The 144,179-nt window shown below is 46.3% G+C and overlaps 2 protein-coding genes across 15 annotated transcripts; one reads left to right on the top strand and one right to left on the bottom strand.

Moving 5' to 3' along the window:
* Nucleotides 1-46,948: 46,948 nt before the first annotated feature.
* On the bottom strand, nt 46,949-125,464 carry MACROH2A1 (macroH2A.1 histone). Of its 14 annotated transcripts, none has more exons than XM_072728564.1 (9): nt 125,238-125,464; nt 115,013-115,220; nt 94,118-94,224; nt 93,512-93,709; nt 73,097-73,204; nt 65,381-65,480; nt 58,745-58,834; nt 56,059-56,233; nt 46,949-47,706 (listed from the first exon to the last, which is right to left on the bottom strand). In XM_072728564.1, the coding sequence occupies exons 2-9, from the start codon at nt 115,182-115,184 to the stop codon at nt 47,541-47,543; spliced, it is 1,116 nt and encodes a 371-aa protein (XP_072584665.1). In that variant the 5' UTR covers nt 115,185-115,220; nt 125,238-125,464; the 3' UTR covers nt 46,949-47,540. The 14 variants fall into 14 exon arrangements, with proteins under 14 accessions (XP_072584665.1, XP_072584660.1, XP_072584668.1 ...); XM_072728559.1 differs by having other exon boundaries at nt 73,097-73,207; nt 125,238-125,322; XM_072728567.1 differs by lacking the exon at nt 65,381-65,480 and adding an exon at nt 63,572-63,662 and having other exon boundaries at nt 73,097-73,207; nt 125,238-125,322.
* LOC140594831 (importin subunit alpha-8-like) lies at nt 123,855-134,165 on the top strand. The gene is made up of 3 exons (XM_072731912.1): nt 123,855-124,593; nt 124,900-125,219; nt 132,601-134,165. Exons 1-3 carry the CDS (start codon nt 123,855-123,857, stop codon nt 134,125-134,127), a joined length of 2,586 nt encoding a protein of 861 aa, XP_072588013.1. The 3' UTR covers nt 134,128-134,165.
* Nucleotides 134,166-144,179: the final 10,014 nt, after the last annotated feature.

Below are 144,179 nucleotides of genomic sequence, written 5' to 3'. Positions count from 1 at the left end.
TATCCATGAGACCAGATTTTTCTTTTTTTCTTTCTTTTTTTTTTTTAGATTCTTCATATAAGTGAGATCATATGATATTTGTCTTTCTTTGCCTGACTTAATTTTTTTTAAGCCACCTTTAATTTCTCTCATATTCCTGTAGTCTTCAGGGTAGGGTTCTTCTGGATCTTTTTTAAAAATGTATTGCTGGTCTTACATATCTTTTATTCAATTTATTCCTAAATATATTGTGTTTTATGATGCAACTGTAAATGATGTTGTGTTTTAAATACTATTTTTCATTGTTTGGAACCAGCATATGCAATGCAAGTAATATTTGTGTTTTGACTTTTATCCTGTGATCTTTCAGAATTCCCATTAGTTCTAGTAGTGTAGTCTTGAGGGTTTATATTCCTTATAATTCACCACATAAACAATTCTGTCATCAGAAGAGAGACTGTCCTATTTCTTTCTGACTGATCTTCATGGACTATTTGTTTAGCTTTATGTGCTAAAAAAAGATCTCCAGTGCAGGGCTGAGTGGTACTAATGACAATATCTATCCTCTGCTTGTTCTCTGTCTTAGGGAAGAAAGCTTTCAATATCTCACTATTAAATATAATATTAATGCTGTTAGCTGTCATTTTTTCTATAGGTACCTGTAGTAGGCAGTCTCTATGATGGTTTCCAAAGATCCTTACTTTTAATAACACCCTTGTGCAACCTCCTTGAGTGGGCTTATTGACTTGCTTCTAATGCACAGACCTGCAGAAGCGATGAGATGTCACTTTAAAGTTTAGGTCCTAAAAAGACAGACCATGCAGAAGCGATGAGATGTCACTTTAAAGTTTAGGTCCTAAAAAGACTGCCTTTCATCTCTGGGTTCACTCTTTCTTGCTGGTTTGCCCTGAGGGAAGCCACATGCCATGCTGGGAGCTGTCCCATGGAGAGGCCCATATGGCATAAGGGTGGCTTCCAGCCAACAGTGAAGACCTGAGGTCCTCTTTCCAAAAGCCCATGATGAACTGAACCCTGTCAATAGCTACATGAGTGACCTTGAAAGTGTCTGCTCTTCCAGTGGCATCTTCAGAGCAGACTGAGGCCCCAGATGACAGTCTTAAGAATACTCTTATGAGAGCTCTTGAGCCATAGGTGCTCAGTAAAGCCACACCCAGATTCCTGACCCCAGGAACTGCGAGATGACAAATGTTTGTTGTCCCCTCTCACTCCTGGTTTACTAAGAATTTTCATTGTAAAAAAAAAAAAAAAAAAAAAAAAAAAAGAATGTTCATCGTGAATTGGCACTGAATATTGTTAAATGCTTTTTTGGAACCAGTTGGGATGATTGGATGGTTTTTATTTTTTATTCTGTTAATATGGTGCATTACATTGCTTTTCAAGTAAGCCCCACATGCTTATAATATATTATCCTAATTACATCTTGTTGGATTCAATTGGTTAATATTTCCTTTAGGATTTTTGTATCTATGTTTGTGGGAGATGTTGGTCTGCACTATTCTTTTTACTATTGAAGTCTAATTCACATACCATTAAATTCTCTATTTCTACATTGATGTACAATTCAGTGGGTTTTTGTATATTCACAAGGTGTACAAACGTCAATACATCTAATTCCACAATATTTTTATAAGCCCCAAAAGAAATCCTGAACTCCCCATTCAGCTCTTATCCAAGCCCCTGGTAACCACTAATCAACTTCTGTCTCTGTGGACTTTCCTCTTCTGGACACTTCGTATAAATGAAATCATATAGTCTGTGGCCTTTTGTGTCTGGCTTCTTTTATTTAGCATGCCATTCTTAAGATTCATTCATGTTGCACCATATGTCAGTACTTCATTCCTTTCTACGGCTGAATAACATTCCATGGTATGTATCCACCACATTTTGTTTATCCTTGGTCATTTGTCGACATTTGGATTGTCGTCACTGTTTGGCTGTTACGAAAATTGCTGTGAACATGTGAACGAGTTTTGATGTGGACATATATTTTCAATGCTCCTGGAGAGATATCTGAGAGGAAAATTTCTGGGTCACCTGGGTAGGTCTATGTTTAAGTTTTTAAAGAACTACCAAACACTTTCCACAGTTTCCCACCATTTTAAATTCCCATCAGCAATGTATAAGGGTTCCAGTTTTTCCATATCCTCACTAAGACTTGCTATTACCATCGTCTTGATTATAGCCATCCTCATGGGTATATAGTGTTGCCTTATTGTGTGTGTTTATTTATTTGAGACAGTGAGGGGGAGGGCCTGATGCAGGGCTCAATCTCACCACCCTAAGATCACGAACCCAAAACAGAGTCAGATGCTTACCTGACTGAGCCAACCAGGTGTCCCCTCATTGTGGTTTTGATTTGCATTTTTCTTTCTTTCTTTAAAGATTTTATTTATTTATTCTTGTCAGAGAGAGGCAGAGACACAGGGAGAGGGAGAAGCAGGCTCCATGCAGGGAGCCCGATGTGGGATTTGATCCTGGGACTCCAGGATCAGGCCCTGGGCCAAAGGCAGGTGCTAAACTGCTGAGCCGCCCAGGCTGCCCTGATTTGCATTTTTCCAATGCATAATGATGTTGAGCATCCTTTCATGTACTTATTGCCATTTGAATATCTTCTTTGGAGAACTGTCTACTCAGCTCCATTGTCCATTTTTTAAAAGTTTGGGTTATCTTTTCATTATTGTGGTATAATAGTTCTTATAGATTCTAGATACGTCTTTTATCAGATACATTATTTGTAAAAATTTCCTCACATTGTGTGCATTTTATTTTCACTTTCTTGTTGATTTTCTTTGAGGGATAGATGTATTTAATTTTGATGATGCCTAGCTTATTTTTAAATTTTTGTTTCTGTTTAGTCATAGCTAAGAAACCAGTACCTTATCCAAAGTTTTTTTCCTAAGGACTTTATAGGTTTTGCTCTTACATTTAGGTCTTTGATGCATTTTTTTTTCCTTTTTATTTATTTGAGAGAGAGAGTGAGTGAGAGAGAGCATGAGTGGGGGGAGGAGCAGAGGTAGAAGGAGAAGCAGATTCCCCATCAAGCAGGGAAGCAGGGAGCCTGATGTGGGGCTTGATCCTAGGACCCTGGCATTATGATCTGAGCCAAAGATGCTTAACCAGGTGAGCCACCCATGTGTCCCCTTTGATGTATTTCAAGTTAATTTTTAAATAGAGTGTAAAGAATCCAAAGTCATCTTATGCCTGTAGATACCCTATTTTCCTAGCATCATTTGTTGAAAGGACTACTCTTTCTTGCATTGACTTAACACCTCTTGTCAAAATTCAGTTGGCTGGGGCCTCTGGGTGGCTCAGTTGGTTGAGGGTCCAACTCTTGATTTCAGCTCCGGTCATGATCTCACAGTTGTGAGATGGAGCCCTGTGTAGGGTTCTGTGCTCAGCAGGGAGTCTGCTTGAGATTCTCTCTCTCTCTCCCCCCTCTCCCTCTTCTCCTCCCCCACAACCCCCTGCTCACACATACTCTCTCTCAAATTCATTAAAAAAATCAATTGGCCATAGAGAGATGAGTTTTGTTTTTATGGATTCTCAGTTCTATTTAATTAGTGTATAGGTCTATCCTTCTGCTAGTACCACAGTTTCTTAATTACTGTAGCTTTGTAGTAAGTTTTAAAATTGGAAAGCGGGAGTCTTCCAACTTTATTATCCCTGTTCAGGATTGTTTTGGCTCTTTTCAGTTTCTTGAATTTTTATATGAATTTTAAGATTAGCTTGTCAATTTCTGCAAAAAGGCAGCTGGAATTTTTATAGGGATGTGTTCAATCTGTAGATTAACTTAGAGTGTTGCTGTTTTAACAATATCAAGTCTGCTGACTCACAAACGTGGGATGACTTTCAATTTATTTAGCTCTTCTTTAATTTCATTCAACAATGTTTTGAGTTTCTGGTTTTCTTGCATAGACTTTGTTTTTTTTGTGTGTGTGTGAGGGTAATACTGGCTTCATAGTATTAGTTGGAAACTGTTCCCTCCTTTTCTAAGTTCTGAAATACTAGTATAGGATTGGTATTCTTTTCCTTATGTGTTTGTTTTAAATCACCTTTAAAGCCATCCAGTCCTGAGGTTTGGAGGATATTTTAAATTTTGAATTCAGTATATTTAAAGGATAAAAAGAACTGTGTATGAAAATAGGTTGGGATCCCTGGGTGGCGCAGCGGTTTGGCGCCTGCCTTTGGCCCAGGGCGCGATCCTGGAGACCCGGGATCGAATCCCACGTCAGGCTCCCGGTGTATGGAGCCTGCTTCTCCCTCTGCCTGTGTCTCTGCCTCTCTTTCTCTCTCTGTATGACTATCATAAATAAATTTAAAAAAAAAAAATTATAAAAAAAAAAAAAAAAAAAAAGAAAATAGGTTTACAGTGGGTTAAGTTAGGAAATAAAATAATACAGAGCTTTTCAGATTTTTTGTTTCTTTTTGAGTCATTTCTGGCAGTTAGCATCTTTCAAGAAACTTCTCCATTTCCTTTTAATTGCCAAATTTATTGGCTGAGAGTTATTTATAGAATTCTCTTATTACCATTTTAATGTTTCTAGGATCTATAGTGATGTCTTTGTTTTTATTCCTGGAGTAATTTGTATCTTTTCTCATTTTCTTTAAAAATCTAACTAAGTTAACTTTGGTATTTTTAGATTGTCTATTTATGGTTTCATTGATTTTCTGCTTTTTGTTTTCTATTTCACTAATCTTTGTTCTTACATTTATTATCTTGTTCTTTTTAATTATTTGGGTTTACTTTGCTCCTTTTTTTTTAAGCTTCCAAAGGAAGAAAACTCAGTCTTTATTTTAGACCATTCTTCTTTTCTAATATTAGCATTTAAAGCTATAAATTTCCCTTTAAAGCATGTAGCATTACACAAATTTAAATATGATGTGATTTTCTTTTGATTAAATTCAAAATATTTTCTAGCTTCATGTATTTTAACTTATGTTATTTGGTGCATCCATATTTAGGATTATGTCTTTCAATAAATTGATCCCTTTAGGAGCACCTGGGTAGCTCAGTCAGTTAAGTGTCTGACTCTTGATTTAGGCTCAGGCCGTTTTCTCAGGTTCTTGGGAATGAGCGCAATGTCCTTCTGCTTTTGCTCCTCCTTCCAGCTCTCTCGTCCACTCACTATCTCTCTCTCTCTCAAATAAATAAAGTCTGAAAAAATAATAAATATACCCCCCTTATCATTATGAAATATCTCTTTTTATGTGACATTATTCCTCAACCTAGATTTTACTTTGTTTCTTATTAATATAGTCACTTCAATTTCCTCAAGATTACAGTCTGTGTGATATATCTTTATATGTATTTTACTTTTAATATTTGTGTCTTATTTCAAAGTGGCTTGTAAAGAATATATAATTGTGCTTTGTTATTTTATCTAGGTTGAGACTCCACCCTTTATTGTACTTTTTAAAATTAAAATTTTATTTTGTAATTAAATGTAATCATGGATATGATTGGATTGAAGTGTACCATCCTGCTGTTTTTCTCTTTGTTTCTGTTTTTATATATTTTTAAAAGGATTTTCTCCTGCCTTTCTAGAGTAAGTGAGTTTTTTAATGATTGCATGTTAATTCCACTCATGGCTTCTTAGTTTCACCTTCATTTTACTGTGTTTTGTTTTTCATTTTTATTTTTAGTGGTTGCTTTAAGTTTTAAAATGTGCATCTTAAAAAAATAAAATGTACATCTTTTATTCAATATTTTTAAAAATATTTTCAATATTTTATTCTGGTGTCACATTCTATCTTTAAATAATTTTATGCCACTTCATTTATAACATGAGAACTTTACTATAGTACAGTTCTATTTACCCCTTCTTATCCCTTGTGTGATTTTAAAGTTTAATTTTACTTCTACGTAGGTCATAATACCATATCTATCTATCTATGTTTGCATTAGATAGTTAAATATCTCTTAAAGGAAATTTTGAAACTTTCTATTTTGTAATAATTTGAAACGTACAGAAAAGTTGCAAAATCCCTAGCATTGCTATATATTCTTCACCTGGCTTCCCCTAATGTGAACTAGCATCTTGTATAACTGTAGTACACTTATTAAAAGTAAGAAACTAATATTGATACAAAGTGTTAACTAGACATTATTCAGATTTCACCAGGTTTCTACAGATGTCATTTTTCTGTCCTAGGAGCCTGTCCAAGTTCCTTCCTTGCAGTTGATTGTCACCCTCTTCTTAATCTCCATCAATCTGTGACAATTCCTCATCTTTATTTATCTTTGATATTCTTGATAATTTTGAAGCAATTTTTATGGAATATCCCTCAGTCTAATGTTTTCTACTGATTAGGTTGAGGTGGTGGCGTTTTTGGCAAAGATACCCAGAAGTGGAGTGCCCTTCTCCATGATCTTAACAGGGGGCGTATGATATATCTTATTACTGGTGGGGTTAGGAGCACCTGAGTGACTCAGTTGGTTAAGTGTCTGCCTTTGGCTCAGGCCATGAACTCAGGGTCCTGGCATCAAGCCCCACATCAGGCTCCCTACTCAGTGGGGAATCTGCTTCTCTCTTTCCTTCTCCCTGCCACTCCCCCTGCTAGTACTCTCTTCTCTCTGTCAAATAAATAAAAACATTAAAATTAAAAAAAATGTTACTGATGGGATTACCATTGATCAGGCAATGTTTTACAGAAGTATCTACTGAAAGTTACTGTTTTTATTTTTTCTTAATTTAAATTCAATTAGCTAGCATAGAGTACAACATTAGCTTTAGATGTAATGTTCAGTAATTTATCAGTTGCATATAGCACCCAGTGCTCATGTGGAAAGACCTGAAGAGTTACTATTTTCTACTAATAAATATCTTGGAAGAAATACTTTGATACTACACAAGTATCCTATTTCTCCTCAAACTTTCTATTACTAATTTTAGCAGCCAGCAGTGGATCTTGTTTGCAACAATTGCTGTGATGGTTTTGTTTTTTTTGTTTTTTGGGTTTTTTTTTTTGCTGTGATGTTCTAATGATGATTTTCTATTTCCCTTATCCATTCTGTCTGTATTAATTGGAATTCTTCTGTAAGGAAGAGCAGCCCCTTCCCACTCCCTCTCCCCACCCTCTTTCTTTTTTCCCTCTAAATATTGACCCAGGCATACTTATTTTATGCTATAGGTTACTCTCTCATGCATCCTGTTGCTCATATTGCTCCAGCTTTGGGTATTGGGAGCTCCTTGAAATTGGTTCCTGAACTTTTCATATGTCCTCATCTTTTTTTGAGCACTTCTGTACCTTCTGGTACCCATGGTGCTCTCAGATCCTCTTGCATTTTTCTGTCCCAGCTTTGGCCTTAAGCAGTGTATCTAAGGAATCCTGGTTGTACTGGTGGTGGCTTTTGTTTTGCGTTTGTTTTCTAATTGAGGGATGCTACTTAGAAGCTGAGATCTAGGTAGTAAATATACCCATTGTTACTGGAATGTCATTGTTTCTAAGTTCTACTGGTGCATCAACTTGGAGATATATATAAGTGTGTATATAATATATATATATATATACACACTAATCCATGCATGCATTCATTTATATTTGCTTTTGTAACTGTCTCAATATATTTTAAAAACTACAGTTCTATTTACCCCCTCTTATCCCTTGTGCAATTTTAAAATTTAAATTTATTTCTACATAGATCATAATACTATATATATATATATATATATATATATATATATATATAGGCATGTGTATATTTTTGCATTAGATAGTTAAATATCTCTTAAAGGAAATTTTGGGTTTTTTAAAAATATTTTATTTATTCATGAAAGAGAGAGGCAGAGAATCAGAGGGAGAAGAAGCAGGCTCCATGCAGGAAGCCCAATGTGGGACTTGATCCCAGGACTAGAGTTCTCGAGTCTACTTTATCTGATATTAATATAGCCGCTCTGGTTTTCTTTTGATTGGTGTTTATATTAAGTCTTTTTTCATCCTTTTACTTTTAACCTGTGCATGTTTTCACATTTGAAGTAGATTTCTTGACTATAGCATACAGTGGACTATTTCTAAAAATCCAATCTCATAATCTCTATTTTAATTGATGTATTTAGGTCATTAGTCAATGTAATTATAAATATTTACACACAGGTCAACCATTTTATTGTTTTTCGATTTGTGTCCCCTCTTTTGGTTCCTTTTTATCTTGTTGCCTGCCTTTTTGGGATTAACTGAATATATTTTAATATCCTATTTTCATTCATCTGTTGGCTTTTTGACTACATATTTTCAGGTGTATTTTTTTAGTGATCACTCTAGCGTTTATACAATACAAACCTAAATTTTTAATCTATTTAGAGTTCTTGTTTTACTGTTTCAAGAAAAATGGAAAAGCCTTAAAACCATAAAGATACCCATTACGTTTATGTTATAGTTATTATAGGTATTTTATGTTTTAGTTATTATAACATAAACACTTTATGTTATAGCTATTATAGGTATTATATAAAGGTACATTGGGTCCTTCTTTCAAGGTTCTGCCAATTAGCATTTTTTTCTTTCAACAATCATGTGTATTTTTAAAACTTAAAAGGAAAAAAAAAAAGTCTCATATATTTACCCTTCCTGCTTCTCTTCCTTCATTCCTGAATATCCAGGTTTCCTTCTGGGATCATTGTCCTTCAGTCCGGGAAACCTCCTTTAGCATTTATTTTGGCACCAGTCTACTGGCGACACATTCTCTTAGATTCCTTCATTTGAGAATGTCATTATTTTGCTTTCATTTCAGAAGGAGATTTTCACTAGATATGGTTGGTCTTCCTTTTCTTTCAGCGCTTGAATGATGTTGTTTCACTGTCCTCTGGCCTCCATTGTTCTGATATAAATCTGTAGTATTTCAAATGATTGTTCCCCTATACACATAATGTGTTGTTTTCTCTAGCTGCTTTCAAGATTTTTGCTTTATCTTTGGGGTCTTTGCAGGTTGATTTTGATGTGTTTTGGGTATGCTGTTCTTTTACAATGGTTAGGCTTACAGGTGTACCTTATTTTATTGTTGCTGCCCTGTATTACATTTTGCAGACACTGCACAATTTTTACGGATTGAAAGTTTGTGGCAACCCTGCCCTGAGCAAGTCTGTTGGTACCATTTTTGCAACAGCGTTTGCTCACTTTGGGTCTCTGAGTCACATTTTGGTAATGTTCACAATGTTTCACAATAGACTTTTTCACTATTATATTTGTAATGGTGATCTGTGATCATTGATCTTTGATGTCACTATTGTAATTGTGTGGGGGTGCCAGTAAGCTTAACTGATAAATGTGTGTGTTCTAACTGCTCCAGGCACTGGTTTTCCTCTATCTCTGTGTCCTTGAGTATGGACTGTGGATAAGAGTGTCCATCATAGCAGCTGGTTTACACCCAGGAACTGTTATGCTGGGCATTTTGACAGGCTAATTCAGTGGTGTCATTCAGAAGCATGACATGCTCACTTGGCTGTTTGGACACAGAAACACTTTGATATGGTCTAAAGAAAAACATTTTAAAAATAAAATTAGAGCTTAGAGTGTTTATAACCTAATGAGGTGAACAATAGATGTCCTTGACTTTACCTCCCATTGCCAGAGTATGAGGGTGTGAAATGGAGGAGACTCTGGGTTGAGGTGGGGTTGAGAAAAGTGTGATTGCATCTTTTAAAACTTTTTATTACTTGGTGATAAGGCAGAAATTAAGACTTGGCCAAATTCTTTTTGGATAACACATGAAAATACCCCATAGCTTTATGAATGGTCACTGTTCACTGGGCATCCAAAGGGCAGGCCTGGGAGTCCAGGCATGAGTGGGAAGCAAGACCAGAGTAGTCCCTGACCTACCAGAATGGAGGGCTTCAGATCCTCACAGAACTTGCTTGACCCCTCTTGCCCCATCCCTCCTTGTGCCACAATCTCTGCTGCCTCTCGCATTGTGGGCTTGCCCATGAGAGCACTCATGGCATGGTGTGGTATGTGGTCACAGACACTGTGCTTTTTCTTAAAATTACTTTTTTTGGTGTCTCAAGGTTTTGATTGCTCATTTTTGGCTTTTCTTGGGGCATTTGCTGCATTGGTAAAATCAGAAGCTCAGATCGGAAGGCTGTCTTAAATCCCAGCTTTATTAACAGGAGATGTTATCTATGGAAAACATGAGCTTTCACGTCAGGCCAACAGGGGTTTAGCCTAGCTCCTACCACTTAATTGAGAGGTGAACTTCTCTGAATCTTGGTGCTATGGACTGAATCATGTCCCCACATTCATACATTTGGGCCCTAACCCCCAGTGTAATTGTACTTGAGGTAGGGCCTTAAAGAAGTAATTAGGTTTCAGTGTGGTCCTGAGGGTGGGGTCCTCATGATGGGATCAGTGCCCTTCTATGAAAAGACACCAGAGAGCTTGATCATGTGCTCACCCACCACCCCTGTCCTCCACCCTGCCATGTGAGGACATGATGAAAAGGCAGTTTGCAAGCCAGGGCATGACAGTGCCAGGACCCAATCTTGGACTTTCTGGACTCTAGACCTGTGAGAAATTCAACTAGTTGTTTAATTCCACAAGGCTACTGCATTTTGTTATGGCATCCTGAGCAGACTAAGATGCTTGCTTTCCTCTCCTATAAAACACAGGTTATGATACTGACTTTATAGGCTTTAAAGAATTTGTACTGATTTTATATCACTGACTAGTAATCTTCATATTACCAGGCATTTACTTCATTAATATCATTACAATCATCATCATGATAATTATAAATAACAATAATTTCATTTTAGGAAATGAGATGTTCCACTGAAATGAATTATCAGAATTAACATGGGTTTATTTCTTAGGTGACAAATTCTAAACCAAATATATTTCTGTAATAAACCATGTATATTGCATACTTTCCTGCCTTCTTAAACAGTATCATAAAAAGAGTACCTCATAGTGTGTAACACTGGTAAGGGTATGGTTTTATGAATTTGTTTCATGGATTTGTATCCGGGATGTTGAGCATTTTTCATGTGCTTATTTGCCATCTGTATATCTTCTTTGGTGAGGTGTCCTGGTCTTTTACACATTTTTATTAGGTTGTTTTCTTATTGTTGAGTTTTAAGAATTATCCCAGTCTGTGGGCTTTCTTTTTATTTTTCTATGTCTTTGGCAGAGCAGAACTTTTAAATTTTATTAAAGTTTAACCTGTCAAATTTTCCTTTCATGGATATACTTTTGGTATTGCATCTAAAGATTCATTGCTCTATACCAGTAAAAGTAATTGAATTTGTTTTTAAAAACCTACAACACAAGGAAAACTCCAGGCCCAGGTGGTTTCACTGGTGATTTCTATCAAAGCCTTAAAGAATAAATAATAGGAATTTGATACTAACTCCTTCAGAAAATCCAAGAAGAAGAAATACTTGACAATTTGTTTCTGAGGACAACATGACCTTGATAACAAAACATGATAAAGAAGTAAACTATCGATCAACATCTTTCTTTTTCTTTTCTAATTTTAAATTCAATTTGCCAACATATAGTATAACACCCAGTGCTCATCTCATCATGTGCCCTCCTCAGTGCCTGTCACCCAGTTACCCTATCACTACACCCATCTCCCCTTCTACTGCCCTTTGTTTCCCAGAGTTAGGAGTCTCTCATGGTTTGCAGATCAATACCTTTCTTGAACAGGAGGACACATGAGATATATTATAGAGACAAAAATCCTTCATGTAACTGTATCAAAACAAATCTAGCAATACAAAAAAGGATAATACATCCTGACTAAACAGTGTTTATTCTAGGAATGCAAAGTTGATTAAATATTTGAAAATCAGTCAATATAACCCACATTAACAGAGTAAAGGAGGAAAACCATGTGATTATCTTAAAGACATAGGAAAAGCATTTGAGAAAATTCAATAGCCATAATAATAATAAAAGTGCAGTGAATTAGGAAGAGAAGGGAACCTTCAATCCAATAAAAGACATTTACCAAAAACCTACAATTTATTTCAGGTAAATTGAAACATTACATACTTTCTTCCTAAGATTAAAAATAAGATAGCCTTTTCCACTCTGGTCACTTCCCATCAGCATTGGAAAGCACTGGAAATCCTAGCCAGGGCCGAAAGTGAAGTAAAAGAAATGAGGCATACAGATAGGGATGCAATAATTAAAATCATTTTCACTTTTGGGCAATATGATCATATATTTAGAAAAATCCTAAGGAACCTATTGAAAAAGCATTTAGAATTGAAACATAAATTTAGCAAATTCAGAGGATACAGTGTCATTTTTTTTTTTGCAAATGGATTGTAATCCATGTTTTTCTGTATACTAGGAGCTAACAATTAGAAAATGAACTTCAAGAGAGAATTCTACTTGTATTAGTTATAAAAACCCATAAAAAATGTAAGGGGAAATTTAATGGAATGTTTGCAAGACCTCTACACTGAAAACCACAAAACATTACTGAGGATATTAAAAGAGACTTAAATAAATTGAGAGAGGTGCCATGTTCATGGATTGGAACACTCAATATAGTTAAGATGTCAGTCCTCCCCCAATTAGTGCAATTCAAATCTGTCATGGTGAATTTTTTTTGTAGAAATTAACAACTTGATTCTAAAATTCCTATGGAAACGCAAAGTCCCTAGAATATCCAAAGTAATCTTGAACAAGAAAAACAGATTTGGAGAATTTAAACTACCTGATTTCAAAACTTACTCTAAAAATACCACAATTTCTGGTATGAAGATTAAAAGACAAGTAGTAAAATCAATTATATCTATAAAAAGTGAAGCAATACACGAAATTTAAAAATGTAAAATATGGTGTTACATACCTAAAATATGGTGGGTGAAGTAAAAATGTAGAGCTTTTAGAATGTGTTAGAACTTAACCATTAGCTTTATAAAGACAGCTATTTATGTAGGGTGTTATATATGAATCTCATGGTAACCACAAACAAAAAAACTTACATACACAAAAAATAAAGAGAAAGGAACCCACACATAACAGTAGAGAAAGTTATCAAATTACAAGGGAAGAGAGCAAGAGAAAAAGAAAGGAACAGAGACAAACTACAAAACAACCAGAAAACAAGGAACAAATGGCAATAAGTAAATACTTATCAATAGCTATGTTAAATGTAAATGGACTAAATGTTCCAACTGGAAGACAGGGTGACTGAATGAATGAAAACCAAAGCAAAATCCATCTTTGTGCTACCTATAAGAGACTCATTTCAGACCTAAAGGCACATATAGGCTGAGAAGGGATGGAAAAAGATATTCCAGACAAATGGAAGCACTAGAAAAGCTGGGAGAGCAGTACTTACATCAGAAAAAAAAATAGAATTTATTTATTATACTTTATTTTATTCTTTAAAAAAAAGATTTTATTTACTTATTCATGAGAGACAGGCAGAAACAAAGGCAGAGGGAGAAGCAGGCTCCCTGTAGGGAGCCTGATGCAGGACTCGATCCTAGTACCCTCAGGGATCAAGCACTGAGCCACCTAGGTGTCCTATTTTATTCATTTACGTGTGCTCCATGCTGGGCAGTGAGGGACTTGAACTCATGTCCCTAAGACATGAGCAGAGATCAAGAGCTGGATACCTAACTGACTGAGCCACCCGGGCACTCCTAGAAAAAATAGACCTTTATTATTATTATTATTATTATTATTAATGAGAGACAGAGAGAGAGAGGCAGAGACACAGGCAGAGGGAGAAACAGGCTCCATGCAGGGAGCCCGATGTGGGACCCAATCCCGGGACTCCAGGATCACGCCCCGGGCCAAAGGCAGGTGCCAAACTACTGAGCCACCCAGGGATCCCCTAGAAAAAATAGACTTTAAAACAAAGACTGGAACAAGAGAAAAGGAAGGACATTACATAATGATAAAGGGATCAATCCAATAAGAGGATACAATAATTGTAAATATCTGTGTGCCCAACATCGGAGCACCTAAATACATAATGCCAGTATTAACAGACGTAAAGGGAAAATGGACAGTAATGCAATAATAGTAGGGGACTTTAACCCCCCACTTACATCAGTGGATGGATAATCTTGGCAGAAAACCAAAAAGGAAACATTGTCTTTGAATGACACATTAGACCAGATGGACTTAACAAACATACAGAACATTCCATCCAAGTACAGCAGAATAAGCATTCTTTCTAAAGACACATGCAACATCTCTAGGATGGATCACATGATAGGAGACAAAAGAAGTCTCAATAAATATAAGAAGATTGAAATCATATCAGGTATCTTTTCCAAGCACAGCAGTGTGAAACTACAATTCACTTACAAGGAAAAAATTGGGGAGAAAAAAGACAAAAATGCATGGAAGCTAAACAGCATGCCACCCAACAACTAATTGGGTTATCAAGGAAAAAAATACCTAGAGACAAATGAAAATGGAAACAGAATGGTTCAAAATCTTGGGGACGCAGCAAAAGTAATTCTAGGAGGGAAGCTTATAGCAATATAGGCCTGCCTCAAGAAACAAGAAAAATCTCAGACATCTAACCTTATCCCTTTTAGATCTAGAAAAAGAACAGAATTCAGAGTTAGTAGATGGGAGGAAATAAGAGACTTAAAAGATTGATGAAACTGAGAGCTGGTCCTACGCTTATCCTGGTGAGCACTGAGTAATATATGGGATTGTTGAATCACTATGTTGTACGCCTGAAACTAATATAACATTGTATGTCAACTACAGTTCAATTAAAAAAAAAAAAAAGAAGATACTGTAGTTTAAGAATTTCTGAAATAGCATTTTCTTGTCCCTGAGGAATCCAGTGGCATGTTCTTATATTCAAGTCAGTGTGTAATATCCATCCAGTAAAGATTATCATAGATTTTGCTGTCATTCCCACTAAAATGTCTGAAGCATTGCATTAATCTTCTGAGGAGACATCAGATGAACCATGAGTGGTCCTAAAACAAAGAGCTGGTTCTTTACAAGTAGAAACAAAATTGATAAACCTTTAGCCAGACTAGACTCATCAAGAAAAAAGTGGACTGGAATAAATAAAATCATAAATGAAGGAAAAAATGTTACAACCAACACTACAGAAATACAAAGGATTGTAAGTGCTACAAAAGAGTATATGCCAACAAATTGGACAACATGGAAGAAATGGATAAATTTCTGGAAGCATACAATCTGCCAAGACTGAATCGGGAAGAAAGAGAAGATCTCAGCAGACCAATCACTAGTGATGAAATTGAATCACAGATAAAAAATAACAACAACAACAAAAAACACTCCGCAAACAAAAGTCCAGGACCAGATGGCTTCACGGGTGAATTCTACTAAACATTTAGAGAAAAGCTAATACCGATCTTTCTCAAACTATTGCAAATAATAGAAGAGGAAGGAATGCAAATCAGTGGTGGCTGAGTATTCATGTTCAGGGGAGAGGCCCCTACAGCACAGGGACTCAGTGGGGGATAGAATTTTGGAGATGGACACGTTCTGTTTCTTGATTGTGGTTGCGATTATAGGACTATACGTAATCAACAGAGTTAATCACACTGTATCCTTAACGTAGATGAGCATTATGGACTGTGATTTATACCTCAGTAAATCTGCAGAAAGCTGACATTTCCAAGTGCTAGCAAGGATGAAGATTAACTCTCACATATTGCTGAAGTGTAGAATTGTACGGCTTCTCTGGGAAACGGGTTGGCAGTTTCTTTTAAACTCACATTCCCATTCAACTGTCTTCCATTCCTAGGTATTTATTCCAGGGAAATGAAAACATATGTCCATCACAAGCCTTTTATATGAATATTAAAGGCAGTTTCATTCATAAAAGCCCCCCACACTAGAAAGAACTCAAATGCTCATCAGCCATGAATAGATAAACAAATTGTGGTACATTCATACAATGATAAAATGAAATACTGCTCCACAATAAGAAATAAGTTGCTGATATACAGGCTGTCCTGGAGGAGTCTCAAACACAGTATGCTGAGCCCACAGAGAAGCACATCTTCCATGATTCCATCCCCATGAAATTTTACAACAAGCAAAACTGTGGTGATAGAAGCCTCATGCATCATTGGCTGGAGGTGAAGAGAATTGAGTGCAGAAAGTATAAGGAGATTTTAGGGGGTCATGGCGATATTTGAGATATTGACTGTTGTGCTGAACATGTGTGCGTGTGTGAAAATTCAGCAAAGTACACAAAATGGATGCATTTACTTCATATGGATTGTGTTTCACCAAAGTTAGAAAAAAAAGATGCCGACAAGACCTATAGCCCATGGGAAGTCTCACTGGGTTCCTCAAATTGTAGCCTAATTTGGATATTCTGATTACGATCCTACAGCCTGATCTAAGATATTCTTAGTTAAAAACAGAAGAAAAAAACTAATTTTTTTTTTTTTTTTTTTTTAAGGAAAGGGTAATTGGGAAGGAAAAAGCCACGCTCTTTAGGACTTTCCTTGCTACCATTTAAGTCCACATCATGCTTTTTGCTAAGACAAGGTTGTCCTTTCGATTTCTGAAAATATGACCAAGGGCTGGCTTTTCCAAGAGGGCTGCTAAGTCCCTTGTTTATCTGTTCATATCTATTGCACACACAAGAAACTTGAGGCTATTTAGATAATTTCCATGGGGAAAAAACCTTGTTATTTCAACTACCTAGTGACAGTCATTTAAAATATTTATTTTATCTAGATAATTGATCCACTGGCCCACTTTAGGGGAGGCATAGATCTGCACAGCTCAATGCTTCTTGAGCATCCTGTTTAATTTCACCCCCGCCAGGGGCGCCTCGGGCAGCCGCCGTCACCTCCACCCTTCACCTTCACCTGTGGCTCAAGGTCCCTGTGGGTGAGCAGTGCTTATAAATTGGGAAACAGGATTCAAGCTTGGGACCTTACTGATGCCCAAGACCTTGATCCTTCTGCAATACCTCGCTATGGAAAAGAACAATGATGATCCAAAGCCAGCCAAAGAAACAGTCCCCTTTTTATTCTATCTAAAATGCCATCTTGCTTCATTTGCCAGCCCCCCCTCCCCACCCCACCCCCTCCAATTACTAGCATGCTCCACGTGTCTGTGGCTGAGAATCATGGCAAGGGACAGGCCCCTGCCACATTGCCATCCTGCAGCAGCCAGCATGATCTGTCTCTGAAGTCCTGGAGAGTCTGGCCCAGTCTGGTCCCTGCCCCCCCCCCCCCCATTTTTGTAGAATGTGTGCCTCCCAACCTCTCAGCCCACCTGGAAGATCCCTCAATTTTCTTGTGAAAAGACCAACCGAAAGTTCTCAGGATTTCGAGAGCTTGTGTTACCCCCTCCTCTACCAAGCCCATTTTACACTGGATTGAATTTCTCCTCTTTATGCAGGAATTCAGCCCTGTGCACAAGAATACCACCAGAGTCATAAATATTAAGAAGAAATTTTTCTTTCATTTTTTTTCTCCTGCTGCCCCAGCCATGGTCCAGGCAGCAGAACCAGGCAGGTGTGTGATTCTGCATGGGTCACATCAGTTCTGTGGCCTTCCGTGGGCAGGGCATGCTGGACTGCGTGGCACTTGCATTGCTGAGGCAGGAGAAATGCTTTTGTGTGTGTTTGGAGACTGGGGGAAGGTTCATGGCCAGGTCAGTGCGCCAGCATTCTTTTCTCGGCCACAGCAGCCACGATGGGCCCCAACGGGAGAAGCCCGGGCAGGGGGGCACGGGTCTTGGGAAGCAGAGCTACAGCTGCTGTGTTTGGTTTCCCTTTGGTCCCAGGGATTTAGATAAAAGGGCTGCTTTTATTGATTGGGGAGACTGGAGGAGGGAGGAGGCCCTAGAAGTCAGCCTTTGCCCTTTTGTTTTTCTAAGCAAACATTTATTGAGCATTTACTGTGTGCCGGGCATCATGCTAAATGCTTTTCATGCGTTATCAGTTTGAACACACATGACGTCCTGCTGCTGGAGTCTTCTTTTGACTGAGGTGGAGACTGCAGCTCAGAAAGGTTAAGTACCTGGCCCAAGGTCACACAGCTTATAAATGGGAGACCAGTGTGGGCCCTGGAGCCCTCTGTCACCTGGACTATTACAGTGGTCTCCTTTCTGCTCTCCCCTCACCAGTCGACCTGCTACTATGTCACCAGAGTGGTCTTTCTGGGACTCAACCCCACTCTGCAATCATCAGTGGTTTGCCTTTATGTAGGTGCAAATTCACACTGTGATGTGAGCTCCACTTACCCTCCCACCAGGAGTCCAGCATGAGCTGGGTCCTTCCCATCCTAGGCTTCTGTCCCTTGTACCTAGCCGCCCAAGAACACCTGAGTCCAGCCCTCCCGCCTGGCTCTCAGAAGCCCCTCCTCTAAGGGCACTTCCTCCCCACGGACCGGACCGCAGCTCCTCTGTCAGCCCCTTTGGGTCCCTGATATGTGTGGCCTGGGGTGAGATGGGGTTCCGGAGGGTAGGAGGTGTATGTCTTTCTGCCCTACTCCCTGCACAGGGACTGGCATGTAGTGAGTGTCCTGCTCATGCTTTTCATGTGATCTTGTGTGGGAGGACTTAATTTTTGTCTCTCTGTCCTCAGCACCCATGGTACTTCATGGTCTCAGGGCTCTTTCAGATCCCTTCCCCAGCGGGCATGGGCCCCGTCCCTGCCTAGTTATAAAGGTACAAGAAGAAATTGACCAGTGATGGGAGATGAAGTTGCTGCCTCCGGATGGGCAAGTTGTCTGAGGCAGGCAGAAAAAGATGATGATCCAAGGGCTGACCATCCAGAAGGTAGAATGGGGCTGGACCCACATGCTGAGGGTCTGGCTGGCTCTGGACAGACATGGGAAGTGCTGGGATAAGATATGGGGATGGCCAGGGGTGGACCTCAGTTTCACACAGGGGCCCAATGAGAGGGCAGATAAGGGGCCTCTGGAAGCGCAGGTGTTACCTGGTGAACAGGAAACCAGAGGGGCAAGGGATTATCCAATTTAAGATCACAGAGACAGAACCTCACAGAGACAGATGCCATTTGCTGAAATGAATTAGGACCCCAGCTGGGTATTTGAGTTGCAAAAAAAAAAAAAAAGAAAGAAAAGAAACAAGCCCTCAAAGAGGTATTAGTGGGGGATCAGCATTACCCACTCTAGTTAATGAGCTAATAATGCTTCCTGGGAACATTTTCACTGAGTCCTAAAGGCAAGTCTCCTGGACTTTGGTTTCCTCTTCTGTGGCATGAGGCCCCCCCACAGCAGCCCTCCTGCCACGCTGGTGGTGGTGTCCGAGAGACGGACTTTTCCAGCCGGTGCTGCCGAAGGTGATGGAGATGCTGCCCCAGTACGCGGCATTCCCGAACCCTCAGCGTCTGCACTCACTCTGCAGGGTGGGATAGAACTTGACCGTCCTGCCTCGTTGCTTTCACATGGTAACAATTCATTACAGGTTGCATCAATTCTGAGTCTTTGCTTTTTTAAAAGATTTTATTTATTCATGAGAAACACACAGAGAGGCCAGAGACACAGGCAGAGGGAGAAGCAGGCTCCATGCAGGGAGCCCGGTGCAGACTGGATCCTGGGACTCTAGGATTACATCCTGGGCTGAAGGCAGATGCTCAATCCCTGAGCCACCCAGGCATCCCCCTTCTGAGTCTTAATAAGAGTTTCTGAGTTGGGGGGCAATTCTCTTGCCATGCCTAACCTAGCATGTAGGAGGCTGGTTGATCCATCTTGTTTCTAACAACCTTTAGAGCTGGGCAGGGATGGGGGTTGACATTCTCATTTGTGAAACGGAGCTGATGTGGCTCAGGCAGAGCAGGTCACATAGGTGAGTGGCAGAGGTCGGGGACAAGTCAGGCCTGGTTTGCTTGAGCCTCATTCTGGGCTGTTCTACCGTCCGTGTCCTGACCAGCTCAGCCGTCTGTCCTGTTTCCCTGGCTCTTCCAAAGCACGCTGATCACAAGATGAACCACCCAGGTGTTTTGGCATCCACCCCTCGGGGAGGGCTGGTAGATTGTGGCTGGGACAGGCCCCTCTCGTCCTGAACTGACGGCCTGTGTGCGACTGGCGGCCCTGCCCTCTGGCACCCGCACTCTGGAAGGCTCCTGGTGGAGGCAGCTTACAGCAGCACGGCTTTGTTTATAGTTAGTTCCCAAGCTTGGTGGGTCAGAGGAAAACAAAAGAGAATGATGGTTTTGGTGACGACACTGGCTTGCAGGTGTCTTTTGCTGCTGACAGGACACTGTCACGCCCATGGTTATGCTAGAGGGGCCCACAGGCTGACTTCTTCACTGAAGGACACCGGAAGGTCAGCCAGTGACCAGAGGCTGTGGTTTGCGGGCCACTGCTGTGGGAGTGCCAAGGGGGCAGGACTGGAGCGTAGCTAAGAGTTCATGCCTCTGTGTCACCAGGCCCAAGTTGACTCTGGATTTTGCTACTCTCTGGTATGTGAGCCTGAGCAGGCTGCTCAGGCTCCATGCCCTGGGCTGCGAAGCAGGGGTGGTGATGCCCTCACGGGGCCGGTGGGTCACACAGAGCAGCCCCTAAGTGCTGCAGGTGGTTGTGGGGTGCTGTGATGGGCCTGCTAGAACGGAGTCCTCCCAGCCCCCTCCAGCTCCCGGGGAGGAGGCCACCTGGCCTGCTGACCCCGCAGGACAGGTTCCTCTGCAAGGTGGGCCCTGCGCCTGCCCAGAGCCCCTTCTGCACAGGAGACACATGGAGATCCTGTTAAGGCCCTGGCGTCCATTGTTCAATCAATCAGGCTAATCTGCGCGGCCCTCGATAAGGGCAGGGATCAGGTTTCAGGGAGATTTTCCTGGGATTACTTCTAGTAGCCGCTCAGTCTAGACGGGCCTCTCAGTTACAGGCGCACAGACAAAGGCGAGGCCCGGGAGTGCCCGGCCTAAGGCTGCCCGGAGCCCTGCCGTGGGCCTGTCCCTCCCTCCCAGCCCCTGCTGCCTTCCTGGGGGGCCAGGGCAGGGGAGAAACCAGCTCACTGACCTGGTTACTGGAAGTAAAGGTCCTGAGCCCCTGCGGTGTGCCCCGCCGGGCCCACGGCACGGAGTGATGCGAGGGGCTGATGTCTGTGGCGTAGTCACGTGCTGGGTGCCGTGAAGGGCGCAGCGCACCTCTACCTTCTTCAGTGATCTTATGACCTGGTCACTCTTGTGCCCATTTTATGGATGAGGCCGCGCAGGCAAGGAATGGAAAGCCCCAGCCAGACAGTGGCGAAGCTGGGCTGTGAACATAGGCCTGCAGTTGGGGTTTCTCTGGGAATTCGGGGTAGGGATTGGTTAGTGAGAGAAGGCTGCCCGGTGCTCACGGGATGGGCAATGAAGTCAGCCCGCCTGCCTCGCTTCTGGGTTCTCAACCTGCTTTTGCTGTTTGTTCTAGGACCTGGGTAGGTCGCTTTTAGATATCAGTTTGCTCACCTATAAAATGGGCATGATACCATGGCAGACAGGGACTGCCCAGAGAAGTTGTGCGAAGTGGTTTTGGAATGGCAAAGTACCCTGCTGCTGCCAGCCACTGGTTCCTGGCTTGCTGTCCAGCCCTGAACGAATGAGTGGATGAATCTAAATAACCTTCCTTGTATGGTAGACTCAATGAATCTTGTTTGCTCCCCTTTTCTACCTCCCTAACTCCCACCTATCCTCAGAAATGTGGGGAGAGCTCTGGAGGCCGGGTGCTGTCAGTGGAAATACGGGGGACAGCTCAAAGGCCACAGGGACAGGGTGCTGCAGGCATGATACTCCTCTCCGCTTTTCCTGGAAGATGAACCGGAGGCATGTCCCACCCTCCTGGGGACATGCACCTGTGCCCTCTCCCACTCAGATATTGCTGTGTCCAGATGGGGGTGGGTGCATGCCCTTTTCAAGCTTTTAGAACAGATCCTAGAGAGGGAACTTAAGGAAATATCCTTTGGGGGCTGGAATATAAACTTTGCTCATGTCTGTATGATCCAGGGCGAGGGCGACAGCCCAGCAGTAGGCAGGTATAGCTCTTCATTTTATGACTCATCTACCTTGCATTTGAAAGGCTCTATGCGGGGCACCTGGGGTCTCCCTTGGTTAAGCACCTGCCTTTGGCTCAGGTCATGATCCTGGAGTCCAGGATTGAGCCCCATGTCCTGCTCCTCACTCAGCAGGGAGCCTACTTCTCCCTCTCCCTCTGCCGCTCCCACTGCTTGTGCTCTGTCTCTTTCTCCCTCTCTCTTCAAATAAATAAAAAAAATTAAAATCTTTTTTTTTTTTTTTTAAAAAGGCTCTACGTTGCTTTCTGGTTCTCTGTATCTTTCCCCTATGCCCTCCCACAAAATTAAAGACCTGACTCAAGAGAATAATGTGTCACTCATTTAATGGATTAGCTTTTCTCAGAGCAGCAAAACCAAAAATCAAAACATCATAAAGAATATTAAGAGCAAAATTTAGAAGTTCAATGAGACCCTCAGGCATTGCTCTTCTATACACATGGCTTCTATGTCCAAGCGTTTTTTTTTTCTTTTTTAAAGGCCTCAAATCAGGGGTGCCTGGGTGGCTCAGTAAGGTAAGCATCTGCCTTCAGCTCAGGTCATGGTCCCAGGGTCCTGGGATTGAGTCCCACATTGGACTTCCTGCTCAATGGGGAGCCTACTTCTTCCTCCCCATCTGCCTCTCCCTCTTCTCCTGCTCATGCTCTCTTGCTCGCTCACTCTCTCAAATAAATAAAATCTTTTAAAAAATAATGAGTGAAAATATCAGAGAGGGAGACAGAACATGAGAGACTCCTAATTCTGGGACACGAACAAGGGATAGTGGAAGGGGAGGCGGGCGGGGGGATGGGGTGACTGGGTGACAGGCACTGAGGGGAGCACTTGATGGGATGAGCACTGGGTGATATACTATATGTTGGCAAATCGAACTCCAATTAAAAAAAATCTTTAAAAAAAATAAAAAACACTTGAAAGGCTTTAAACCATATATTGACCTTGTATGTGAACCTGGGAGGGCAGAGGTAGCCTTGGGTGGGCTGATGTGCACACCCCCTTCCCCTGGACTGTACAGTTATCCAGCATGTACACTGTGTGTATATGATCAAGGGGGCATAGTGAAGAGGGAAGAGAAGGTTTGTGCGCAAGAGACACTGGAGAGAAGCATGATGAGCTCATGGAATTTTGAGTCTCAGTGACCTGAGTTTGAGGCCTGGATCCATCATTTTACCAGCTGTGTGATTTAGGCAGATCGCTTAACTTCTCTAAGCCTCTACTTTCTCATCTGTGAAACAAAAATGATGAGACTTAGGTTGTCAGGCCGTCGTGAAGATGGGTCTGAAATGGATAGACATGAAATGGCTGTGTGAACAGGAGAATGGTCCTTCAGAAGGCCTTGCCCTTGGGAGGATGAGTGTGGAGAGCCTTTGGCACAGCTGTGAATCCAGTGGTTGAGCCTTCGTGGTGGGCTCTGGGGGTGTTTAACTTGCCCTGTGTAATGGACCTTGGGTGCCTCGACTCATTTCCGTTTTCACAGATGCATTACAAATGCCACTGGGCTCAGAACAAATGCCAATTTAACTATGTAATAGAGTCTTAAGCTTGCACTGAGCCATGCATGGCTGCTCCCAGCAAGATGAGCAGAATTACAATGAAATCAGCATGTGTTCATGGATGTTGACTGTGTTATTAGCGTTTCTGGATTTGATGAACCCTCGTCTTCTCTGCAGTCCTTGAGCGATTAATGTCAGTGAAAGAGAGGTGGGAAAGGTGCCCATGGGTGGAAACCAGAGCTATGCCCTACAGAAATGGGAAAATGGTGGCATTTCTGTCACCTTCTCTCTGTAGAGTCTTGAGTTGAATCACTTGACAGCTCTGGGCCTTTTCCTAAAAGTTTCCTTAATCGATCAGATGGGATCATCCCTGTTCTGTCTACCCACTGGCCTTTTGACCACATGAAAGTATGTGCTGAAAAGATGTCTGAAAGCATAGAATCTTGTCCAGGGTAGCATTGTTATGGATGGAAGCACATGGTGTGTGGATAACTGCTGGCAACAGATGAATTGTCAGGTTTTGCAGTTCCATTTTTGGTTTCTAAGATCTATGAGTGACTTGGAAAACAGGCCAACTAAGCAAGTTGTTTATGTTTCTAGATATCCACACTATGTATTTTTTATGATTAATTATACATTTGTCCATTTTCTCAAATAGAGCAGCACAGACAAAACGGTAGCTCTTAGAGGCCAAGCCCTGCATATGCGTCTTATCTGTGTCACCTTATTTTGTTCTCATCACAAACCCAGGACACGTATCTTATTATTTTTCTGTTTATAGTCAGAATACTGAGACTTAGGCGAGTAAGACAGTGTACCTCACATCACATAGTTAAGAAGTGGCATAGTGTATGAGCCCCTGAAATATCTGGGCCTCTAATACCACTAGTAAGTCAACTAAAAATAGTTGATCTTCCCTCCCTCCCTCTTTTCTTCCTTTTTTTCCTCCCTTCTTTAATAACTCAGTGAAAAAGTCATTGGGTGTTGGTCTGGTGGAGTGAGAAATTCCTCTCTCCCCAAGACAGTGATAAAAGTAGACAAAAATGTCAAAAGCAACCATTTAAGAATCCAAGAAATTTACCAAAATCATACTTTTCTGACAAGAATGTAAAATGGTATAGCCAGCTTGAAAACCAACATAGATTTTCAGTTCTTTACACTAAAATATCCCAGTTTTTAAAAAGTTAAACGTACTATCCAATCCAGTATCCACTTTTAGGTATCTGCCTGTATAAATCTTCTTCAACTTACGTTGCATAATCCCATCATAAATTGACAGTAACGTAAGTGGCAAGTGCATTTAATATGCCTAACCTACCAATCATTGTAGTGTAGCCAAGCCGACCATAAATGTGCTCAGAACGCTAATATAAGCTTTTGGTTGAGCAAAATCATATAACACAAAGTGTTGAACATCTCATGTTACATATGGATACTGTACTGAAAGTGAAAAACACAATGGTTCTTGGGGATGGGATGATTATAAGTTATTGGTGGTTTATCCTCAAGATTGCACGGCTGACAGGAAGCTGCAGCTTCTCCCCGGCCAGCACTGAGAGAGAGAGAGAGAGAGTATTGTACTACATGTCGCTAGCCCAGGAAGAGTAGAATACAGAATCTGAAATGCAGTTTCTAGTGACAGCATATTGCTTTTGCACCATCACAAAATTGAAAAATTGTAACGTGAACCATCTTACATCGGGAACCATCTGTATTGGTTTTCTGTTATTGCTGTAACAAATCACTACAAACAGTGGCTGAGAACAACACAAATGCATTCTCTGATGGCTTTGGAGGTTAGAAGTCCAACAGGAGTCTCACTGGGCTAAAACCAGGGTGTCGGCAGGGTTACATTCCTTCTGGCAGCCTCTCAAGGAGAAACTTCCCACCTTCTAGAGGCTACCCACTATCCCTTGGTTCATGGTCTCCTTCTTGCATCTTCAAAGGTAGCAACGGTGGGCTGTGTACTTCTCAGAGTATCACTCTGACTTCTTTTGTCTCTTCTTCTTTGGAAGGACCCTTGTGAGTACACCGGGCCTACCCAGGGTATCCAGGGTCATCTTGCTTTCTTAACACCAGCTGATTATCACCCTTAGGTTCATCTGCAACCTTAATTCCACTTTGCTATGTAACTTAATGTATTCACAGGTTCTGGGGATTGGGACATGGACTTAATATAAAATAATCCTGGATAATCTTGCTTTCTGAAAGTTGGCTGATTAGTAAATCAGACACTTTTGGAAGCCATTAATCTGCCTACCACACTACTAACAGTAATAGAAAATATGTGTCTACACAAAGACTTGCACATGAGCATTCACAGCAGCATTATGCATAATAGCCCCAAACTGGTAGCAGTCTAAATGTCCAACAACTAGTCAAGGGATAACAAAGTATGAAATAAAATGGAATATGATGCACCAGTAAAAAGGAAGTAACGATACATGTTACATCACAGATGTACTTCAAAAACATGATGCTAAGTGAGACAAACCAGATGCAAAAACTACATAATTCTTTGTGCATGGAAATTCTAGAAGAGGCAAATTTACAAAGAGAGAAAACAGGTTGGTGGGTGCCTAGGGCTGGGGAAAGAGGCCCGGCTGAAATGGCCACTGGGAAGTTCACTGGAATGATGGAAGTGTGCTAAAACCAAATTGTAGCGATGGTTACACAGTCGTGTGAATTTACTAAAAACATCATTGATTTGTATACTTAAGATGGGTTAATTTTTATGGTAATTTATAATTCACTAAAGCTCTTTGAAAAAAAGGAGGCATTTATGCAGACCTGATAGGGAATGCAACCTGGGAAAAGTTGAAGGCCTCATGAGTAAGGTGGCTCAGTGTGGTGGTCGCCTATTGGATTCAAGAATTTGATTATACACACTGGGATTGGGTGGATAAGTGAATACATTGAGAGTAAAGGAGGCTGGCTGGTTTCCCTGCTGTTAGAGGAGGGAGTTACAGATCAGGAAAGGGGTGAGAATGAACACAATTATATTGGACTGTAATTGGAGGTATTTGTGTAAACTTGTGGTTTCCAAAATAAGTAAATGTAGAAATTAACACATATGTGAATATTACATATATATCCTTGTATATACAAATATTGATGAGCTCTTTCCACTAAGAGGGCTTACCAACCAGGACTAAGAGGACACCTGGTTGCTCAGGTAATGGTCTCCAATCCCGTTCCACTAACAGGCACTAGGAATCCTTGGAGAAATGACTGATACCAGGGCCCGGGGCAGAAAAAATACACGATGTGCATGCTAAAAATATTTTCTGCCAGAAAGTCAGGACATAGGGCAGCCTGGGTGGCTCAGTGGTTTAGTGCCGCCTTTAGCCCAGGGCCTGATCCTGGAGACCCGGGATTGAGGCCTATGTCGGGCTCCTTGCATGGAGCCTGCTTCTCCCTCTGCCTGTGTCTCTGCCTCTCTCTCTCTGTCTCTGTCTCTGATGGATAAATGAATAAAATCTTAAAAAAAAAAAAAAAAACAAAGTCAGGACATGGTTACAGAATGATGCAGGCATGTTCACAGAACATGAAGCCATCTTGAAGGGACTCCCCCTGGTGCAATCTTGGATATTGGAGCATCAAAATATATCATGATAGTAATAGTTTAAAACCTATGAAATGGTAATCTGTGAGCCCAAACTGGTATAAAGGATGAAGTGTAGAAGGAGAGAAAGCTCCACATCACAGTGGAATGCCAACTGACTAATGTCAAAGGAATAACAGAGTTAGGAAAATGTCCATTCAGCAGTCATCATCATCATAATAATTCAGGCAAATTAAAAATTTAAAAAGCACATCTGCACGTGGTGACATGCCAGGTCTTGTTCTTGGCTATAATTCAGAACTTACCCAAATGTAAGGCACTGTTTGTTTCTGCCCTGAATGGTCACAGGCTACCTTTTTCTTCCAAGCTGTGGCCTATTTCTGGGCTCTGAAAATATTCTGAAGAGAGGAGATTGCCTGAGGGTTGACTATACATTGTGGCCACTTTGGGTTGGGGAGATATCTGGTTTCTTTGCTTCCAGCAGGGTTAGCTGACAGGTCAGCATGAGAATGAGCATGCTCTGGTCATCACTGCAGCCCCCAGAGGTTGCCGGATATTAGTAGACTGGCCAACGCCACCTGAAGAGTGAAGTATCCATTGACAGCTGCTTGTGACGGTGACTTCAGGGGTGCCATCCAGGGAAACACCAGCCAATGACTCTTTGTTTTTATGAGCTTAGTAACGGCCTGTCACACCTCCAGGCCCAGACTGTTTTTGCCATTTCTTCACTTGCCAGTCTGCACATTCCACAAGACTCTTCATTTGCACATTGGCTGGGTCACTTTGAGGCCGAGAAGTATGTCTCTTTCCTTCTTGGATCCTGGGAGGGAAGTAGTTGTGGAAGCAGATCCCCAAGACAGCTGTCATCTCTGGGGACCGCACTGCTGGTGGCACCTTTGGGCTTGGGGTTATGGGCAGCAGGACAGATGGCCCTGGGCTCTGGGAAGCTATCCCAGGAAGTTTGGTTTACCACACACAAATAGATGTTCATCATCCTGGAGCTGAAAATTTGGTTTCTGGACTCATTTTTATGTGCTGTTTATGTTGGCCACTGTCCTTGGAACAACCTTGGCCAGCTGAGGGTTGAGGGAAATCATGCCTTGTCCACTTGGAGAGGGTCATTCAAAAAGGGATGGAGTGGCTGGCCAGGGACTTTTCTGATAGAGTCTGGCATGCCCCTGCTTGACAGGGCTTGGTTTTGATTTGAGCTGAGTACTCTCTTGGGAATGGTAGCAGGAGTATTCCCTGCCAGGAGAGGCCCTAGGAGCCTACTTGCATCCTGTGGAAGGCATTTTTTTTTCCCAAGGCACAACCATAATGAACCAAGGAGGTCTGCCTATGTGGCCTGTGCATCAAAGCCTTTGGGCAGCTCTCTTTGCATCTTCTAGGCCCTGTCATGTGGATTTGAGAAGCACGTGCTCTCTGTGTACACCCCTGTACCAGGCCCAGGCGCATTCAGCCCTCTGTGATAGAAAACACAGGCTGGGAGGTAGCGCTTTGGCCTCAAATCTCGTGTCTGCCAAGAGAATGAGACAGTGTATGCAGCTGTTTTGCTTTTCCCTCTTAGAACCCAGTGTCCTTATCTGTCATCAAGGGGGCCAGACTGGGGGCCCTTGAGGTTCCCTTCCAGATGACATAATACCTGAATAGCCACCTACCTGGCGATTCTCCTCAGTAAATGGTAGAAGTATTTGTTGCTGTATGAAGAGCCCTAGACATGGAGCTCATGCAGGGCAAGGGATAGATTGCATCCGTGCTGGGCAACGTGGAAGATCTTTCCCTTGTTTTTGGTGTTGTGCAGTTTCACTGTAATATGTCTACATGTGAATTTATTTTTATCCTACTTGGGATATCCTGGGCTTTGTAAAGCTGAGGCTTAACACATTTTTACCAATTTTGGAAAAGCGTCTGTTGTTATTTCTTCTCTCCTGTTTAGGAAATCTGATGAGATATATCAGGTATATGTTCTTTTAGCTCATAGATTAGTGTCTTGGTGCTGGTGGCTCTGCTCCATGCTAAGGATCCGTTTCAGATCTGATTCACATGGCATTTGTCTCAGGACCCAAGCCGAAGGGGCAGCAAGTAGCTGGGTGGATTCTCAGGCATGCAAGAGGCCAAGACAGACCACATCAGCCCCTTTAACCTATGTCATGTCTACTCACATTCCACCCAGCCTAAAAGAGTGGGTGGAAAGTCTACTTTACTCGAGGAGGAGGTTGAGAAGAGATGATTATTTGCTGAATGCTAATGCACTCTACTAATTCTCCCCTCTCCTCTCTCTCTCTCTCTCTCTCTCTCTCTCAGATTTATTATTTGAGAGAAAGGGAGGGAGAGAGCACAAGTGAAGGGGCTGGGCAGAGACAGAAGGAGAAGGAGAACCAGACTCCCTGCTGAGCAGGGAACCCGATGCAGGACTCGATCCCAGGACTCTGGGATCATGACCTGAGCCAAAGGCAGACCCTCAGCCAACTGAGCCACCCAGGTGCCCCCGTATTCTGTCCTTAGTCACAAAGATTCACTTTAAGACTCAAGCAAAATACACTGCCTCCTTCCCCAAGATGATGCAAAAGTTTCATCTGGCTCTCACGACAGGCTCAGGATCTTGTAATCCACCACATTTCTCTTGGTCCAGAGGCCTCTGAAGTAAAGAGACAAATATTTGCACTCCCCACCCCTCAAAAAATCCTCTACACAATATGCAGTTGAAATGCAGGGAAAATCATCATTCAATTATCACTGAAAAGACGAGGAATGAGAGGCACATAGCAGTGGTCTGGGGTAGTCTTCGTCCTGGGAAAACACTGTGAGACCCCCCTGTGGTGGGGTTGGGTGCTGGTTCTGCTCTCTGGATGCATCACCCACATCCACAGCAAAAATAGTCGCCAGCTCTGGGGGCTGATAGCTCCAGGGGCTGATGTCATGAACATTTTGTACTCAGGGATCTGCAAGTCTTCTGGGTGCTCAACCTGCGGGTCAGGTTCAGGTGGCTGTCCTTGCGGGGCTCCGGGTTGAAGAGCATCTGCTGTCTCGGGCACGCTTCTCTGGTGGCCTGTCCCAGAGCGTGTGCTCCAGCTTGTAATTCTGGAAGTGTTTCTCTCATGGTCCTGCCCCCTGCCCCATCCTGTCTCTGGGCCACTTGGTGTGGTCTTCCTTTACGTTCTTGCCAGTTAATTAATTCTCAGGCCAGCTGTCTTTATTCACTGGGCTTCTGATTTCACTTTTTGTTTCTAAAAATTCTAGTTGATCCCTTTTCGAGTATGCCTGGTCAGTTTTGAAATTTTCTTTGTCCGTTGTGTTTAAGCTGATAGGCCCTATTTCATATGCATAATCTGGCCCTTGGGGATCAATTATGCTGCCCTTCCTGCTGACTCTCACTCATAGTGGCTTCTTTCCTTGGATATTTGGTAATTTTCCGTGGTGAGCTCATACTTAACTGACTGTAATCTGCAAGATTCCTGGGGGCCTGGGCTGAGCAGGCATTCTTTCAGAGACATTTCATGAATGATTTCTGTTGGTGTCCAGTGATGCCCCCTACCTGAAATCTTTTGAAGTCTACCTATCTACTTGGAGCTCCCCAGACTGAGCAGGTGGTGTAAGTTCACCCGAGTGAAGGCAGGCTTGCTCCCATGGGACACTCCCTGGGTATTTCTCCCTCAGAGCCAAGGCTGGAGATGGCCATGTTTCCTGGTGGTCTCCTTTTCCACTGAGTGCACTGGAGGAGGTATAACTTCCAGAGTCCTAGGCCCAGATAGAGGTACCTCCTTAGATCTCCCCCCTGTTTTGTAAGCCAAAGATTTTCTTTTTTTCTTTTCTTTTCTTTCTTTTCTTTTCTTTTCTTTTCTTTCTTTCTTCTCTTTTCTTTTTTCTTTTTTCTTTTTTCTCTTTTCTTCTCTTTCCTCTTTTCTTTCTCTCAGGGCAGCTGTGGTTTCAGTACTCACAGGGAGCATCTTCAGCTTGAGTTTTTAGCACTGTAGATTTCTCACACCTGTTCCTCCTCCTCTTCCTTCCATCCCTGAATAGCCTTTGCATTTAAATTTATTTTTTTAAGATTTTATTTATTTATTCATGAGAGAGAGAGAGAGAGAGGCAGAGACACAGGCAGAGGGAGAAGCAGGGTCCATGCAGGAAGCCCTATGTGGGACTCGATCCCGGGTCTCCAGGATCAGGCCCTGGGCTTAAGGCGGCGCTAAACCGCTGAGCCCCCTGGGCTGCCTGCATTTAAATTTCTATTTATTGTGTCTTACCCAGCATTCTGGATGTTTATGGTGGGAGGGTGGCCTGGTGCGTTACCAGGAGCTGGAGGCCTCCCTCTGCAGTACGGTTATGTCAGTCCTCCCTGGATGTACAGCAGGCCCCGTTTCTTTAGAGCCTAGGGGCTCAGCCCTGGACTCGGCCCTGTACTCCTTCCTTCCAGGGGAAGGAAAAGACCCAATTTCTCTGTATGAGGTTCTTGTCAGAGGGAGGACAGGGCACACAGACACAAGGAGGTAAAGAGGAAATGACCACCATGCACTTATTGAGCACCTACTGTGTGCAAGATCCTGTGTCAGTGCCATGTCTCTGTACTTATCATCTTATTTGATCCTCACGGCAACATTTCGAAAGGCTCAGAAGGGTCTAGCGATGTACCAAGATCTTACATCAAGGTGGTAGACTGAGCTGAGAAGCCAAGTTTGCCCTCTTCTCCCTGTCCTGTGCTGCTTTAGAAGACAAGGCACAGGTGGGCCTGACTGTCTGGGCAGGTGCATGAGAAACTGTGTGATCCTTCACAAACCACTCTGCACGCCTATTTCTCGGAGCATGTGTGTCGAACCCGATGGTGGGCGCCAGTGAGTAGGGGCTTAGAGTGGATTTCCCCTTCCATTTTCATGATGGCATTAGAAATTCCAAAGGAATAGACAAGTAAACCTCTTAAATGGTGTGTGGGGAGGCTGTACTGTATGTGAGAGGAGGGGGCTGTGGTGTGGTTGGGTCCGGAGAGGCACAGTCTTTTCTGGAGCCACTGGGGATCCAAGCATGGACGCTTTGGGTTGAGAGACAGGAGGGTGTGTGTGGATGGGCATTTGGCCATGGGGCTGTGCTCCAGACTCCTCACAGATCTAGCTGCTATGGTGTTGGGTCTACTCCAAATACTCACCTGCCAGGACCCACTGGACCCAGGACTCCTGGTTGTTTGTGTTTTTAATGAAGATTCGTTCCCAAGGATGGCAACAGCTTCAGCATACAGATCTAAACTTAAGTCTTCTCTCCCAACCCAGTGGTGTTTGTTTATACCTTTCCCATTGAGAAGATCCATCCCCCTCTGGGTCTTCACCCTGGCACTGCCCCCAGCCCACAGCCCCCAGCCCCCAGCTCCCGTGCAGTTACTGAGCGGTAAGGCTCTAGCCAATGCTGGGGGCAGAGCAGAAAAAAGCCACTCCTCGGGGCACACGGCAGCCCTGTGCTGTGTCCCCACCGCTGTCCCTGTCAGTGGGGTCAGGGGGCTGTTGTGCAGGAGGGTGCTCCGGGACAGCTCAGCTGCCTTGTGCAGATCCTGCAGTGATCATGGGCTCCTGAAGGCTTCCTGGCCGAGCTGCCTGCAAGCTGGAACCTCTGTGGTGGGTGGGGGTGGGTGTTCTGGAATGAGAGGGGAACCCCAGAGCAGGGCAGGGAGCAGAGTGATTAGGCAAGTGGACACTGGAGTGAGATAGATCTGGATTCAAGTCCTGGTTCTGTCACTTGCTTGTGACCTCGGGAAAGTTCCTTAACTTCTCAAAGCCTCAGTTTACCCACCTGTGAGAATGTAAGTAACAACAGTGTGTACCTTTGCGTTGCTGCCGAGGGCCTTCCACACGGGGCCTGATGCGTGGTGGGCAGTCAGGAAATGCTACCTGTGGTCTTCACCGCCATCCATGTTGAAGGGACCTTGGAGTCCATGGCACGGGGTTGTGTTGGCTCTGGTCTGAGTGATGAGAGGAGAGACCAGGTGAAAGAGCCCAATAATTGAGAGTTTTGGTGTAGGAGCTGAGTGGCCAGTTTTGGTGTGATTGTGGCCCTCTAGCCCTGGGAGGAGGCCATCTAAGCTGGGGAGCCTGACCTGGGGGTTAAATGAGAATGGTGCCTCCCTACAGCTCCCTCTGAAAACCTAGCAAGTGAAACTCATTGCTCCCCACTCATACGGAGTATACTCTGTCCTGACCCCATCCTCAGAGACTCAGCCAGGGAGGCTGTGGTCAGGTACCCGTGCCTCAACGTCACTTGGGTTTGCAGTCCCTCGCTCTTCAGCAGATTTCTGAAGATTTCTCCCCACAGACAGCCCGATGCAGGACTAGATCCCAGGACCCTGGGATCACAACCTGAGCCAAAGGCATCTAGATGCTTAACCACTGAGCCACCCAGGTGCCCCTGCAGCCGATTTTCTCCATGGGCTTCCTGCCTCTTCCCTTGCTACCATCTGGTGCTTTGGGAAGGATTGTCTTCATGAGCATGCACTTCTTTCGGGGTTACATCTGACAGCACATAAAGAGCAAAGAGAATGGAGGGTAATCATGACTGGCATGGAATGGTCTCCTTCTTTCCTCCGGAGTCATGACTGAGCTTTGTGACGACACTTTTTTCCCCTCTGTTGCTTTCTTCAATCCTCTCTGGTTCCATGTCTGTGTTCCAGAGAGCAGAAGCTCCCAGAAAGGTGAATGCCAGCCAAGAGAGGAGTTTTGAATGCTGTTAGGGAATGTGGAGACCTCATTCCACATTCATGACTGTATAGAAAGCCCCAAATGGTCGTGGGATCTGTGAGCTTTTTTCAGAAATTCCTTTGGCTTTGATGTGCTCAGGATAAGCACTAAACCACCATCTTCACTGCAGCTTACGGAGGTGAACCTACAACTGGCCTTGGGCTTTGTTGAGAGGAACTGTCAGGTTCTGGGGATGGATGAGGGTGGAAGTAGACGGCTTTGGGGTTTTGCTTTCTGTAAGGCCTCAGGAGTCTTCCATGGACAGGCCAGCCTTTGCCCATAGAGGGCCTCCTCCTGGGACCTGATGATCTGCACATCCCTGGACTTTCTAACAACTTAGGAAAACAAATGAGCTCTTTATCCGAAGAGAAATTTGGCACAGTTACCCTGGGATTTAGGCACTTCACGGCTGTTATAAAGGAGGTTGAGGTAAAGATAAGGCGGCAGACAGACCAAGACAATGCTGCTTAATTCTCTGGAGCAGAGCCTCTACACCTAGGCCTTATTTGCTTTCCCTATCTGATACCTCCACATTCCCCGTGGGTCCATCCACTTCTGATTCATACCATTGTTGGATTCCAGGCTTGAACATTGCTCCAGGCCCAAGTTTTGCATGACTTTACACTGAGGAGTCCTCGATCCACTCAGAAACAAAGAGAAAGTATAATGTGAATAATTGAGAGAAATTCTCTTAGAAAGTTAAGGATTCCACAAAGGTGGTGAGCAGAGAGTCCTCAGAATTTGCAGGGAGATACCACCTGTCCAGATAATTCCATACCAGGATGTGGCAGAGGATGAGAACCCTTTGAAGCAGACGCCAGGCAGCCTTGGCTCCCCGCGGTCCCTCCCCGCCCCAGCCCTCCCTGAGCGCACAGCCAGAGGGCTCCCATCCACCTGGCCTCCACGGGCTGGCGTGCTACAGGGACTGGCTCCTCAGAAACCACAATTAATAACCGCCCCTGCACTGAGGGCTTGGTCTCCTGCAGCAGATAATAAATTGGCCCCATGCACTGAACCAATTCCCCGAAGCACTGCAAGCATTGTAATACTACCTACCGCCTCTCTGCCATCACTAACTTGAAGGAAGAAACAACACTCAACCATGGTGCTGGAATTAAAGTAATTCCTTTGTAAATGGGCTAAGTACAAAATTCTAGGTAGACTTCTTGACTCTTAAGGTTTTCTCACTGACCCAGCGGCCTGCTTTCCCCCTGGGCCTGCAGTGCTTTGCATTCCAGTGTTGTTGTTTATGGCCTGGAGTCTAAAAGAGCCTTTCTGCGTATCCCACGGGCCACTGGGAGTGGCCATGGGGAGTGAACCCTAGCTCTGAGTCTCTGTCTCTCTGAGTCTCTGTCTCCCATGTGACCTTGAGTATGTCATTTAACTTTCTCATTTCCCTTGTTCTCAGAAAGGAGAGAACGGGATCTTCCCCGTAGAGCTGATAGGTCACTAAGGTACCTTTATTGAGTACTTGCTGTATGTAGGGCATATGGACTGGGTCATTTAATATTTTTGGTAGCCTCGTGGTGGGAGGAGATGTGTAAGGGGTTGTGTTGTCCCTATTTTATAGATAAGTTGTAGGCTCAGAGAAGCCAAGTGACACACCTGGGACCGCAGCTGATAAGCAGCACAGCTGGGACTCGAATTCAGAAGTTGACTCGAATGTCCTCTCTCCTAACCCCTGAGGTAATGCCTGCCCTTAGTAGGGCTTGCACCCCGTAGGTACTCAGTCAGTCCAAATGAAGGAACAAAGAGAAGAGAGCTGCGTGTGTTGACTGTGTAGCAGGCTCCGAGGAGCGTGTCGGGCCTCAGGCACGAACCCTGGATTCGTGTGAACTGGACTTGACGGTGGGCAGGCAGGCGGCCTCCCTGGGGACTGTCCCGGGGCGAGGCTGGGCAGGAGAAGGTCCTCGGAGTGCCCGAGCGGTCTCTTCCTCCTCCTCCTGGGCGGGCAGGCATCTCTGGAGTTTGAGCCCAGATCCTGGATCCTGGGGCGGCGCAGAGTCGCTATAGATTTTAAGGAGTCCGTTCAAAGCAGAAGGGAAGCTCTCTCCAGAATGAAGGGCAGCGTGAGTGTCGGGGCCAAAGGAGGACGGTGGAGAATTCCCAGTAAAACTTTACAGCTTCCGCGTTTCTGCTCCTCTAAGTCTTCCCATGAAAAGCGCGCATCTGGGGGGCCGTCTCGGGGGAGCGAGGGCAGGAGCCACCGGTAGCCCGGCCGGGCCGCGCTTTCCGGAGTCATTAGTGCCCCTGCGGCCTGCGAGGGGGGCCAGGCTGCTGCGGAGGAGCGGCCTTGCCCGCGGGGGGGGGGGGGGGGGGGGGGGTGCCCCGACACTGCCCGCAGGCCGCCGCCTGCATCTGGGCAGGGGAAGCTCCGCTCTTGTCCTTTTTATGCGTATTGACTTAGTGGAGTGCAAACATGTTAAAAGTTCACTTTCTCCTTTATAGGAGTCTATAAAAAGGCTCTTAAACGGGAGTCCTAGGGCTTGAGCAAGACAAGTGTGGGACCAGGCCTTGGGAGGGCGCAGTCCATCCCCCTGCCTTGAGCCCAGAGGTGTGAGCCTGTTGCGGATGTTGCTTCAGCTTGAAGTCTGGGAGCCCCGGCTTGGCTGGGCCCCCGCGGTGCGTCACGCCAGAGGCAGAGGGCTCCGGACGTGGGAGCTGCCCGCGCCTTCTGCTTCGGTGAGTCCCTAGTGAAGGCCGGCTGGCCTGCGTGGCCCTCTGCGGTGTGAGAGCAAGGGACTCGGCCCTGTGCAGGGCTTGTGGGGGCGCCTGAGATCCTGGGGTCTCTAAGCAAGCACGGGAGAGGAGATGTCCCAGGTCCCCAGGGTCTGGCTAACTGAGCTTTGTGATAGGCGTCCCCGTGGCTTAGACCCAGGGATGGCCTGCGGGGGAGAGGGAGAGGGTGGAGGAGTCAGACCTCTGGTGCCCTTGTGTGGCCTTTGGGGCCGCAGAGCCCACAGCACCCCCTGTCCGTGTAAAATGCTCCTTTTATTTATTTTTAAGATTTATTTTTTTCATGAGAGACAGAGAGTTAGAGACACAGGCAGAGGGAGAAGCAGGTCTATGCAGGGAGCCCAATGTGGGACTCGATCCCGGGCCTTCAGGATCACACCCTGGGTCAAAGGCAGGCGCCAAACTACTGAGCCACTCGGGGATCCCCTAAAATGCTCCCTTTAAAGAGTGACTAGGTAATCAGGTGATGAGCCCAGGGGTCAAGCCTTGGGAGGCAGCTTGCTGGCTTTGGGAAATTGCTTTTGCTGCTCAGCCCTTAGTTTCTCCATCTGTCAAGTTAGAGGCTGGTCCCTACCCCACCTGCCTGCCTCTCGGGGTTGTCACCAAGCTGCAGGGTAAGAGAGGCACTGGGGAATGGTGGAAGAGCTGTTTTGTGGCCCAGGGGGGCCTGACCTGTAGAAGGTGACACTGGCATCGAGTTCAGCACCTGGCATTCCTTTGTTCAGTGAGTGACTAACAGGTTAGTGAATGAACATGCTGGTGCTCATTCCAAGGGCCCGGCCCATCACTCTGTCCCGTTCACTGCGTCTAAGTGTAACCCAAAGCTGTGGCTTCAGGCAGGAACACGTGAGCTGGTCCTGCTTGCTCACAAGCACACTCCCTGGGGCGTCCCACTGATACCTGCTGTCCCTTTTGGCTCCACTGACCTGACACCTGCATAGGACTGTGCTCTCTGAAGGGAGTTTGGCAGCACAGCTGGGATCGCCATCCACTATCTCCCACATGGTTCCTAGGCCCAGTGAGCAGGTCCCTCTGGGCACTGGGGGTAGTAGTTGGGGTGAGGGCCACCCCCGTGTCCAGCAGGAGCCTTCGCAGGCCTGTCCTGCATAAGCAGTTCCACATAGCAACCAAGGACGAGAGTGAGCCTCAGCCCAGCCTTGAACAGATCTGAGCTTTCCTGAGAGCAGGAAGTGTTCAAAGCTAAGGTAAGGGCAGAAGGGGGAACAGATAAATTCTGGAAAGAACAGTCAACCCTCTGGATGCAAATCTAGTTGAAGCGTAGGAGAAGGTTCACATGGGTTCTGCACCTGAGGGGCAGGCTGGCTTTGAAGCTGAGCTGGGCCGGCCTCTACCTTGCTTTAATTCTTTAGTCTCCCTGACTCCATTTTGTCATGAGTAAGGTAGGGACATGCCACCAACTGTAGAGTATTTGGGGGGAATTCAATTAACATGAGGCAGCCAGGGCAGTGCCTGGAACACAGAAATATTCAGTGCATGAATAGTACTGTTTCTACCACCATGATTATCAGTCACTGTATCACAGTCAGTAGCCTGGAACCACTTGCTGGTGGAGATGTCCCCGCCATGGTGTTTGCTCCATATGCTAAATTAAATGATATGAAAAGCTTGGAGTGTCGCTCTGGAGAGCTCCACGGAGATACTAAAGAACAGTGTTGATCAAAACAGTAGCCACTAATCACATGTGCCTACAGAGCACTTAAAATGTGACGAGTGAAAACGAGGAACTGAATTTTCAATGTTACTTAATTTAAATGGCGCTATGTGGTTAATAGCTATCCTATTGGACAGCACAGTTCTAGAAGGTTCCCTGCAAACCAGACATTGCCTGACTCCTCCCTGAGCTATGTTAGCTCCAGATGGAGAAGGGTTTGTCAATAATACCAGCATCTTCAGCTATATACCATAAAGGTTGGGTTAGAATTGCACGTGGTATTGATATGCACCTGGCTGGGTTCCCTTGAAACTTGGCGTGCGTAGGGATGAGCTGGCCGACTCTCCAGCGATGACCACGGTCAGAATCTGGATTTGAGCCGTGGCAGGTACGCGGCTTCTCACCTTTATGGGAATCGGAGCGCTAGAAAGAAAGGGTTCACATTTCTTAAAATATTTGTCCCTGACACTGTACTGGCGACTCTGTTTTACAGACAAGGAGACCACACCCTCAAGAGATGGGGTGACCTGCCTAGCCCCTCATCCCCTCCGCATGCCTCAGACCACAGAGCCAGAGAACCCGCCAGGTTTCGAGCGGACAAGATGCCAAGGTACAGCTCAAGGGCGCGGGCTCCAGAGCAGTGTTTCCCAGCCGGGCCCGGAACGCCTGCCCATTTTATAGCTGTGAGAATGGAGGCTCGGAGGGGCCGGGGAAGCTGCCCAGATCCCACAGCGAGCTGGTCAGTCTTTTGGGGTTGGGGGCAGAGCAGGACGGGGCTCGGTGCACGGGGCCCTGGGCCTGCCTCTCCCGTCGCCAGAGTCCTCCCTGCGGCCGCTGCCCAAGTGGACGGGCCACACCGAGGGCCTCGTCCACGCGACCTGGAGCTCGGGCCGGCCCGAGTGGGGTGGTCCCGCCGCGGCGGCCGGGGGTGCGGCGGCAGGGGGCTGCGGGCCGGTGGCCTTAATGGGCGCATTGTCCCCCCAGGGCCGAGAGCGCCGCCCGGCCACTTCCTCACCCGCGGCGCTGGATGAGCTCATGTCTGCGGCTGCGGGCGGCGCGGGGCGGCCGGGCGGGCGGCGGGAGGCGGCGGAGCGCGGGCTGGGGCCGCGGGGCCTGAAGCAGAACCTTGTAATGAGCGACGCCGGCTGGATTTATGGGGCTGCGCACGTGCGCCTGCCTTCCTGCGAGGGCCTCCGCGTGAGAACAAAAACAAGCCCTGGCCCAGGCCCGGCGCGACTGGGTCTTAGCAAGAGCCCACTAATTACGGGAAGGCCCGGCCAGGTCCCCGGCCTGCGGAGGAGCAGAGGCCCAGCGGGAGGCCGAGGCCGCCTCCTCGCTGCTCCCCATCTGTGAAACGGGGGCAGGGCACCCTCTGGGCCACGACCAACAGGAGCTGATGTCACAGGTACCTGCTCCTGCTTCTGTCTCCTGGTTCTTTCTTTTTTTTCTTTAAATGTTTTGTTTATTTATTCATGAGAGACACAGGCAGAGGGAGTTGCAGGCTCCATGCAGGGAGCTGGATGTGGGACTCGATCCCAGGACCCCGGCATCACACCCTGGGCCGAAGGCAGATGCTCAACCACTGAGCCACCCAGACGCCTCTGCATCCTGGTTCTGACAGGTTCTGCTGAGTGGCCTGGCCAAGTAACTCCACCTCTCTGAGCCTCACTGCCTCCCTCACCTTAGAAAGTGGGGTGATAATGTTCATTTTGCAGGATCTTGAGAAGGATTTGACAGGAGAGTGCACATCAGCCCCCTCGTGTGCCACGTACCCACACCGTTGCCACCCCTCAGTGCACAGTCCTGCCTGGCTGTGTGGCTCCTGTTGTCTTCCTACCCAAGCATGGAAGTGGCAGACGGGTTCTTGAAGGCCCCGTGTCGTTATGATTCTGCACCTGTGCTGTGCGGGCAGCTGAGGGCCAGACACACACCGTGTCAGGGGCACGTTGAAGACACACGGGGGTCCACGTGTCCCTTGTCATCTTTGTGCTGGTAGAAGAGTCTGACAGTACCAGAAGCCAGGCCTGGGACTGAACGAGTGGCAGGACTTGGCCTTCCTGTCCTGGGGCTGGGTCTGCGAGAAGAGGATTCCTGACTCAGGCTTGTGCGCTGGGCCATCAGGAAATGACACCTGCCCTGTGGCCAGTACCCTTGCCTGGAACCTTTGTGCGTCCAGGCTCCCTGGCATGCAGGCAAGGAGCTCTCCACTGCAATACCTCAGAGGTCTCTCCTGGAAGCATTTTCTACCATTTTCCCTGTTTATTGATATCGTGGATTTAGCATCTAGCCAGAAAGTTCCCATGACCACTCCCTTTTCAAATCAAGAGCCAAAGAAAGCAGAAACACCAGATACCATGAGATCCAGGCTGTGGTTAGCAGTGCAGCAAGAGGGTGCTGAGCTGGGGCCTGGTGCCAACGTCAGGCTTCACTCTGAAGCCACCGTGTGCCCACATGAAGCGAGAGATCCAGCGAGGTGGTGCCCCTGGCTGATGTGTGTTGGGCTGGAGGGTCCGCTGCAATCACACCCTCCCCAGTCTTCCCACTGCCTTCTCTGAGTCGGGCACTCTGCCTGGTGAGTAGCCTTTGTGGTCCTGGTGGACTCAGCTGGAGCGGTGATCCACGTAACCACCGAGGAGGTGCCCCTTCCTGCCCTCGGCCCTCAGGGTGAGGCCTGAGGGTGCCGTGAAATGCAAAGGCATTTGGTTGAGCATCTGCCTCCTGGCCTCACTGAGGGCAGGATTTCCTTCACTCAATCACTGCTGCATGCTCAGGGCCATGGATAGTGCTGGGCCCAGAGCACGCAGGGGTTCTGTGCAAATGAGTGATACTCCTTGTGTGATGGGGAGACAGTTCTGTCAGTGCAGGACAGCGTCTAGTCGGCACAGGGCTGTGGCTGGTGGGTGTGCAGAGTGCACCGAGAGAGGGCACCTTGCCCAGACAGTGATGGAGTCCAGGAAAGCTTCCCGGAGGAGGCAGCACGGAGGTCGAAGAGCTGAGACCTGAAGGGTTGAGCAGGATTACAGGTGAAAGGTAGCAGTGGCGTGTTCCAGGCTGTGGAGGTGGCGTGCGTGAAGTCCTGAGAGCGAGATAAGAGTAGCATAAACAGAATCTGTACCAGTGGAAAGGGGCGGAGGTGGGAAGGTGAGGCGGTGGAGGCTGAGCAGCCTCCCTCGGAGCCCAGGCCCATGTCACCTTCACGGGGCAGCTTCTAAACTTCCACGGGTCCCTCTTTTCCTATCCGTTCTGCAGCTGGAGGTGCTGTGCTGTCACCCCGGGGCATGGCGAGGGCTGAGGGGGCCGGGCGTGGGTTGTGTCTTACAGGCTGTGGAGGGGCCGAGGGGGTGATGGTTTGGGGTGCTGCCCTCCTCACAGCCCTGGGCTGCCGGCTGGGGCCGCTTGAGGCCAAGGAGGCTTCAGGCCAGGGCCCCCTGCCAAGCGGGGTCCCTGGGGTGTCCATCACCCCAAGGGCAGTCGTGGCATCGCCCCGCTTGCTGGTGTCCACCCGCATTGGCGGCCGCTGACAGCCGGGAGGGGTTCCTCACTGTCAGCTGCGCCCTGGCCAGATGTGCGGCGGCCGGGTGCTCTCCCTCCTGGGCTCCGGGGGCGCCCCGAGGTGGGCGCTGCGGGCAGGGCCTCCGGGGGGCCCTAATGAGGGCTGCTGGGTCCAATTAGGCACGGCCGGCGCCGGTGACTGACAGCTCGTTACCCTGCTGCCACGTGGGGAGCGGAAAGTTGGGGCCCCACCACAGCTGGCCTGCCCGGTCTCCCCCGATGTATTCCCTGAGGCTGCGGGCGCCTGCCTGGGGCACAGGAGGGGTGGGGCGCAGGGGGTGCCGAGCCGGCAGCCGGCCCAGTCGCGTGTGGGGCTGGACCCGAGTCCCCTGCCAGGGCTGGTGGCTGGGAGGTGCCCTCTCGGGCTGGGCCACCTGGTGCTGTGGCCCTGGGTCTGGCTCCCAGGCGTTGGACAAGATTTGGAGGGTGTCGCTGTGGGCCTCTGATCTCTCCGCGCTCAGTGAAGCCACGGCAGTGACCTTGGCCTTGTGACATTGGCACAGTTTCTGGGGTAATGTGAGGCCTCTTCCCCTGGGGTTACACTCCCTGTGGCACGTGCTCTGGGGCCCGTCACAGCCCCGCATCCTCTTTGGGTGCAGGGCCCCAGCAGACCTCGGGGGTGCCCCCTGTAAGCACGCTCAATGGGGCTGTTAGCAAAGGTCTGCGTTTACACAGCAAAACCGGCTTCTTGGAGGAGAAATTTCAGCAGCTTGTGGGAGACAGAGTCCGGGATGCTTCACGATGGGTGTTTACCTGCACGCCCCGCAATTCTGCACTCCGCTGACGGGGCTCCAGAGTCTCATGGATGTGTGTGGGCGACTGTGTGTGTGAGAGAGTGTGTGGGTGTCAGGAGTGGGGGGCGCAGGCCGTGAGGAGGATAGCGCCGTCCGTGGAGAGAGCATTCGTGAAGCACTCTCTTTCTGGAGTTTGACAAAGCAAAGTTGATTTTTAGGGGTCAGGGAAAGGCCAATCTATTTACACACCTTTGCTAAGGAGCCTGGCAGGGCAGTGATGAGGGCCGGGATTAATGAACAGTTTTATTACCTCCCTGTCAGGAGGGTCATGGGATATTATTTTGATATCAGGGGGCCCCCAGAAGCAAACACAACAGGTTGGGTTCCAAACAGAAGAAATGCCAGAGGAAAGGGGGCCTCACCCCTGGCCATTGAGCGTTTCCCTTTCTTCTCGGCTGGGGCTGGGCCCAGGACCCTCCTCCCACCCCAGCGCTTTCAGGGGGATCCCTCTGAGGGCCGCACCAAAGCCAGCTGCCAAGATAACGTTGGCTGGTGGTGGCGCCAGGCCAGGAAGATCAAACATCGGGTTGCTAGTGAAGGAGGCAGCCCCGCTGTCCCCCTGCCACCCTGCCTCCCACGGAGGGAGAGCTGGCCTACTCGGGGGACTGACGGCGCGGCCTGAGTGACAGCCAGGAAACTGCCTGATGACTGCCTGTCCCGGCGCCGACTGGCCCCCCTGAGTCGTCACCCTCCGGCCTTGGGAGGGGAGTGGGACGAGGAGGGCGCACCTGGACAAGAGGCGCAAATGGCTGCACATCTCTCGTTTTCTTGTCTCCGCTTCTCGCCTCTTCTGTGACCACACCCGGCCTCCGGACCCTGAGCGGGAAGGAGGAGTTCTGACAGATAAACCCAGGCCCTGACCGACGGCTCCGCAGCCAGGGATGGGGCCGAGCAGAGGCCAGGGCTGAGGTGCTGGCCTGCTGGCCGGTGGGGTCCAGGCCTGGGCTTTCAGACCCCAGCAGACGCCGTAGCTCCCCTCGTTGGGGCTGCCGTGCCTGTGTGCCATCTGGCCACTGCCACCTATCGCCTAGAAGATGGCAGCCTGTCCTCTGAAGTCCAGGTCTGTGTCACCTGCACACGCCCCTCCCTGCACACGAGCCGTGAGCACAGCTCTGTCCTGAATCCCTGCCCGGCTAGCAAGCAAGGCTCCGGGTCTCCCGGCCTGCTGGACGGGGGCACTGTCCCATCTGCCTTTGCAAGAGGCCTAGTAAGTTCCCAGGAAATCTCACCGGCCCCTGGGTTGCTGTGAATAGCTGTCCTCCAACACGTTCTGCTGCCAGGGCTGGCCACACGGGGCCTATCAGCGAACAGGCAAGACGGCCTGGCTAACGAGCAAAAATTAGGGGTGCGTACCAAAGGAGAGGCTACCTCTGGGGGCTCGGATAACAGAATAGGGGAGCCAACCAAAGACTTTGGGGGCTACATCTCACCTAGAGAGGAGAGTTGTACTTTTGTCATCTGTAAGATAGGACAAGCATCAGCATCACAAGGTTGTGGCGGGAAGTAGCTGGTGTGGAGGACCAGCGCGTGTGTGCGTGTGGGCACGCGCGGCAGTGACTGCGGCCACTTTGGCGCCACGTGCGATCTCAGATGGAGGAGGCAGAGGGAGCCGGCTACAGGACGCAGGGCGGAGGCCAGCTGCCGAGGGCAAGTTGGAGGCTGACGTCTGCCTGGTGCCACCACCAGCCCACAGGGCTGCACGGCCCCCAGGGTATGGAATCAGTTCACTTTTGGCCAACCTCACGGACTGCCAGCCAGTCTTTGGAATAGAGGCACGTGTACATTCCTAGTTTCCCTCGCAGTTGCACCAACTTTTCTTTAAAGTAATAAGCTGTTTTCTTTTTCCCCTGTAAACATGAGGCTGACATCAGAGAACAATTTTTGATCCTGGTTTTAAAAGCTAACTGGGTGGTTTAGACATGATGGGAATCCCAGGCAGTTGGCTGGCTCGCTTTCCTCCGTTCCACTGAAAAGAATTTCTTCAATGAGCCCACATCTCAGGGGCGAGATGCACTTTGGATTAGTGAAAGTTTAGAAACATTTAGGTGATTATGGTAAATAATTCACACAAATCCTGACAAATGCAACTTACTCTTTTGTGCAGAGGGAAGAGCAGAAACCAGCCCCCCTTCCTCTATCTGCTTCCCAGTCCCTTTAGCACCATCTAGTGGAGGACCCCTGCTAAACGCGGGATTTGCTTCTGTGGTCCCTTCTCATGGTTGAGCAAACGCAATTCACCTAGAAGCCCTTTTTTTATTATTGAAGTTCAATTTGCCAACATAACCCAGTACTCATCCCATCAAGTGCCCGTCACCCAGTCACCCCATCCTCCCGCCCACCTCCCCTCCCACCACCCCTTGTTCGTTTCCCAGAGTTAGGAGTCTTCATGTTCTCTCTCCCTCTCTAATTTTTTCCCATTCATTTTCCCTTCTTCCCCCTATAATCCCTTTCACTATTTCTTCTATTCCCCAAATGAATGAAACCATATGATATTGTCCTTCTCGACTGACTTACTTCACTCAGCATAATAGCCTCCAGTTCCATCCAGCTCAAAGCAAATGGTGGGAATTCATCCTTGCTGATGGCTAGAAGCCTTTTAACCCTGGTTTCGTTCTGTGTTTTGGTCTCCGAGTTAGAAATAACCACCATGGCGACCTGGATTCTCTTTTGCTGCTGATTAGAGTGAGCCCTGAATCTCAGTAGTCAGCATCTCTGCACTTGAATCTGGTTGTCCTTCCTAGCTGTGAGATCACTGGCAAGTCGCATAGTTTCTCCCAGCCTCAGTGTTCTCAGCTGTAAAATGGCTCTGATAACAGGGACTACCCCTAGAACCATCCCTAGGACAGAATGGAAGGATGTCTCTGTAGGGGCTCAAGACAGTGCGTGGCTCATAGTAAAGGCCGCTCTTTCCAGCTACCAGTAGCGCTGCTCATCACCCTGCACGCTGCGGATTCTACCTGTAGAAACAACGTTCTTGGGTGAATGGCTTTGTCCACGCAAACAATGTGAAGGTCTTACTTACAAAGTGATGACTTTTTAAGATGCATCTTCTTGAATACACCATGATAAATTACAGACATTACTATTATTGTTGCTAAATTCTCATCAAGAAGTAGGAAATGTAGACTCTGTAGAAATCTTGGGGAAGAAAGCTAAAAGCTTTAATAACACCCTACTTTTAGGAGAAACTTGGGGAAAATCATCTGTCAGGATTTGGTGAGAAGTAGTTGCCTTTTCATTGAAAAGCGTGTTTGTGTGATGGCTTTGGATGTCTATTTTGATTTCATTAGGCACAGCTTGGAGAGGAAAAATGATCCTTTACAGTCATCTGCGATATGCAGTGCACTGCATATTTTCTCCTGGCTGAAGTCTGTTTTAGAAGCAGGCACGTTTCTTTTTAAAGACAGAGAAAGTCTTCTGTGCGTTGTAGGCACATTTGGATAAAGGCAAAAGTGCCTTTTAAAGCAAGCAGTGTCTGTGTTTTGTGAACTGAATTCAGGTAACGAAAAGTGTAGCCACTCTGGTCCAGCTGAGCCCTAACTACAGCTGACCCTTGAACAAGATGGGTTTGAACTCTGCGGGTCCACTTAGGTGAGGATTTTTTTCAATAAATACAGTGCAGTACTGTAAGTGTAGTTTCTCTTCTCTCTGCTTTTCTTAGTAACATTTTTTCTGGAGCTTTCTTTATTATAGTAATCCAGTATATCGTATAGGTAATGTACAGATTATGTTCATCGGCTGTGTTACCAGCAAGGCTTCCTGTCAACAGTAGGCTACTGGGAGTTAAGTTTTAGGGAACTTGTAAGTATGTAGATTTTCGACTGTGTGGGGGTTGGCACCCCTAACCCCCATGTTGTTCAAGGATCAGCTGTAACGTGCATCACTAAACCCCACCCGCAGCCTCCAGAAAGCGTGCAAGAGCTAGCAGCACACCTTGAGGACCTTATTAGTGGTGCCTTGCCCTTGGAAAGTTCTTAGCAGCAGGAACCCTGTCCTGTAGGAACAAAGGGCCCAACATAGCCCTCGCAGAGGGCTCCAGGCTTCTGCAGCTCCATTTGGCAAGTGGCCCAGGGACACTGGGTCCATCCAGGAGCTGGAGAGAGCATCCATCAGGAGAGGGCAAATGGCAGGAGAGAGCTGGGCTCCACGTCTAAAGACCCGGACTGGAATATCAGTCTGCCACTTGCCACCTGCACGGCTTTCAGCATGTCTGCTTCCTCATCCATGCAATGGGGAGAATGACTTTGCCCAAGTGTCACAAGGATGGAAAGAGGGACTTCACATGAACTCCCCCTACCAGCTGTTAGGGACCGAAGATGCCCCTGTGTCCAGGCAGCAGTGGCCCTGGGGTGCTTCCAGGGAGGTGCGGGGGGAGGGGGGGAGGACCGGGTGCAGCAGCCACACCTAGTCCCCCACCCTGTGAGGAGAGAAGCCCACCCAGGGCTCATGGCACAGTAACCTGAAACACACCAGTCACAACAGCAGTTTAACATTTTACTAAATCAATTCACACAAATTCCAAATTGCAAATATAATTAAGGACAACAGATTCTGTTCTGCCTTTTTAAATCTTTCATTTTCAAATCCATCATTAAGACAAAAAGTAAACAAAAAATTAAGTCTGCAAATTCATGATTTTTCTTCTTGAGGAAAAAAAAGGAACATTATAGTAAAAAGAACGCCACTGGGTGTACAATAAAGCACCACAACACACGGTTACAAAACAGGCTTCCTGGATTCGGCCACACGTAGAAGACACTGCTCTCCCCGCTGTTCTGCGTCAAGCAGGATTTCATTAAAATAAAACTATAAAATCTCCTAGGTTACACTAAAGTCAGACACGGTCTGGAACACAGTGCTTAACAACAGTAATGCCAACTATCAGTGCTAACGTAAAAACATTTTAGAAGGTCAAAAACAATTAAACTGGAAACCAAAACCTTATTTTCCCTAGATGAGCAAAATTGGAAATGAAAGGGTCCCGCCTCCCAACAGGAGTGAAGGGGATTTTTCTTTCTTTCTTGCAAGGTGGAGGCAGGGGCATGGTGCAGGCTGGCTCTGTAGTTCCTCAGCCTAGTTGGCGTCCAGCTTGGCCATTTCCTGTACGTAGATGCCTATACTCTCGCTGTCAAAGAGCACGAAATACACCGTTTTGATGGAAGAGGACATTGTTGACACGAAGTAACTGGAGATGGCCTTCAGAATCAGCTGCGCTGCCGTCTGCTTTGGAAAACCATTCCTGCGGGAGAGAAAGGTGCTCAGCTGCCAGAGAGACCGCTGGGCGGTGGCCCTGCCCGTCTCCCTCCCCCGAGGCTCTGAGGCGAGTGTTGTGCTTTGTCTGTGTTGCCTCAGTGCCCACGGGGGGGGGGGGGGGGGGGCGTGGGGTCCTGTGGCCGCCCATGCACAGGCATGAAAGAGACCAACGCCTGCCACACGGGATGGACAAGTGGGCGGAGAGCTGGGACCTGCAGGACAAGGTCCTCTGTGCCCTCGGAGGAAGGGGACACGGCGGATTTTCGGAAAGCAACCAACAGACACGCAGGATCTGCGTTTTGGGCATTAAGTCTCCCCAGGGTAGCTCCAGCTCCTGTGTTTCCTCTCCCAGCATCACTGTGACTCGCACTGGGCTTGACCCTCAGCTCTGGGGCTCACTCTATGGGACGACTGGAGGCGGGAGCTTCCCCGGGAGGGAGCTGTTCTGCATGCACACAGGTAGGATGGTTACACCCTTCACTTCATAGGTGCTGGAGCTGCGGGCCCGGGATGCATCCCAGAGCACCCTAGCTTGCACCACCCGAAGGCCAGGGCACAGGAGAGCTGGGGGTATGGGGAACAACTCTTGGCCCGGGGACCCCTTCACCTCAAGAGACAACATCCAAGACTCAAGGCCAAATGGCTGTGAATTCATGCGTACTTCCACTTAAATGTCAGGTGGCAATTTCAAGGGTAGGTGCACAGAATTCTTAAGAATCTCAAATGAGGCCTAGAACAATTGACACCACTTGCTCCTCAGTGCCTGAGACCGACCCTGGTCAATCCCGCAGGTACAGGACCCAGGTGACCCAGGACAGTGGCAGGAACATAGCAGCTTGCCTAGTCCAGCAGGAATGACGTGAGCTTTGGAGCCAGTGGCCCTGGGTTCAGATCCTACTGGCCCCGTGTACAGTTAAGGATACTCGGGTGTGAGGCTGGAGCCAATTTTCATGGGGATCTCTTTCTTCATTGGCAGGTCTACAGTCTTTGAACTGCCCTGAGCCTGGGGACTATTGGTAGCCAAAGTGCTGAGCCAACCTGCCAGTTTTGACTCCACCTCTCCTCCAGATGGGGTACCTGCCACAAGGTGAGAGGTTTTCAAATGTCTTCGAACACTCTGAGCCTTGCTCACTAAGTGCCTGTAAGTTGTGAAGTACCTTGGCTGGCTCCCCTGGAGAGCCACACTTACTCTGTTGTCAGGACTCAGAGCACCTTAGAGTTACAGGTGAAAACAGTCTGAGGACTTGCTTTCCATCCCACAGGGCTTTGCCCAGCTTGAAGATGGATCCCTAGTAACTTCTGGATGCTACAGAAGTGAAGCTAATCCTTAGCAGACAAGGGACGTCACCAAGGGCACGCTTCCATGCAGAGTGGCCCATGGTCGATAGTGGGGTGCAAATGATCCTTCGCTCAGGCGGATCCTCATCAGCCACATGGCACACCCCCAAAGCAGCCAGCACACACAGGACTGTCCATGAAGAGCTGCAGAGCTGTGCCAGCTAGCAAGGTGCCATGAGGCCCACATTCCTCTGGAGCAGATCCTGGGCACTACGTCTACCACCAGAGTAGGAAGGGTGACCAGGAGGCAGGCAGGATGGAGGGTGGTGGACACCATGTGGAACAAAGGGTTTTGCTGTGGGGGGGGGGGGGAGAAGTGGGACACACGAGGCAAGTCATTCCCCTCCGCCCCTTTCCCTAGCAGACTTGGGAAGGAGCTTTGGGAAGCAACTGTTCTCCCCACGCCTGGCCGTCATCTCCTGCCCTGACAATTTTCACAGCATAGGTTGTCCAGAACAAGGCACGTGTTGGCAAGTGCTTGAGGACATGAACTCAACCTTCCATTTTAGGGGTGCATCTCTAGTGAGCATGTTCCCAGGGGCATGTGTGTACGTGAGTGTTGTGGGGAGTCCGTGGGTGCAGAGGGGCTGCCCTTCACTCAGTCCTGCTCCTGAGAGTGGGATGAAGGCCAGCTTTTGGGGAGGGCTGTGCAGATACAGGATCATGGGGTCACTGGAATAAGGCCCCCTTTTAAGTATCTCCCAAAGAGCAAATATTTACTTTCCTGCTGTAAATTCAGCTGCTGCCCAAAGGACTTGCCAGATTACAGCCCCTCATTTCATTCCTGGTGAGTAAGCCCCAGGGAGGCAGCAGCCAGTGGCCTGACCTGCAGGAGTGGGGAGCTCCTGGGAGCTGCAGCAGGACGGGTAGCCTGGACCATCACTGGGAGTAGCTGGGGCTCCTGCCAAGGGAACTCAGCTTCCAGTCCAGGCAGAGCATCATGTGTGGACATGGCCTTGCCGCTGGGGCTGAGCAGGGCTGTGAGGAATTGATCTCGGCCCTGGAAGCCCAAGACCATGCCCTCAGCTCCCACAGTAAGGGTGCCTTTCTGACCTCTGCATCATGCCCACAGGGGTAACTGGGCTCAGGTGAGGGCCTGTAGACTGACTCTCCCTGCCGTCTGTCGAGGTGCCTGCCTGTTGGCCGCAGCCCCTCTCCTCTGGTGGTTTGTTTCACCAGCCTGCTGCCCTCACCCATGCTATGGCTGGGGTAGACGTAGTGCCCTGCTGACCAAAGGCATGCCTGGTGCTCCTGCCAGACTCCAGCACTTGCTGACTCAGACTGTCGCCGGTAGCTTTTCATTCCTGCCCCCCTCTTCGGACTCTGGAAAAGTCACTGTCAGTGAGGGAATGTTCTGTCCTGCTCCTGTGTGTTGATGGTTCTCAGTTGTTACCTCTCCCAGGATCAGAGAGGGCTTGTCCAAGTGCAGAGTCCTGGGCTCCACCAGGTGTAGGGAATACCCATGAGAACCACTGTTCTGCACGCAGCCACATGGACTTTGTAATCTGCACTCATAGGGTGGGCCCCATGGGTAGGAACCTGTCAGTGGGGGAGCAAGGTGGGAACCGAAGGTTTTACACCTGCAGTATCCGTACCTTGCAGGCCCTACTGCTCAGAGCATGAAAAACTATCTTTTAGGATCGTGGCCGGGTACACGTGAGTTTCATTTGTTTCTCCAAACATCTCCTGTTGACAAACCCCTCCCTCTGTCCTAGGCCCCCCACAGGCTCAGGAAGTCCAGCTATGGGACTGGCTGCTGCAGACCACACAGGCCGCCAGGAAGGACTAGGGAAGGTAAGAGCTTTCCTTAGATTGTCAGGGCTGCAAAGTGTATCTTGGAGCCACAGTTAGAAGGGTTTGCGGCAAAATGGAACGTACAAGTAGATGGTGTCCCAGGACTTCTTTACACAGCAGGCCCAGTACACTCAAGTCAGGGGCAACTGTGGCACACATAGTGGCCTGGGCAGTCCTCCCACTCTCCAGGGGCTCAGGCCACAGAGCCACACAGTTGAGTCTAGGCCCTGCCTCTGTGGCTCGCTGCCCATCCAGGGGAGCAGGTGGGTAATTCACGCACCTGCTATCTCAGGAGGCCGTGAGTGGTGAACAAGATAAACTGCAGGATTTCCTACAGCAGGCAGTCTTGCAGGGTCTTCGTAAAGGCTCATGTGGTGCAAAACCGCCTTCCTCCCAGCCCCATGATAGCATTTGTCACTGCACCTTCCCTATGCTGTGTTGGCCTCAGGCCCCCAGAAAGCTGTTGGCAGGTCTGTGATGCCTAGCTGTCGGCCACAACTGCTGGCACACACCACGTGGCCAGGTGACACAGGGGCCCTGGTGCAGCATGAGCCAGCTTCAGGAGCTCAGTGGCCTGATATCTTGCTCTGCTCCTGGCTTCCTGGCTGCTTGGGTTTTCCCTTGCTGCAGCCACCCTGAATGGCCATCCCTGCTTGGCCAAGTCTTTGGGCCCACTGCCCCCTGAAAGCATTTTGTCCATCTTCTGGAGAAGACCACATACCCACCGTTCCCAAGACACAGTAAAGCAAATGGGGATACAGGCTTCTGTTCTAGTGGGGATCTGGGGTTGAATCCCAGCTGCCCTAGGGCTGGGGCATTAACCTCTCCAAGTGTTAGTGTCCATGCCTGGACAATGGCACCTTATGGATACAGAGGCTGATACCAGGGATGCTGATGTCCCCAAGAGGTGCGTGTCCCTCCTCTTCCCACTTGGGCCCCCACAGGGACTGTGAGAACAGCATGTGCCTTAAGTTACCCTGCAGCCACTCTCTTCGACCTTGAGCAGACTAAGGGGATGTCTAAGCTTCCCCTGATGTCAGTCCAGTTGTCTTGAACAGCCCTTCTCCAGTGTCCTAGGCCTCAGCTTCCCTAGACCGGTACAAGGGACCACACAGGCTTTCTTTATCTAGTGTTTTTGGGTCAGCCTGGTCAGTGATAGCTGGGAACTACATCTTGGTTGTTTCTTTCCATTCCACCTGGATGACAGGGATTCTTGGTTCACAAAGGCCACATCACAGATGACGCTGAAGTTCCCCCAGTGCTCATGAGCCCCCACATAATGGATGGGGCATCACCAGGCATCCCCATTACCGCTGAGCTCCCCTGTAGGGCTGGCTCTGACAGGGACATAGGACTATGGGCCCAGAGCAGTGTTGAAAAAGGCTGATCGGGGACACTGGAGAATCCTGTGGGGAGAAGCTATGTCCTGGGAGGGAGGCCAGGCAGATTTCAGGAGCTTGCCTGTGAAGTCAGGGTAGGATTAAAGGTGGATTCTAGATGGACGCTGGTGTCTGAGGTGGACTGGTCCACCTATCTAATGGTCCTGGCAGTCTGGGAGAGTGTAGAGCTGAATGGCTTGGAAGGCTGCGTGACACTGGAAAAGTGTCTGTGCTCCTGGGAGTCACGTTTCTGCTAGGATAAGGGTCTCTCTCACACTGTGCTCCTGGGGCATTGCACTTTTTTTTTTTTATGATAGTCACACACAGAGAGAGAGAGGCAGAGACACAGGCAGAGGGAGAAGCAGGCTCCATGCACCGGGAGCCCGACGTGGGATTCGATCCCGGGGTCTCCAGGATCGTGCCCTGGGCCAAAGGCAGGCACCAAACCGCTGTGCCACCCAGGGATCCCTGGGGCATTGCACTTTCCCATGTTCTGTGTAGCTTGGAGAAACTGCCTTGGTCAAGTTGCCCCACCTGAAGGCCACTCCTTTCGGAGGTAAAGACCAGGCTGCCAGCTGAGAGCAGTGGGCTACAGTTCTGGAGGGTATAGGCACAGCCCACTGTGACCTCTTCTCTTGCTCCAGGGTGTTTTTAGGCTAATAACTAATCCTCCCCCTTCAGGTTGGTTCCATCCTATTTCTCTTCAATGGCCCATTCTCAGGGTGGAGGGAGGCTGAGGGCTAGGCCTAGGCAGGTCAGAGCATTCCAGGGTGCAGTTTCCTTTCCAAGGTTCCCTAGAATCCACTTCTATAGAGTACACTCAGGTAGTGAGGTGATCATCCAGTGGAGGGCAAAAGGGGTCTGTTGACCAATTGAGACAGGAGGAAGAGGTTCCATGTGCCCTCATCTCCCCAACACTAATGCCAAGGACTTCCAGTCAAATTCTGGCTCTACCCAGTCCAAGCTGTGTCACGTTGAGTAAGGTAACCCTTTTCATCTTTTGGGCTGTTTTTGCTTTGAGTGGAATTAATGACAGTGCTCACCTGGTGGTGGTGTTGAGAGATAATGCAGATTGAGGGTTTAGCACAGTACATGGGACTGAAGCAAAACCCATAAATGGTAGCTTGAAAAACACAAACTGGCTGGTCTTTTAAGCTCATAAATCTAAAGAGAGTTTAATCAAAACCCCAAACTTCCTATTCCCTTTATACCACCCCTCCAGAGACAGGCCGTCCCTGAATGTCAAACTGAGCTGAGAGAGTGTAGGTATCCATAAATACCGTGACCGCAGTGACCAAGGACAGGATATCCAGAGGCTAGAGGTGGTTTCCCCGAGGCCAGGGTTTCACCTTTAGGGGGCTTGACGGTTGGCCCTGGGGCCAGTGGGCCAGCGGAGGGGGCGTGAGGCTGCAGTCATTCTCCACATGCTGGGCCTTGGCTGAGAGAAAGTGTTCCCACTGCTCTTTACCAACATGTTTGCATTTATATTGTTTTAATTCCAACATGACTTTTATGCCGGAGACACTGGATGCCACAAACAAGCTGTTTTATTTCCCCTCCTAAAACCCACTGTGATTTACAGGCTGGCTCTGGTGTAATCCCAATCTTTACTCATGAAAGACAGGGCAGCTGTTTACATGGCTCTGTGGGGCAAGGTCTGCCTGACAGATGTGGGGATGATGGCTGGTGCACATGTGCTTGCCTTTGGCACTCTGCCCTCTTAAAAGCTTTCAATTGATTGTTTTTAAAAAACTTTTTACTCCATGAAAAACGTAGAGAATTACTTTTATGCTTCAATTAAAAGTTTCCCAATAGCCATATGAAATTATTACCTCCAATAAAGGCTCCTATTGCTTCTTTCTTCGGAAGCACCTTTCATCAGAGCAGATCAAAGTGCATCCGAAGCACTAATTGAGCCTCGGAGCCATCTGTGAGGAAGGGCAGTCCCCAGAGCCTCGCTCACTGATAAGGCAGGACAGAGAGGCTAACCTGGTTAGCTGGGGTCACACAGCAGCACAGTGCCAAAGGGGAGATGGGGGATGCAGGAAGCTGGCTACTTACGCTCTGGTTCACAAGCACTTTGTCCAAAATGGTTTTGAATGGACTCTGGCACCTATTACTTCTGGGGGAAAGTGTAAGCCAGGCGGTGCTTGCTGGGTTGCTTCTTTGCCATGTGTCCTGACAGGATAAGGAGCCAACCAAGGAGCTTCCAATGCTCTATCTCCTTTCACTTTTAAGAGGCATTTAAATAGTGTTTTAAAGTTACATTCCACATCGGCCTTTGGCAAAAGAACAGAATGTGAAACCGTAGTGACTGGAAGCACAGATGACACTCCAAACCAATGGGTGGGCATCCCTCACTTTGGCAGTAAAGTGGCACTCGGCATACAGGGCAGGGAGAGCGTAGGCATGCGTGAGGGAGGGGTGCTGGCATGAGCTTTCCTCGAGGGTTCTTCTCCTCCCACACATATGTGGGAATGTGGCAGCTGCCTTTTGCTAGTAAGGCAGAGGACAGAGCTCACTGTACTGGCACCGAGGACTGCAAAAGTAGGACCCGGTACTGGATGGCTTGGCTGCTCAAAACTACAGGAGCGGGAAGGGGAGACACCCACCGCCTGGGAGCATCTGCCGCTGATAGAGGCTCTAGCCACAGCTCTTCCCCCTTTCAGTCCTCTGGTAAGTCCTGGCAGCACTACACAATGTCTGCAGGCCACAGAAAGCCCTGGGGCCCAGTGGCCATGCCTGTGGGAAAGGCCTCCTGGGTGCAGTGTCAAAGCTCTGCTTGAGCAGACCCCCCACCCTCCCCGGGTCATAGGACAGGAAGCCTGCCCAGGGCCAGCTCTGTGACTGCAGGTGTGGAAACTCAGTGACAGCAGCGTTCAGGAAGGCAGTTACAAAGCTTGGCCAAGACGGTAAGAGCAAGCTCCACTCTCTATTTTCCCCCTGGGTTCAGAAGGGAAGTGCTTTGAAAAGAGGAGCTTGCTATAAATGCAAGGAAGGGGTTTGAGGATTGATCCTCAGGCTCACTGGGTGCAGCTTGTGGTGTCAAGGAAAGTCACTGTGCTGTCACCTAAAGCCCGGCCTAATCCTGAGGGATTGACCCAAGGAGCCGTGTGCTCTGGATGGGATGCCCCAGGTACAGCCACGGCCAGTACAGAGAGCCCCAGGTTGTGGCCGTTCTCAAGCCCAAGATATCCCCACTGCAGCCTCTGCAGGCCAGTTTCCCATCACCTCGGGGCCCAATCCAGACTGCGAGCCTTCTGGAGGTATGCAGCAGGGAGGACCCTGTGATGGGAGGGGCAGTGGGTCACAGCCTCTTCCACATGCCATGGAGCTCCCAAGGCCCTCTCCTCTCTCCGAGCATACACCCAGAGGGGGCTGGGCCCAGCCCTGTTTGGTACTTAAGTGCCTGCTCAGGCCCATCCCTCACAGTGAAACAGCAGGACAGAGAGGCAGAGAGCACAGGTGTGGGGAAAGTGAAGGATGCCTGGGAAAACAAAGGGAAGAGGCAGAGGGCTTTGCTCAGAGAATGCTGGGGTTCGGGGGGGGGGGGGCCTCTTGTGACAAGCATCCCCGCATTCATACCTCCCCTATCCTCCCCACTCACCCCACACCTGTGTCTCACTATCTAAGCCAGTATCTCTGATGGTCCTAGTACACCCCGAGGTCACTTTCGGACATTTGTGTTTGTATTATTCCTTATCTCTGGCTTTGGGTCTTCTGACTAAAGCAAGGGGGTTGGAAGCAACCTCCAGACCTCCACGACAATGGGCTCAATATGCCACTGAGCACATCCACTAATGACACCACAGGCCGTGTGCACTTACCTTCCACTGCCAATGGATGGAAACGCGATGGACTTGAGCTTCTTGTCATCTGCCAGGGCCAAGCAGTTCTTCACCGTCTTTTCCAGAAGTTCCTCACACTTGTCTGCACCCCACACCGGACTGTTACAGTGGATCACAAACTTGGCAGGCAGGCCATGACCTGCACTGACAGCAGCTGGAGGGGACGAGACAGGAATAGTGAGTTCTGTCCCTCTGCAAGGCACAGGGCCCCAGATGCCCAATGCAGACCCCTCCAGCTGTAGCACATCTCCTGGGCTCCCCCTGTATCTTGCACCTGCCTGCTGGTTGTGCTTCTGAGGTCAGCTCCAAGTGCAAATTGTTGCTCCATGGCTAGTCTTCTCAGGGGAAACACCGGGCCAAGACCCAGCACTTGGAGAGCTGGCATGAGGACACGTCACTGACAGGAACTTTAGCCACGATTATAGGGATCCCCCTCTTTATCCTCCTGGAGGCAGACCCTTTGCACCCTCAGATTTACCTTTTGGGATCTCCAAGCCCCATTTCTCCAGTGGAGTGTACTTGAGGGGTGTACTTGAGGAACAGATAGTTCCTAATTATCTCCATTTAATGAACCTTGAAGCAACAAGGCTGGCAGCTCCTCTTCTCCCTCACTGATCCCCCTTAGCATAGACAGAAATAAACCGTTCTTCCACAATACGCTTATTTCTGGTCTTGAAGAGCTGCTTGGTCCAGCTACACATGCCCACGCTGCCTCAGGTGTGCTGCCTTCCTACCACCATCCCTCCATCCCCCGGGGCAAGGGTAACAGGTCAACTCAGGGTCTTCCAGAACATGTTCTACAACTCCCTTCCTCAAAGATGCACCGCAAAGCCGGCGGTTCCGGGTCACTGGGTCTGGGGAGGGCTGTGTGCTCTATTTCTGTAAAAGACCACACTGAGGTCTCCATACCACCACTGTGGTTTGGTGAAGAACCGCCCTCAGGGGGAGGGCTTCAAAGTAGGTTTTGACCATAGCAGATACTGATTGGGCAGAAGGGCTGACCCGCAGGCAATGGGAGATTGCGGGGTTTACACACTGGTCTGTCCTCAGGAGAAGTCACTGCTCAACGATGCGTGGGAAAGGACGGGAAAGAACCACCCCAACAGGGATCATACACCTGCGCACAGTGCAGCAGGGCTATGTTACTACCTTTGCATGTTTAAAAATATTTTAAAACAATCTTGTGAAACAGATCTTAATATCAAGAATGAAATATATTATGAAAACAGGTGCACAGGTCTTGAGCCATGCTAACTGTCATGAGTCTGCCTCAGCCATGGCTCAGTGTCACCAGCTGAGTTTGGAACATGGCAGCACCAGTGTGCCTCTTGTCACATCTCCATCTGGGGGTCACCCCAAAGGAAGGACCTCTGGGCTGGCACAGAGAGGTGCCAGGAAGGAACTGAGGAAAGGCCAGGAGCCCCTGGCTGGGTAGTTAATGACACAAGGGTCCTACCTTGTTCCATATGGGACTTTGGTGGAAATGCCTAGAAGGGCTTGGAAACATAACTTGCCCTGATACCCCTTCGTAGCCAAGCTTGGCTACGGGGTTGGGCAGGGCAGAGATCAAAGGCACAGATCAGCAGAGGGAATGCTACCCTACTCTCCACCCCAGGCTCTGTGCCTAGCAAAGGATGATTGGGGAAAGAGGGTCACTGATGTGCCCTCTGAGAGGAATTGTGTAGCAGTCACATAGTAACTGTTGACACCTGTAGTTAATATTCATTTTAAAAATAGGATCTACAAGAGAGAATGGGCATTGGGGGCGGGGGCACCCAGGTGGCTCAGTGGTTGAGCATTTGCCTTCAGCTCAGGGCATGATCCTGGGATCCTGGAATTGAGTCCCACATCAGGTTCCTTGTGTGGAGCCCACTTCTCCCTCTGCCTATGTCTCTGCCTCTCTCTCTATCTCTCATGAATAAATAAAATATTAAAAAAAGAAAAAAGAATGGGTAGTGGGGACCATCAAGCATGAAGAGAAGCTGGGGCCCCAAGCAAGGACAAGTTTGGCTTGTCCTCACACAGCTGGTGGAATGAACCGGGCCTCACCCCACTAGACATCCAGGCCCTGGAGGAGGCCATCTGTCCTGCACATCCTACTGACCACCTCAGATTTCAAAATCCAGGCCAGCAGCAGAAAGAAGGATCTACCTTCAGCTCTTTGCAATCCTTCTCCCTATACCAGGTTCCAAGTCATTTTCTTACCCCTGGTATCAGGAAAGGTGTGATGGGCAAATGAAAAATGTCTATTTTTATTTTTCCCATGGAAAACACAGATGGCTGAATGAAAATGATTAATTTGCATTTCTCCCCAGCACTTCCACAGATGGCTCAGTATCACTATCGACAATTCTCGGCTCTTAGCTTTGCCAAAGTGGGCTGCTGTAATTCCTTAAAATTAGAGGTCTAGACATCAAACATTTAAAAGCTATTTTGAGCAATAAAGAAAAAAATTGGAAAGGCGGTTTTCACAACCCTTAGGCTTCCCGCCGACAGCTTGCATGTGGCAAGTCCAAGTTGTAAAGCTGACAGGAGTCCCTGGGGCTCCAGCTAGGGAGACAGGTTTGCATGACCTGCACCTCTGAATCCCAAGAGGTCTCAGAACCTGGTTCTCCTGATGCTGCACAAACCACACCCAGATAAGCAGGGTGCTTCCCCAGCTCACCTCCAGCTACTTCCAAGGGCCCGTTCTTTTTTCGGAGTTCCAGAACAGCCTCCACAAACTCCTTGCCACCTTTCTTCTCCAGCGTGTTTCCTAGACAAGGACAGGGTGAGGTCAGATTGCCCTTCTTGTGTCTTGGGGCACACACAGACACTTAGCATGTCAGGTGATTACATACTTCAAATGATCTGACCAACTAAATTTCCATACGGCTGCAAAACAGGAACCAAGCTTTGGTTAAATTGTAAAAAGTGGTATTTACAAAGGACCCACCAGTGGCCAATTACCACTGAGCCGTCTCTTCTGTCTCACTTTTGGGAGTGGCTCGGGGTAATCCTGGGTATGCCAGAGATGTGAGGGACATGGGACATGCCTATTCATTGCAAGCATGCCTTTCTGCATGTTATTTGTTGCCCTGAGAAACCAGATGGTGTTGGCTTCTGAGCTCATGCTTCCCCTAGATGTTCTTCTCTGTCTCTGGGGAGAACCCCCAAATAAGGAGGCTTTGGGGGAAGGATACCATGCTCCCATCAGGGAGCCAGGTTTCCCCCTGACAGCAGGCCCAGAAGAAAGCATTCACATTTGGCCACCTCTGGACCAGCACTATTAGTGTGCTTCGTTCCTATTTTGCAGCTTTGCCATCATATGTGAATACAAAAAAATAAAAAAAATAAAAACAAAAAAATAAAAAAAATAAAAACAAAAAAATGGCTTCAGACAGTATTTCCTTCATCACACTAATGACTGAGAATCACTTTAGGTAAAGGAAGGCAACCTCAGAAGCAGAGCTTAAAGGCGACCTTGTACCATGTGAAAGGAAGGTGATTGAACTGTTCAGGGCCAGATCTTCAAGATTAAATCCAGTGAGGTAGGCAGCACACCTTTTTTGGAATTAGCAATCTCACTCAGTATTCCGTTCCTGCTATGAAAGCCGAGGGCCCACACGACCTTACCAAGCCCTCTGACATCTGCTGACTCAGTGCCTCATGTGGCACAGCAAGCAGCGCTCAAACCGAGTGAAAACATCATCCTCTTAGGTTTGGCCAGAATGGGGTCTCAGTCTTCCTTAAGCTCTGATTCATCAGTTTTGCACATTTTAAAGTACTTTTCCTCACAAGAGGATAAAATACTCCCCTTAAGATTCACCATTTATCTTGGAATATTCTACATTGCACTTAGCACCTGGTAGTATGTGTCAGGGCACATCAGAGTGCGCCAGCCCAAATTCTCTTTGGAGTCACCCTTCCGGGACAAGGTCTGAGGAGGTGTGCACTAACCCCAGGAAGTATTGAGGAGGAGGAAGAGGAGCGCATGGTGGGGGCACAGTCACAAATCAGCACCTCGGTAACGGCAGGCCCTGACCTGTGTGCCAGCCCGCTGCAGGGAGTTTGGGGTGCGTGAACAAACCTCACCAGCAGGCCGTCACCCCTGCAGAGCTCTAAGTGAAGGCCGGGCTTTTGGGGAGAGATTAGCGTGGGATGCTAGGGGTGGGGTCCAGCATCCCTCATTAGCCGAGACCACCTTCATGCCTTTACCTGTCTCAGAAAGCAGCCACAGGTGCTTTACATGGCAGAGGAGTCAGGAGAGAAAAGACCTCCACTCCAGAGACTTCTAACCGCTGGGACAGCTGTAGTACATTTCTGACAAAGACCAGCATCAGGGAGGTGGCTGGAGTGGGCATCAGGGAGCAGGGTCAGGCCTCACGGGCACCTCCATCTTGCAGGGAGTGCACACTTGGAGGATACAACCCGGAGGAGTGAGGCCCAATTACAGGCTCACTCAAAATAGCATGCAACTGAGAAAAATGGATCTTGAGTCTGAACCTGCAGGGTCCCAAACACTACCGCCCACCACGCCTTGCCTCCTGACCTGTTCTCAGGCCTGAGGCAGGGAAGCATAGCTGCTCTACTCAGAGCTATCTTAGGGCTGAGTTCTCTATTGTACATACGCCTGGGGGGCAGGGGAGGGGGCACTAAGAAATTTGGAAGATAAAAGAAAATCAGTATTGTACTGGTACTACCAACTCCTCTCTCAAGTCTACAGTATTAAGAAAATGGGCTGATTTATAATTAAAGGTGTTTTATCTTAGGAAGAGTGTTTACTTTAAAATTCTTACTTATAATTAAATCTTGCTTTAATTAGAAGTGAAAATTTGCACGTTAAAATACACTCAATGCATTTCCCGAACTTAAAAACTGAACCCTAGGTTGCAGGCAATCACCCCCATCAGGACTGGACCCCTACACACACATATGTATGCACATGTTCATGTAGACACACGTGTACTTTGTAACAAGAAACAGGCCCATTTCAACCGTATTGTCAACACTCATAAGGTAAGACTCTGGCATTTTAGGCTTCACTTCAGGGTTAATCATAAAGCAATTGGCTTCTTTGCCCCCAAGCATAAACATGTGTTACTCCCATGAGAACAAGAACATTATTTCATGCTTAGAAAGCAGGCATAAGTATCAGTGTTCAAAACAGCCTGAGCGAGAATTTAGGCTTGGACAAACGTCAGGCTAAGCCTGTGGTCTATTTCACTGTTAGAAAGAACTGTGATGGGTAAGAGTTAATCATGGGGCTAAGCATTCCTGCACTGGCATTCCTTCTTCCAGCAGTCTCGGGGCTCAGGAATTCACACCCAATGGGGGAGATGGAGTGGTCATGTCCTAGCTTCCTCTTTTCCCCTCTCACATACCAGAGTGGGAGCTGGAACCAATTGAGACCACGTCTGAGTCTGGTTTGTCATTGTTTTGGTATCATAAAAGATTAGTGGGTTCAGTACTAGTCTGGACTGGTTCACGGAGAAAAAGCACGGAGGTGGGCTTTGGAAGACCTGGGTTCTGACACAGTCATTTAGGGTCCTCCTAGGCCACTCAAGCCATCTGGACCCTGCTGAGCTTCTTGTCCATCTGTGACAGTGTCTGTGAGCAACGGCGACGTGACCTCAAGCAAACTCTCAGAGCCAGATTACTGACATGTCACCGAGGCTACTGGTGCCTGCCCTGTACATCTAAGTGCGGGGAGGGCAGGCCCATCTCAGGGGTAAGTATTAGCACTGTCACGATTCCAAGGAGACTCCTGGGAAGGGCAGGTTCTTTGCCTGTTACCCCAAAACTGGCTCCTGCTCCCATCTCAAAGCCTCTAGCTCTACCTCCTGGTGTTGCATGAACATATGCCTTCCCCAGCAAAGAAAGGTGGGCTTTCTCTTCTCCTTGGGCATGGGGAAGATAGTTTTGCACTGGAAGTTTGCTAGTTTCCATTTCACCCCAAATCCTGGATGGCAGGATGACCCCAGGCCTTAGTGGCTCCTGGCAGGAAGATAAGCCCTTAGCTGTTCTGTTTATTTTCCTCCAAATAAGTACTTCCCTCCCATCAAGCTTTCATTTGGTTAAGAAAGGGAGTATCTTTCTCTTAAGCTGCCTGACTTAGGAGCTCTTAAACTCCTCCAAAATCTTGTGAAAGTGGAGTTTATTTTAATTGCCTACAGCCCGTTCTCATTTTGGCCTGGGAGACTTAGCGAATCCGGACTTCCCGTCCAGTTTGTCTTTCTCATCCCCGTCTGAGATCCAAAATGCCCAGGAGAGCAATCAGCCCAAACAGCAGTGGCTAGGGCAGACTGCGAACAGCAGACTTTGCTAGTGACACTAAACAGTACTGGACAGCCTCGGAGATTGCTAAACTTTTTGTACTTCCAGTGTCTGGGACGCTCAGGAAAATCCTGGTAGCCTCAGCCTTCAGGATGACTTCACTTTTGCCCCTACTAGAAAGGGCACCACTTGAGAAAGTGACATTCAAATCTACAGCCAGCGTGCTGTTCTTGGGACGAGCTCATCTACCATAGATGCCAGACAAATAATAGATGCCAGACAGGAAGGACTGACCATGGGGCAGGCACAAGACAAGGTGCTTTGTCTACTTGAACATCATGCTCATCGTGATCACTCTTTCATAGGTAGGAAAACTGAGGCCCTGAGGAGTTAAGTAACTTACCCAGCCCCCATAACCAGTAACGGCAAGGCTGGGATTTAAGCTCCTTCCAACTAGCTCCAACCTTGTGCCTTTTCGCCAAAACATCAGGATGCCCCTTCCTCACATAAGCACCACAGCATCTTTGTAAAGCAGGGCACTCTCTGACACTCTGTGGCAAGTCTGCAGCTGCACTGCTCAGCCCCAGCCTGGCCCTCTCTCTCCCTCACTGCACCCTCAGCTGGTGAGTGCCACAAGCCAAATGAGGATGCATGTCAGCTGCAGGGAACAGGAAGGGGCTTTCTGGGTCTAGGAGAGTGTGTCTCGAGAAGTCTGGGGGCCCCACATCAGCATGAGGTGATATTCATGCAGTTAAGGTCTGAGAACCCCAGTGTGTTCCCTGAGGCTTTAAGACCATCTTGAAGAAAGCATGCCTCTGACACCAAAGTGGGGGTGGGGGTGGGGGTGGGGGCAGGGCAGAGACCCATGCAGACAGCACCAAAGTGGTCTGGGAAGCCACTCAGCCCACCTGGCTGCATCCCCCGTGCAGCGGAAATCATGGGTGAACCCAGTCTCCAACAAAGCTGTGCCTCGTGAAGCAAATGCTGAAATGATGTTGCTGAACCAGTTTCCAAACCAGAAGTGTGCCCATCTGGGAGCTGCATGATGCACCCTGGCTGACAGCTAGCTGTAGTTTCTCGTGGTCACAGCCCAGGGATGGGAGACCGTGGGGAGGTCAGGACAGCTGGAAGTGTGAAATGAATGCAGCCCTGCATAGCTGTCAAAGGATCAAGCTGTCTGCGGCGGCCGACTGACCATGCACACACACACTCTCGGCAGCACCCGGCTAGGCATTACCTACTTCACCACCGGTGTAGAAGTCAGTGTTTGTCGGGTGAACGACAGCATCACTGTCGATCGAGGCAATGTCAGCCTGTACAACTTGCAACTATAACAGGTAAACAAATGTATATCAACTGTGTTGGACCGAGACCCACGCACAGGCACATTTACTAATGCCCCAATGGCAGGGCTGGCCTACCTGGTCGATTCCAACATATGAGCCCAAGGGGCAATCAGTCCACGAAGTGTGCGCACATGTGGATGGGGGTGAGGAGGAGGAGGAGGAGGAGGAGGAATATCAAATGTGACATGTTTAAATCAAACATTCGAATGACATGTCCAAAAAAAGAGAAACACACACATGAGATCATTTCCAAAGATTAAAAGAAATAACAAAACAACGAATGCCCCATTTCACTTCGCAAAAACCTATAAAACTGGCACCCCACTGAGAAGACTACTAAAACATGGCATCTGTTTTAAAAAAAATGTGGACCATCAGGCCAACCACAACAACAAGTTTCTCCATTTTGTCGGCAGCAACTTTCAGAGCTGGAGTTTTATTCTCAGGACATTCACCGTTTTGTCTGCCTTCAAGGGACATCTCTTAAAAACCAAGAAAACAGTATGTGTGCATAGAGAATTGCCTTTATATTCCCCCTCAGCGTGTCACAGTTTTTCCAGGTCTACCATTTATTCTCGTCAATCTTATTTTCATGTATTTTATGTACAAAATATACTTTGGATAGGATCCCTGCTTTTTCTAGCTTGTGGCTTTTTCTTTTTTAAAGAAAACATCTGTATAAAGAAAGTATATGGTTGGAAAATGAGTTCACGCAATTGCATTCTTGAGACCTGGTTCCCATGTTTCCAGCCCACTATCATACCCAGTCTGTGTGGGTCGGGCCTGGACTCTAGAAGGAGCATCTCTGCTGGTAAAAGAATCTGCCACCTGACAAAGGTAGCAAAAGGGGATCAAAAGGCTTTAAAAAAACATACATAGGGCAGCATTGGGCAGGAGGCTCCATCCGTGGGCATCTGTTAGTCTGCTGCCCCCAGCGAGGCTCAAAACTAAGAGGACAGGAGCCTTCCCTGAGCTGCCAGTTCATCTGTACCAAGATCAAGCCACAGAACGGGACACCTGATGGGTACACCCCGAGCTTGCCCTGAGCCGTGGAGACAGCATGGCTCTGGGGCAGAGTTTTCCCCCCATAGGAACTCACTCAGAAAGAGAGGCTGTCCTGTTTATCATCATCCTCTAATCAAACAATTCATGAAGTTGGCATGCAGTCATATACTGTTTTCAGTTTGTAGGGAAAACTGAGGAAATGACAGTAGATGGTCAATTTGGGGGAAACCAATTTGCTGGTGGATTAAAGACAACGATATACTGATGCAGTTTAATTGTCTTCCTTTTCAAGTGCGTTCATGCTTTGTCATTTCTGATTAAGGCTTAAATGGAGAAACTATCATTTTGTAGCAACCTGAGATTTTTCAGTTCTAAAAAAAAACCAAACACATTTTTAAAAAAATCCCTCCCAAGTAACCAGCAGTCAGTATGATCATTATGGAAGAGAATTTAGATGGCGATGTATTGACAATCAAGGGGAAAGTAGCCAATTGCACTTAGTAAGACGTCATCAGATCATTTCCATTTGAAATGGCTTGGAGCAAGTAAACATTCAGGATTTATCCTCATGTGATCATCTTGGATTTGGGAATTTGCCTTGTCCACCTGATGTTTGAGAAGATGAAGAGCCTAAATTCTGGGTTCCATAACTTTTCATCTGACAGCTGGCGGTGCCAAACCCCATCCCCAATTACCTAGGTCATCTTTAAGGTCAATGTCAGCATTGGTAGGATTGATTATGGCCTCCACCTCAAAGCCGGCTAAATTACTGATTTCACTGTGAATAAGGTTCAGCTGAAAAGAAAAGCATGAGGTGGGAAATAACAGGACAGCCGGGAAGTCACAGAGAAGTGAGCCTTGGGATACAGATGAAGGGCAGTGGACACTCCAGGTGCACTGGGTGCATAGGGGAAGGGGGCGTCATTGGCTAAAACAAATCCGTTTCAAACAAGACTTGAGTGCTGCTCAGGATGCTGGAAGGAAGCTAGGCTGAGGGTCCAGGACTTGCTGGGGGATACCTGGGGCAGGGCAAAAAGGAGGCATAAGCCATGTGGACTGGTGGATCCACTTCCCTTTGAAGACAACCAAGTATAGCAGCTGTCAGGCCCCAGCATCCAAGGACTCACTGCCGGAGTGGGGACATTATGTGTGACCCTTTCTTTGAGCCCCAGGATGGTACACAAGTCCTCGATGGTTTGGGAAAGTCCCAGTAGCTCTGCCATTCTCCAAGTGGCTGTGGGTCTTTAAAGCTCTCCCTATCACCCTGACTACTGGCTGGCTGGCTCCCTGCCCTGCTCAGAGGTGGTAAGGAGCAAGATGGTCTGTTGCTTAGTAACATCTAATTTTACATGCCTATTAGTCAGGGAATGCTCAAGTTCTGGTGAAAGCCAGGAAGAGAAACAGCAGCTCTCTACGAGACAGGGTGTATCTTCGAGTGTTTCACTCTACTGAGGCCTGCTTGGGTTGAGGATTCCCCCCAGTTTCATGAGCATGAAACCAACTGGTTCTTTTTGAAGAGCCACTGGATGTCCTCCCTCCCCACAGTTATCCTGTTGCTGTAGCAACCTTCTGGCTGAAAGGAGCCCTGAATTCTAGATTCAGCTGTCAAAGGGGCAAGAGGAATTAGCTGACCCAGGACTACTATCCCAGGCCCTACCCTTTCCCTTCCTGTTCTTAGGAAGCAAAGTGTGCTCTAAGATGCCTAGCATTCAGTGACATGGATTCCTAACGGCTGCACCAAAGAGCAATGCCTCAGCAGTCCCCAGAGGAGCTGGCGCCCAGGACCAACTATGAGCTAGGCTGAAAGAGCCGCCTGCAGCCACAGGGCCCAGCAGGGCCAGAGCCTTTGTCTGCACTCACACTCTGGTGAGGGGGCCGTGTGCAGACTCTTGGCAGGGAGGCTCGTGGCAACCTGGCCAAGGCACTGAGTTTCTGGGGCTAAATGTTTTGTTGAAAAACCAAACCAACAGAAAACCTGATACTCTATAAGCACCAAAAACATAAACCCACATTTCTCATTTCCAGAAACACATAGATTCTCAAAAAAAAAAAAAAAAAAAAAAAAAAAAGACCCGCTTCAACCCAAACTCATCCCTTGTGAGAAAGCACTTGTGGAAATCAGCCTGGTCACATGGCTGGGGAAAGACTGGGCTAGGCCCCTGGCACAGGGCAGTGCGCTCCCTTTCCAGGTAGTAAGATGGAAGAGGAACAAGTTTTCTCCATGGGGACTCCCTGGGGAATGGTTCCCAGCACTGCTGGGAGCCACCAACATCCCTAGGAAGCCCCCTGGAGGTGACCTCACACAGTGGAGCTTAGTAGTGCAGGCTCTGTGGCCGGGACAGAGGCAGAGAAGGGACCAGCATCAGGGCTAGGGTGCTCAGGGCTGTGGTCAGGGAGAAGAGGTGTGGGTGTGGGTGGGGCGGGGGGGTACTCAGGAAGGCAAGTGAAGGTCAGGATTCAGGACAAGGTGAAGAGTTTGATTATGGTATCACATAAGTATCCCATCTTTGCATCTATAAGCAAATGCTGTTTATAAAAATTCAGATTAAGCTAATACTCCCTGCCTCTCCCCTCCCCCAACCAAAAAAAAACCCCACACCTCAAAACCCTACCCTATGAAGTAGTGGGAGATTGTTGAGGGAGGACGGGAAAGGAGAAAAAAGAGAAAGCAACACTTCACTTAGTGTGGTATGAGTCAGTATACTTTTAAGGTATCTCTGACTTTCTTATTTAAAAATATCCATGTTCAAATCTCTCAAATTCACACTATTTTTTTCCAATGGTATAGATGCTTCTGAATTCCTATTTGCGAGCACAATGGAAAATCAGCTATTTCCCTGGGCTTTGATTCAGCTAGCAGAGAAGACCCCAGGAGACTGCCTCTGCCTGGGGAATGGGCTCTCTGGAGAAACCGGGTGGGTGGGGGTGGGCAGTGGGGCAGGTGGGGAGCTTCAGGGCTGTACTGAAGCTAGAGAGTGGTTGCCAATAGAACAAATTCCTTGGAGAACTCCAAGTTTGCTCTGGACTCCTCACCTTCCTGACAAGAGATGCCCCACTGTTGGAAGCACAGAATGTTGCACCATAGGGAGCCACTACCACCAGCAAAGAGAATTCCTAGCTAACGTCTCCCTCGCCCCACGTCTGAGCCTTGCTTTTCTGACTATGTGCTCACTAGAGTGAGGGCCTGAGCCGTGGAACAGTTTTGCCACTGTTAAATACCTGGAAGTATTTTTTAAAAACCACCTCTGGACTGGACTATAAAGCATGTGTCTGGGGTGGCGGGAGTCCGTGTGTGCATGTCTGGGAAAGAATGTGTGGGGAGGGCAGAGGACAACTGCTGCAGGCACTTCGGAAAGAGAAAAGGGCACCAGCTCAGCTGGGGCAGGCAGGTGAGTGGACAGAAGCCAACAGTGAAATGATCAAGGACAAAGGGCGTAGCTCCCCTGGACAGGAGAAAAGAACCCGTGAGCGCGAGGTACAAACAGGCCATGTGTGCAGGTGTCTGACCAGGATCCTGTCTGTTGTCCGGTGGACACATGCAAACAGGCCTAGTGGGACGAGGGAGGATGGCCAGTCCTAGAAATCCCAGCCCTTCCTCCCCGCAAGGGCCCCGTGGCCCATTTGCAGCACATGGCAGAGCAGGGGGGTGGGGGCAAGTAAGATTTCTGGGCAACTGTGAATATTCTCGTATTTAGTCTAATTCTCTGGGAGGCGGGAGGATCATTAATGATTTCAGAATCTGGTCAAGGTGACCACTTCTTTGTCTTCTCACTGGGAACGATGGAGAAAGACGTATTAAACCACAGTATGGGGAACTAAAAGTCTCTACCGATGGTTAGCCACTGTAGAGACTGACCAGGGGTGCTGCCAGTTACAGAGCAGAAGGGGTCCTACCTGGCTGCAGGCGGGAGAAGGGGACTTAGCCAAGCAAGGGTCCTGCAAGCGTCTCCCACTTCTGGGCCCTGATTAACCTTACTGGCTCTACTGGAGCCCATCTTTCTACTATACCCGCATCTTCCCTCTAGTGGTTATTATGTCTGCACTAGTCCTTGTTCTCTCCGCGTGAGTGAACTCATTAGCAGAAGCTCCTGGAAGGTATAGTGGGTTGTCTCTTGACACTGAGTGCCACCCAATGCCTGAGACGGTGCTCGGGTTGCTACAGGCACACAGAGTTGGAAGTGAATCTCAAACGTCCTGACGACTCTGTGGTGAGATGAACATCTCCCTTCTCTTAAAGTAGGGCTAATAGAAATGCCAGAGCTCAGGAATAGGGCCCTTGGCCTCGCTTGGACCTGAGGGGGCTCAGAGCCAACCTGGTTGTGCTGGAAGGAAGGCTGGCTCCCACCACTTATTGCAGCTCGGGAGGCGGCCTGCCAATGGCAGGAAAGGAGCCGTGGCTTAGAACTACTAGACAGACATGTGGGCTGTGCCTTGACATGACCTACTTGGCTACAGGAATCTCTTATTATCTTACATACTGTTAAAAATTCAATTTTAGGAAATAAAACTAACTGATGAATGGTATCCAAGTGACATGCTGGATCTAGCCTGTAATTTTGGTATCTTTCATGCCCTAATAATGGACAAGGAAGGGAGAAGATGGACCAGTCCTATTTCCTTGTGCTACCCTAGAAAATGCAACTCTCTTCCTGTCATAAGTCCACTTCAACCAAAGTAGATGGAAAGAGTGAGGTTTTCCATAAAACTGTTTGTAGGGGATCCCTGGGTGGCTCAGTGGTTTAGCACCTGCCTTTGGCCCAGGGCGCAATCCTGGAGTCCCGGGATCAGGTCCCACGTCAGGCTCCCAGCATGGAGCCTGCTTCTCCCTCCTCCTGTGTCTCTGCCTCTCTCTTTCTATGTGTATCATTCATAAATAAATAAATAGATAGATAGATAAATAAATAAATCTTAAAACAAAACAAAACAAAACTGTTTGTAGCCTCTGATGGGAGAACCACATTTGCTCTGTAGCCCCCTCCTGCCCTGCCTCTGGGATGAAGGGGCTCCTTTATCTGAGCTCTGGCACCCACCCTGCACATATCCCCAGCTTCAGTTCTCACCAAAGCCTCAGGTCTGGTGGTGGCATCTGGTGGGTTTCAGCCTAGAGCCTGTCACACAAAGACAAGGACAGATGTGGGCATTGCCAGAGGCCCGGGAGCTGAGGCAGCACTGTTCATGGTGTCTCAGATACCAATCGTCAACTGGAGGGTAGAAAGAGAGCATCGACCCTTCCCTCTTTACTACTGCCTTACTCACTCCCTCTCTCCTTCCAGTTTTCCAGCCCTTGGGAATTGGGTGTGTGTGTATGCAAGGGAGAAAACCCACATACCCTGACCCTGCCTTCAGCGGCCTACAGAACTGTGGTTACAATGCGGACAGCCTGGGACTCACTCATAGTCTCGTCATGCAGCCTCCTCTACCACCTCAAATAAATCCTCTCCCTACAAAGAAAGCCTTAAATCATTTACTGCCACTGACCCAGATTTGTAGAGTCCACATTGGAAGAATCTGGGGGGGAAATAAAACTGTCAGGTTTTTCAATCTCTGAAAGGAAGCTGCGAATCTCTGTTGAACCACCAAGCAAAAACATTTGATGAAGGCACGTTCACAGCGCTGTCTTCTTTTGGAAAATAACTCAACAATGTGTGTGAACGCTGGGTAACAGTGGAGTAACAAGGATGACGACTCCTGAGACTTGAGTATGTGAAACACGCCAGCAGCCACAGTAATGAGATCCCAGACTCCTAAGCCTTGGGCCGGCTTCTCCTGTGAGTAGCTTAGCAACTGGGCCTGGTAGGGCTGTGCAGGGCACAGTGTCACCTTTCTCTACCATCACTAGCTTGCAAGATCCAAGCATAGGTTTCACTGTACAGATGGGAAAAAAAAAAAAAAGATGCAGAGAGTACAGGGTACTACACACTCTTCATTCTCAAGTACTCCCTTTAGGACATTTCCAGAACTCTGAGCCTAAACTGTCATCTGTGATAATGCCATTTTAAAATGTGCTTTGTGTGAAAATTCACATCAGTTTTAGGATTCTTGCTCCTTTTGCATTACATGCTATGACTTTCACGGCCATAACCAATAAAGGGCCAGGAAGTACTGTCTGCAAATGATGCTCCCAATGACAAACACTTGCTCCATGTCACACCTCAGGGGCCCAGGGTTCCAGAAAAGGTTGATAACACACTTTCTGACACTGAGGTCCAGGCTGGCTTGAAATGCTGCCTTATCCCGCCACCACATCTGGGGAGACATAGCTCACACTGCTCAAGGGCACGTGCAGTACTGAATTGGGGGGTCCCTCATCCTGGATGTAGGAATCTCAGGTCATTAACCTGGAGGCACAGCCTCACGGTAGTGAAGGTGCGAAAGAAGGTGGGCAGTCCACCTGGTTCTGCACTCAACTCCCTCTCTGACAGCTGGCTGTTTTACACTGGGTTGGGCTCAATCCTTTCAGAATCTCCCTTCCAAAGTCAGGACATCCAACAGCACATAAGTTTCTCTGTCAAGTTTACTCCTTCCCTTTTCCTGTTTCTTAAATGACATTAAATGACACCCCTGTAGGTTACTATGAAGTATCGATACTTCTCTACAGCTTTTTGGTCTCCCCAGCCCTGAATAGTCCGTATTTGCTTTGTACCTTCTAGGACTGTTATGCCTGTGGCACCCAGCCCTGAGGCTGAAGACCAAGGTGTGCCCTGAATGGTGGAGAGGACAGCACTGCTTGGTGGCAGCAGAACTAGCAAGCTGTCTGCAGCCTGAGCCACCTCCTTTCTAGGGCTCACAGAGTGCAGAGCTCAGACAAGACCCCAATCCCAAGATCAAAAGGGCATCCATCCATACGTGGACATTTGTGTGTCTGAGTGCCACTATTGTGCAAATACATGACTTTGTCCAGGAAGAAGAGGTAAGGAGTTCTGATGGGAGGCTGGCTTTGGGGTAGATGGCAGGAGGCAGCAAGAAGATCACAGGCAAGGGAGAGGCCAGCGTCAGGGTACTCAAAGGTAGGATGGAGCAAAGAGTGAGGGACCGTGGGGAGGGGGAGGGACAGAACTGTTCTACCTACTTCGCAGGCTTGCAAGCCCAGCTAATGGTCTGCACCAAGGTTCTGAAGCACACGGGAGCTGCTCCTAAACCGCAGAGAGTATTCACACTTAAGTTCAAACCACGGCAACTGGGATGACGGTTCACATTAACGTCCAATATATTCCCCAAAGGACATGTTAAAGGGTGTGAAAGTAGACCCAGGTGGTGGCCTCCACTGCTGAGTTGAAATTTTTTAAGTAAATCAAAAATACCTTAAACGAAAACTTTCAAAGCCCCAGACCTTAAGATGACAAGTGCTGCTTATTTTTTTCCTTTGAAAAATGCATACAAAAATACAGATAATGGTTATAAAATGTCAGCTGCAATGGTTATTTGCTGGAACACAGGGTCCACCACAGGAATTGCATCATGAGAGCCTGAGTGCAACCAGGACAGGAAGGGGGGTGGGGGAGGAGGAAGAGCACTTGCAAGGCAGGAGCAGGAGGGCTGTGTCACTTGAGATGCGAAAGAAAATTGACAGTGAGGTTGTAAAAATGATGCAGCTTCAGAACCAAGTTGTTGGCCACAGCGCAATTTACATGGAAGGTCAAATTCATGCCTTTAATTTTCTTTCATGTAGGATTTAAAAAATAAAAGAAGCGGAATTCCCTCTCTCTCCAGCCCCTCCCCTCCTTTTTTGGTGTTAATAGAGAAATATCAATTAACTCTCACTCTCAGGTCTTAAAAGCCTTTGCATCATTTTTATTTTCAGCAAAAGTGAATCATCTTTTACAAAACCATGGCGTCCTGGCAAAGCTGCATCACTGGGATGGCTGAAAATACAGTGCCCACGGTTAAAACAAACAAAAGATTGGTTTGAGGAGTCGAGAGGTGGCTCAGTGTACCCATTACCTAAGGAAGTCTAAAACAATCCCGCCCCCAGATCAGAGGCTCTGCCTGCAGTGCCCACCGGAGTGAGTGGGCTGTCTGCTAGACCTTTCCTTTGCCAAACCCAGCTTTGACTTTGGGCTTTTTCTCTGGCCAGGGCTATGTAATAGCCAGTTTATCCCACATTAGCAGCTCCTTCTGCAGACTAAGCCCAGGCTGTCCTGAATGACCCCCCACCCAACCCACCCCACACCACCACAGGAATAGCCTTCTCTCTTTTCACCACTATCTCCTCTTCCCACCTGCCCGGACAGACTCCCCCAGCGTTCCCCCAGCGTTCCTGCCGCGGCCCTCCCTGAGGCCACCCTCTCCTCCACCCACACCTACGAGGCCACGAGTAGCCTCCGGGAATCCCCAGGCCTTCCTGCAGCAGAGGTGGCCTCCACCCGTCTGTCCCAGGGCCGCGAGCAGACTGAGGCTGCACATCTGCCTACCTTCTGGCCAAGAAAGAGGCTCTTGGTGGAGAGGACTGTGAAGCCATCGGCCGGTGTTCCCTCAGTGGTGCTATCCGCGCTGGCTGCCTTGCTGACTTCCCCCTGCTTCTTCTTGCACAAAGATAAGAGTCATCATGAGGCTACACAGGCAGAGACCAAAGGGATCTGGGCTTTTCTAACAGGGAGGTGGCTCCTAGGCCCTGCCCATGGTCCTGGAGGAAATAGGAAACTAAAGCACAACCAGTTTTTGGCCTTTTTCAAAGTGGGAGCCGCAAGCTCTGTGAAGTCCGAGAGTTCGATGAAGAGTATTAGTTGTATTTTTATCACTTTGTAATACATAAAAAATATATAATATTTTTACAAAATAAATTTTTTGTGTATTAAAAATATACTTGAAGGCAAAATTTTACTGCAGAGTGACAATCTACAACAACATTTTCATAAATTTAGACCAACTAAATATCTCTTAATTAGGGTCTTTGCTTTCTAGATGTCTGTTCACTATTCAAGTTTGAGGGGGAAAAGCAAACTTCCTGATCACAAGTTCTCAAAGAGCCAAAAATCAGACGAAACTCCATAACCCTCTAACCTTCCCCCAGCCCAGGAGTTAGACGGTACCCAGCTGTTCTTCAAGAAAACCAGCCTTGGAGAAAGAAGGATCCCTATGGTGGCTGTTGGCAAGCCCTGCTGCCCCTGGGGACTCCCCACCCTCCTGGTGGGATGGTTATCAGCGTGCTCATTGGCCTCTTCCCAGTACCAACCAGATTCAAGTATGTATACCCTGGCGTTCCTAAGAGTCCTGCAAGGTATGTTGTCCAGAGAGTTTTAATTAATTTCCAATCCCCAACTTTTAATATACTTTTCCTGAAACTGATCTACCCTGAGTGATGGTCTCATGCCACATATCCTTGCACTACCACCCGTGTCCCACTTCTCATTACTGGGATGTCACTCCCCCTCTCCCACCACGGGAATAGGGATACAGGGCTTTCTCAGTCTTTCATGTATTTCTGTTAAGTATAAGGATGGTATGAGAAATGGGTATTTTTGCTCATGTGGGGATGTTCTGTATTCACATATATCATAGACTAAAGATAGTGGAAACAATGGTAGTTTGTGTTTAGACACTTCCCCTTTTCTCTTCCCTCCAGTTTTTATCAAAAAGTACATCACTCTTGAGGGATGTTCCAGTGGGAGCAAACCAAGAAAGCAGGGGTGAGAGGTATTCCAGATGGCCACGTCTTTTAAGGAAGGCTCTGGACCACCAACTCAAGGCAAGGTCTACATGTCTGTTTAGGGATTCAAATTCATTAACATTAACATTTTTGCTTACATTGAAAAAAAAAATTCTAGTTTTACTGAGTGCTTTAACAAGCAGGACTACTTTTACAATTAAGTTCAATGGCAAACCTGGAATATTTTCTGTAAATTAAATGAGCCAAATCTGAAGCTTCAAGGTTTTGATATAAGTGCTAAGACAAAAAGCATTTTATCAAGAAACAGGGCATTAGCAAAGATAGGTTAAAATGGTCACTATTATGGTTTTCCTAATTCTTTCAGTATACCAGATATGACAAGTGAAAGAGAACCCCAAAAGTGAAAGGTATAACCTACAGTTACATGGCAAGTCTTAGTAAGCCTTTTTTTATATACTTTCCAGGAAACAAGAAAGGGAAAGGCTGGGTGACAAATCCTTTCACTACTCAGATGTTTCTAATTCTGTGCTTTCAACAAAATGGGAGAAATATCAAATTGACTTAACACCTGAGAGATCATTATAAAAACAGATTGATGGACTTAATAGTAATGTACCAATGCCAGTTTCTTAGTTGCAACAAATATACCAGGGTGATGGAAGATGTTACAATGGGGAAACTGGTGAGGAGTATTCAGGAACTCTCTTACTATCTCTAACTTTGTCAATCTAAAACAATTGTAAAATAAAGCATGTATTTAAAACAAACTGATGACAGATTACTAAGTGACTATTGGAACTTAAGAGTTCAGAGGATTGAATGATGTTGCTTTAACAAAATCCTTTCCATTCCCACTTATTTTTTGTGACCAAGACATTCCAGATACTTTTACCTGTAAATATACAAAAACAGGATGCTGAACCCGGTTTCATTTCAGAAATAAGTAACTACTTTACCAGTTATTGCAAAAACTGTTATCTCAATATATCCTATTGTAAGAATACAGTTCCAAGACTATTGTTTTCCTTAGTAGTTATTAAATTGTAAAATATTCACTGGTTTGATAAACTGTGTGTTTTTAGGTGTAATAACCAGCCAATCCTGTAAAATCCATAACATTTAGTGCCTTTATGATCACAGGAAATTTTCAAGTAAATTTAAATTTATATACATTATTTTTTTGTGAAGATCAGTAAAGTACTACCACCAGCAATAAAATATCTGACATTAAGAAAAAAAAATCTGTGGGACAAGTGAAAGGGACATAATGGCTCAAGGAGAAAAGTAATGTAAATGTTCCATTTGTTAAAAAAGAGCTTGTCCGTATATTTTTAAAAGATGATGATATTCCAAATCAACACAGTATTTAGATTTCTTTGTATACATTTAAATAATGAAATAGTTTTTGTATATCAGAAATTATACCCTACATGTGTATATTTATTATCAAAAGCTTAGCTGTCAAATTTTAAATCTGTGTGATTCAAAGATTTTCAAAATTGTTTTGGGAGGTAGGCAAGCAAAAAAGTTTGAGAACCACTACTCTACCCAGTGAACACCATGCATACAGGAAGTACTCAGTAAATGCTTGGGAACAGGATACAGTTAATAAGTAGGTAAAGACAGAGAGAGTGCTTCTGCCCAAAAATACTTCACTTTTTTTTTTAGAGGTGAGAAAGCCTTAACTGACAGAATTTCAGGCATTCAAGAAACAGCTGGTTGTATTGGGAAGAGGGGGCCGTGACAGCTTCCCTGTGCCCCTGGTATGAGTCAGCAGCTGAATATGAAGCTAAGTTATAAGGCTTATTAGCCTATGATAATTAATACTAGTGATTCTCAAAAATTATTTATTTGCTCGTGGCCTCTTTCATTTTAAAGCTGTTGCCCACACTGTAAACTGGCATGACCACTATGGAAAACAGTATGAAACTTCCTCAAAGATTTAAAAGTAGAACTACCAAATGATCCAGCAATTCTGTTTCTGGGAATATAACCAAAGGAAACAAAAACACTATGTCAAAGAGGTAACTGCACCTTATGATCACAGCAGCATTACTTATGACAGCTCACACAAAGAAACAATCTAAGGGTCCATAGACAGATGAATGGAGAAAAAACTGTAGTGTATATATATATATATATATATATAATGGAATATTCAGCCATAAAAAAAGAAGGAAATCCTGACAGGAAACCAAGAGAGTTCCAAAAAAGATGACCTCAGAGAGACCCACAGCACAACACATTATAATTAAAATGTAAAAGTTAAAGACAAAGAGAGACTCTTAAAAGTGGCAAGAGAAAAACAACTTACAACATACAAGGGAACCCCCGTGGGACTCTCAGATTTGTCAGCAGAAATTTGCAGGCCACAAGAGAGTGGCACAATATATTCAAAGTGCTGAAAGTAAAAAACTTCCAACCAAGAATACCTGGCAAAGTGTCCTTTGAAATTGAGAGAGAAATGATTTTCTAGACAAGCAAAAAGCAAAAGGAGTTCACTACCACTAAACTGGCCATTCTAGAAATGTTATAGGGACTTGTTTAAGCTGAAAAGAAATGGTGCTATTTAGTAACAGGAAAACATATCCAAGTTTAACTTTCACTAGTAAAGGTAAGTACTAAAGGTAGTGACTTAATCCCTTATAAAGCTACTCTGAAGGTTAAAATTAAAAGGTAGTAAAAATAGTACAATAATTAAGGGATACATGAGATTAAAAGAAAGTATGACACCAATAACATAAAATGTAGGGAGGGTAAAAATTCAGTTTTAGAATGTGTTCAAACTTACATTAGCAAGTTAAAAAAGACTGTCAAGAGGTTGTTATATATCAAGCTCATGCTGAACACAAAGCAAAGCCTACAGTAGATACACAAAAGATAAACCACTGAAGGCAATCATCAAATCACAAAGGCAGAGAGCAAGAGAAGTAGTAAAGAGAAGAATTACAAAACAGCCAGAAAACTATTAACAAAATGACAAGTATATACCTGTCAATAATTACTTTAAATATTTCTCCAAACAAAAGACATACAGTGACTGGATAAAAACAGAAGATTCACAATATGCTGCCTACAAGAGACACATTTTACAAGAAGGGCAAGACACAATGAAAGTGAAGTGACAGAGAAAGATTTTTCATGCAAATGGAAACCAAAAGAAAGCAGGGATAGCTATACTTAGGTCAGACAAAATATTCTTTAAAACAAAGACTACGGTAACAGATAATGAAGGGTATTACATAATGGTAAATGTGCCAAGCCAACAAGAGAATATCTGTATATATTTTATAAATATTGTAAACATTTATGCTCTTAATCTAAGAGCACATAAATGTATAAAGCCTACAGTAACAGACCTAAAGGGAGAAACAGATAGCAATACAATAATAACAGGGGACATTATCTCCCACTTTCATCAGTAGATAGATCAAGCAAGCAGAAAATCAATAAACACTGGCCTTTTTAAATGATACATGAGACCAGGTGGACTTAACATATATTCAGAACTTTTCACCCAAAAGTAAAAGAATACACATTCCTTTCATATGTACATGGAACATTCTGCAGGACAGATCATATTTTAGACCACAAAACATGTCTTAATAAATTTAAGAAGGCTGAAATCATATCAATCATCTTTTCTGATCACAGTTATGAGGAGAAAAAAACCTGGAAAATTCAAATATGTGGAGATTAGACTACACACTATTCAACAACCAATAGATCAAAGAAGAAATCAAAAGAGAAATTAAGAAATACTCTGATATAAATGGAAATAAACATACTAAAACTTATGAGATGCAGCAAAAGCAGTTGTAAGAGGCAAGTTTATAGCAATATAGGCCTACTTCAAAAAACAAGAGAAATCTCTAACACCCAACACCAAAAGAAACCAGAGGAGGGGAAAAAAGAACAAATGAAGCCCAAAGTTAGCTGAAAGAAGGAAATAATACAGATCAGAGTGGAAACAGACTAAAAACAGAAAGGATCAATAAACCTAATAGCTCTTTGAAAAGATAACAAAAATCAACAAATCTTTGGTTAGACTCACCAAGAAAAAAAAAAGGGTTTCAAATAAGTAACATCAGAAATGAAAGAGATGGGGATCCCTGGATGGCTCAGTGGTTTAGCGCCTGCCTTCGGCCCAGGGCGCAATCCTGGAGTCCTGGGTTCGAGTCCCACATCAAGCTCCCTGCATGGAGCCTGCTTCTCCCTCTGCCCCCCCCCCTCTGTCTCTCGTGAATAAATAAAATATTTAAAAAAAAAAAAAAGAAATGAAAGAGATGTTACAAATGACACCACAAAAATAGAAAGGATAAGAGACTACTATGAAAAACTATATACCAAAAAAATTGGACAACCGAGAAGAAATGAACCAAATCATAGCAATAGATAACCTACTAGGACTGAATCAAAGAAAAATAAAGGGGATCCCTGGGTGGCGCAGCAGTTTGGCGCCTGCCTTTGGCCCAGGGCGCGATCCTGGAGACCCGGGATCGAATCCCACGTCGGGCTCCCGGTGCATGGAGCCTGCTTCTCCCTCTGCCTGTGTCTCTGCCTCTCTATCTCTCTGTGACTATCATAAATAAATAAAAAAATTAAAAAAAAAAAGAAAAAGAAAAATCTCAACAGATAGATTACTAGTAAAGGCATAGAATCAGTCATGAAAAACTTCTCAATAAACAAAAGTCCAGGTCAAGAAGGTTTCACAGGTTAATTCTACCAAACATTTAAAGAAGAATTAAATATGAGTCTTTGAAAATATAAAAGAGGAGGACATTTCCAAACTCACTTTTTAAGGCCAGCATTACCTTGATACCCAAACTGGACCAGGATGCCTTACGAAAAGTAAATTACAGGCCAATATCCCGGATGAACACAGATGCAAGGCCCTCAGCAAAATACTAACAAACTGAAATCAACAATATATTAAATGGATCATATACCATGATCAAGTGGGATTTATTCCAAGGATGTAAGGGTGGTTTAATATCCCACAAATCCAGCAAAGTGATATACTATATTAACAAATGAAATATAAAAAGCATATATATGATCACCTCAACAAATTCAGAAAAGGCATTTGACAAAATTCAACATCCATTTATGATACAAAGCTCTCAAAATGGGTACAGAAGAAACATACCTCAACATAATAAAGGTCATAAATGCCAAGCTGAGAGCTGGCATCATACTCATTAGTGAAAAGCTCAAAGCTTTTCCTCTAAGATCAGTAACAAGACAATAATATCCATTCTTGCCACTTTTATTCAATATTAGTATAGAATAAAGTATTTAAGTCCTAGTGAGAGCAATTAGGCAAGAAAAAGAAATAAGAGGCATCAAAATCAGAAGGGAAGTAAAGCTGTCACTATTTGCAAACAGCATGATATCATATACACAAAACCCTAAAGACTCCACAAAAAAATGGTTAGAATAAATGAATTCAGTAAAGTAACAGGATACCAGATTAATATACAGGAATCCATTGGATTTGTATATGCTAATAACAAATTATCAGAAAGAAAAACAAAACAATCCCAATTACAACTGCATCAAAGAAATAAAATACTTAGCAATTTAACCCAAAATGCAAAAAAGTATACACTGAAAACTACATATTGTACACTGAAAACTATAATACATTAATGAAAGAAATTGAAGAAGACACAAATAAATGGAGAGAGATTTGGTGCTCATGGACTGAAAGGATTAATATGGTTAAAATGTCCATACTAATCATATCAATCTACAGATTCAGTGCAATCTCTATCAAAATTCCAATGGCATTTCTCACAGAAACAGAGCAATCTTAAGATTTATATGAAATCACAAAGACTCTGAAAGCCAAAGCAATCTTGACAAAGAATAAAACAAAAGGTATTATCATGCTCCCTGATTTCAAATCATATTACAAAGATATAATAATCAAAACAATATGTTACCAATATGAAAACTGATACATACACCAATGGAACAGAATAGAGAACCCAGAAATAAACTCACATGTATTATTAATTCATGACAAAAGAGCTAAGAGTATACAATGAAGAACAGTCTCTTCAATTAAACCGTATTGGGAAAATGAGACAGCCACGTGCAAAAGAATGAAACTGTACCAATATTTTACATCATACACAAAAATTAACTCAAAATGGATTAAATACTTAATTAAGTCCTGAACCAAGAAACTCGTAGGAAACAGATGGTAAGCTCCTTGATATTGGTCTTGGTGATGATTTTTTGGATATGGTATCCCAAGCAAAAGCAGTGAAAGCAAAACAGTGGGACTACACCAAACCGAAAAGATTCTGCAAAGCAACCATCAAAATAAAAAGTCAACCTTTAGAGAAATTTACAAATCATATACAGACAGTCCCTGACATCCAATGGTTTGATTTTAAATTTTTCAGCTTTACAATGGTACAAAAGCAATACACATTCAATAGAAACTATACTTTGAATTTAAATTTTGATTTTTTCCTAGGATAGCAACATGCAGTACTATACGCTCTAGTGATGCTAGGCAACAACAGCTAGCCACAGGGCCCAGTCAGCCACACAATCATGAGGGTAAATCACTAATACACTTACAAAATCATTCTGTACCCACAGAACTATTATATTTTTCACTTTCAGTATAGTGTTCAATAAATTACATGACATATCTCACACTTTCTTATAAAACAGGCTTTGTGTGAGATGATTTTGTCCAACTGTAAGTGAATCTAAGTGTTCTGAGTACATTTACATAGGCGAGGCTAAGCAATGATGTTTGGTAGGTTAGGTGTATTAAATGCATTTTCAACTTAACATTATTTTCAACTTACAGTGGGTTTACAAGACACAACTCCATCAGAACTCAAGGAAGATCTGTATCTGATAAGGGCTTAATATCCAAAATATATGAAGAATTCCTACTACTCAATAGCAAAAGGAAATAAATGTTTAAAAAGTGGTCAGAGATCTAAATGTGAGACCTCAAACCATAAAAGTCCTAGAAAAGAACACAGGCAGTAACTTCTTTGACATCAGTCATAGTAACTTCTTTCTAGATACGTATCCTGAGGCAAGGGAGATAAAATCAAATATAAACTATTGGGACTACACCAAAAAAGCCTCTGCACAGGGAAGGAAACAGTCCACAAAACTAAAATGCAACCTACAGAATGGGAGAAGATATTTGCAAATGGCATAGCTGATAAAGAGTTTCCCAAATATATAAAGAACTTACCAAACACCCAAAAAACAAATAATCTAATTTAAAAATTGGCAGAAGACACGAATATTTTTCTAAAGATGACATACAGATCATAACAGACACATGAAAAGATGCTTATCTTTACTGATCATCAAAGAAATGCAAATCAAAACTACAATGAGTTATCACTTCACAACAGTCAAAACGGTTGAAATCAACAACACAAGAAACAACAGGCGTTGGCAAGGATAGGGAGGCAGGGGAACCCTCTTGTACTGTTGGTGGGAATGCAAACTGGTGCAACCACTCTGGAAAACAGTATGGAGGTTTCTCAGAAAGTTAAAAATGGAACTACTCTATGATCCAGCAATGGCACTGCTGGGTATTTACCCAAAGAATACAAAAATACTAATTCAAAGGAATACATGCATCCCAATGTTTATAGCAGCATTATCTACAATAGCTAAATTATGGGAATAGCCCCAGTATCCACTGACTGATGAAATGACAAAGATGTATATGTACACAATGGAATATTACTTGACCATAAAAAAGAATGAAATCTTGCCATTTGCAAAGACTTGGATGGGGCTAGGAAAATTATGTTTAGTGAAATAAATCAGAGAAAGAAAAAGAACATGATTTCACACATACGTGGAATTTAAAAAATAAATGAGCAAATGGAACAAAAGAGAGGGAGGTAAACCAAGAAACAGTCTCTTAACTCTACAGAACTGACAGTTACCAGAGGGGAGGTTGCTGGGGGGGATGGGTGAAATTGGTGATAGAGATTAAGGAGGGCACTTGTGATGAGCCCTGGGTGTTGTATCAAAGTGTTAGGTCACTACAGTGCACACCTGAAAGGAATATTATACTGCATGTTAACTAACTGGAATTTAAATAAAAACTTAAAGTGGTCAGAATCTGAGTAGACATTTTTCCAAAGACGACATACAGATGGCAAACAAATACCTGAAAAGGTGCTCCACATCACAAATCATCAGGTAAATGCAAATCCAAACCCCAGTAAGATATCACCTCACACCTATTAAGCTGCTATCAAAAAGACATGGAGACATGGAGAAGGGGAATTCCCTGTGCACTGTTGGTGGAAATGTAAATTGGTGCAGCCACCATGGAAAACAGTACAGAAGTTCCTCAGAAAATTAAAAATAGAACTACCATATGATGCAGCAATTTTTACTTCTGAAGAAGACAAAAACACTACCTCAAAAGATATGTGCACCCCCATGTTGACTACAGCATTATTTATGTATTTATAGCCCAGTAATGAAAAGAACCTAAGTATCCATCAATGGAAACATGGAATAAAGAATATGTGAAAATTTGATAAAGGTGTTTACCTATTATATACACTAACATGTTTTATATTCTAATATATATGTCCTTATATATTTAATATGTCATATTATTTTTATTATATATCTTATAATACATATCTTCTAAATCATTTTATATATACATCTACACACACACACACACACACACACATACATAGAACACAATGCTATTAAGCCATAAAAAGACAGATGTGACCTTGAGGGCATTATACTAAGTGAAATAAATCACAGAGAAAGACAAATAACTGTATGTTCTCACTTATAGGTGGAATTACAGAAAAAAAAAAAAAAAACCCAAGTTCCTAGATACAGAGAACAGACTGATGGTTGACACAGGCAGTGGGGTATGTGTATGTGTGTGTAACTGGTGAAGCAGGTCAAAAGGTACAAAGTTGGGCAGCCCAGGTGGCTTAGCGGTTCAGCGCTGTCTTCGGCCCAGGGTGTGATCCTGGAGACCCGGGATCCAGTCCCACGTGGGGCTCCCTGTATGGAGCCTGGTTCTCCCTCTGCCTGTGTCTCTGCCTCTCTCTCTGTGTCTCTCATGAATAAATAAATTTTTTAAAAAAGGTACAAAGTTCCAGTTATAAAAGAAAGAAGTCATGGGGAGGCAATATACAGAATGGTGACTATAGTTAGTAAAACTGTATTGCATATTTGAAAGCTGTTAATAAAGTAGACCTAAAAGTTCTCATCCTAAGAAAACTAACTTGGTGATTATGTATGCTGGTAGAGGTTACCTGGACATACTATGGTGATCATTCACAATATGTACACAAATATCAAATCGTCATGTTGTACATCTGAAATTACTGTCATATTAAATGCCAATTACATCTCAATAAAAAAAGAATCCATATCCATAATATAAAAGGAAGCCATTTAAAATCGATAGCTAATCCTAATTTTTAAAACAGCACAAAACACTAGCACAAAAGGAATTATCCAAAGGGCCAAAATTTATTTGAGCATATGTTAAAGCTAACTGGTCATCAAGACTATGCACACCCACCAGGATGGCTAAAATTTAACTCTCAAATTAGCCTGCCTTGGCAAGCCTGCCTCATTTGCTGCATTGGGACTCCATACTTTTATACCACTTGGGAAAACTATTTGGCACTCTCTACTAAAGCTGAACATATGAATACCCTATGATATCACAATTCTTAAAGGTATTCTCCCAAGACAACATAACATGTGTGCACCAAAAGGCATGTACTTTGTAGCAGGAATCTTGGTAGGAGCCTCAAATTGGAAACAACTTAAATATCTCCAGAGCAGAATGTATCATCCCGTGGTGGTAAATTCCAATCTGAAATGCACAGACTCAGTGCTAACTGCTACATACAATAACCCAAATGAATCCAACACAATCTTAACAAAAATCGAGAAAAAAAATAAATTCCCCAATGAAGTAAATGTACTACGAAGATAAAGAAAGGTCCCTTAACTTGCTCAAATTCCATCTAAGGCCCTCTACCTCATTTTTGACTTACTGTTGTGTATTTGTGGGGGACTTGGATGTCAGTGGTCAAAAGACACCAGCTTTTACCTAGAGTTCCAGTCTAAGATGGTGATGTGAGCAGACCCTGAACTCACCTCCACCATAGACACACTAAATCTACTCCGACTGATATAGCAATTCCTTCTGAAGAGCAGAGGGCTGACTGAATAGCTTCTACATAACAAAAGATAAAGAGACCACATAGAGAAAAACAGCAAAAGAGATGGAAGCATGATAACGAAGGCAACCCCCACCATTGCTGCAGTGAACTGCAGTAGGGAGGAATAGTAATGAAGCACTGGAAGCAGATCTATCTACTCTGGGGCACTGAAAAAAACAGCCTTTGCTTAAGAGAGAGGCTACTACGTAACGTAAAAGATCCAGCCCTAGAACTCCCAAATGGCAGAGGAGCTGCTGGAATTCTCTCCAGGTCAGGAAGACTGGTTAATGCCATGGTTTACATTCCCCCTACATGTTGGGAGCATGGGTGGATGGGGAGCAGGGTCCCAGTGTCCTAGATCCAATATCCTTAATAAACACAGATTTTAAAAAATCCTTAACAAAATATTAGGCAACTGCATTCAAGAATACATTAAAAAGATCATTCACCATGATCGAGTGGGATTTATTCTGGGGATGTAGGGATGGTTCAATATTTGCTAATGACTCAATGTGATGCACCACATCAACACAATGAAGGATAAAAATCACATGATCATCAATAGATGCCCCCCCAAAAAGCATGAGAATATTCAACATCCATTCATGATGAAAACTCTATCAATAAAGTGGGTTTAGAGGAAATATACTTCAATGTAATAAAGGCCATGTGTGAAAAACAGCTAACATCATATTCTATGGGGAAAAACTGATAGCTTTTCCCTATCAGGAACAACACAAGGATGTCCACTCTCACCACTTGTATTCAACAAAGTAATGGAAGTCCTAGCTGCAGCCGTCAAAAAAGAAAAAAATATGTATATAAGGGATCCAAATTGTTAAGGAAGATATTAAACTGTCATTGTTTGCAGATGATATAATACTATACAGGAAAACGCTAAAGATTCCATCAAAAAACCCCTAGAATTAACAAATTCAGTAAAGTTGCAGGATACAAAATTAATACACAGAAATCGGTTGTGTTTCTATACAGTAATGATGAACTAGCAAAAAGAGAAATTAAGACAATCCCATTTATAATTGCACAAAAAAAGAATAAAACACCTAGGAATACATTTAACCAAGGAGGAGAAAGACCTGTACTCTGAACAGTCTAAGACAACGATGAAAGAAATGAAAGACAACACAAATGAAAAGATATTACATGCACACAGATTGGAATATTGTTAAAATATCCATTCCACCAAAAGCAATGTACAGATTCAACATAATCTCTTCCAAAATACCCATAGCACTTTTCATAGAACTAGAACAAGAAAACTAAAACTCATATAGAATCATAAAAGACCCCAAATAACCGAAGCAACCTTGAGAAAGAAGAACAAAGCTAGAGGTATCACAGTCCCAGGTTTCAAGATATACTACAAAAGCTGTAGTCATCAAAACAGTATGGTACTGGCACAAAAAGAGACACACAGATCAATGAAGAGAATAGATAACCCAGAAATGAGCCCATGCTTACTTATCTGGTTCAACAAGAAAGGCAAAAATACATAATGGGGAAAAGACAGTCTCTTCAGTAAATGATGCTGGGAAACGGGCAGCTACAAGCAAATGAATGAAACTAGACCACTTCCTTATACTCTCCACAAAAATAAACTCAAAATGGATTGAAGACCTAAATGTGAGACATGAAACCATAAAACCAGAAGTAAACATGGCAGTAATTTCTCCGATATTGACCTTAGCAACATTCTTCTAGATATATCTCCCTAAGCAAGGGAAACAAAAACAAAAACAAACTACTGGGACTACATCAAACTAAAAAACTTCTGCACATCTAAGGAAACCATCAAGAAAATAAAAAGGCAACTTACTGAATAGGAAAAGATTTGCCATGATATATCCAATATGGGGTTAATATCTAAAGTATATGAAGAACTTCTACAACTCAATATCAAAATAAAAGGCAATTAAAAAATGGGCAGAGAACATGAGTAGACAGTTTTCCAAGGATGACATAGTTGGCCAACAGACATGTGAAAAGATGCAAAACATAACCGATCATCAGGGAAATGCCAATCAAAACCACAATGGAAAAAAAAAACCCACAATGAGTTATCACCTCACACCTACCAAAATGTCTAATATCAAAAGGATGTGAAAAAACAAGTGTTGGCGAGGATGTGAAGAAAAAAGAACCCCTGTGCACCGTTGGTGGGAGTATATATTGGTGTAGCCACTGTGGAAAACAATATGGAGGTTCCTCAAAAAAAATAAGAAAGACAGTTACTATATGATCCAGTAATTCCATCACTTGTTATTTACCCAAAGAAACAGAAAACACTATTTTGGAAAGATATATGCACTCCTATGTTTATTGCAATATTATTTACAATACCCAAGATAGAAAAGCAACTCAAATGTCCATCAACAGGTGAATGCACAAAGAAGTGGCATATACATATATCATACACATACACACACAATAGAATATTACTCTATCTTGCTATTTGAACAACAAGGGTGGACCTAGAGAATGTTATGCTACATAAATCAGAGAAAGGTAAGTAACATAGGATACTACTTACATATGCAATCTAAAAATCAAAAGAGATGAATAAAAAAAAAGAGATGAATAAAACAAAAAGCAGAAACAGAATCATAAATACAGAGAAGTGATGGCTGCCAGGGGAGAAGTGGGTAGGGTGATGGGCAAATGGGTGAAAAAGGGCGTAAGAGGTACAAGCTTCTAGTTACAGAATAAGTCACAAGGATAGAAGGTGTAGCATAGAGAATTAAGTCAATGAAATTATAATAATGTTACAGGGTGACAGATGGTAGCTACACTCGCAGTGAGCACAATAAAACATACAGAGAAGACAGATCACTACACTATATGCCCGAAACTAATTTAACATTGTAGTTCAACCATATTTCTTTTCTTAAATATTACCCAAAAAGGCACAAACTTCTAGTTATGAGGTAAAGAAGTACAGGGGGTGTAATGCACAGCATGACAACTATAGTTAATCATGCTGCATGGTGTTTTTGAAAGTTATTAAGACAGTAAATCCTAAGAGTTGTCATCACAAAAACAAACACTTTTGCTTTTTTTGAATCTACAGGAGACAGCAGCTAGCATTTAAACTTATGTGGTAAGCATTTCATAATATACATAAGTCCTTACATGTATGAGGTGCTGTATGTCAAGCATATCTTCATAAAACTGGAAAACAGTGCCATAGAGGACAAGTGGTGGAAATTTTAAGCAGAATATATACATCATGAATGTGCAAATATATTCAGCTAGAGTCCAGAGTGTGGTATTGAAAAAAAAAAAATTCAAGTAGTTGCCCCACTTGCCCTACAATGGATGTCAGCCCTCCACCTACAGAACAGAGGGGCTTCTCCCAAGGGAACCAAGTGGTCCATGGTCACAGGACACACAGGTGACATGAAGTTTGGGCTCTGAAATTCTGCATCTGATATCTGGTTCTACTAGTGATGTAACCTAGAGCAAATTGCTTAACTTTCCTCTGCCTTTGATTCCTCATGGGAAAAATGAGTCTAAGGTGGGAGAACTGATAAACCAGTGGCCTTGAGAGAAAGCTGCCAAACCCTGTCTGTGTAGGACGGGCCGTTCCATCCCAGTTCTCTGTAGTCTGGCTACTTGGCAGATAGCCCATGTCTCTTCTGTGCCAGATTCCCAGCCCACGACAGGACGACAGGGTAGTTTAGGTGCACTCAGGTGCCTCATGAGATGTCACTGCATTCAAATCATAGTAACTGTTCCCCTCTTAGCTTTACATAGAGGCTATAGTTGGGATTACTTCCCTTCCCAGCCTTTTCAGATGAAAATGCCATTTTCTTTTATGAAATGGTGATAGTTGGTGGTAGATGTTTTTTTCCCAGGAGGAGGAGAAAAAGGAGGAGGGGAAAAAGCTAGCAAGCAATACTCTTTGTCAACCTCCAACATAATTGACGTTGGAGAATTTAATATTGTTCTACAAATCCAAACATCTCATGTATGGGACCTGCACGCTGCACTGTTTTCAACAGTGCAAACCTATTCAGTCAGAGTCAGGGGGAGACCTATTTAAGAACACGTAGGGTTGAGTGTCCAAAGAGCCTTATGTGAAATCATCAACCCAAGATTACCTATACCCGGTCTCTTTCGCCCTCATGTCTGACTTGCTAGAAAGCTCATTAAAAAAAAATAAATAAATAAAAAATTAAAAATAAATAAAAATAAAATAAAAAAGAAAGCTCATTAAAAGGTCACCAATATTTTGCAAGGATGGCAGCTTCTCACAAGAACCAGTCATCCCCTACCCAGACACGGATCACTCGATTTCCAGTTTAAATATTTCTCAGAAAACAAAAAGGTGCTCTACCAAATTCATCATGGGCTTTCTGCCAAGCAGTGAGGACCAGGCATACCTTCATGATCCAGGGGGTGATTTCCACATGAGGGGTATAGTTTAGTTGGGGGTGGTAGTCCGGTTTATCTTTGAAAAGTCCCAGGTGAGGTTGAATCACTACAATGTACAGTTGAGACTAATAGGATGCTGCATGGTAACTAACTTGAATTAAAATAAAAACTAAAAAGAAATAAGAAAAACCCTAGGTGAGAGATTTTTTAATCCAGAATTTTGGCAAAAACAATCTTCTTGGAGATCCCCTAAAGGTTATCCTACGGTTCTCAGTAAACATTCTGACGAGCAGTCTTAGACTGCTTTCAGCATAAACAGCTTCCTTTGAAGCTTTAGTATTTTCTGCATTTGAAAACCGTTACCATAAAGAAGCACTCCTAGGCTTCTCCAACTGCCAGAAGTGTGCAAGTCTTGGAAACATGGAGAACCAGCCCTGCCGAGCCCCCTCTGGGAGGGGACAGGCACGCTTGCTGGTCCTCTGCCACAAGTGCTCTCCCGCCCGTCATTTGAACATCTAGACACCTTATATCTCGCATCTCTGCTCCAAGGTCACCTTACCAGAGAGGCCTGACCCGACTGCCTCCACAAAGCAACAACCCCTCTGCTGTCACTCTGTTGTACTCCTGTCACAGTGCCCACTGCCCCCTACACCCTTTATATAACGACTCTGCTGCCCTCACCAGACCAACGCTTAGTGAGTCCCCCCAGAGGCCAAGGGCCTTTGTTCACTGCTGGACCCTCAGCAGCAGGAATGAGAATTTGCACATGCACATCCAATGACTACTGACCAAAGGAATGCATCTTCTTGCAACAACTTTGGTGTTAAATGTTAAAAGGAGGAGGCAGCGTTTCAAATTTCTGAACGGAGTAAGATGCTGTGTGTGTGAGCAACAGCCATCAGAAGTGTCTGCCTCAGCAACCGCACATCAGGGACTCTGTCCTACAGATGCGTGAGCATGGACACCCACACACCATCAGGGTCACTGTGGCACTACTGGGCAGAATGCTCAGAACTGCAAGTTCACTCACAGAGAACAGGTTAGAGGGGTTTTGCCTACAGTCTAGGTCACTAGAACCACACCACGAAATATTCCAGAGCCAGCTCTATGTTCAGAGCGGTGGAAGAACAAGGGAGTAAGAGCAACAGCAAACGTGTGCACCAGGCATTGTGAAAAGGACCTGACACCGTGCTCTCCTGAGCCTTCCAACCACCCTGTGTTCCAGCTCCATTTCACAGGTGAGGAAACGGAGATACCAGAGAAATTCAGTCACTTCCTAAAGTCACACAGCCAGGAAATGGCAGAATTAGAACACAAAACCAAGTGAGCTGGCCCCTTTAACCACTGTGCCACCCTGCCAAAACAGTGGGTAACAGCATTTTTATATATATTTAAAGACAGGTATGGGGGGGTGCCTGGGTAGCTCAGTCGGTTAAGTGTCTGACTCTCAATTTTTTTTCTTTTTTTTTTCTTTTTTTATTTATGATAGTCACAGAGAGAGAGAGAGAGAGAGGCAGAGACATAGGCAGAGGGAGAAGCAGGCTCCATGCACCGGGAGCCCGGTGTGGGATTCGATCCTGGGTCTCCAGGATCGCGCCCTGGGCCAAAGGCAGGCGCCAAACCGCTGCACCACCCAGGGATCCCCTGACTCTCAATTTCAACTCAGGTTGTGATCTCAGCATCATGGAATCAAGCCCTGCATCAGGTTCCACCTTCGGCATGGTGTCTGCTTCAGAGTCTCTCTCCTCCTCCTCCTTCTGCCCCTCCCCACTCGTGCTCGCACATAGTTTGTCTCTCAAACAAATAAAATCTTTAAAAATAAAGACAGGGATGACAAGGAGAGCTTTACAGGTCTCCATGCTTTTATATGCATAGACTCTCTGCAAGGTACATAAACACTCATTACAGAGACTGCTCTGGGGAGGCTTGGGGGCACTGTGGTGAGAGTGAGATCTTACAGCATCCTTCCTTGCACTATCCCCACTCTCACACATATTATCTAATAAGAAACAATGGTGTAAATATTCAGTCATTGAAATATAAGGCTGGAATGGACCTCATCATTTTATGGGAGGGCGGTAAACTGAGGCATAGACTTTCCCAAGGCCACCCAAGTAGGAAGGAGGAGCCCTAAGGCACCATCCGGGCTCTGGGCTCCCAGCCCCAGTGGGTTCTGCTGCCTCCTCTAACTGGTTCCATGATAGCTGACTCAGCTGTCACAACTGGAGATTTTCAAAACCTCCCAATTATATCGAATTGGGGGGAAAATTATGATTTGGAATTCAAGTGTTGACACTTGAAAAATACCAACTCCCTTTTACTCCAAGTGCTTTAGCATGTTCCTAAGGCTTTTTCTGCGTGTCTCTGGAAAGGTTATTTTCAGAACATTCCACTTCAACCTGGAGATGCAGGTTCTCTGCTGTTTCTGGGAGCTGACACCACAATTTACATTAAACAAATGTTTTGAAAATTAGCTGTTCACGGTTCCAATTTCAGCTTCCCCCAGGGTTTAATGTTAGCCAAATACTGGTACAGTAAGCAGACAATGTGTTTTATTGTGTGGAAGAAAAACAGACCACCATAACAGACTTCCTGCTTTTGTAATCAAGGGGAAAGCTGAGTGTTTGAGTGATTATTGGCATATGGTTATTAGAAACAGTAAGTTCCAAATATAGCTACCAGGAGCTAAAGACACATACACACACACACACACACGCACACACACACCCTTCATTTTAAGTCCAAAAAGAAAGAAACAGAGTTCCTAGTGTTTAGTAAAGTGGGAAGGCCAGAAAGATGTCAGGCAAAAAAGTACCAGGAGGACATAAGGGGTGACACAAGCAGGGTTCAGCCCAGGGTTGCCCGAGGCACACAGCTGGAGGGGCTGCTCAGATGTCAATAAGCAAGGAGTCTACGTAAACAAGGGCCATACTCGGGCCACAGCTCAAGGAAGGCTAAGCCAAAGCCCAAGGGCCCTGCCCTGGGGGCAGCCAGTTCCCTAGGACCCATGATCTAGACATGAGGGACTTGACATTTTGCTCTTCTAACATTTAGGAAGGCTTGCACAGGCCTCTTCTCCTGCTCCTCGCCACAAACGCAAATCTTGAAAGGGGAGGAAGACACAGTTCAATCTGCTAATTTAACAGTTGGCAGGAATCAGTAAGGCAGCATTCTGCGAACTCGTGTAGAACTTGTGAGCAAGGTGGAGTACAAGTGCCTGGAAAGAACATGTAGGAGATTCTTCAGTAACGGGTTTCTCTCTCAGAGACCTGGGAGGGAATCTCAGCCAGGTGGCAGCCTGGTGGTGGCCAGGGTGGTGGTCTGTTGGCAAGACCAATCCAGATTTTGTTGTTTTCAGGGCAGCATTTGTCTACACCCAGACGGGTATGCAAAAGGTGCAGCTTCTTCCACCTCAACTACCAAAGGTTGGCAAATTGTATAGGTGGGGAGTCAGAGGCCAGGGGACTGGGTCAGAGGAGGGGACGTGCTGGGAGCGTGGGCAGCAGCGTGGCTGAGGGGCAGTGCTCCTGCAGCCTCGCCTTGGGAAGAGGTCTTCACCATCCCATGTAGTCAAAGGCTTTGGGTTCTGGTGGGAAGAATATGCTGACACTGCATCTGACCCACAAGGCTTTTTCCAGGAGGTACTACTGAGAGTCTCAAAGAATAGGCAGGTCCCTGCCAGGTGAAACTTTCTCCTAGGTCTGGCCAGAGACCACAAGGATCACACCTAAGGAGGTGCCCCAGGGCAAGGCAAAGAAGGACAGCTGAAGATTCCATTTTATTAATGATGACCTTTCACTGCACTGTCCCTAATTTGTTGGCCCTTGAGGCTGTGACAATAGCTCACAGGCAGGGTCCAATGAGGAAGGAACACAGAGCATGTGTTCCAGTTGCTTCGGAGCCTCCCACCGATGCTCAGACAAGTGAACACAACCACCCACAGGCCCAGACCTCCCGAGAATGAGCAGCTGCACCTCCATTGTGAGGATCGGGGCAGGGGATTAGCCAGCCTGCCCCACTCAAGAAGACATCAGATCATACTAATGACAAGGCTTCACTTGACCACAAAACAATCAGCACCTAGAACCTCATCTCCGTCCAAGCTCGGTCTGGCAAGAGCATCTGAATAACACATCTGTTTTCTCCCTTAACAAGGCAACTATTCTTAAGAGCAAACTGTCTGAACCATCCTTCCTCGAAGATGCTCAGAGGAGGACATGCAGGCATGGCAACACACTGATAGTTCTGAGGGTGTCAGGGGCAGCTGGCAGCCAGCACCTTTAGGCAGGACCCAATGGCAGCCACCCCTAGCACAGGAAAGCTCCTGCACACACAGATCCCTTCCCCGAGGTGTGAGCATCTCCGTGGCAGGCCAGGAATGGGGTCCTTCCAGCCTGGGTCTCCCAACCTCCCCACCACCAACCCCATGCCTGCAGGAATGCAGGTTTTTTGCTCAGATTCTGGCCACTTGAACAAGCAGCTCCCACATGTTCCTCCTCAGTCCTTGGATAAGCCCTCAGCATGGGGGGAGCCACTCAGGACCTCACCTATGCACATCTGCCCTGCCCCAACCCCCATACCCCTACCAAATCACATACCTTGGATTTCCGGGCCCCTTTCTTGCCTCCTGCTTTCTTAGACACAGGCTTCTTCTGGGATGGAGACTTGGCCTTTTTGGCCGGGGGTGGCGTGATAATGGCTTCCAACTTCCCTTTGGATCCTCGTTTCTTTGCTAGCAACTCCGGGTGGATGTTTGGTAACACTCCCCCACTGGCTATGGTGACTCCTTTTAGCAGCTTGCAGGAAAATCAAAGTAGCAGATGGTTAGCCTGTCCACCCTGCTTCTGACCTAGAAGAAGTCTGCCCTGCCCATTCATTCTTGCTTAGTTGGTAGAGCTCCTTCCTCCATGGCACCTCCAAGGATGCTGACGGGACCCAGGCTAAATTTACAGAAAGCAAGTCCTCAGAGTCCCTCACTGCAGTGGGACTCCACTGTCTTCCCTCCAGGGAGAGCCAAATGCCTCATTTCATTTCCTCCTGTCCCCAAATAAAGCCTCGAGGAAAAACTGGCATGGGTGTCAGAGATGTCCAAAATGCAGTGTGCACCTCTGACAGCCAGCCAAACACCAACCTCCCTGTGCCCCTTGGGCAGTAGGGCTGTGGACCCAAGTTTTTGGGGCAGGAGGCAAAGGAGAGCCCCATACCTGATTGAGCTCTTCGTCGTTGGCCACAGCCAGCAGGATGTGCCGGGGTGTGACCCGTCCCTTCTTGTTGTCTCTTGCTGCATTGCCAGCCAGTTCCAGAATCTCCGCTGTGGGGAGCAGGGGGAAAGAGCAGCCGGTCATGTTAGTGTCAGAGGATCTCAGGCATCCTCCCAATCTCCCTGTTCATGGTGCTGGGAATGGGCATGGGCAGCAGCCTCAGGAAGCAGCTACCTCAGGGTATGAAGCTGCAGGCGCTCTGCCCTGCCAACTTCAAGCCAAGTCGCAGACGTGCTGAGTGGGATCAGGAGGCCCCCAGTCCATCCCCTTTGTTTTGGAGACAAAAAGCCAGAGACTCAGAGAGAAGGGACCACCAGCTAAAGGTCCCTCAGTAGGAAGTGGTGGAGCAGACTCGTGAACCTGTTTCCCAGAATGGGTTGCCTGTAATCGGCCCTCCACACAGCCCTGTGCAGAGCCATCAGTGTGGCCCTGGGAGCAAGCGGGGCATCGGGAGCGAGCGGGGCATCATGAGCAGCGGGTCATGCCTGTGCTGTGGGCCGGCAGGGCCGGGGCCCATCTCTGTTGACAAGAGCAACACGGAGCACCTACACATTCAGACTCAAAACTAGAAGGATATGAAGGGACACCACCATGTCAACATCCTAAAAACATAAATCAGAAGAGGTAGGATGCAGAACAGGTTAATGACACAAAACAATAAAACACAACATACCAAGCCTATTAATGCTTGATGGAATACTGATTACCAAAAATAAAGTTATAAAAGTTTTTCTGGAGAAAACAGATCTAGTCATAGATTGGGTATTAGGTCCTAAAGGATTATTAATTTTCTTGGGTGTGACCGTAGTGTCACTATCCTGCAGAGAACACTGTTCACAAGAGATACATGCCCAAGTACTTAGAGGTAAAGGATCTTGACATCTGAAGTTTACTCTCAAATAATTCTGATAAATTCCATGGAGTAAAGCCAATGTGGTGATATGCTAAGTGCTATTAAATCTAGGTATGCAGGGGTACCTGCGTAGCTCAGTGGTTGAGTGTCTGCCTTCTGCTCAGGTCGTGATACTCAGATCCTCGGATCGAGTCCTGCATCGGGCTCCCTACGGGGAGCTGCCTTCTCCTTCTGCCTCTCTTTCCTCTCTCTCTCACGAATAAATAAAATCTTAAAAAAAAAAAAAATCTAGGTGTGTGGTCTTTTAGCATTCTGTATGCTGGATACTGTAAAACAGTTTAAAAACTAGACAGCTAGGAGCCCGGCCCATAGGTGGTGCTAGGGTTCGTTTACCCATCCTTCAGGGCAGGCCCTCACTGGACAAGACAATGGCTCTTCCACAGCACCAAAGATGGGGCAAAATAGTAGGTATCCTTTGGCAAGAGTTTTTTCTCCCCAGCAACATAGTGCTCTTGGTAAATAACATCACTTCCTCATTTTCTTAACCCAGATGGACCCAAAAATACATCTTATAGCCCCCCTCCCCATGCCTGCAATTCTGCCCATGTCACGGTCTTGCCTATGACCACTCTCATGGGCCCAGCTCAAGTGTGACCTCCTCCTGGACTAAGGAATTTCTAGTATTCTGGGTTATGTTGTCAATATTAGAGGTCTCCAGCAAAGTCCAAACTCAGAATCACTATAAAATAAGCAGGGAAAAGATCATAGCTACCTGAAAATCCTGTATTTAGAATTTACAATATTACATGGTATACATAATGGAGTTCTAGCTGCTGAATCCAACACAGTAACTATGGCATAGGACGCTGAAGAATGAATGGGTGGATGCTCATGCAAACTCTCCTATTGACAGTGGAAAACCAGTCACACCTGGGGCAGGTTTCTACGATGTATCTGAGGCAGGAATTCATTTACTCAATAATCACATCATTGATGATGCGCTACCACTGGGGCACTCTGAGGTGTGTGCCACCTTGATGCTCCCAGGCCAGAGACCCTGACCTTGAATTTCCCATTTGAGAATGGCTAGAGTGAGGCCCCATGAGGACAGGATGAGAGCCAGCCCATTTCCCACCCTTAACAGTCCCAAGGGGACTGCTCCCCATGCAGCCTGAGTGCAGCCGGAGGGGCAGAAAGCCCACCTACCAATTTCACTGAAGCTTCCCTGTAAGTGACAATGGCAAGGTGTTCCAATGCCCAGCAGAGATGGACCTATCTCAGCCAAGCAGAAAAGGGTGTTTGGGATGCTGGAGTGACCCTAGGGCCCAGGTGCCATGATAGAGAAATGGGCCCAGCTTGGGCTTCTCCATCCTTCATTCATGGAGGAGGCACCACACTGCAACACTACTGTCCTGTCCATGGCTGGTGAGGAAGCCACAGTAGGAGCCTCGCCTGAGGTGAGCAGACTCTAGGAGTAAAGGCAGAGAAGAAAGATCTAGCTGTGGGCTCTCCTTGGGCTCCGTGCTGGGTCCCAAGTGGCAACAAGGCCAGAGAGGAGCAGCTGGTCCCACAGAGTTGTAGCCTACCTAGCATTCTTCCTGGCCTCCACCATCCCCTCACTGTCCCTGGTTTTCTGAGACTACGGGAAACAAGGAGCCAACAGTATCTGCAGAGCTGGAACATACAGAGGAAGGTGGGTGGATTACAGCCTTTTCCCCATTATGTGCTAAGTAAGCTTCACCTGGCCTTCATTAGACCCACAGTAGTGCCCTCAGCACCCTCTCTGGCAAGATCGTGTGAAATTACAGCTTCTCAGGGAGGCAGACACAGTGTTACTTGAAAGGCTCACGCCCAGAGAGGGTACAGTGGCCACTGTGGGGAAGGTCTGTGGTCTTACTTCAGGCACTGCTCATTTAGCTTGTCCTGTGTGCACCAAAGCCAACGTGGTGGTGATAAGGATGCAAAAACCCGAGGGGGAGGGGGAGAGGTGGGGTCACCACAACTAAGTGGCCTTGGGCCACTAATTTGGGTGGGAGGCAGGCAGCACGTAATACGAGGGTGGCCTGGCCTGGAAGGAACACCCATGGCTCAGAAATCTGGAGCTCAATCCTCCAGGAATTCCCCTCACTTCCATGGGATTTCCTTCCCCACCCCACTCTTACTCTGTGGCTGAAATTTCAATGGCCTGTGTTTCTCCACTTGGGAAAACTCAAGGACTGTGCTCACCTACTGCTGACTCAGCCCCAAGCCACCGGGGAGTGATACTAAGGATAGGTGTCTCAAGGGATGAGGAGCACTACAGCTCCTTGCAAAGAGAGGGCAGGGGTCTCATTCCTCTGCCTTCACCAAGGAGCAGGAATATCTACCACTCCTTTCTTGCTGCAAACCTGAGCTTGCCTTCAATCTGCGATCTGCGAGTGCCAAGATGACTGGCCCTCCCATGCTCTACTGCCACAGGGCAGGCCTTTGGCTCAGCCTGGGAGGAGAGAGAGGAAGGGTGCCAAGTGAGGATAATACAGAGGGGCACAGATTCACACTCCAGTTAGTTGAGCAAGAGCTTTATCTTCTGTTTACTCCTGCATGTTTTCCAAAGGGTAGTTACCATAGCAACTCCTTTGTCAAGGGACGGACACACACACACACACACACACACACACACAGCACCTTGGAGACACACCTTTTATGAGAAGCATGTTCCATGCCCATCTGCCCAGTCCACTGCTGCTGGCAGAGAGCTGGTGCAGTATAAGCAGCCAGGGAAAAAGATGTACAAAGGCCGCATCTGACAGCTAACAAAGGTGGGAACTTAGAGCATGAATGAGCTCAGGCCTCGCCAGGTCTTCATCAATGCCCACCCTCTGGTCCTCAGGCCAGTTTCAGCATCAGCCATCACAAGGGCCTTGCCTGAGCAGGAGAGGGCTGCCTGCTGCAGGGGGGGAGAGGGTGCTGGCTGTGAGGGACTGTGGCAAGGCATGTGCCACCAAAGGAGAGTCCCTCGTTCACTTTCCTTCTTAGTAACTGACCATCACCTTTGCAAATGAGCAATGGCAGGGTCACAGAAGCCCTAGGCTTGGGGCTGCATGTGGTTCCTGCCACTGCCCCTACCCAGTGAGAAGGGCCCACAAACAAGAGGGCAGCCTCCTGGGGCAGCCAAAGCCAGCTTCAGCTCCACCTCAACTTGCATGAAACCCATGCCTTCCTGCAAGGGAGGATTTCCTGCACCTGATTCATCTTGTGTCTTGTACATCTCTAAATTTGCCTACCTGGATTAAAGGAAAAGGATTCTGGGAAAGAGAATCAGGGAAAGCACCACATCTACAGACCCAGGTCCTTTTCACAGTTTCCAGAGCTCAATGCTTGGATCCCCCCTTGGAGGGAGTTTTCAGGAGCCACAGCCATGGTGGCTATAACTGAAACAAATTGAATCTACAAGAAACCACAGAAGGAAAGCGGGCAAGAACACTTAGGAAGAGAAGAAACAGACCCTGAACCGGGTTCTCCACCTGCTCAAGTCACATCTTTCTGGCCAGTGAATGACCAGCAATGGACAGGTCTGGGGCCAGTTCTGGAGAGGACTTTAAGTGTGGTCAGGTTCCCAATGATAAACGTTGCATGAGGACAAGTTGAATGAGGAGCAACACTGGCCAGCTTATGAGTTTTTTTAAAGATCTGTTTAAGATCAAACTTGCAAAACACCCATATATCTCTGGTTCCCACTCCTAGCCAGGGCCAGTCTGGCAAACTGTGAGCCACCAGATCCATCATTTGTAGTGCCAGGACCAGCAATGTGACCTTATTCTCTTCTCAGAGCAGCAAGTACTGCGGAAGCCCCCTGGGCCCACCATTGCCCAGCCCCACTGAGCATGACTGTTTTAAGGCCACTTGACACAATTCCCACAGCCGTGAATAATGGCATTATTTGGCAGCCTTTTCAGCTACAACCAGCTGTCTGAACGTGAATACCTTTGACAGGTCTACTTTCCAAGTTCATCCAGAGACCAAAGGCTTAGAGTCTTCCCCCTACCCCATCCCCCAAACATCTTGAACTAAACTGTATCTGCTGTATTGAAGCATTCTGTCTCTCTTCCTTTAGGGAGATGAAGTCATGGCTTACAGAATTAGACCCCTAACAGCTAACAGGTGATGTGTGGAGGCTGCGCCAAACTCTAAACACAAACCTTGCAAAAGCAAGAGTCAGGGGCTCTACAGAGCTTTTTGAAGCATCTCTGCTAACAAAAGAAATATTGAAAACAACCACCAGAAATCAAAGGAAAGCAAATGTTCACGTAATCCCGAGGAGAAAACAGATATTTGCTACAAAGCCAACAACATGACGAGCAATCTGTTTATTGTATTTCTTTCAATTCATCGGGCTTCCATCAGCAGTTCACTGAGTTCAGAACTGTTTTACACCATTCTGGAAAGCCTTAACCCAATCAACCCCAATCGGGGAGTGATTGCTATGAGTTTCCTGCATCCTGACTGCACCACACTTTCCTCCAATTCTCCCGGGGGTCCAGAATCCACCGGCCTGCATCTCACCTTTTCAGGAGATGAGTGGCAGAGTCTGAAGCCTGCTGAGCTGTCAACCCAAGGCTCCTGGGACCTCATTCATGGGCCACAGAAAAGCTCTCCAGTCTGCCTGTCCTGGGGCCTCAAAGGAACCAGGAATTCCACAGAGAAAATAAAACCTACAGCAGTAACAGAAAGTAGCATTTGTGTGTGTGTGTACAGGATACAAAGTATTTTGTAACAATGAGCCATTCTGTGGCTTCTCTGCAGATGTTCGGAGTCCAACACACACTTGTCCCTTGCTGTTAAGCCCACGTTATAGACCCCCCCCTAAGAGCCCATGAGCATCTGGTCCAGTTTCCCCACCTTCCCCAAGTCTCGCAGTAAGAATAGAAACACAGCCTAATTTGGAAGTTTCTCTAGTAACCTGCTTTTCATATTTCAAAGTTAAAAACTAAGTAATTCTGCATTATGCCCATTAACGAACAGAGACAGGATTCTTGACAGACACTACCTTCCTCTGCCCCACCAACCCAGACCAAGGAATGAATATCTCCAGTGCTTCTGTGTTAGCTCACCTCAGTGGTCTGTGTTCAGCGGGGTGCAGCAGCCACAAGGGGCACTGTGCTGGGGCTGGGGTCTGCTGTCAGTGCAGGCGTGAATCCCAGCTCCCGCACTTGGTTGTAGCAATGCCAACACACACCTGAGGCTTGCTTTCCCTTTCTAGAGAATGGGGACAATCATTAGGTCACCTTCAGGCCTAATGAATTCAGTGAGGATTCATGAATCAAGTTATATGCTTACAACAGTTGGTAGGTATCAGCTACTGCTTCTGAGGCTACAACCACACACTTTGTCTTTTACAGAGTAAGCTTGATTTCTAGGGGAAGAAAACCATTCTTTCTTCTCCTTGGGTTCCTCTGTCAAAACAACGGGCTGGCTACGTGGACAGAGGCTGTCACGTGTGTGAGAGCTGGGAGGAGAAGGAAAAGAGCAATACAGAAAACCTGGTGTTTCCTCGCCCGACAGTTTATTCTTCGCTGTTACACTTAACAGTTTACATATGTTTGAAAAATGCACTTGAACCCGATTAACCTTGGGGCTGCCAGACTTACCTTGATAGAACGCAGCACCCAGGGCAGCCCCACGGGAGGTCTCTGCCTCAGGATGGGGCCTGGGGCTGGTGTCTGACCCCACAGGGTGTGGGCCAGGGCAGAGGCAGAGCCTTAGCCAGCTGCTGACACAGCACAAGTCAACGCCCAGGGAGGAAGATGGAAGGGCTCGGAGCCTGGGGCAGGCCAGAGAAACCTGTTCCCACCCAGGGTCTGGCAGACAGGCAGGGCCCTCTGCCTGCTGCTCACTCCCCTCACTCCCCATCAAGGACTCTGAGTTAATCTACAAGGAAATGGTTGATATGCGTGTTTGGATATGGAAAATCACAGCCATTGGCTCTTAAATTTATCTCAGGAAGGTATGAACACTCAGAGAAGTCTGCCGAAATGAGATGATGTGAAGATTATCACGTAAAGAGAAGCTTCATTTAAAGAGCCCTGACAGGGTGCTATTTCCCCGGTGAAATAGGGAAATGAGGAGGATGGCGTGGGCATGGTGGGCTGCCCTGGTGCCTGGGCCAAGGCTGAGGCGACGCCTGTCCTCCACCCTCATAGGCGCATTCACCAGCATGTGGAGCCCTGCTGCTGCCTCCTCTGAGTGGAACTGGGGACACCATCAGAGGGAGACACTTTACCCTCTTTTGTGCTATATAGCTTGTGCCCAATTTATCTTTTCAAAATGTAAGAAATGAAAATGCAGTGTAAACAAGAGGCAACTATGGTATACACCTGCCCCCCCCCCCCCTCCGGGACTACGTGTCACAAGGTATTTTCCTATAAGAAACCTCTCGTAATGAACATTCATATAGAACACTGCCCCCCAACAACTTCAGGACAAACTTTCTTTACAAGCATTCTGTAGTTTCTAAACAAACATTAGAAGACTGAAATCCTGCAAAGAATGTTATCTGATAACATTCTGGTCTGACATCTGTCCCAGCCTACTTACTTAATCCCACTCCTCACAAGATTTCTGAGCATTTGGACTTTTCAGGTTCTTCTCCTGACTGTTTTTAAAACACTATGAGTGTGCCATAGTTTGGGGAGGCTCTGGGCTTGTCTGCCCAAGCAGATTCCTGGTACGGAGGGCCACTAGTCCAATTTAAGCTGTTTCACCCAGGATTGTACCCCCTCTTCCCTGAAGGGACGTTGGGCAAAAAGCTCCTGGCCCTCCAGTCTACCCTCAGTGCCACTGGGCTATACGATCCCCTCACCAAGGGCAGGGCACGACCCTCCCCTCTCCAAGGACTCTGTGGTTCCTCTTTCTCCCCAGAACCTCACTTGTGTTGCTGCTGCTGCCACAGCCAGCACCTCCCATACTGACCAGACTGCCCCTTCTCCATAACCCAGCATGTGTCCTGCCAACAACCACCAGCCCTCCTATGTTAAACCCATCTCCTTCCTGCCAGTGACTCTTTGTCCCTCCAGGCTCATCCCTGCAGGACCTGTGTCCCCTCTGCCCATGCCAGACCATAAGATCATCTCCAGCCCTTGCACATTACCTGCAACTGCTCAGAGCCTGCCCCTGTGGATCCACTGGGTATCTAAGTCAGCCTTAGAGGACTGGGCATATACCATCCTCCTGCAATCAAAGTCCACTAAAGACACAGAAGATGCTAGAGACCCCCACCCAGCTCTCCTGATAACTGCTAAGGTCCATACTCTTGAGAAGAGCCTGCAAGAGACACTCTTCAAAGATGGGTTACTCTTCCAGTGGCCTCACAGAGGTTACTTGGACTCTAAGCACAAGGGGCAGTTTAAGGATCCTGTGAGCTACCAAATGTAAAGCACTGAGCCAGTGTCTGGCACGTAGTGTTCACTATAAGGCTGTTGTTTCATTACTTACATGGCTCTGCCTCTGCCTAGCACTCAAAGCACGAACATTGCCGCAAACCACAATCTCAATCTGGAATAGGGGGCTGCCAGGGCCTGGGGTGGAGGTGGGAGGGCAGGGAAACTGATGCTCCTCAACCTAAGTACCCTTTTTCTGATGCTGACTTTTAGCAGCCAATCCCCAGATTTATAGAGGCAGCAGATCCATGTTTACCAGTGACAACGTCGGTTACCAGTTACCACAATGAGCATCAATCAGGATAGCCATGGCAAGGAAGCCTATGATTAGGCCTTTTCCAGAGACCTTGGATTCCCACATGGTTCCCACAGTCCTGCAGGCAAGAGATGTGAGCTATGGCAGAGAAAGAGCCTCCTTCTGATGCGGACAACATTGATAAATGTCTTCTGTAGAGGCCACTCTGCACAGGTCTCCCGTGTACGTGGGGATGACAGGCTATCCCTCGAGAGGACACCTCTGCATCAGGCACCACCACAGCCCTCTGAAGTACCAGGGAGCACCTGCTTCCTGGCCATCAGATGGAAGGCACCTGCCTGAAAAGGAAGGTGAGGGGTAAAATGAAGGAGTAAAGACATAAAGGAAGGGAAGGTGGGAGCCAGGGTCAGAGCTGCAGGCTGGCTGAGCAGCCTGGCAAGTCCAATGTGAGTTTATGTTATCTTCTTGGCAACCAGAACTGGAGGGGGCGGTGGGGAGAGACAGAGACACGGAGGGAGGCTGACTGTGGCTAATACCCTTTGGATCTGTCTTCCTGCTACAATGTATTTATAGCTCTGAGGAGTGGCTTTTTGCTCTCACAATGTTTTATTCTGGGTTGACTAGACATAGAAGCCTTCAGGCAAGCAAAGAAAGGGGACTATAAATATGTTTCATTAGTGGCTGATATTTTAACAGAAAGGTATCAGGAGAGAAGCTATTTCTAGAATTCTTACCACTTCCTTCTCCTCCCAGTAAGTAGTTCTTTAAAGCCATTCTCTATGGTCCTCTATAGAGAGACGCTGGGGTACTTCTAGCACCCCTCCTGGGATGCTATTTAAATCAGGTAGGCAGCTCCTGCCTTCCTCTGCTTTTCAAGGTATAGCTGAGATACCCTCAGTGGATTTTGTAACAGAAGTGAGAGATCAGCCGTTGATAAACTGTCCACACCCTCCCGTCTGCCACTCACAGGTGCCGTGCTGCTTGGCTCTCCTCCAGCTGGTCTGGCCCACCATACCCTGGTGTCGTTAGCATAACCCTAATTATGCTTCATTTTAAAATCCAGGGGCCTAATTCAGCTCCCATCTCATCAATTTCCTGGCAGCACCTGACATTAGCAATATTCCATCCTCCTGAAATTCATCATCCTCTAACTGGTCTTCTCATCCTTGAGTAAAAAGCTATTTAGGAAGCAGCTGCAGAACGTGAGCCCCAGCATCCGTAGCTGAGCACACAGTGATGAGGGACAGGTAGGGAAGGTGCGTTCCCAGCCCTGGGGTCATGAATGTGGCCTCTGATAGGTCTGACCCAGCACACTCACTACAAACTGTTGAAATGAACACTGATTTTTTTGACCCTCAGCACCCAGCTTGGCACTTGCACCTGCTCAGAGCTTGGTAACCCTTTCACAAATAGGTCATTACAGATGGATTACTAAACGAGTAAACCAAACACTGCAGCATTCAGACCGTGATTCAGGATAGAAGTGCAGGGATGTTCTCCAAGGCGCTGGCCCGGTTTCATGTATTAGAGCCAACACTCAGGATCCATGGCAGGCAGTGTGAACTATAAAGCAGTGATCCCAGGGGAAAGCAGCCCCATGATGGCCCAGGGTCCAGGCAGGCCTCACCTCACAGTCTCAAGGCAGGTCTTAGGGTTGGCTGAGGGGTCTAGGAGTGCTTGGGGAGATGTTAGGGGCAGATCAGCAACTCTCAGATTCTCCCAACCAAGATTCTGGCTCAAATATAAATGTCAGTCTCTGCATATCACATGTACCCATTATCCTGATTATTTCTTGGCATTTCAGTTTTTAGATTTTGAAATGAAAAAGGAAAAGTATCTTTAGAAAGATACAGATACAGAACTATTATAAAGAACAACAAAAAAAAGAAAGATACAGAACAAAAAAAAGATACAAAATATACATAATAAAGTAATAACACTATCTTTTGGGAGGAAAACGGGGTAGGGAAAAAAGCAGGAAGAGAAATGCATGTCTCACTGTACGTCCTGTAGAAACATGTGAATTTTATCATTGGTATACATAACCTACTAAAAAAAAATTGAAGAAAGTGAAAGACCCACCAGATATGAAAAACAAAGTATGTAACTAGACAGTCCAAGGAAAGAAACAAAGTCCAAAAATTGCCCTAAGTAATCTAGAAATATCAAGTACGGTAAAGGAAGCATCTCAGAACACCAAGAAAAAGATGGGATATTCAACCAGTTGTGTTGAGGTACCTAACTGGGTAACCATCTGGAATAAAATTATGTCAATCCCTATCTCACACAATGTATCAGAATAAATTTTAAATGGATCAAAGTAAAAATGTAAAAAATTAAACCATAAAAATACTAAGCAAAAGCATGAGGGAATTCCTTTGTAATCTTGTAGAACAGTAGGTTTTCTGAATGATGACTCAAAATCTAGCAGAAATAGATGTATAAAGACTACCATCACTAGGATTTTTCAGATAAACTTGGTAATTATTCCACAATGTGTATGGATATCAAATCATCAAGTTGTACACTTTATACAATTATATGTACCACTTTTTCCTTAAACTGGAAAGAACAAGTTATTTGAATAAATACATTATTATGTATAATATAGTTTTAAAAACTTTAAAAATGAAGAGGAAACAAGATATTATAAAGAATGACCAAGCAGATTAAAAAAAAAAAAAAAAAACCAACGGAACTTTTAGAAATCTAAGTTTCAAAGCTGAAATAAAAAATTCATGGACTGGGGGCACCTGGGTGACTCAGTTGGTTAAGTGTCTGACTTTTGATTTTTGGCCCAGGTCATGATCTCAGGGTTGTTGAGATTGAGCCCCACATTGGGCTCCATTCTGGGAGTGGAAACTGCTCATGACCCATTCTCCCCCTTTCCCTCTGCCTCTCCCTGCCCTCACTCAGGTGCATGTGCAAAGCTCTCAAAAAAAAAAAAAAAAAGTGACTGAATTAAATAGTAGATAAGACACAGCTGAAGAGAGAATTAATAAACAGGGAGATGGTTCTAGGAGACTGCAAAAATATCCACAAATAAGTTCTGCAAGACAGAAATGAAAACTATGAATGAAATAAACAGACATGGAGAAAGAATGAGACAATAACATATATTTGATTTCTGTTGAGACACTGAGGAAACAACAGCTAAAATCTATACATGTGATAGAAGCATGTTCAGAGGCACCTGGGTGGCTCGGTCCATTAAGCATTTGCCTTCGGCTCAGGTCATGTCCTGGGGTCCTGGAATCGAGCCCTACACCTCCAGCTCCCTGCTCAGTGGGGTGCCTGCTTCTCCCTCTCCCTCTGCCCCTCCCCTGCTTGTGCTCTCTCTCTCTGATAAATAAAAGATAAATAAAATCTTTAATAAAAAAAAAAAAGAAACCATGTTCAAAACTATAGCCTGAGAAAGTTTATCACCAAAAAACCTCACGAAATGAAATCCTAAACGATGTACTCTATCACAAGTAAAGTGATCCGAGGTGGAAGGCCTGGGATGAGAGAGGCACACTTAGTTTTGGGCACACCATTTTCCTTGCCTGAATCCAGGAACAAGTTTGGTCTTTCTATGGGCTTTTCCATTGCCTCTGGGAAAACAGAACCCTTGCTAGGGAACTTGTCTCTGCATCTGCAGGCCCCAGTGGCAGAAATGAAAGTGGCATGTTACCCTTCACCGGGAAATTATGAAGCAACAGTTGAGCCTCCTTGACCACTGAGTTTCCCAGGCAATGCATCTCATCCTCAAGAAAACGGAGAGATTGGAACAACTGGACATCCACATGTAAAGAAGTCAATCTAGACACAGACCTCACATTTTACAAAAATTAACTTAAAATGGATCACACACCTAAATGGAAAACACTAAACTATAAAACTCCTAGAAGATAACATAGGAGAAAATCTGCACAACCTCGGGTTTGGTGACGATTTTTTAGCTACAACCCCAAAAGTGCAAAACATGAAAAAGGAAACAATACACTAGACTTGCTTAAAATCACAAACTTCAGCTCTGTGAAAGACACTGTGAAGAGAATAAGAAGACCAGTCACAGACTAGGAGAAAAATGACTGCAGAAGAAAGCAATGAGGACTTTCCCTTCTCTGATCCCAGTGATACAGTCCAAGCCCCGGCCCCGAGAAAGCAGAAGTGGAGCCACTGTTTCATGAAGTGGGCCCAGGTCACACTGACACTCTCGTGGACCACTTTGTGGACTCTCTGGAAGGACTGGGTGGTGGATAGGCCAAAGTCAGTGTTTGAGCTCCTCGGCAGATTCCTGTGCCTCTGGGAGAAGCGTGCTATCAAGCCGTGCTGCCACCTTCACATCATGGGTCAGGTAGCAAAGCTCTGGGAGTGCCACCTCTCGAGCCCTGAGGCCTGCCCCGCCTGGGTGTGCTAACTGGCTGGCCATCCAACACCACATGACAATACCACATAACAAGGGAAGTGTCAAAGGTGCATTGTGATAAACTGCTTCTTCAAGCACTCCTCCAAGGTCTCCCCACGACAAAATCATCTATTCCCCAGGAGGTAGACGGAGGCCTGCCAGTGCAGCAAAGCGGGGAGCACCTCCCGAAATACCTCGCAACTTGCTTTGCAAGATTGTGTATAGTGGTGAGTTTCTGCAACTGGGTATCAGTGAAGATCATCAACAACAGATATTAATAAAAACAAATAATTAGGCTAAAATCTAACTCCCTTTCATGCACGGGCACACAAAAGGCATTCAGTGCCAGCAGCTACCTCCAGGTGGTGGAATTATGAATGACTTTTAGCTACTTGTGTTTTTAAACACAAACTGCTTGTATAACCTGAAATGAGATTACGCGTTTAAATTCTGTCGGCACACACTAGGTATCCAGCGTGCTAGTTTCAACTTCAGTGTTTCCAACTTTTTCCTAGTTGCAGCCCTCTGTCTCATTAAAATCCCTAGTCCTCCTTTTCGTGTGTGTGTGTGTGTGTGTGTGTGGTTTGCTCAGGAATATGAAGACAGTAGAGGGCTTTGCAGAAGTGAGCACTGTGGGGTACTGTGAGCTCCAGGGCAGCGTGAATGCCCAAGGTGCCAGCGAGAGTTAGGTGGGTCCTGGCTGAAGTGTTCGTCTAAGGTAGGGGTGGTCAGGCAAATAAGCAAGAGACTCAGGAGGACCTCAGGGAGCCTCGGAGCATCAAGGAGTCAGTCTGACTGTCCTCTTCTTCCTGCCCTATTTTTAGCTGGGTGAGTACAGGACACACTCAGGTGTCCTGGATAGGAAAGTGGTAAAGAGGCCAGGTAAGTGACAGTGCCAAATGCAGGCTCCGCCTTACCCATCTGCCAAGCCTGTCCGGTCCTTTTTTTCTCAGCCCAGAAAAGTCACACAATGATGGCTGTTTGCTGAAATGAGTGTATCTGTGTAACAGGATGCAGGGCCAACACAGAGGGCTCCCCCTACTGCACTTAGGGCAGCATCACAGTGCAGCCCCACCCGATAACTTGGCTGACACAGTTAGGGATCAGAAACCAAGCAAGCTGAACCTCAGGATGAGGATGATCATTTTGTCAGCCAAACCAGACAGCAAGGTCTATTCCTAAGAGTCATCCCTTTTCCTTGGCCTTTTATTGTCGGACTCAGTCAGGCATAAGGGCCAGGCATCATTTAGTCTACAAAGTGGCCAGAAAGTCCACCCAGGGAACCCTGCTTATTTCCCGGGTCAGGAACCTGCCCCGTAAAGTTCACCACAGCAGCTTCCCATTAGAGCATCCACCGCAAAAGGGTGCCAGGTGCTGGTTAGCAGAGGGGGAGGCTCTGCTCCCAGACAAAAGACAGGAGAAGGATATCCAGGTCTCATCCAGGGGCAGTGGGAGGGGCAGGACTTGGCAACACGGAAGGAGTGGGGATCAAGAGATGCCTTGTGATAAATATAACAATTCAGCTTTGAGAGTTTTCCATACTCCTTAATGTTGAGAAACCCTCTGAGAGTAGATTGGGTTTTTGCAAAAAAGCTTAAGTATAGGAGGTAACTTGGTAGAATAAGATTTGTGATCAGGCTACACGACAGGATTTCTGGACTAAAATTAAAAAAAGGAAGAAAGAAGATGTTACTGCACATCTTTTTGGATTTGATGAACAGGAGCCAGGCCTGTTCTCTCAGGGGTATGGTAGGCTGTCCCCAAGTTAATACCTGAGCAACTCAGCTTAGTAAAATAAGTGCTAAGGGCTTCCTAAGACACCACTCACCTAGCAAACGTTGAGGCACCTTCTCTGCACTGGGCCCCTCTGAAGACAAGCTTTGTGCCTCGATGCAACAACAAACCAAAGTTTGCTCTTTGTGGTAGCTTTCAATCTTGTGTCTTCACTTAGCCTTCCTCAGAGTGCTGTTTCTCATGGGTTTAAGCCACACCAGTGTCTTCTACACTGTGCTGTGCAGGGTTTTTTAAGGTGTTCCTTGAAAGACTTTTGTGATCAAAGTTTTGGGAACCACTACCTAGCATAGTTCCCTCCCATGGGGATTCACAATGACACCAATATGTAAAAGGCTCTGAAGAGTCTTGCAGTAAACAAAGCTCTCTCTTGGTGGTTCCCAAACTAAAACAAATTCCTTCACTGAGAAACTCGTCTGAGGTTATTCATATATCCATCTCAAAAGAGGGATGTGAATCTAGCCGTCTTCTGAGCTCAGCCACGGAGCCATGTTTTTTTTGGTGGAATACCTCTTCAATTTCATCAAACACTTAGGTTCTGCTAAACACAGTTTGAGCAACACTGACCCACAGTTCCTTGACCCATGACTTCAGACCAACAAATCACGGCACCTGGGAGGCTCAGTTGGTTAAGCATCCTTCTCTTGATTTTGACTCAGATCATACTCCTGGCTCGGGTCATAATCTCAGGGTCCTGAGATCAAGTCCTGCATTAGGCTCCACGTTCAGCATGGAGTCTGCTTAAGAAGGCAGGAGGCCTGGCCCAGCCATGTCGAAGGCTCTGATGGTCTCCCTCACCTTCTGCTCCTCCCTCACATTTGTGCTCTCTTGCTCTCTAAAATATATAAATGAAATCTTAAAAATAAAATAAAAGATCAACAAATCACAAGGGTGCTTGCTCTTTGCTCTTCCACAGACTTTTCAGTTACAACGCCTCCCCGCCAACTGCAAGACTCAAGTGCCTTTCACTTACCCCTTTGTTTGCCCTATTCCTTTACTGGTCTCTGGGTTTGTGTGTCCCCAACATTAATGGAAATTTCACTGGGGCAAAAGCCATGCTACATGTTTCTCATTTCTCATCTTACATCTTCTTTACCTTCCAGCAGTGGTGTGCTGGGCACAAGGGAGAGATTCCAAAGGCTTTCAAACTGACTCAAGTCAAGTTTCCTTTTCCCTTAAATGATATTTAAATCATGGAAGGGGTAAGTACCACAGTCCCAAGGGGGCAAAGATGACAGCTGGGCAGGGGCTGCCCTGACTGCCTCAGTTTCCATGCGATAACACTGCCTTCCACCATTTATTGAGTGGTTAGGATGAGAGCTGGCTAAATGCTTTAGATAGAGTCAATCCTCACAGCAGCCCCGACAGCTTGGGCTGCTGTGCTGCTCGTCTGCAGAATGAAGCAAGGCCTACATCGTCCAGGGCACTGAGAAGACAGACAGCATCACATTCCTTGGGAAGAGCTCCGGGGAGAGTCTGGGAGGGAAGCAGAGGCAGGAGCACACAGATTTGGGGAAGAAGCTGTCTGGCCTCCAGGCCTCAGCTTGTTCCAGATGTTGCCTTTTCCTTTTAAGTAAGACAGATGATTGGGCTCTGGACCCAAGCGGAGAACTGGAGGCCAACTTCATATTTCAGAGCAAGACCCAAGGCTATGACCTCCTCCCCGTATCTACCTGAGCCAAGAGCAGACCATAAGGAGGAGAACTCGTGTGGTCCCTCACCCCTGGAAACATGCTTTACACAGGGTGTGTCACTGGGCTCTGATGGTCTCTGCCCAGAATGGCCACTGCTGGTTCAGACACTCTGCTGGTGTGGCCTCAGCTCTGGCATGCTCAGCTCCTGGCTAACTGAAAAATCCTTCAGGAAGATGTCTGTGCACATGCCAGGTGCTCAGGACAGAAGGGGCTTCCAACATGAGACAGACATCTTGGTGCTGAGGCTGGTATAGGCTTTAAGAGGAAGACTTAGGTATCGCTTAAAACAAACCAGGGAGAGGAGGCACTGAAGCTGCCTAGGCATTCTGCACACACCTGGTAAGGCTAGAGGCTCGATGGGTTCTAGGCAATGGGAGGACAACACACACAGGGCAGTCCCATCACCATCCCTAAGGAATGTGATCAGCCAGAGCAGTGGTACAGGGACTTCCTCCTCTCTCTGCCTACCCCCAGTGCTAAGGGTTAGCTTTGGGCACTTACACTGTGTGGGCATAGGAGGAGCATGTCCCCTGGATCCCCTCACTGCAGCCTCTATAACCATAGGAGAAAGTCACCATAGCCCCATTGTACAGATAATCAACTCACAGCCTAGAAATGTGAGTGACCTGCCTGAGGCCACAATTAGGAAATGGCACCTTCAGACACCCCAAGTCCACATCTTAGCCGTACAGCTCTCCTGCCTCTACCTGATGTCCACTGAACACGGTGGCATCCCATCTGGTCCTCAGCGCTGGCCACCGTGGAGACCTCAGCTCCCTGCTCCACAGCTACCTGGTCCCAGCAGGACCCTGGTAGCTCAGCAGTCCTATTAACCATCTCATCCAGACCCCTCAACTCTCTACTGGGGGCTGCTGAAGGCAGGAGGCCTGGCCCAGCCATGTCGAAGGGTGCCATGTGGCACACCTCCATCACCATGCCTGCAACTGTGTATACCACAGTCTGCAAGAGTCTGGGCCACGCAGAGAACACAATCCTTCTACATGGCCCTTCAGGTGATGACCAGATAGCTCACCTGATAGCTCCCAAGTGGGATAGCTTTGGTTAACAAACTACAAACAAACCTACACACCATCCTTTTCTTGCCTGTGCCTGCCTCTGAACAGAAGGCTCTCTGGGGTGAGGAAAGGTCTTGCTCTGGCTTCTATCCCAGGACTGGATGCATGTTCAGTGAGGACCTGCTGAAAGGGTGATCCTTCCCTCACAGACTCATGTCAGAGCACGATGTCTGGGTCACATCCCTGTCGAGGCTCCTAAGCTGCTCAAGGGCTGGTACTGGGGCTTCTCTCTCTTCCAGCTTGGGGATAAGATGTAGCTGGCACCCAGCAGGCACATGGAATGCAAGGGAGGGGGTGGCACAGCCCCACTCCCAGCTCTCACAGGGCTGAGTGGGCCCCACCTCCTTCTCCAGGCCTCAGCTGAGATCTCCTCCTCACAGAAGCCTTCCTGAGCCCATTCCTCTCCAGGCACCCAGGCACCCAGGCCCTGCTTTGGCCTGCTTACACTCTCCACGGCATCTCTCACAGGCAGTAACCATCTGGGCTGGTTGGTTCTTTCTCCCGGACTAGACCATGAGCGGCACAGAACAGAGATCACTTCTGCCCCAGTCATTCCTGTGTTCGCAGACAGAGCCTAGTCTGGTGCCTGATACACAGCAGGTGCTCAATAAGTGTGTGTAATGAATGAGAAAGTGTCTTCAGGGAAAACCAAATCAAGGAGCAGAGCAGAAAGAGGGCTTGTCCACCTTCTCTTCTCACTCCTGGAATAAAACCAAAGTTCTGAGCAGGCAAACACTCAGAACTTCCAAATCCTCACACGTGGCCACATCCCAGGCCAACACACTCAGAGAAGGCATGTGGCACTGTTCTGAGGGGTGCAACAGGGCAGTGTTTTCACTGGATGTGGCTGCAGAGCTCGGCTACTTCCCCAACTGGCAACAGGGCACACGTGACCACACAGTGCCTGAGCACCGCACTCATGTCTCAGGATGTCTCCCAAAGTGTCTGTCCTGTAGGCCAGGCACCATGGTGGGGGCAGGAGTAGGGCAATGGCAAGCCAGTGACTCAGCACTGCAGGCAGGCAGAAAACATGGCTCAGATTCAGCTAACTATAGCTCTCCTGGAAGGACTTGGTGAAACTTAAAAATATGTATTCTTAACAGACAGGGGTTAACATGGCTGACACCTGAGTAAAAATTCACCTTGACCTACCATCTAGTATGAGTGACAAGCTACCCTGACCATTCCCACTGCCTTTTGTGACCACTACCACCCAACCGTGAGAGTTGGGGATGGGTACAGTGGGCATGGGTACAAAAAAGACTCAGGGTCTCTGGTCCCATGAAAATGGACCTGCTGACCTCAAACTCATGAGCGCTGTGCTCAGTTCCAGAGCCTGCCAGGCACAGACAAGGAAAACATCCAGATTTTCCGTGTAGCACATAATAACTACCTCAGATATGTACCTCAGAACAATGGTATCCCCCACCCTCACCCTACAAACTAAAAAATAGAAACCTGATGGAAGAAATGAAACTGATGTGATACTTGACCTAATGATAGTGGTCTGTGGACATCCCAATGACAGGGACATCATGACATTCGGGAACCAGGAGTCGTGGCCTGTATGCACAGCCCTTCCCCATTATGCTCAAACAAAGCCCTTTGGCTGTCAAGCAGCCTGGAGTTGGTGAAGCATAGGCTGTTGTCAACATTTGAGTTGTATGGAAATTGGGGTCCAGAGAGTTTAAGTGAATCACTCTAGGTGACATAGTATGTAAACTGCCAAGCCAGAACTAAAAAATGTCCTCTGCTTCCTATCTAGTAACTTCCTCCCAATGTAACTGCCAATGTTCTACACGGCTTTCCTGGTGTATCACAAGCTCTGGGCCTCTGGTTCCTCATCTACAGAATGAGAAGAATCATACCTAGCTCGTGCTACCAGGCATGCCACCTCTAAGAGTCTCTGAGAAGCAGTTTTAAATGTCCCAGAAGTACAAATGCCTCCCAACTATAACACACCAAAGACATTTTGTGCCTAGGTGCTTTTGAAAGAACACAAAAACGTTATATACCTCATGACCATGTTCTTCATGGTGGAACCCTTGGTCCTGCCTTACTGAGAGACTTAGAAGAGCAAGAAGTTATCCAGCTCTCCTGCTGCCTATTACCACTTTGGAAGGGCACCTTGTTTCGCTAAGTCTCCTTGTCTGGCTGTAGGACAGGTGGCTGAAAGAATCAAGGGTGCCCTTTCTGCCATATAACCTAATTGTGCATGGAGCAGTAAGTGGTAAAAGTGTTACAACAGGCCAACAGGATCTGGGTCCCTTCCCAACTCCATATTGGCTATATGCAGCCCCAGGCAGGTTCTCTTAAGCTTTGATGCTGGCTTTATCATCACTAAAAGTGGGGATGCTATCCTTGCCCAGCTGGCTTCCCACAATTGCCATGAAGCCACCAGTGAGACAAAGATTATTTCTGGGAAAAGGACCACCCCCCGCCCTCCCCGAGAATTAGCTGATTCCAAGATTGAGACTGGAAAATTCAATGTGTGACTAGAACATCTCGTGTGAGAAAGTAAGATGGCCTCTTCCATGTCTAAGAATGGAAGAGGCCATCACAAAGGACACCAGAACCAGCCTGAATGTCAAATGTGAAGCAATCTGAGAACCATACTGAGTAATGATACGATTGTGTATAGTGCTGAGCGTCTGCCTTCAGCTCAGGTTGTGATCTTGGGATTGAGTCCTGCATTGGGCTCCCCGCAGGGAACCTGCTTCTCCCTCTGCCTGTGTCTCTGCCTCTCTCTGTTTCTTATGAATAAATTTTTTTAAATCTTAAAAAAAAAAAAAAAAAAAAGACTAAAAGAAATGTATGATCCTAAAATGGATCCTGGATCAGGAAAGAAAACCAAACAAAACTATAAAGGCTACTACTGGGGCCATTAAAGAAATTTCCAAGTGGACTGTATAAAAGCCAAAAATGGGGGATCCCTGGGTGGCTCAGCGGTTCAGTGCCTGCTTTGGCCCAGGGTGTGATCCTGGAGTCCTGGGATCGAGTCCCACATCAGGCTCCCGGCATGGAGCCTGCTTCTCCCTCTGCCTGTGTCTCTGCCTCTCTCTCTCTCTCTCTCTCTCATGGATAAATAAATAAACTCTTTAAAAAAAAAAAAGCCAAAAATGAATGTATAGATGTGCACAAGTATGCATATGCACGCACACACACACACACGCAGTGTGGGGAGAGAGAGCAAAGGGGGCAGAATGTGAACAACTGGGGCACCCAGATGAAAACGTTCACCATCCAACTCTCGTAACTTCTCTGCAGGTTTGAAAAATTTCAAAATAAAATAAACTGAACTGGTCCCATGACACGTGTCAGAAGCGCTGCCATGGGCACGCAGCGGGGGGCGGACACACTCACCCGTCAGGTACTCCAGGACAGCGGCCATGTACACAGGCGCTCCCACACCGATCCTGTACTTGGGGTGGCCCTTCTTGATGTAGCGCAGCATCCGCCCCACAGGGAAGATGACTCCTGCCTTGGCGGACCGCGAGGTCTTGGTGGACTTCTTCTTTCCGCCCCGGCTCGACATGGCGGTGGCCCTGACGTGGATCAGTCAGTAAGCACACTGTGGAGGCAAGAGGCACGGGTGTGAGGTCATGGACATGACGCATCCCCGCTTCCCCTTCCCCATGCGCTTAGGCACCAGGGAGACACGCCACTGCCTGCAGCCACTGAGCCCCTCGAGCCCAGTTAGGCACTCCACTGGAGCACTCTGGCCCCTAGAAAAAGACAACAGCGATGCTTTTCACATTTTATACCCTAACATCGATTTAATTGGTCACTTACATTTAAAGGTTACTCCGACAACAAGTGCTCTCAAGTCTCTTGCCTTTCTGCCACATGATGTGAAAGAAATGGGATTTCTTGGCTATGTCCTACACACTTGTTTAATAATTGAATTTGTAGACCCTGGAGACCAGAGTGGACAAATATGTGGAAGCCTTCGTGAAAGAAGAGAAAATGATGTCACCCACCTCTAGAATGAACATGTAACACCTGACACCTAGGCCCTCTGGTGAAAGCAGAGGCTCTACCTCTAGGATCCTGTACCTGTAAGGGGCAAAAACGACTCACAGGAGCCCAGCAGATAGCCAGGTTGCCCTCATCGGCCCTCAGCACACTTTCAGTCTACTAGCAGGGCCTGTCTGCAGAGGATGGAAAAGTGCTCATCTTTCCCTGCTCTTCCTCCCCATCCCCATCCAAAATGCCAGAGGATGCTCCATCTTCAACAACTCTTGGAAGGCCTCTCCTCTCCACCCTGACCATGACTGAATCCAGATCATCACTAATCAAGTGATCACAAATATGTGAAGAGGTCTTCCCACCACAGGCCCTACTCTCCAATCCACCTGCCCTCCGAGGGTAGTACATACGGATCTGAATACTCAATGGCCCTAGTCTGTAAGCTTTCTGTAGCTGCCATAGTTCCCAAGGTACAATCCAGACCCATGGCCTGTCACGCAATGTTCTAGAAATCTAGGCCTGGCACATCCATCCAGCTTCACCCCATACCTCCAGCAGTCCAAACTTGGGACATGGTCGGGGGGGGGTTCACACACTGTTCCCTGCAAATGCCAGCCCCTGCAGTGGCTATGCCCTTTGGCCAGGACTTCCACTATCTCTCACACTTGTTCTCTGCCCTCTGCCAACTCTTCCCTGAGTGCTCAGATACAGCCACTCCATCCTCTGGGCTCCCCTGCACTTCACGCCACAATGATGTCCACATACACCCATCTCTCCCATCATAGTGCAGGCTCTCAGAGCGCTGCCCCTACCTGTACTCCTAGCAAGCACCACTAAGGTCTACATGTTGGCTAAGAGCATTCTAGGTCTCAAATGTTTGCTAAAAGCATTTAGGTCATTTACACATCTACTTCAAGAACTCTGCTGGGGACAGAGAGAGAAGGGCCCAAGGCAGATGTGGTCCCTGTTCTTCCAGAGCTGGTGGAGAAGAGAGAGAAGAAATAACCCTAGTCATTTAAATGATCATCATGAAAGGCAGTGAACACTTCCCCTCCAGCAGGAGAGGCCTACGGTCAGTGATGATTCATGCAGCTCAGCCTTGTTCTTCCTGGAGCCCAGGCTTCAGCTCCCATCTCCAGGCAGACCTATCTGAGTATGTTTGGGGCTGTCTCTGTGGGAATCAGGCAATGTCCGGCCCCAGAGAGGAGCCATTAGCATTCAGGGACCCCAGAGGCCCTAGAAATGCTCATTCCTTAAAAGTGATGCTCCTGGTCTTTGCATGGACGTGCTGGTGACTCTCAGGTGCATACCTGGCTGCGGGGCCCCATAGCTCTGTTCTGCCTGCCTGTGGCAAGGACCCACTTGAAAGTCCCACGGGCACCTGGAACTCCCTCCTCTGGGTTTCTCAGCAGTGACAACCTCATGCATCAAGCCACCAAGCAGCAGTCAACCTGAGCCCTACTTCTCTGCCCACCTTCACAGGGCCCAGCCATGAGCCTAGCTCTCTGTTGAACCCACCTCATAACATCTCGAGCCTTTTCCCTTCCCTTTACCCACTCTGCCCTAGTTCAGCTCTCCGCACCCACTGTCCTCAGCTCCAGACCCTCTCCATGGAGGCCAGAGGATCTAGGTCCCCTTGCTGATTCCCCATGACCCTGAGCCAGCCACAAACAGCTACTTCCACGGCACTGTTTCCTGTCACCCCGGCCTGGGGCCGATGCCCCTCTCTAGGTCACCCCTGACTCCCTGCGCTGCGAGGAGCATGGCTTTACACATGCTGTCTCTCCTGCCACTGACACCCTTCGTCCTCTGGTCAATCTGCTGAACTGACACTCATGAGATGCCTGTCCTCAAATGGACCATGGACTGGAGTCACTCACTGCTCCATGTTGCCAAGCACATATCATGGCACATACATGTGTGCCTGCCTCTCTAGCTTATCTGAACTGTAAGCTACTTGATGCCAGGCCCTGTGATCCGCTCATTCCTAAGTCCCTGGGTCCCTGGCAGGACCTTAACTTTCATGGATCCTCAAGTGCCATTCTGCTGAAAGGAGAACTTAATTTTCAGTCAGACTCCCAACAAAGCAGCCCCTCTCCTAGGGTTTGTCCTGCAGCTCCTGTTCCTCACCCCTTCGCATGTTCTTCCTGCACTTCTAACTAGAGGTGCCCAAGCGGCGGCTGCAGCTTTGAGAGCCTTCTGACGAAGCCATGCAGCCTCATGACATCCAGGAATGTGTGCTGACTTTAAAAATATCTTTCAGAAAACCATCTTGTAGCTGGGCAGTCTCCAGGTAAACCCAAGAATGTGCCAGGTCCATTCCCCTCATCAGGGGTCTCTGGAGCCATGGACAGCCATGGCTAGGCACCCACATGGGGAGAGAGCGGCTGTGATGAATGTGGCTGTGGAACACCAGGGTTCATGACTCAAATGCCAAAGTCAGACTGGCCTCCTTCAGGTTGTGCCTCTGCCACTAGCGTGGCCTATGTCCTTGGGCATGTGATAGAATATTACCTTCAGAGCTGATTTTATGCTGTCAAGTAGGGATGAAGCCAGAATGGAACCCGAACAGTTAGTGGGAGAACTGAATGAAAACATGCATTACAAGGCCTGACAAGCACTCACTGAGTGTGCACTCAAGAAAGTCGATAAAAATAACAGCATGTACAATTTGAAAAGAGGTCACCTCCTTGAAAACTGCCATTGGATGTTTGTACTGGCAAGGACAGCCCTGGCTGCTATAACAAACAGGCCCCTATGGCTGATTTCTCCCTTGTGGAAAATCTCAAGTGTGTTTCCGTGATGGGCTGGTGCTTCTTCACATGATTCTAGGATCCAGACCCCTCCCATCCCTCAGTGGAGGAAAACACATGGAGGCCTTCAGGGGCCAGGCCTAGAGGTGGGGCCTACCACTACTGACCGTGATTCACCGACTAGAACTTCGTCACATGGCCACGCCTAATTGCAAGAGGCGTTGAGAAATGTCCTTTACCTATTTGTGCAGAGAAGAAAACAGCCAGTTTCTGTCACATAACAAACCGGGTTGAAAATGGACCACGAAGCCAGGGTGTGAGCAACCAGCCAAAGCTTGTTGGGCCCTGTTTGACCCATGCCCCGCATCCAGCCTCTTCTGAGAAATGGACAGTCCTACGTCACAGAAAAAGTGGCTTCTAACACACTCGGCTTCTCTTCAAGGCACTGACGTTGCTCAGAAGAGAAATAGCTATACTGTCTCGTCAAACTGACAAAGCAGCGTCCTTCCTTCCTGGACTAACCATCCAGGAGAGCACTGCATTCAATAAACCACAAGTCCTCATCCCTAGAGCGGGCCCCACGAGTTTGAAGACAGTGACATGACTTTAGGCTAACTTGGCATCCATTCATCATTGTACCTTAGCTTAGCTGGGTTTTTGACTGTTATCAGGCCAGGAAATAGAGATTCTGTGGTTGATCCTGAAGGGATCTCTGTGGTCTTTACTTCTGCAACTCCTCCGGCTATAAATCAATCACAACAGACATGAACCTTGCCTGCAGAAACCCAAAGCTTACCCAGAGACACACTGAGAGGGGCTGTATGGAGAAGTGAGCAGGCTTGAGTGAGAGGTAAGTCTCTGACCACAGGCCTCCCAACAACCGAGATGTGACCAACGCACATGGTCTGTCCTCAGGGCACAAGACTAGCAAGAAGCCTGGCTATGAGGATCCCATGAATAAGACAGACCTGAGAATGACAAGCCCTCTACTACCAGGAAGGGCAACAAAGGTAAAAGGGGCAGAAGGCTGTCCTACCTACGACCACACTGTTCCACTCCTCCCCAACAGGGCACCCTAACAGGCTCCTCGCTGCATTGCCAACCGCCTTCACTCCTACCTTGATTCTTGGGCACATGCCCCAAACTCAGTCTACGATGCTCTCTCCAGCCCTGTCTGGAGATCCTACCTAGTGGTCTGCTGATTCAGATCTATCACATGGCCCCCTCCTCTGTGTTTCTGCTGTGGCCATGCCTTGTGCCCTCCCTGGTCACAGGCTAACTGGGGGCAGCCTGGTGCCCAGATTCCAGCCTTGCATACAAGGCCCCACTGACCTCCAGCTCATCTCCCCCTATTTCCAGCAACAAGGGCTTGACCAGGCTGGACTGCTCCCTGTTTCCTCAGTCAACACTCCTGCTCTGGCCCCCGAGCCCAGCTATAAATCCCTCATAATGTTCCTTAGCCTGCCACCACTCTTTAACATGTTCAACTACTGGGGCACCTGGGTGGCCTGATCAGTTAAGCATCTGCCTTCTGCTCAGGTCACGGTCCCAAGGTCCTGGGACCCAGCCCCTCATCGGACTCGCTGCTCAGAGGGGAGTCTGCTTCTCCCTCTCCCTCTGCCTCTCTCCTCCATTCATGCTCACTTGCTCTCAAATAAATAAAAACAAAGTGCTCTGCAAATGCAATTTCCAGTTCTTTCTTTTAAACTGATTGCTACTCTAGATCCAATTTATATAAATATCCTGAAGCCAACCTCCCCAACCTTAGCAGATGCTATGTTGTATCATCACTGCCAATTTCCTTGTCTGTCTTCATGATGGGATACACCAGTTGGCACTGTTCACCAGTGTATCTCTGGGATCCCACCACCCTGCCTGTTACCTGGTAGGCTCTCAAATGCTGGCTGACTGGTGACTGATTGGTTGGTATTTACAGTGGATGGGGTTCTCTTGACAAAGATGAGAGAAGCATTTCCAAAGGCCAGAGGCCACAGGATTCAGAGATGTGGCAAGTGAGACACAAGTGAGGGACTCTCAGTGAGACCATTTGTGGACACATTCCTCACCAATCCCTGTGGGAACCCAGACCCTCAAACTTCAAGGAGCTTGTGGAACCACCTTAGGGATTCCCAGGAAGGGAATACCACAAATGCCCTGGCAACTGAGATGGGAGCCGCGTAGAGGAGGCCTTCCTGCTCCCTGATTATTCTACGGCTCCAGCCACCTCTCTTTTGCCGTGAGGCTAGCTCAGTAAAAGATAAAAGAGAACAGGGAGAAATGCTTACCTTCCTCACATCTGTAAGCCACAGACCTCTGCTAAGGCTACAGCATAGAAAACTCTTAATCAGGTTGCTCATGAAACCACTGCAACTGGTGATTGTGAGGTCTTTTATTATCTAAGCAATGAATTCATGCATATCGATCCCGAATGAAATATTGACCAGAACTGCCAGGGAGCTGCTAGTTGGACAGCCCTATCTCCATCACCCGAGGATGGCGGGGGGGTGGGGGGAATCTGAGCGATGTTTAAGTCACTGCTGACGAGGGAGGACTACACCATCCACTCCCTGCAGCTGGATAAATGCCCATGTGTCCACATGCATTTGTCACCTTCCCCTCAACTCCAATCATGACAGCAAACCTGAGACACTTAATTCTGAACCATGGGACACTAATCCTGTTTACAGCATTCTCTCCCATTCACTGCTATCATACCAGATGATTAACGGTGTCACTGCTGTCACGTCCCCAGAGGCATGATGATCTACTACACAACTATCACTCACAGAGCTGGGGTTCAGAAACAGCACTCTGATTGGCTGAGAACAGAGACTTGTTCTGTGTACTCCAGCCAATCAGGAAAAACATCTCTCTCCATTCATAAAACACTACATCATGAAGTGAGCCAGATGATTAAAGAACTTACAGTCTACCTTCTGTGAACCAGGGGATTACAAACAAGGAGAGGAGGACAAATTAAGATAATAAATAAATCCTAAACCGCAAATTTTGTCCCAGCGCACATTTCTTCCTCACGTGTTAGGTTTTTAGTGGTGGGGAGAAAACAGAAGCCAAACACAAGTGTTATTCAGGAAAGAGTTTACAGGAGGCTAGTCTGGGATTAAAATTTCACCTCTGTAAACCCACAAGCTTGTGAGCTACACTACAGGAATCAGCGCTACATTTCAATAGCAAGGCACGGTCTTCCTGCTTCAAGAGGAAACTTTCCTTCATACCTCCTCTCTCTTTTATTTTTTTATTTTTTTCTTTTTTTCTCCTCTCTCTTTTAAAGGTTATGCCAAACTCTAAGATAGCCATTTCGATGGAAGGCTATCAAAGGAAAAGTTTAAATGTGAACTTCAATAGAGGAGGACCCTGGTTGGTTGGGCTTGGCATCTAGAAGCCATTCAGTATTTGTTGAAGAGATGAAGCATTCCCAGTAAGAATAAAAAACATCCGGCCATGTCTCTCTCCTGCTCAGAGCCTTCAGAAGAAGCCTACAAAAGGCTTCTTGTAGCTTCACCTGACTCCCTCCAGGATTCAGCCATCCTGAGCCTCTGGCAGTTACCCCATATGACCTCTATTCTCACTGTTCTAAGACTCAACGTGTGGGACTCCCTAGGTCTCAAACACTTGTCCCCATCTGCCCTCATTTGCCCAGCCAAACTCCTACTTGGCCTTTCTGTACCCAGAAAGAGCTTGCTCCTGCTCATGTCACTGTTCTAGGGGTACCCTGGGAGCTACTGCGACCTTTGGCACCAACCTCACAACAGCCACTTGCCTGTCTTCTCCTTGCATCACTTTCCCAAGAAGGAGGACTGGGCATTTCTTGATCATGCTTCTGTCCCCAGTGCCTGACTCAGAACTGATTCTCAGGAATTATTTATTGAATGACTATAAGACACCAATCTGGCAGGCTTGATCCAGGCAAACAAGCTATACAACTCTTTGGGACCCACTTGGGCTCACTCAAAAGAGCTGGGGTGGCCCCCAGTGTACTTCTAAAACTGTAGAATGAGGGGAGGACCTACCTACAGGGCAGGTGTGGGGTCCCCCTTGCCCCTGCTCCTTCCCAGCCTATATGCCAAGAACGGGGCTCTAAAAAACCTAACACAAATCCAAAGGCATAATCCAACAAAAAGTAGAAGCTGCTGTAATTCTGATCAACAGCACATATAATAGGTTCTTACTGTGTTTTGCTAGCTTGAGGTTTGCACTTTTATTTAAATAAATCACCTTTAGATGACTGGGGGCAGCATTAGCTCTGAAGGTATTAGAGGCAGGTCCCAGAATACACGTATTCCAAGACTTTCTATGGGAAAAAGGAGAAGGGCTGTTGGAGATCTGCTGTCGCCGAACTAGAAGAAATGGCAGGATGAGATGGACACTTCCTGTGCCTGGCCCCTTTGGTACAGACCACACCAGTGACTTAGGGCTGTGTGTTATAGTCTTACAATTGATGTCCCAGACCACTCCTCATTCTAAAGGCCCTACCTCAAATAATTTTCACTTAAATTCTTCCGTCCTTCCTAATGCCTTTATCTAGTGATCAAGCATTAACAACGGCGACAAATTAAAATAACAGAATGAAGAGATTTCCCACTCTCCTAAAACTAGAACAGGGGAAGAATTTTTAAGATTGAGGGTTTTTGGTTAGGGTGTTTTTTTTCTTTCTTTCTTAAGAAAAAAAAAAATAAGGTTTGAAAACGTATTTATCCCCACTGGAGAGGCTCTTGTGCAAGACTGGAATGACACTGCCCAACTTTGTTCAGTTGTGTGTGTACAAGAGGTATAAATTCCAGCTGCAAGCGTGAGGTGGCCATTTCAGAGCCAATAACTCCTCTGAAGGCAGAATGATACACTAAAGGTGGCCCGCAGTAGGGAGAGTCCACCTGACTTACAACTAGAGTCTCCCATTCAAACCTAAACCTGCCTGAAATTCCCCTAGTCCGCCGAGAAGGGAGCCTGGGACAAAGTACTTCTGCCCTTCTTTAAGGCAAAACCTCAAACCGCAAAGGTGGAAGAAAAGGAGAAGTTAGCAGGAATGCCCCTCTAATTGTCTACTTTTATATGCTGTTTATTGGATCATTAAAACCTCACAAGGATTTCACGGGCAATTGCAATTGTTGGATTCAAAGTTTGTCTCAGCTGTTTGTACAGACGTTTCTGGCTTTGGAACTCAAACAATACTCCCCCTAACCTCTTGTCCAAAACAACCTTCCGATCAACTGTCCAGATCCTTGAGGGACCCGCGGTTCCCGCAGGAGCGGAGGCGGGGCGCGCCACCCCACACACCTGTTGTCAGGTGACACCGCCGGCAGCATCCAGCGCGCTCACCTCCCCGCTCCGCTCCGCTCCACCCCACCCCCCGCGAGGCCCTTCTCTCCAGGCCTTCTCCACCCTGGGAGCCTACAGCCTTCCCGAGTTACCTAAAAAAAAAAAAAAACTCCCAGCCACAAAGCAAACAAAAGGCCGAGCAGAAGATGAACGAGGGCAACGGGGGCTCCCGCGCCCCCCCCTGCGGCCAGCCCCTGGACAGCCCCTCCCGGGCCCGCCGGGCTCCAAGCCCACGAGTGGCCCCCGGCCGCCGACCCTCCCCCCTCCGCGGAGCCGCCGCCGCCGCCGCCGACTCATTGTGCGGGGCCTCACCGGCTCCACACGGCGCCCCGCCGCCCCGGGCCTCCCCGGGGGGCCTCCGGCTCGGCCCGCGCGCCCCCGAAGGTCGCCTCCCCACAAAAGCGCCCAGGCGCGGGCCGGAGGACGCGGCTGGGAGGGAAGTTGGCTTCCGGGTTCGCTGTGGGAACAAAACCAGAGAGAATCCCGCGCGGCCGGCCCGGGGCCTGGGAGGGCGCCGAGCGCGCGCGGGAGGCCCCGCGTGGGCCACACGCCGAGCGCGGCCCCCCCGAGCCCGGCCGAGCGCCGCCCGCGCGCGCCAGGCCCCGGCCGCCCCCGGGGGCCCCCGCGGCCGGAAGAGCGCGGACCCGGACCCGGACCCGGACCCGGACCCGGACGGCGAGGACCCGGCGCGCCGCGAGGGCGCCGCGCGGCACTTACGGGGCGGCTCGGCGGCGGCGGCGGCGGCAGCAGCTAGGGGTCCGGCCCGGCGCCCTCTCGGCCGCTCGCGCCTTTTCTCTCCGCGCTCGTCGCTGGCCCGCCCGCCCGCCTCCTCGCTTCCCGCCCGCGCGCCGCGCGCTCGCCCCCTCCGCCCGGCTCCGCTGCCGAGTGAACTGGAACCAGTCGCCGCGGCCCCGGGATTCCCACAATGCACAGCGCGCCGCTCGTCACATCCCCTGCCGGCCCCGCGCGTCCGGCCGCCCCCCCGCCCCCCGCCCCGCGCCGCCCCGCGCCGCCGGGCGCCCCGGCCTTGACCCCAGCCGCGCGGCTGCGCGCGCCCCTCCGCGCGCCCCCCCGCGCCCGGCCCTGCCCGCGGGCACCCCCGCCTCCCGGCTGGACGCCGCACGCGCACCGTCGGGCCCGAGCCCCCCCGCCCCCCCCGCCCCCCCCGCCCCCGGCGCGTCCTGAGCCAAGCGCTCCGGGGGGCTCGGGTCCCGGGCCGGGGCTCTGCTCGCGCGCCTCCCCGCCTGCGTCCCCCGCGACCCTTCTCGAGCGCCTCCTGTGTGCCTGGCACGGAGCACGGGGCTGCAGAGCCGACGCCGCCCTCCCCTCGAGGCGACCTTCGCGCTCTCCGGGGCGGGGGAGCCCGAACTGCCCCTACCTCCGAGCGAGCCGAGCCGAGCGCGCTCAGCTGCGCGTCGCCTTTCCCAGACGCCCGGGCCGCCCCGCTCCGCTCCTGCTCCATGACCCGCCCCGGGCGCCCGCCGTGGCCCGCGTACGCCCGGACCTGCTTTGTCCGTGGAAGCGGTTACCTGCGTTGACTTCGCCAACGTTCACGGTTGGACCCAAGCTGCGATTCACGAACATCAAAAGTGATTATCACACACAGTTTCTTTTTTTCCTTTTTGTTTTGTTTTTAAACCGCAGACAAGCAGAAAGAGAAGGAGTCTCTATATTCCTAGATTGATTTTTTTTTTTTTTTTTTTTTTTTTTTTGCCCCAAAGCGTTAGTGCCCCATCCAGGGTACCTAGATAGGGGCCTTCTCTCAGCGGCCTTCCCTTTCCTGGCCAAATTGCCAACAGGGAGGCTATCTCAGCACCCAGGTGTGGACCAGATTTAAATAAGAATACACGCCCCCACCCCCACCCCCCGGAAGAATTGTGAAGTTTCCTGTGCCTTGCTGGAGGTGGTGCGGCGAGATTATGGAAGTAATCAAAACCGCTCCCAGCTCTCAGGCTGCCCCTATAGCAGCGGGGGTAGGTAACGTCCTCCCCTCCCCATGCTACTTTAACACTTCAAAAGTTTGCAAAGCAGGGCTCCCTGGGCAGCTAAGTCAATTAAGCCTCCAACTCCTGATTTGGGCTCAGGTCATAATTTCAGGATGGTGAGATCCAGCGGGGCTTCCCGGTCTCTGCGCTGGGCATGGAGCCTGTTTAGGAGTCTCTCCCTCTACCTCTGCCACCCACTCCGGCTCTTGCACTCAGACTCTCTCTCTTTATCTTAAAACAAAAATTGAGATATAAGCTGACATATAACAATGGGTAAATTTAAGGAATGGGTTGACTTTTAAGATTTTACTTACTTATTCATGAGAGACACACAGAAAGAGGCAGAGACATAGGCAGAGGGAGAAGCAGGCTCCCTTTGGAGCCAGTTGGGGGACTAGATCCTAGGACCCCAGGATCACACCCTGAGCCCGAGGCAGACCCTCAACTGCTGAGCCACCCAGGTGTCCCTAATTACTTCTTTTTGTAGTAAGAACACTTTGACTATTCTTTGACCACCTCAGAGACACTTCTGTCTCAGGGACTTTGCATTTGCTGTTCCTCATCTTGGAACACTCCCCCCCCCCCCCCCCCCCCCCCCCCCGCCTCATCCACATGACTTGCTCCTTCAATTCCTTCATGTCTGTATTTAAATATCACCTTCTCAGGGAGGCCTTCTCTAAAATTTGAAACCTCACCCCGTCTTACACTGTCCCCTGCCTTACTCTTCTCCACAGTATTTACCTTATACTTATATACGTCAGATAAGACGTGTCAACTCTTAGGCTCTTTATTTCTCTACTGGACTTCAAACTCCTAGAGGGCAAGAATTTTTGCCCGTTTTGTTCACTGCTTAATCTTTATCACCCACACTGGTGTATGACACAAACTATGACCTCAGTACTTAATTGGAATAATGAATACATGAATGGCCTGTATTGGACAGTGCTTGGCAAACTTTTTTTCCCCATTCTTTATTTTTCAATCCTGAGATCATGACTTGAGCTGAAATCAGGAGCCAGACACCTAATCGACTGAGCCACGTAGGCGCCCCATATCTCAATTAAAAAAAAAAAAAAAAGGAACAGTGAGTGTAAGGTTGGAGTGAAATGAGTGAAGAAGAAAGCAATAGATGAAACTGGAGAAATGGTGATTCTTTGGGTCCCCGGTGAAAGCATTAAGGATGTGTGAGGCTTCCCCCAGAGAAGCTACAGAGGGGTGTCAGGAAAGGTGCAGAGACTACCTGCCTTGTTGCTTTGTCCTGGGTCCTTGGGCAGTTCCCTTAGTTTTGCAGGGGTCAGCCACCAGGTGAAGTTTCCATGGACCACAGCAAGCCAGAGGAATGCCAGACTTTATTTATTCAATCAACAAACACAGAGCAACTGCTTTGTGCCAGGCCGGTGCAAAGCTCCTTCCCAAAGAAAGAAGCCTTCTAGGTGTGTTGCCATGCTATCCAGGCCCTGGTCCAAAATGTAGGAGGTACTCCTGGAAACCTTAACGAAAGACAACATCTGGGGCTGAAGAGAAGGCCAGGTCTGTGTGGAGAGAGGGAGGCTCCTGCAGCCTGCTGGTGTCCTGGCAGCAGAGAGACCTGAGACTTCACTGAGACCACATCCTCAGTGGTGGCCAAGGCTAGACGCAGAGGATGACTGTCAAACAAATCCCAATCTGCAACCCTAGAAGCCAAGAAGAAACTCATTCATGTCCACCCCAGCATTTGTCTGTCTCAGTGAAGATCACGTATACCCCATAATTTCACCCTCATCGCAGGCAGGCTGTTTCTCATAGATTTCTATTCCCAAGGACACTATAGACTCAAGAAGCCAAGAAATTCGCCTGAGATCACAGACAGAGCTGGCACTGGGGTTCAAACCCAGGTTCACCCAAGACCCGAGCTTTTATGACTCACGCCTGAAGGACCTCTTCTGGGGTTTGGGTTTCCTCTATGTGCCCATCCAGCCTTCCCTGTCCCCCAGTGCAGAGTGGGTCTTTTTTCCCCAATCTGTCCCACCCCACCATCCGTGGATTAGAGTCCATACCCCCCAAGAGGTGATCTCAGTGCCACCCCACTGCCAATACTGCTCTATAGTGTGCTGTTCTGGGAGAGTTCACTACCAATATTGTCCCCCACCACTTTTCAGGCAGAGGCCCTCTCTCTTCCTCTCTCCAGAAAGCTCCACCTTTTCTCTCTCCTTTCTCCTCCTTATTTTGTATGCCCTGTTCTTTCACCTCCTTGGTGACCTGTCCCCTCACTTAATCTGGCTCAGGGAGTTCACCAGCTTTTTCCACTCCAATTGCAAAATGAATGCACGTCTGCTGTGTGGAACTTGGAAAATAAAAATGCATAATATGTTAAAAACCACCTTTAGTACACCACTAGGAGAGAACCACCACTTCTCTTCCAGCTTTTGTATCCATACCTACTTAATATTAAATATATTTAGGTTTTTACTGCATTTACTGCTTGTCACCTGCTTTTCAAGCTTTAATGGTCTTTTATGAACATTTTACCAGGTAGTTATTCTATGATAGCAGTTCTCAAATTATTTGGATTCAAAACACTTTTATCCTCTTAAATTTTTTTTAAAGATTTTATTTATTTATTCATGAGAGACACATATAGAGAGGCAGAGACACAGACAGAGGGAGAAGCAGACTCCCTGCAGGGAACCCCAGGGTCACAACCTGAGCTGAAGGCAGATGCTCAACCACTGAGCTACCCAGGTGCCCCATGTCCTCTTAAAAATTAATGAGGACTTCGAAGAGCTTTTGTTTATGTAGGTTACATCTATCAAAATTTGCTTTATTAGAAATTAAAACAATAAATTTAAATATTTATTAAAGTATTCATTTTTAAAATATATAAAACATAGAGAAATAATGTATTTGTATGAAAAGCAATTATATCCTCTAAACAAAAAAAGAGGAATAAGAGTGGCAATATTTTGCAATTTTGCACATTTCTTTAATGTCTGATTTGATAGACAATAGATAGCTAGATTCTGATAGCCCCTGTATCCAATCAGCTGCTACATGTCTTGAAGTCTACACACACACACACACACACAAAATCCAGCCACACACAGATACATATTTGGGGAGAAAATAGAGGATTTTAATAACCCCCTCAGTTTCTTGTGCATGTTCATCTCTCATATTATGCCAAAATTCAAGAAATAGTAGTTTCTTAAAGGTTAATTGCAATGTAGAATTTGAAACTGATCAATAAACTTTTTGAACTTGGTAACATAAAAGTCCATTCATTTATCTTATACCTTGAATGGATATTTTAGCCGTGCATGAATTGGTAAAATCATACATTGGACATTTGGAAAATAATTGTTTCAATAGAGTTATATAGCTCTTCTAATCTTCCAAATATGAGCACCTTTCATTGTACAATATTGGAAAATCACATTCCTTAATATGGCACTGAGATCATCAAAAGACTTTTAAGTATTGTTAATTTGTAAAGCTTATGGCAGCAAAATTATAAGTATCCCAAAACTATAATTTTTGCTTGAAAGTTCAAATTTATCATTGGCCACATAATGTTAGATATTTTCCTTGACATGACAGGTTCATTTCATGCCTGTCACTTACACAAGAAAATGCCTACCACATGCACAAAACTGCGTTATCACCTCTGTGGGCCTTAGGCATTTTGCATTCATTGGTCTCTTCCTCCATTAAAACAAAACCAGGGCAGCCCAGGTGGCTCAGCGGTTTAGCTGCCTTCAGTCCAGGGCCTGATCCTAGAGACCTGGGATAGAGTTCCGCGTCGTCAGGCTCCCTGCATGGAACCTGCTCTCCCTCTGCCTGTGTCTCTGCCTCTCTGTCTCTCTCATGAATAAATAAATAAAACTTTAAATAAATAAATAAAATATTTATTAAAAATTTAAAAAATAAAACAAAACAAAAAAACCAATCTGCATTGATATAAGGACAAATATATTAACATTAGATATTAAAATTGTACCTTATGGAGAATTCAGGCTTGCACATAACCAGGTCTGAACAACCAAAGTTTGTCAGTCATTCAGACCCAGCGACTCCATCAAGAACATTTCTGAGGCTCACAAGATTTTATGGGTCCACAGAAACGTTTTCTTTTAAAATCAGAAAAAATGCAAGTTAATTTTTTTTAGATAGAAGAAAATATTTTGATATGTAATATTCATATATCTATCTTCATACCAATGCAGTCATAAAAATGAAATTTTTACATCTTTTTACAGAGAAAAGGATTCACAAAGGCAAAAGTGCTCCAGGCCCATGAAAGTATTAATGAGGCCCTGTGGTCAGCCATTGTTTCAACTACAAGTGGTGTTTGGTGCAAAAAACACTTAGGTTAGCTTACAGCTCAATCACACAAATGCTTTTCCTCAAGGCAATCGTCTTAGTTTGTAATATGGTGGAAGTGCTCTATCCATGCTTCTCATTTGGTCACCTAGAATGTTTAGAAATGTGTCCTAAAGGATCGAGATTCAATTAATAATTTTTATTGCCTCATCTTAAGTAGAACATTTATTTTTCCTGCAAGTGCTTGGCAATAAAGATCAAAATGATAATCAGTGCAGTTGGGTGCCTTTGCTGGTCTGTACTAAGTCACCACAGTTCTACCCACTATTGTGTTTGCATCATTGGTGCAAAGATCAAGATAATGAAATGTCTAAATAATGTCTTAGTATTATCATGAGAAGCTTTGACCTTGGGGGGGGGGGGCTCCTGGAAAGGGTCTCAGTGACTTTTGGGGCTCTGCAGACCCCATTTTCTGAACCACTGTTCCAAACATCCTGGAGCTGTCCCATCATTGGTTTAACCATTTCCATACTGTTCTTTCAGGCTGTTTCCCACTCTACTATAAAGACACAGTGAATCCCCCTAGAGATGCATCTTTGTGCACATCTGACTATTGAGCATAAGTCTTATGGGTGGGACTGCTGCATCAAAGAGCCACAGCTTGAAGCTTTAACACAGGTAGCCAAATGGCCCTTCAGAGAAGGCAGGACAGGGTGCACCAGTTGGCAAGCCTGAACATTCCTGCATTCCCCAGCACCTCTGTACCCTGCCCTGAAATGTTCTCTAAGACCTCTGATGATCTCAAGAGTCAAACAGTGGGGTGTCACTCCTTCCCTTGGTTTACCTTGATCTTGTTTGTGGGTCTCTGGTTAATTCCAAAGCTTTTGATCCACACATATCACACTAATAGTGTGTATACTCGAGGGAGTGTTGTGGGGGAGGGTCCCAGGAAAGAAAATTTCTGTCTGGTAAACCTCTCCCCCACCATTGTCTGCCCCTATAAATGGACAGATGTGCTCTTATCCACTGAACAGGTGTATTTGTCATCTCTGCTGGCCAGAGCCTTTCTTCCTTGCTTGATTACTTCACAGATAAGTTCTCTCTTTGATCTGCAATTGGCGGCAACATCTGACACTTTCCCTAGTTTTCAACCACCCACACCCCATCTCATCTTTATTAAGCATTTAATGCCTTCTCCAAGGGGAGTACAGGTGAATATTTATTTACCCTCAGTGAGGTATAACAAAGGGTCAGAGGAAAACCATCCTAGTGTGTATGTCAGAAGGAAGAAGGGCTGTATGCCCTCTTTCTGGGCATCTCTAGATTTAATATCTTTTCACTGAAGTTAGTGCTGGATTGCAAATGCACCGTGAAGGATTTAGACAACCTGTAGAGCAGTGCTCTTCAAAGTGTGGCTCACAGACCACTGCGGGGTACCTGAGACACTTTAACAGGGTCTGTGCATTGAAGGTACTTTCATGCTGGTGCAGCCAATCTGGAAAACAGTGTGGAGATTCCTCAAGAAGTTAAAAATAGAGCTACCCTACAACCCACCAATTGTGCTCCTGGGTATTTACCTCAAAGATACAGATGTAGTGAAATGAAGAGGCCGCAATGTTCACAGCAGCAACATCCACAGTAGCCAAACTGGAAGGAGCCAAGATGTCCACTGACAGATGAATGGATAAAGAAGATGTGGTCTATATATATAATGGAATATTACTCAGCCATCAGAAAGGACAAATACCCGCCATTTACATTGATGTGGATGGAACTGGAGGTATTATGCTGAGTGAGGTAAGTCAATCAGAGAAAGACAATTATGGTTTCATTAATATGCAGAATATAAGAAATAGTGCAGAGGACTATAAGGGAAGGGGGGGAAACTGAACAGGAAAAAATCAGAGAGGAAGACAAACCATGAGAGACTCTTAACTCTGGGAAACAGAGGGTTGCTGGAGGGGAGGTGGGTGAGGGGATGGGATGATTGGGTGATGAGCACTGAGGAGGGCACTTGATGGGATGAGCACTGGGTGTTATATGCAACTGATGAATTATTGAAAACTACATCTGAAACTAATGATGTACCAAATGTTGGATAATTGAATTTAAATTTAAAAAAATACTTTCATAATAATGCTAAGGCCTTACTTGCCTTTTCCACCATGTTGATATTTGCACTGATGATACAAAAGCACTGGTAGGTAAACTGTTGGCACCTCAGGATGCATTAACACAGTGACTCCAAACTGCTAGCAGTCATGGGATTCTTCAACACACACACACACACACACACACACACACAGAGCTAATTTCACTTAATTAAAAATGTCCTGAATGAAGCAGATTTAAGCATTTTTGTATGTGCCACCATGATTTGACAGCTTCCCCAAACCTAAAAACTTTCTGATAAGATTGGCAATGATATTAACACATATGAGTTTTTGATTTTGTATAATAAAACCTGCCAACATTTGGAAAAGTCTTACATATCTTAGTGATATATGAGAGTACAACTTCGTGAACTAGTATTTTCCAAGTAACTAACGTACTACAGCACTATAAGTAGGTTAACCCTATAGGTTAGTAGGTTAAACTAACGTTTAAGTACCGAGGCAAAGATGTGTCTATGAGGCGGCAACAGAGGATAGCAGTCAGCCTGGAACTCCGGAAGGCCAAGAAAGATGAGCAGGCCTTAAAGAGAAGAAATATCGCCAATTTCTCCACTGATCCAGCTTCTGAACAACCAACTAAAGGGGTCAGCCTCACCCTGCAAGAAATAATCAATGGTGTGAATACCTCAGATCCAGACCTATGTTTCCAGGCCACCCAGGCAGCCAGGAAAATGCTGTCCCAGGAAAAGAACCCTCCTCTAAAACTGATTGTTGAAGCAGGGCTCATTCCCAGGCTGGTGGAGTTCCTGAAGTTGTCACCTCATCCCTGCTTACAGTTCGAGGCAGCCTGGGCTCTGACCAACATTGCTTCAGGGACTTCCGAGCAGACTCAAGCTGTTGTGGAAGGTGGGGCCATACAACCTTTGGTTGAGCTCCTGTCTTCCCCCCACATGACTGTGTGCGAGCAGGCAGTATGGGCCCTTGGTAATATAGCAGGTGATGGCTCAGAATTCAGAGACATCGTTATCTCGAGCAATGCCATTCCACATCTGCTGGCCCTGGTTTCATCAACCATACCAATCACGTTTCTGCGGAATATCACGTGGACCTTGTCCAACCTGTGCCGAAACAAAAATCCTTACCCTTGCAAGACAGCCGTGAAGCAAATGTTGCCTGTCCTGTCCCACCTCCTGCAGCACCAAGACAGCGAGGTTCTCTCGGATACCTGCTGGGCCCTGTCCTACCTCACTGATGGCTGCAATGAGCGCATCGGCCAAGTGGTCAACACAGGGGTCCTGCCCAGGCTGGTCCAGCTTATGAGCAGCTCAGAGCTCAATGTCTTGACCCCCTCTCTCCGCACAATCGGGAACATCGTCACAGGAACGGATTACCAGACCCAGATGGCCATTGACGCGGGCATGCTGAACGTGCTGCCCCAACTCCTGATGCACCCCAAGTCCTCCATCCAGAAGGAGGCAGCTTGGGCCTTGAGCAATGTGGCTGCAGGGCCCTGCCAACATATCCAGCGGCTGATTGCTTGCGGCATGCTGCCTCCCTTGGTGGCTCTGCTAAAAAATGGAGAATTTAAAGTCCAGAAAGAGGCTGTTTGGACTGTGGCTAACTTCACAACTGGAGGCACCATAGACCAGTTGATCCACCTTGTCCACTCTGGAGTTCTGGAGCCACTGGTGAATCTGCTTACCATCCAAGACACCAAAATTGTTATCATCATCCTTGACGTTATCTCTTTTATCCTCCAGGCAGCAGAGAAGCTTTCAGAGAAGGAAAATCTGTGTCTTCTGATAGAAGAAATTGGTGGCATTGATAAAATTGAGGCTTTGCAACTTCATGAGAATCCTCAGGTTGCCCTGACTGCTTTGAACATTATTGAGAACCATTTTTGTGAGGGAGAAGAAAGTGGTGCAATATTACCAGCCCTGGACCAAGATAATGAATTCTTAAATCGCTTAACAAAAAAACACCAAGGCCCCACGACTTCTAAACAAAGGACCAAACCCTAATGGGTAACTTCTTTGAGAACCTTCTATGAATTGGCTTGGCACGGGTGTAAAGCTTTTTAAACTAAACGTTAATAAAATTTTCAACACATTCACCTCCATCTATCAAAAAAAAAAAAAAAAAAAACCTATAAGTAGGTTTTAAAAAATCCACTCAAAGTGCAAGAGAAACCAATGAATTTAATGTCACAGAGTTTGAAAAGTTCACTGATATGTTGTAATAATCTATGTAACTTTAAGAATCTACCACTTGTCTAATTTCAGTATAGAACCATAAAACAGGAATGCCTGGGTATCTCAATAGTTGAGCGTCTGCCTTCAACTCAGGGTGTGATCCTGGGTCCAGGGATTGAGTCCCGCATTGGGCTCCCTGCGAGGAGTCTGCTTCTCTCTCTCTTTGTCTCTGCCTCTCTCTTTCTGTGTCTCTTATGAATAATAATAATAATAATAAAGAAACAGAAAACAGGGCACGTGGGTGACTCAATCGGTTAAGCATCTGCCTTTGGCTCAGGTCATAATCCTGGAGTCCTGGGATAGGGTATTACATGGGGCTCCCTGCTCAGCAGGGAGTCTGCTTCTCCCTCTGCCCCTCCCCCTGCTGTGATTTTTCTCTCACTCTTTCAAATAAATAAAATCGTAAAAATAAATAAATAAATCTTTTTAAAAAAAGGAATCAGAGAACAATATCGACAATTATTTGAAAAGGTTATTATAATATTTCTCCCTTGACTGAATAAAAAATAAAATAAAACTTTTGCATGGAAAAAAATCCGACATAAAAAAAGGCAAAGACAAATGACAGATTGGAAAAAAAATATTGGAAAAATTTAACACAGGTAAAAAAGTATTGTCCCTGTCTTAGTCTGCTTGGGCTGCCATAACAAAATACCATAGACTGCGTGGCTTAAAAAACAGAATTTTCTCTGAGCTCTAGAGGCTGTCAAATCCAAGATCAAGGTTCTGGTTCGGTTCAGTTTCTCTTCCAAAGCCAAGCCACTTGCTCTCACATGACCTTTCCTCTGTGTGTCTGTGTATGGGCCTGGGTGTGTGGATGGGGTTTGGGAATACTCTCAGTGTCCTATTGGATTAGGGCCCCATCCTTCTGGGGCCCTCTCCCTCTAGGGCCTCTCCCCCTCTCTCAAATATATAAATGTTTCAAAAGCTAGCACACTTAAAATATGAAAATATGTTCAACTTTACTCACAAGGAAAGTGGTAATAAAACTATACATAGATATCCTATCTACTTAATCAGACCGGCAAAAGTTCAAAAGCTGGAAACTGTGCTGTATTAGCAGAGCTATAGGAAACAGACTCTCATACATTACTGGTGGGAATGCAAACTGCTATAGCCCTACTGAGAGGGCTTTCACAGTATTTGATAAAGCTATCTGTGCATTTACCCCTAACCAAGCAATTCTGCTTATAGGTTTTTCCCTGAAAATGCACCACAATGACAGGAAAATATAAACCCACAAGATTTTTCATTGCTTCATTATTTGTAATTGCAAAATATTACAGACACTTAAATATCCAAGTGTAGAAGATTGGTTGAATAAATTAGGATATGTACACACAGTAAGTACTATACACTGTAAAAATGAGTGATGAAGAGCTCTGTGAACTGACTATGGAGTGATTTCCGAGAGATAGCATTATGTGAAAAACGCAGAGGACAGGTGAGCGCATACAGGATGCTCTGTTTTGTGTAAGAATGTAGGGAAAATAAGGAAAACATACGTATTATCTCTATAGAAGGCAAGCAATGGGGATAAACCAGAAAACACTGAAGATAGTTACCTATAAAGAGTGAGGGACCAAAAGAAAAAGACACAGTGATATTTCTCTGAGTATATTGTTTTGTATAATTTTGGGTTTTGGAAGCATGCTAAGTACTCTACATATTCAAAACCTAGCCTTGCATCTATAATAATGGACAGGGAGAAAATTTCTAAAACTGAAATCAAACTGAAACCAATGAACCCAAGCATATCTCAAGTGAATGTTATAATCCTACTGAAGGGGAGGAGAAAGAAATAATCCACTTTATTTATGAACATAATATGTGATACTTTCAATGTGTGGTGAGAAAGGGCAACAGGGAAGAATCACAAACAAATCCTGAACCACTTTTCCTGACTTTGTTTTTTGTACCAGCATGGGAAAATCAATTCTAAGACAACTTTGGATCTATTACAGGTTTTAGCAAATGGGTAAATGTGTTGTTATTGGGGGCAGGGTTCTCACGGGGTGGGGAACACATATAAATATGGAATGGAGGAATTGAGCCCCTGAGTGGCTCAATAGTTGAGCAACCAACATGGTTTTGGCTAGGATCATGGTCTTGGGGTCATGGATCAAGCCTCCTGCTGGGCTCCATGCTCAGCTGGAAATCTGCCTGGGATTCTCTCCCTCTCCCTCTATCTCCCTCTCTCTCTCTAAAATAAATAAATAAATCTTAAAAAAATAAGGCAAGAAGGAGCCCTGTGAGAATGAATTGAGATTGGAGGTATCGGTATGAACTCACTTCTAAAATATACATAAGTATGGGGCACGTGTGTGGCTCAATTGATTAAGGATCTGACTCTTGGTTTCAGCTCAGGTCATGATCTCAGGGTCCTGAGATTGAGCGTGTCAGGCTCCTTGCTCAGTGCAGATCTTATTATGCCAGAAAGTAAGGAGGTACACACACACACACACACACACACACACACACACATACACCCAAAAGCACATGCACATGTGCACACAGGCACACACACACAATGGGGGAAAGTCACAAGAGCAAAGCAGCCAGTTTGGAAAGTCCCATGAACCAAATCTAGGACAATGTGAAGGGTTCTTCAGTTCATACTGAGAATAAAAAGATCTCATAATATATATGTATTTATATATAATATATATTTTAATATGTATTTATAAAGGTGAGAGGAAGGAGTTCTCTTCAGTAGAATATTAAAACAACTAGAAAATGTTGAGGGAAGGCTGGAGTTGGAAAATCAGCGTTTTGCAACCATGATAATAAAGATTAGCTTTGGCAAACATCCTGAGTGGATACTTTATTTGTTTCTGATTGCTGTTACAACAAATTGCCACACATATTACAAGATGTGCCCTTGACATTTTACGAAGAAATTGCTTTTTCTATCTTCCCAATAACACGACCCTAGAATATTTTCACCTGGAGTATAACTCTCCAGAGAGAGATAACTCTCTCAACTTTTCATTATTCTCGCGAATCTTCTTTTTTTTTTTTTAATTTTTATTTATTTGTGATAGTCACACACACACACAGAGAGAGAGAGAGAGAGAGAGAGAGAGAGAGGCAGAGGGAGAAGCAGGCTCCATGCACCGGGAGCCCCACGTGGGATTTGATCCCAGGTCTCCAGGATCGCGCCCTGGGCCAAAGGCAGGCGCCAAACCGCTGCGCCACCCAGGAATCCCTCTCGCGAATCTTCTACATATATTTTAAACTCCACTACGTTCCTAGGGTTATTTTGTCCAGTTCCATTTGTCTACATATACCCGCATATTTACCTTTCCTGGTGCTCTTCATTCTCCCCTGCATATCTATGTTGCCATGCGGATCATTTTCATTTTTCCTGAAAACACTACCATTAATGCTTGCAACTATTTTCTGTTTTTTATTCTTTAAATAAGTCTCAAAACTTCTTTATTTCACCTTCATTAACAAGAAATTCTATTATGGAAAAATTCAAACATTTACAAAGTAAAGAGGACAGTGTAACAAATTGCCGTGAACTCATCACCTAGCGACAATTATCAAATTTGGCCATTCTCACATCTTCTCCCTATCACACCTCAACTTGATGGTCCTGATGATAATGATTTTTTTAATGAATTTTGCACAATGGTCTTTAATGTTTTTTTCTTTAAAAAATGAGAAAAGGGATGCCTGGGTGGCTCAGCGGTTGAGTGCTTGCCTTTGGCCCAGGGCATGATCCTGGGGTCCTGGGATGGAGTCCCACATCGGGCTCCCTGCATGGAGCCTGCTTCTCCCTCTGCCTGTGTGTGTGTCTCTCTCTCCCTGTGTCTCTCATAAGTAAATAAATAAAATCTTTAAAAAAAATAAAAATAAAAAATGAGAAAAGAGAGGCTCCTGGGTGGCTCAGTTGGTTAAGCCAAAGGCAGATGCTCAACCACTGAGCCACTCAGGCCGCTCCTAAGTGCCTGACTCTTGATTTCAGCTCAGGTCATGATCTCAGGGTTGTGTGATGGAGCCCATGTGAGACTTACACTCAGCCCAGATTCTGCTTGTCCCTTTCCCTGCACCAAATAAATAAATAAATAAATAAATAAATAAATAAATATTCAAAATAAATCTTTAAAAAAGGTGAGAAAAGAGAAGGATATGCAAGCCATTTCAGTGTTATCAACTACATTATAAAGTCTATTTTATATGTATAAACCAAAAGATAAATGAAAGAAAAGATTTTGTGGCTATAGAGAAAACAGTATTAAAGGAAATGTAAAGGAGAGAAAATTTTCATAAATCATGGAAAGCACCAGCCTGACAGTTTGATTTGTCAGTGTTTCTCAGAAGATGGACTGTAAACCAGAATGACCATTTTGTCTAGATTGGTTGGAAAATCAGGCGCAGGCCATCTGACACTTCAGTATCTAGCACACAAAATCAAACACGGAAGAATCAAGACCTCTAAAATTAACTATCTGAGTATGTAGAAAGGCAAGTGCTTTGACAAGTAAAAAGGGTTTTATGTCAGTGAAATTAGTTATTTTTTCTAAGCTACTTATTTTTGGTGTAGACTAAATTGTTTCCTGAGGATGGAAGTTAGGAGGGTACAATTTCAACTGTTCTGAAAAATTCTCTACTGTGCTCTGATGTAATCTAGTAACTCATAGCTTTTGAATTGAAGTTTTGGTCAGTGTGGATGCCCAGTTTATACCGATTTTTAAAAGATGGGAAGTGGGGTGTGGCCTGACCAATAGAAATGATGATGATGATAATTTCAATAGGTTTTATTATTATTATTATTCATGAGAGACACAGGGAGAGAGGCAGAGACACAGGCAGAGGGAGACGCAGGCTCCATGCAGGGAGCCTGACGCAGGACTTGATCCCGGGTCTCCAGGATCATGCCCTGAGCTAAAAGCAGATGCTCAACCACTGAGCCACCCAGGCGTCCCTTTAACAGTTCTTTTAAGGTAAAATGTACATACATGGAGGTGCAACATTTTAGCTGTGTCACTGTGACAAATGGGTACCCACTTGATCGTCTCTTTATCACAATAGTAACATTCGTCTCTTTATCACAATCGTAATATTTTTATCACCTTAGAAAGTACACTTGAAAGGAGAAAAAATAAGTGGGAAATATCAGAAACAGAACATGAAAGACTCCTAACTCTGGGAAACGAACTAGGGGTGGTGGAAGGGGAGGAGGGCGGGCGGTGGGGGTGACTGGGTGGCGGGCACTGAGGGGGGCACTTGACGAGATGAGTACTGGGTGTTATTCTGTACGTTGGCAAATTGAACACCAATAAAAAAATAAATTTATTATTAAAAAAAAAAAGAAAGTACCCTCGAGTCCCTTCCCTGTGAATCTCTACCCTCAGAGGGAACTAACGTTTGGTGTTTTTCACCTCAGATTGATTTTGCATGTTTCATGAAGTTTTAGAACTTCATAAAAATGGAATTATGGAATTATGTAGTACATATCTCTTTCATCTTCCATTGTTTTTGTTCAGGGAATCAATACATTTTGCTGTGTGGACTAATAGCTCATGAATTTTTACTGTTGAATAGCATTACATTGTATAAAAATATCATGACTTGCTTATTCATTCTGCTATTGATGGATATTTGGTTTGAGGGGGGATTTTTGTGAGTAAAGGTGTGATGAACATTCTTTAATAAGTTGGTTCACAAACATATGTTTGTTTCCTGAATAAACACCTCAGATTGGATTGTTGGGTCAAAGTGTAAGCGTACATTTAACTCATGAATAAATTGGCAGAGTTTCTCCAAAATAGTCGTACCCTTTTATGTTCCTACCAGCAACAGAAGAATGTTGATTGCTCTACATCCTTGCCACTTTCCATTCAAATATTTTCCTTTGAGAAATGTCTGTCAAGTCTTCTGCTTATTTTTATGGGATTGTTTGTTCTTTTAACTATTAAATTGTAAGTGTTTTTATATATTCTGGACACTAAGTATTTCTTATACATCTTGCAAATATTTTCTTTCAACCTGTGGCTTGCCTGTTTATTTTCTTTACAGGCTTTTGATGAACAGATGGTTTTACTTTCAATAAATACCATTTTATCAATGATTTCTTTTATAGTTTCGTCTTTGCAGTTTTATCTAAGATCTCTTTGGCCTCAGATCATGAGGATATTTTCCTGAATATCTTTATAGTTTTAGCTTTTACATTTAAGTCTATGATCCATGGCAAATTAAATTTTGTGTATAGTGTGAAGCAAGGAAGTCAAGCTTTGTTTTCCCTCATTTGAAACTTCAATTGTTCCAGCATCAGAAAAAAATTCATTTGGTTCATTTTGGCATCTTTATTGAAAATGAATTGACCATATACACATCTTTTGAAAGGAATGTGTATTCTGCAGTCGTCTGAGTAAAAGTCTCTCCTCAGTGAAATTTACGTCCTATAATTTCCATTGTCTCCGTAGTCCTCTGATGCTTTGGAATGTATGATTTTTTTAAAAAGATTTAATTTATTTATTCATGAGAGGTACAGAGAGAGAGGAGAGACACAGGCAGAGGGAGAAGCAGGCTCCCTACTGGGAGCCTGATTCAGGACTCAATCCCAGGATCCCGGAATCACAACCTGAGCCAAAGGCAGATGCTTAACCACAGAGACACCCAGGTGCTCCCTTGAATGTATGATTTTTGTAAGTTTTCTGATGTTTCTGGGTTTCCTCAGCGGGGGCTCTGTCTTGCCACAAATTACTTCGTTTACCTGGAAGAGGGACTCTTTGAGTTGAATTTGCTGTTGTTATTCTGACTTCCTGGAGAGAGATGCTCTTTTCTTTTTTTCTCTTACACGAATTCCGGGGTATAAATTTCCCTCTAAGCCCAGGCTGACCATACGTATCCCACAATATCTCAGCCAGCTCGGGCAGCTATAAAAAAATTCCATAGATGTGGGTGGCTTAAACAACAAACACTTCTCAGAGTTCTGGAAGCTGGGAATTCCAAGATCAAGGTGCTAGGTGAGGACCCTTTTCCTAGTCTGCACGCAGCCACCTTCTTGCTGGATCCTCCCATGGTGGAGAGAGAGGGAGGGAGGAGTCTGGTCCCTTCCTCTTCTCCTAAAGGCACTATTTTCACCGTGGGGATCCCACCAGTGTTACCCTCACTAAACCTAATGACATTCGAAAGGTTCCCCCCTTCCATATGCCATCACATTGGAGATTATGTTTCCACATAGGAATTTTGGGGAGACGCAAGCCCTCCGTTTCAGAGCACAAGTTTTAGTGCGCTATGTCTTCATTGTTATTCAGTAGGTTTCTCCTCTCTATTGAGATTTCTTCATTGATCCATGACTTATTTAGAAATATATCACTTAATCTCTGAACATTCAAGTAATTTCACTTGTAATTTTTCCTAGTAATTTTACTGTTACTGATTTCAAGCTTAATCCCACTGTGGTTAGAGAATATCTTCTGTATGATTCCAGTTCTTTGAAATTTGTTGGAATTTGCCTTATGGCTCCACGTGTGTTCAATTTGGGCCAATGGTCATGTGCACTTGAAAAGAATGTATATGCATTCTCTCACTGTTGGGAGGTAGTAGTCTATGTGTGTTAGTTTGGTCAACATTTTTTATTGTATAGTTTAATTCTTTTCATTCCTTACTGATTTTTTTCTGCTTCTTCTGTTACCAAGAGATATGTATCAATGCCTCCCACTGTAGTCATATGTTTGTCTTCTTCCCTCTTAGTCCTTTCAAATTTTGCCTTTTATATTTTGAGCCTCTGCTATGAAGTACCTACAAATTTGGAATTGTTACATATTTCTGGTAGATTGACCCTTTTAATATATATTATCCCCCTTTATCTCTAATAATGCCTTGTTTCAAAGTCCATTAATCTACACCAGCTTCCTTTTGGTTGCTGTGTAAATTGAATGTGTCTTCCATCCCATTACTTTTTTTCCCCAGATTTTTAATTTATTTTATTTTTTAAATTTTCAGTAGGATCCACACCCAACATGGGGCTTGAACTCATGATGCCAAGACCAAGAGTCACACACTCTGCCAATTGAGGCAGGTCTGTACTCCCCCTTCCCATTAATTTTAATAATTCTGTATCCTTATAGTTAAAGTATGTTTAAAGTAGCATTTGGTTAATATTGTTGCTTCTAAATACACTCTTAGACTTTTAATTGGAACATTTTTATCATTTATATTTAATGTTACAGCTGATATTTGGGGTTAAGCATTGCATCTTACTATTTATTTTCTATTTGTCCCACCTCTTTTTTGTTTTGATTTTTAAAGATTTTATTTATTTATTCATGAGAGACACAGAGAGAGACTGAGACATAGGCAGAGGGAGGAGAAGCAGGCCCGCCCAGGGACCCTGATGCGGGACTTGATCCCAGGACCCCAGGATCATGCCCTGAGCTGAAGGCAGATGCTCAACCGCTGAGCCACCCAGGCTTCCCACCATAAGACATTATTATGGGTGTTTTGAAAGTGAAAAATCATTTGGTTTAAACTGCTTGTTTACCCTCTTTTTTGAATAAATTTAGTTGTTAGTTTTAGGTTGACAGAAAAGTTGCAGAGATAGTGAAGAAAGTTCCACATACCTTGCACCCACTTTCCCCTATTACTAATGGTTTATATTACCGTGGGGCATTCACAATTAAAGAGCCAACGTTGGTACATGACTATTGCCTAAACTCTGTCCTTTATTTGGATTTCATTAGTTTTTCCCTAACATACTTTTTCTGTTCCAGGATCCCACTTCGTATTTGGGCATCACGTTTCCTCCTGCTCCAGTCTGTTATGGGATCGGATTTCCTCTGATTCTGATGAGCGTGCTGAGGAGTACTGGTATTTCTGTGGCTTTCAGAGTGCCCTCCCTTGCACATGTTCCTCCTTCTGCTCTGCCTCACTTCCCTTTGTTCCTCACTCCAGCCTCCCTGCAAGTGCATTTCTTAGTAAAGTGTCAGCATGCAAGCTTTTTGCTCTGGCTCTTTCTTCTAGGAAATCCATGGTGAGAATCTTATCCTAGGTTATCAATCTTTGGGATCCCAACTGAAAACCTGAGTGGCTCATCACACCCTTTCCTGATTGGCAGGTCTCAAACTCTAGCTCTTGCTCCTGCAAACTGATGAGAGGCTGGCAGAAATTCTCCTCAGCTTCTCAGCTGCCACTTTCTGATAGCTTTTCATCCAAAAAGTTTGAGTTGGCTAATATCTCAAGGAGAAGAAGAACACCAAATATCAGGCTCAGATTCCTGGGCTGCTCTTCTCTCTAACACCGTGCTTCTAGAAATCCTGCATTCCTCTTTTCTGCTGTCAAACCGTTTAAAAGATATATATTTCTGTCTTTTTTCCCCCCCTCTTAGTTATTTTCAGCTAGAAGCTTGATCTAGACAAAAGCTAGTTCTCCATTCCAGGAAGCAGAACTCACAACCCTGGGTTTTCATAGGAAACCACAGGATACCGCTAGAAAAACTGCTGTTTCCTTACAGAGTCTGGCAGGCCCCAGGCCCGGGAGAGAACAGAATGGGCTCTCCCCCTCACATGCTTCTCTTTTTATTTCTGTTTTTCCTCAGTGCCTTTATTTTCTAACTGTTTTCCACATCTGAGTCTGTTGGTGGAAGGTAGCTTTAGTACAATTTTTCTTGCCACATGCAGTAGGATCTTTCAGCTGGAGATTTTTTTTTTTTTTTTTTTTGCTATTGTGTATCTTCCTAGAAAATTGTCAAGGTTTTGAAAAATTCTGAATTAGGATCATACATAATATTTACTTATAATTTTATTTTTTTACTAAGTTTTAAATTTTAATTCCAGTATAGTTAACATACAATGCTGTATTAGTTTCAG

The sequence above is a fragment of the Vulpes vulpes genome, chromosome 12 (genome assembly GCF_048418805.1).
Source record: "Vulpes vulpes isolate BD-2025 chromosome 12, VulVul3, whole genome shotgun sequence".
NCBI classification, from domain to species: Eukaryota; Metazoa; Chordata; class Mammalia; order Carnivora; family Canidae; genus Vulpes; species Vulpes vulpes.
This window is presented reverse-complemented; position numbering and strand designations above follow the sequence as displayed.

What these genes read in the sequence shown, in the direction of transcription:
- MACROH2A1 (XM_072728559.1), bottom strand. Translation starts at nt 115,184, where the DNA reads ATGTCGAGCCGGGGCGGAAAGAAGAAGTCCACCAAGACCTCGCGGTCC. An exon ending in ACGACGAAGAGCTCAATCAG is followed by an intron (nt 93,710 to 94,117) that starts GTATGGGGCTCT and finishes TTTTCCTGCAAG; the next exon opens with CTGCTAAAAGGAGTCACCAT. An exon ending in TGACCTTAAAGATGACCTAG is followed by an intron (nt 58,835 to 65,380) that starts GTAATTGGGGAT and finishes GTCCTTGTCTAG; the next exon opens with GAAACACGCTGGAGAAGAAA.
- LOC140594831 (XM_072731912.1), top strand. Translation starts at nt 123,855, where the DNA reads ATGAACGAGGGCAACGGGGGCTCCCGCGCCCCCCCCTGCGGCCAGCCC. An exon ending in CCGCCCGGCTCCGCTGCCGA is followed by an intron (nt 124,594 to 124,899) that starts GTGAACTGGAAC and finishes TCCTGAGCCAAG; the next exon opens with CGCTCCGGGGGGCTCGGGTC. An exon ending in CGTACGCCCGGACCTGCTTT is followed by an intron (nt 125,220 to 132,600) that starts GTCCGTGGAAGC and finishes CTAACGTTTAAG; the next exon opens with TACCGAGGCAAAGATGTGTC.